Source organism: Talpa europaea, assembly GCF_964194135.1.
Source record: "Talpa europaea genome assembly, chromosome: X".
Lineage (NCBI taxonomy): Eukaryota > Metazoa > Chordata > Mammalia > Eulipotyphla > Talpidae > Talpa > Talpa europaea.
The window spans coordinates 68,608,573-68,752,751 of NC_140081.1; the positions used below are offsets into that span (position 1 = coordinate 68,608,573).

General features: G+C 36.8%; 1 protein-coding gene and 1 pseudogene across 3 annotated transcripts; both read right to left on the bottom strand.

The window, feature by feature from the left end:
- Window positions 1-1,756: 1,756 nt before the first annotated feature.
- Window positions 1,757-118,809, bottom strand: AMMECR1 (AMMECR nuclear protein 1; the record flags this gene model as incomplete). Of its 2 annotated transcripts, XM_084258585.1 has the most annotated exons (6): window positions 1,757-1,871; window positions 4,224-4,320; window positions 5,743-5,833; window positions 21,358-21,472; window positions 62,336-62,446; window positions 118,299-118,809. In XM_084258585.1, the coding sequence occupies 6 exons, from the start codon at window positions 118,769-118,771 to the stop codon at window positions 1,757-1,759; spliced, it is 1,002 nt and encodes a 333-aa protein (XP_084114711.1). The 2 variants fall into 2 exon arrangements, with proteins under 2 accessions (XP_084114711.1, XP_084114712.1); XM_084258586.1 differs by lacking the exon at window positions 62,336-62,446 and having other exon boundaries at window positions 118,299-118,771.
- Window positions 15,682-16,355, bottom strand: LOC311187131 (V-type proton ATPase subunit E 1-like; annotated as a pseudogene). Its single transcript has one exon. The product of its transcript is annotated as a V-type proton ATPase subunit E 1-like (transcript).
- Window positions 118,810-144,179: the final 25,370 nt, after the last annotated feature.

Here is a 144,179-nt window from a genome sequence, read left to right on the forward strand (position 1 = left end):
ATACCAACAAACTTCTAAGCACTTTCTTCAAAACTAAAGCAGTTTGCTTCGCCATAATGGCAAGCAGAAGAAATTCATCCAATTAACCTCAAACTAGAAAAGGGGTTTTGTCTGAACTAGCAGTCTGTCACTTGTCACAGCAGCTACATGTATAAGCTAGGCCATTTTGTTATTCAGTGACATCTCATAGTTTTAGACTATATATTCTGCACCATACTTATATTTATCACTTGATATACTGTATCCTGTTTGAAAAAATATATATATACACATATGTGCATACACACGTCACACACTCACATACATACACACACACTACCATTACCATTATGAAGGTAATCTTTCTTCAGAATCATCTGTCTTTTTTCCTGGGAATATATATACAGACCTCCTATTAACATTAGGAAGTTTGTTTTGTATACATCATGGGAAGAATAGTCCTGCACATGAGCTGGACTCTAGATCATATCTAAGTGCCAATTCCACTGTTACAGGTGTAACCTAACATCTCATCAACATAGTAAATGTATTTATATCAAAAGTATGTAGTGCAGAACGAGATTCAAGCTATTTTATAGTATTTCTAAAACTCCAGTACTGCCCCCATGACAAAAATATCTGAAATCATGGCATATATGAACTTTCGTTTCACTAGATTATCTTTACCATTTCTTTAAATGGTAGCTAAAATTGTCTCTGGCCGATCATGACTTAGCGAAATCTAAAGCTAACAGATTTAATATATAACAGACAAATGTCTCTTTTTGGTTATTTGCTCAGAATAAATTTTTTTCAGCTTAAAAAAATACTTAAGAGTAAGGGATTTGTCTAATCTGTCATTTCATATATAGAAACAATAAAATTTTACAAGAATATTTCTCTAAATTGCCTTTTTAAAAACCCCTCTTAATTCCATTTAGTTATATTCTTCTCAAAGGCACTAAGTTCTGTATCTGTTCTCTTTCTGATATTCATGGCTCTTCAAATGCTTTCTGTAGCATAGCTGAAAAGTAGCTTGTACTTTCTTAAAACGGTGTTTTAGTTTGTAAGTTGGTTGTATAAAGTGATGAGGCAGTCTCTCCTATGATAACCAGCACACAGGCATAAATGATTTCTCACTCTCTGTGACAAGCCCTATCATGGACCTTTGAATAATCCCCTATTTGAACTAAAGTTCATATATTTTAACCATGGGAAAAAACATACTCAAGGAGCAAAGAGCTACATACTAAACTCATAGCAAAATGAATTTTAGACAAACTCATGGGTAATATACAAATACCTGAATTTGATATGAATTAATGTCAAACTCAACTAGCAAAAATTACCTTACTGAGGAACACTAACAAAAAACCTAAAAAAAAAAAATCCTTATAAACTGCACAATTTCTTCCATCCACAGTGAAACGAAGGAAGGAAGGAAAGAAGACAGGAAAGAAGGCAAGAAGGATGGAAAGATAGAAACCCAATCGAGATGGCAAAGCAAAACTCTAACATTGTAAGGAAAGAAAACCCCCAAATTCATATATGCTGCAAAAAAATGAATGGTCTAAAATAATAAAACAGAATCTTCTTAAATGCCATTTCCTACCCGTTACCATGATGATCTTAATTGACGGTGTCAAAGCGTCACCATGGCAACGGAAACTATCATCATAAAATAGTACAGTAAAAGAGATAGCTAGACCAAGAAGGGGTAGGGTCTCCTGGGAAGAGGTCTGCAGAGAGGCCCAGTGACTGGTTGTGCGGCTCAGTGTCAGGAATAATGGTTGTATGGCGGAAGGGGATGCCCAATGCCATTTTGGAAGTGATGATGCTGGCGATGAGCAAGGTACTCAGCATAGCTCAGGGTCATCTTTTCACTACGGTACCTGAAAGAAAATCAGGGAAGAGACAAAGTTAATATCAGGAAATAAGGTGACATGCCAATGTCAAGGCTAGAAGGGACCTTAGAGAGAGAATTTTATAGATCAGGAAAGAGTCGGAGAGAAGTGATGACTTGCCTAAAGTCACACAGCTAGAGAGTAGCAATGCTGCAATCAGAACCAAGGAATTCAGCGTCTGAACACAGTGCTCTTTCCACTCTACAACTCCTGGTTCAAATGGTCTCAGAAATTTTATTGTCCTCCCTCAGTCCTGGTTGGCTAACAGAAATGAAAAGGGGAAAACTAACCTATTCCCCATTATGTATGCATCTCATTCACTTGACTACTTTTTCTTCTGGGATCTTCCATTGCTCCCTCTTTTACCATTTGCTTCCCTCTATCCATACATCTGCCTAGGTCTTGCAATTAGAAAAAGTAACAAGAACTTTTCTTAACCTTGGTATCCCCAAACCTCTTCCCCCCATCTTTAGCTTTCTTTTCATTGCCACCCTTTTCAAAAGAGTAAGGTGTATTTTCTACCTTCAATCCCTCATCTCACACTACCCCTTGGCCTAGTGCTTCTAGACTTCTGCTGCTACTTTTTACCGAATCCGTCCTTGCAGAAGGCTACCCCCTCATCCTTCTTTCCTCTCCATTATGATACCATTCCCACTCCCCTTCTGAAGTTCTCATGCCATGGGCTCTACAACTCCACATTACCTACAGGTACATTATCTATATGTACATAACCCTGATGCTCCCCCTGCCTCTCAAACTGCTCTTATCTCTGTCAATGCATCCTACCGCTACCTTGTAGGGGTTTCCTACATGTCTAACCTCAGTTCTTTCGACACTGTGTCCTGTCCACTCTCACTGAACCCCACCCAAATTACCACCTCTAGCCATGAGCTCCATACATATACATTTTCAGTGATCCTGTAGACAGTCCTATATAGAGCAGTATCCTAGGAAGCACTCCAGAATCAGCGCATAAAACTTTCCTCCTGTGGTCCCTGCCTTTGTTAAAGGGATCAGCTTGGCTCCCTTTTTCTTGGCTTCTTGTTCTCCCCTACTTCTAGGTGATGATTAAGTCCTTTCATTTCTTCCACAATAATTTCCTATCTGTCCCCTCCTATCTTCCCATTCCATTGCAATAGCTCTTGCTGAGGCTCCCATTTCACCTTTCTTGGATTGCTGCCACAGTTCCATAGATAACAGCAATGCCTTCTAATTTTCCTGTTTCCAATTCCAATATTATACTTCTCCAAATCCATCTGTTTAGCATTGTTCAGTGGCTGCCAATTGCCTATAGAATCAGGACTAAACTTCTAAATGTAGAACCCAAGAAGCTCCATGATACAACCTACCTCCTGCATCATATTTCACCCTAATGACCACCTTCTGTATGTACACTGAAAGTCCAACTCAGACAATGGAACACTCTTCAGAACTTGCTCTGTTCTCCAATACTTACATGCCTTGACTCACAAAGTTTTCTTTGTGTTAATCCCTTTCCTCTCTCTGTCTCTACCTATCAAATAATCTACCCATTCTTTATACCCAGTCTCAAATCCACCTCCTCTTTGAAACTTTCTGTTATCCCTTACCCTCTTCTGGAATTCCTCTTATCCTGTTTTATGATCTCACATCACCCATTACATTCTGCCTCAAAGTAATATTTATGTATGTATATGCCCTTCTATTTTCCTAGACTATGAGCTCAGGGAGAGCAGAGATGGAGGCATTTTCAAATTTGTTACTCCTCAGAGCTAAAACAGTCCATGTTTAGACTAAAAGCATTCAATGTGGTTTTATGGAATTGAAATAAATGGAAACAACAACCCATCTTCCTAAAATGTTTGATAGTTTCCTTTTAAAATAAGTATCCCTATTGTCCCATGCTGAAATTTATTTAGCATTTGTGAGTCTAGCTCAACTGTGTCTTTCAGCAAGCTTTCATGGTAGACTTCTATCACTGCCAAAACTGCAAGGTTAACCTCAATTTAGGGACTGCTTCTCAGAATCCTGGGGTTCTGCTAAGCAATGTCAAAAGCCAGGCAATAGCAAATTCAGGTACCTTTCTTCAATAATGTAGCCTAAACGCTCAGAGGGCTTGCTCATATGAGGCCAGGGTAGCCCCACCAAGCTTAAGATATGAAGGATGAGCTCATACATCATATGGGCCTTACTGCCCTCAGTAAGGCTGAGTATTTACTCTCAGGATGGCCCTGGCATACATTTCCACACTGTGTCAGAAGAGAAGCAAGTATAGTTAGGAAGACCAAAGAAATCAAAGGGTTAGAGGTGTACACATCAAAATGTACTGGTCTGCCTTGCACCAGAAAATGCCTTCTGTACCTGGTCAGTTTTATGGTTTTCCTGAATTCATTAGTAATTGGAGCTTTGTATCCTCCTTTCCTCAGTAAGGAGTCTATGGTCTGAATATGGTCCCATCCTGTGGAGAGTAGACCAGATAAAATACCAGTCAAGAACAAGAAAGAAGCAATGAGCATCTTGGGTTAAATACAAAATGACTTTGGAGAAGTCAGTTATCACTGTCACCAAATGCCATCAACTTCTTTGGTCCTAAAAACAATCACACAGAAGCACTAAGATTTCACTCTGGAGAGAACCAGGTTCACCACCACACACCTGAAATTCTAGCTATCCACATGGCTAACAGCATTGGCTTCTTTATCTCAATCTCAATCGAAGGCAAGGAGTCTGAGAGGCTGGCATGAACTGCTCGGTTGTGCCTGGTAACGAACCCCAAACACTGTGCTCTCCTCCAACAGTAACATCTTTAAAAGGGAAGTAAAAGCCTAAATGTCATTGTGCCAACTCAGGAGTAGTCAGGACACCCACACTAACTCATGGTAATTACTGTTCCTAATGGTATTTTCTACAGTCAATCAAGTGTATTTGTGTGCAGTATACAAAGGCATTTTTATTATTTCTAACATGGTGTGGCATACTAATATTCAAGGCTCTCTATCTCTGATGTATGTTTTATAAATTCAATGGAACTACAGGATGAAGACATTTGCAAAAACAAACGAAATGAATCTTCAGATTGCTGAAGACTAATTCTATCATTTGGGGTTTAATAACATTAAATTTTGCTCTTACATATCTCACATTTATATGAAACAAACATGGGAAAACCAAATTACAAATGATTTCTGGTGATAAGAAAAGGTTCCTAGATATAGAAGAAATACTTATTTCAACTAACATGAAACTAGAATTTAGCAATGGCTAGAAAGGACAAGATACTATAGTGTGAAAAGTTATTTTATGTTATGGTGGTAGCTTACAAAGGTTTGTGCTATATCTGCAAAATAGAAAAACAGTTGTTGATTAGGAGGTGCAGACCAAGCATATAAAAAACTAATATTTCAAATATCCCCAATGCTCCTAATCTTAATGGGAAACCCAAATTCTTCATGGCAGCATAATGAGTCATGGCACCCACCTAGTTATGAAACATTTGAAACTGACAATGAACTGTGTGGTTGTCAAACAAAAAAGGCTTTTTTATGCCACAAGACGACAGTAAAATGGAATATGGGAAAATGGTACTTTAATTGGAGCAATCTGTTGCCTGAAATAAAACTCAACTTTTACAACTCTTTGCTTTTCGAAAGTACACTTTTGTGTGTTTGTGCTGTCAAGCTTTAGTGCAGAGGTTCAACTTCTGTGCGCATAATTCACCGATTTTATACAGACATTGCAGTGGCAGTGATGGAAGAATCATTTCTTATAATTTTACATTGATCAACTATCAGACATAACTGCAAGGTCAGATATTGCATTTCAATTTGTATATTTGTTTAAATTCTTCACCAGATCATATAAAATAAAGTACAACAATGACCTTGCTCCTTTGCAACCTCCGGTAGGTAGGTGGCGGTGCGTTTTGATCCTTTTTCATTGATGAATTCTATTCTAATGCCATGTACACCCACCTGAAAGAAATTGGCAGTTTTATTAGTACAGTCTTCTTCATAGAAACAGAAAGAAAAAGTTATAATTTAACTTTCAAGAGAATGCAATTCTTCCTTTCCCCTTGCTTTTGGAAGGCCATATCAATTTTCTCAGTTCAAAGTTTTCGCTTTGGGTTTGAAGACCACTCTGATGGAATGGAGACTGAAACATTAATCTGTGTGTCCTCAACAGGTGCTGGGCTATGCTCTTCTGTTTGGAACTGGAACAATCATTCTGGGGGCTGTGTGTAGAATAAGACAATTGATGGCAAGGATTCAGCCCCACTCCCAAATTGTGGCTCATGACAATAAGGATCTAGACCAAGGGAATTCAAATTCAAAGATACAGCAAACCATTCTCCTGGTTTCAGGAACAGTCACCGCTTTCAGATTAAGTTCTAAATTTAAAAGAAATAAACCTTTCAAATAATTTTAGGGAAGGGCATTTGTGCACAGGTTTCTATACCCTAACCCAGAGACTATCATATCTTTCCTATGTGATACAGGCAAACTTTTGGTGATAACCTTAAAAAAGTAGTCTTCTAAGTAAGTGTGGGCAATTTCTTGCTAATGGCTTAAGAGTAATCTACTTTTGCTTTGATGAGCATCCAATCAAAAGGAATATATCCCTTTCCCTCATGTCTCACACAGAATAGTGTATACAGCTAAAGATCATATAAAATTCTTAATTTCTTTGTACATACTGACAATAAAAATGAAATTTCGAAAACATAACAACTCCATTCTATTCTCCCAAATCTAGGGTTTCATTAGATCAATGGTTCCCAAGTGGAGTGTAAGGTTGTCTAAGGTAATGGAGAGAAGATGTAAGAGCTGGTAAACATTTTTACTCAAGAAAGAGGCTTCCTTTTAGAGCAGGTGAGTGAAGTCATAGAATTTTACACTTTCCATCCATAGGGATGGAAAGATCTACAGGAGGAAAAGTTGTCCATGAAAACCTTTTGCCACTTCTGCCCTTAGCCTGAAATTGTCTAATGTTTCAGGGGATACAAAGCCCTCTGGAAAATTCATTTAATTCTTTCCTCAGGTCTTCACGCATCCATCCATTAGAGTCTATCAGATCTTCTGAGATGTTTATATTTTTTATTAAAGTCTATCTCTTTGGCTATTTCTTCTATCTATTTAATATCAGTATTCTTATGAATCTCCTTCTGCTGAAAATGCAATCAGGACAGCTGTTTTAAAAACGAACACAATAAGGCCTCCCATACCCTATGGGAAATGACTGTGGGCAGCTGAGAAGAAATATGAGTGCTTAGCTATCAGGCGTTTCCAGGATAAAGGACATCTACTAATCTCTCCAGTGCCTGACACAGTACTGAGACAATGACAAATTTGCAAAAGCTATTGTATAGTGACTTTCTGATCAGTGACTTTGAGTTTTTTTCCTTCAACAGTATCAGATCCTTCATGATTTGTTTTTAAAAATATACATCATAAATAATTTATACTCCCATCATTCACTGAGTGAATTTTGAATCTTCAACTCTTATTTATAAAAAACAATCTCTTATATTAAAAAATGAAATAATTTTGGTGTTTATTAAGGTGTCTGATCAATTGTGAGAGGAAGAATATTTCCCTATTCTTGAGATGAGAGTGTTAGATTAAATCAGTGGTAGTTAACTGGAATGGAGTGGAGATTGCAAAATTTATCAGAATTTCAGGAGGTTATATGCATCCGCAAGTATGATTTTGGAAAAAAGAACAACTCCCCAGGTGATTTTTACCCTAGATAACTTCTAATAACTATTCTAGCTCTGACAAACTGTGGCTATGTATTGAAAAAAAGTGATTTAGGCAAATTGGAAGCAATTTAGACCCATAAATCCTTTCTTCATAGGAGTCCAGTCTCTGTTCATGAATAAAAATTTCAGAGATTTTTAAAGCCTCGTAATTTAACAATTAAAAGAGGTCAAGACCAATTGTATGGCATGAGAATGATATCTCAATAAAGCTCTCATTTATATATATATAAAATTAAAGACCAAGCTGTAAAGAAAGATGTGTTGACCAAAATAAAAATTATTTATGAATAAAATTGATTTCCTTTTGTATTTTGAAAAGGCCCCACTATCAAATTTGATAGGAAAACATTATCAAAATTCTCCCATTTTGAATTACTACCACATATATAATTTTTAATTCTTCTCTGTGTTCCTGTGATTCTAAACAACTGAAAGCTCCTGTAAACTGAACTGTAAGTATGGTGACTTTAAACTGAATCCTTTGTAAGAAATACCTTATTTCAATAAGTCAAAAATATATTCCACAGAGTTACAAAGTCAAAATCAGAATGAGTCATTTTTCAACTAGTAGAATTAGAAGAATGGTAATAACGTTTTAAGCAGAATATCAAAGCATAATAGCTTTTTGTCACCTGTTGAGCAACAGTGTTTTCTTTACTCCCAGAAGCACAGATGCCACCAAACAGTCATACTGTGCAATCAAAATAGGAGAGTAGAAAATGGCCTGCTGTAGAGAATGAGTGATTCTGGCCAACTGTGGAAATCACTGGCTTTGCAAAGCAAGTCATAGCCACTAAAATGAACACCAAATTAATTCTGGATTGTGTGAGGGCAGCATCTGTCACAGCTTCAACTCCAAAATGTAACCCTTATATATATAATAATCGAATCCTCCCTCAGAAGGATTGGAGAATCCTGTCAGCAGCATCCCAAGAGACAAAGGCTATAGTTGCTAAATAAGAGATCAGTTAACCAGAGACCTGGAAATCCTGAAACAAACTTGCTGTAGTAATCCATTGAAGCAATATTCCATTTCTAAGGACAATAGCAAGGTAACACATGGGAAATCTAGATCACCAAGCATACCCCTTAACTACTATCCGAAGTAGAGCCAGGTGGGCCTACAAATCTAGCCTTATGGGAGTCTGCAGGCCATTTTCAAAATCATTAGATTGTCTGAGAAAAAATGCTTTCAAGGTCCATCAACTGTGATAATATCCTTTTAATCAAGACTGTACTTTTGCTAAGTAAACCTGTAAAGCAACTCAAATGTAGTAAATTAAATGTAGGACTTATAGATAAGAGGATATGGAATTAAACAGAGCTGTATCTGTGTGAGCTGAAAGAACATTAAGGCCAGTTCAAAAGATTCCTATATCATGCTAAAAACAAAGCCATATTTATTCTGAACCATTCCACAGCAAGTGATTTTTTTAATGCCTTTATACAATCTTTTGTTTTTAATACTGCCCAGAATGAATCAATATTAAAATTAACATTAAGACCTTAAAATATACCTTGATTATTCTGAGTTATTACTCAGTTTGGGGATTATGCATCCCCAACCCTACCTGGCCTCATCCCCATCCTCTTTGCTCTCGTCCACATCTCTATTTGAACACTCTATCAGAGTCTGTGGGCTTAGAGAGAAGAGATATACACAAATTAATCAATTTTGCTACATACTAAAAGGTTTGGTGGAGAAGAGATTATAAATAACAGTTGAAATGAAGCTTCTAGATTATCTGCAGAATTCATTTATCCTCATTATCTGTTCCCTTGTTGAAATGTAGCTTCATTTAAAACTATTATCCTCTAATGTGGTGACTCTCAACATAAGACCATTAAAAAAAAAAGACACTCTCCCACCTCATTATAATACATAGCCCATAGTGTGCTCCTCACAATTGCTTAGTCAACATTTAACATACCCTAGTCTATAAAGCAAGTGTTAATCCCAGAATCCACTAGTTGTAATACAAGACTCTCACTTTTACTTGTGAGCCTAATCAACAAGTCAACAATCTGGTATGCTAAAATATGAAAAAGTTATCTCTAAAAGCATCAAAAGTATAAAATGTCCTCTGGCTAAGTCCAATAGGCTCAACACAAGACTTGGAACATTTGGACCACAATTATCTCCACCGTCCTGACCCTCAAAGCAAAAGTTGCCCTTCATCAAATCCAATGAAAGCAATTTACTTCTTCAGGTGACATCCCGCTTAGCAAATACTGTAGTTAGTCTCACTGTCCCCCATTTTCAGAACCAAATGTTAGGTTTCCCTTTAATAGTATGGCTATAGCTCACTTCACTGATTTCCAGTGGCTTCATCGCAGATAAAATAAAAATATCTGGGGGTCAAAGAATCAAAAGTTGTTTGATCTGTCTTTGCTGGTGATATCATTTTGCAAAATATGCTTTGCAATTAACAAAACAGCCTGTTGCTGGTCATTCAACATTACAACTAACCTGCCAGGCTCAATATGCCAGTTTCATTGAATCAAATGAAAGAACTCTGCTCCTAATGAGAGGAACTCAGGATGTCTGGCACACCCCCTAACCTTTATACACTGGCATCACAGAAGACATGTATGCAAAACAAAACAGCCTGTTGTACCAGAAACACACACTGCCCTGGAGAGCCCATGAATCTGACCCAGAGTCCGGCATTTCTTATATTTTTAAGGAGGAAAAAGCTCTATGTGGTATTATTTCTCCTAGAAGTACAATAACACACAATGCATTTTTTCATTCATAGCCCATGGTAGTTTCTCCCCGCTCCTAGGCCTAGCCTTTGGAAAACAGTGACTCTTCCTTTTCCTAATGAAAGTAAATGCAACAAAAAGGGGGAAATACTGTAAACTTGGGCCTATTCCAAGTTTTTCCTCTTGAATAACTCTTACTTGGGCAAGAAAAATTTCATAAAGGCTGATAATTTATATAGATCCTAACGAATCACTTCCCCTAATCCTGATATTACGGAAAAACAATTTAGACTACATATTGTGCATATCTGTCCAACAAATCTTCAAAGTTGTGACTTTGTATCACTTTAATCTGCCCACCAATTTGAGACAGTCTGAAGTTTTGAAGATACCCATCCAGCCAACAATTGACACCTAATAATAAACAACTGTTAATAATTAGTACTTCAGAATCTGGCCAAATCACAAATTTTAAAAAACAGCACTGTTACAACTCAGTTATTTTTTTAACTCAGTAATTTTTACTTTTGCAAGCCTTAAAAATTTGTAAATACAGTTAATTTTGTCTGTTTATAAAAACAGAACATATATATTACCAGCCCCACCCCCAAGTCCTTTTAGAAAAGCATAAAAGAGAAGATAAAAGATGACCTATAATCCTAGTACCATCTAGAGACAACTCTTACATTAGTCAATTAAAAAAGTAATCTTCTGAGTCAACTGAGTTGCCAACTATATTGTTAGGCTGTTTTTATCTATTATCTGACCAGTTTCTATAGTTGTCCTTGCTTTCAAATCTCCTTTAAGTGAGAAGTTTTTAGAAGCAGAAGAAAAATACGTCAAAAAGGATAACTGATTGCAAAGCCATCACTTGGACCTAAATAACCTTTTAACATATTCTACTTCAAAAATACTGCTTAATCATCTACCTCAGCTGTGGTTATTTTTTCTTTCTGTTGTTATTTTGTGAAAATGACCGAAAAGGTCTCTTTGACAAAAATGCATATGTGTTACTTGTCTCTGAAAAATCCCTGCAAATTAGTCACCTTTAGCTTAGAAATTAGTTCAGTCTCCATGGACAAATTCTTGGCTTTTGCAGAGCTTACCAAAGGACCAATTAGTGCCAATTTTGATTCATGTAGGAGACTCAGACATCTTGTCTATCAGGAACACATGCCTGCCAATTTATTTTACAAAGGCCACCAAACAACAATTTGATAACATTTATTTTAACTAATAGCAGACACATAGCTCTAAAATACCTGAACTAGCTAATAATTACCCCCATGAACTTTTGAAGAATTAGTTGAGATTTTTAAAACAGTATGGCTAATGAAGGGGTGCTTTGAAAAGTTATAAAACCAAACATGTTTATATATCATTTGCAATGAAAGAAACTGTTCTTACTTTAAGGTTTTGCAGAGAACAAGTGACAGCTAAGAGTGCAATTAAGGGAAAAAAACGAATTCTCTGTAATAATTAATTATAATGAGCATTCCTCAAAAATTGAACACCTTGAAGCTTTCCAAGGGAAATTCAGGCAATACAGGTGACCTTTAAATAAAAGGACTGCTTTTCATTTAAAGTTAGAAAAATGCATTCTTACCGTTATTTGAAGAAGGGAATGAATTTACAGACAAGGAGACTAAATTTGTAGTTTTTTTTAAATCGAGAAATGTAAATTTGTTTGCTTTTCCAAACCTTCGGGGGAAAATCATCCCTTGGTAAACATACACAATATGAAGTAATGTTGGTTGCTTGGTAAGAAACTAAGAAAAATCTTATTCACACTAGAATTATAGATTGAGTACATGACTATGGTTTTACTCAGTCTACAAATAGATTTGTTCCTACAAAGTTACACGTAGGTTGAATTTATATAAATGAATTAACGTTAAAGTCATGAGGACGATAATAAAGAAACCCTATAGTAAGTTCTTCTGCAAAGTAAAATATTTATTTGTAAAGTGAATAATCACTCCCTAATGTATTTACTTAATATAGATTTACACAAATAATGTTGACTTAAAATAGGGGATGAAGCGGTGATAAATAAGAGGCATTTATGGTTTAGAATGACTGTTTCTTCCTAAAGAGAATTCTTTCGTGAAGAAGGAAATAGAATAGCTTAAAAATTAGATTATTTTTTGACTTCTGTTGCCTACATTTAAGTTGGCAATAGTCATTTTGAAGGTTAGGGTCCTCTTTCCTCCCATTTAATCAAATGTTTATGCAATGAAAGTATGTATTAAAAACTTACAAATCTGAAAACTCAACTCCACATGAAATAGGAGGATGGCAAATTCAGTTTTCAACATGTACATACAGCACACTATTAAGTGGTCTTCCCTTTCCCCTTTGGTCCTTATTTCTGGCTGTTTTATTCTTATTGGCCTAAAGGAAGACTAATGGACAAATTTTGCTGCTTTCCGGAGTAGGGCCTTCTATGACTTCTAAATGGTTAGTGGTGATTCATTCTCTGGAAGTAAAATGAAACAGAAGTCATTTGAAAAGGGGGAGTCAAGCACTGCACTCTGCCACCATCCAGAGAGACTTTAGGTATTATCAAGTCCAACTTTTTAAGCTTCCTTGTGAGGAAATGGAGATCCAGAAAGTTCACTAAGCTGGGTAGTGGCAGTCAGGAAGAGAAGATGACTCTTCATTCCCAAAAGTCAGTATTCTTTTGTATTAAATGCTGGGGATAGACACATGGAGGCAAACTACAGAGGAAAGAATAGAGCACAGTGGAACACCTAAGGGAAGAACTGGAAGTGTTTGTGGATTATGGGAAAGGAAGCAGAAAAACCACCCTCTACACATACCCATACCATTGGGAGGAAAGAAGGAAGCAACTGGCAGAGGCCTGAGAGTGGACCACACAGTCCATTTCATTGAGCGTACCAACAGCTAACTGAATGTTTCATGTATCAAATCACCTTCTAGAAGTTACTTTACTTTGTACAGCTTGCTACCTCACTAAGCTTCTGATACACTGACATGTTGATTCACATCAAATTCTTTCTAGATGGCCAGAAAGTGTGAAGTGGTCCTATTCCAATGTTCCACAGCACTTGAAAACAAACTTAAGAGTAGAGCATCAGGACAAAGACTAAATTATCTGAATGATAGTGACGACTTCTACAAAAATCTCAAGGTCTGTGGGAAAATACTATGATAAAGCATCTCCTAGAGATATGGAGTATAGATCTGTATGTGTATACACACACACACACACGTATATGTATAGGCTGGAATCTTTAAGATAGAAGAGATGCAAAACATGGTGTAAATCACAGTTGCAAAAAAAAAAAATAACTCGGGGGGTGGACAAAACATATACAACTAAAAGTCATTTCATTTGGTGACTATGTGAGTCATGCTAACCATCTGTGTATGAATGAGAACTCTGTTTTCAATGGTACATGAAGGAGTTAGGAAAAAGTAAACCTTTAAGGGGGGAGGTAGGCTGAAAAGAAGAACATGAACTTCTAAAATATATGAGATAATTATGGTAGCCAATTTATTCATTTAATCTGTTTACTCTCATGAAGGCTGTTACAAAAAGGGCTATTATTAACTGCATCCGAATACGTCAGAAATGAAGCTGTGATCGCTCAAGAGGTATGCTTTGAAGGTTGCTTTTAAAATGAAGTACAGCTTTCTGAGTACCAGGAGTCCAACAAGCTCATGTACAATGGCAGATGCTTTGGCACTTTAGGGAAAGAGGGAGACTAATGGCTTGGGGCCGAGCTCTAGAGTCCAGGGACAGATTTTTGGGCATCGCACAAGGATTATGCTAGTGAGCGCCACCCAAGCACGGGTTGATTCTATGTAAGTTTTGAGTGCTAAAAAGGAACAGTCTAACCTTAGGACTACAATATATTGCCCAAGTGACAGACGTGCATACAGGTGGGATAACAGTGATCTGGGGAGTGAGATGTAGCAAAAAATGCCTTATGGTTTATGAAAATGTTATTTGTCTACTGGAATACGATATAAAGGTCTACTTTAAAGTATAGAATATATCTCTTCCTGGGGCCTTCAAAATGCTCTCCTCTCTAAGGCACAGAAATAAAAATGCCTAAATATAAGTTAGAAAATATTTTGACCTCTGTCAATAAATTGCTATATTAGCTCCTGCAAGGTCACAGGTAGCATACCTGCTATACAGGTTCTTCTACAAACAAAAAGTTTATTCATTTATATCATCCTGAAAATGAACAGCTGTGAGATGACACACCTAGAATCACTACCCAAGTCAAACTCCAGATACTATAATGTCATTGGCTTTATTTTTTTTTTTAATTTTTTTTATTTTTTTATTAGAGGCATGCTTTATTTATTTATTTTATTTGTTTGTTTGTTTTGTTTATACATGCACTGGGTACAGTCAGAAGCGCGGGAGGGTGAGAGAATTCACCAGAGCCAGAGCGGGGAGCAGAGCAGGCAGAAGGACTGAAGTACACTGCTGAGGGGAGCAGCGGGCGGCAGGAGAGGTCTGCGCGCCATGTGGGACCCTCCTCCGGTGGCCTGGGAGCAGCCGGGGATCAAACCGGCGCTGCAGAGGCTGCGCGCAGCTTCGTAACCCAGCACTCAACCGCTGCGCCACCGGGGAGGCCCATATAATGTCATTGGTTTTATATCCTTTCACATCTTTAAAAGAAAGCATGGTCCCTAAGTAGTGTAACTATACAAGTTCTAGGCTCTACATAGTTTTTAGAGGGCTCTGACATGATATGTGAACTCTTCTTTCTTTCTAAAGTACCAGGTCTGTCAATCATTCTGTCATTGAGAATTAAGAGAAAGCTGTCAATTGGAGAGTGCAGAACAATGGTAATAAGGTTTTTTCCCCCATATAAACCTTTTGTTTTAATAAATAAAGCATATTCCTGACTTAGATTTTAAATCACATGTACAGATGAGGAAAACTTCCAGGCCCAAACAGGAAGCCATGCAGCTACTACTGCTGGAAGGAATGTATGCCTACCTCCATTTTAAGCCTAAAGAGCAGAGATGAGAACACCCTCTAGACTAAATAACTGGAACCGGAGAAAGAGATGACCTGACATTCTTGAAACCACCATCTCAGCCTCTCACTTCAATGCTGCAGAATCAAGTAAAAGTTGCATCACTTTTAGGTAAGCTAGAGGTAGATTTCCTGATCACATTGAGGGCAATGCACTATCCCATTGTTAATAATTGGCCAACAGTATTAGCTAAAGAAAGGTATCCACTGATAAATGCAGAATATTAGAAAAGCAAAGAGGATGCTAGAGAGATAATCTTGTTTCTTCAAGTATCAGAAACTTCCATATCAGTAAGTATAGCAGCAGAAGAGCTCCACCTCCCAAAGGCTCAGTCCAGAAACCTCCTGTTGGCATTTGTACCAACCAAGGCTCCCCCACCTTCTGGCATCATCTGCTGGTGTATGAGATCCAACTGGCTTTTAGGGCATTGGAAACTTTTATTTTATGATCCCCATTGTAGATCTCAACTCCATCAGCTATTTCCTCCAACAGGTAGGTCTGATCAATTAGAACATCAACATCCTTTTTGGCAGCAATTTTGTACACAGGGATTGATTTTTGCAGAGCTGCCTTGACCAGAGGGAAAACTTGCTTCTGGCAACAATCATTTGGGGCTCCAACACCTGGTAGGAACCCTGTAGGACCAGTCTATCCAGCAGCCCTTGGAACCTGTTTATATCTTTACCACTTTACTGAGTCTCTGTTTGCTTCAGTTAATAGGTCTGTAATAAGGTCATCTCTTGCTCTGGGGACTTTCAGTCTTGCTCCAGTCACCAAATTGGGCATCTGATTTTTCTTCTGTTGCTCAATCTGCTTTTTCTTTTTTCTGATAGTATACCATATCCTCTTCAGTGTTGGGTTTGCAGCAAATGGCCTTTCTTAATATTGAACTCTTCTTCTGCTTTAGCATCTATTATTTCTGGTTTACCACTGGCTTCTGGTTCAATAAAAGTCAGCATATGCTTACTCTACTTTTGCACATTTAGCACTGCTGAGGGCCATGGCAAAAGAGATGCTAGACTGGTGGGCAACTAGCTCAAATTTAAAGGGCGGGGGGCCTCCCTGGTGATGCAAGGGGTTAGCTGTCAGCACTATGAAGTGGTCCACAGCCTCTACAGCACGAGTTCAATCCCCAGCCTGGAAGGTGACCCACATGGCGCAGCAGAGCTCTCCTGTCTCACCTGCTGCTCCCCTCAGCAGTGTATTTCTGTACATCCACCTGTTCTGTTCCCCACTCTGTCTCTGGTGAATTCTCTACCCCCCCACCTCTGGCCTGTACCCCAGTTCTTGTATGCATAAATAGATGAATCTTTAAAAAAATTAGATTTAAAGGGGATGATGAAAGGAGTGAGAGAGAAAAAACTAGTGCAGCTTTCAGCTTCTTTTGCTTTTTCAACAGTGATAAGTTTTTGTGTTCAAACACAAAGCAGATTGCTTCAGCTTTCTCCCCAGGGGAGCAATTTTCTTCATTTAGTAACTATTTTAGTCTTGAAGGCAGATCTTTCAATTTACTGGTTAATGATTTTTCCCCCAAATTATTCACTCTTCATCCTTCTCATATCTACCAGAGCAAGTGATCATGATATGGGCAATGCTTAACAATTATCAGAAGGGTGTGGCCACTGTTCCAATTTCTCTATAGAGCCTTTGTGGATGGTTTCATTGTTTTTCATGACTACCCAGACTCCTTCAGAGGCTACAGACACTCATTTTAAATGTTATAAATACTGTTTTGAGTAAATGTAACATATGTGAGTGTTACAGGTAATTCTGTGGATCCAACATTGACTTGGAATTAATTACATCCACTTGTGAAACCACTTATCAGACATTCCTCACATTACACAACAGAAGCAATTCTAGCAGTCAAGTCTGCTATAAATCCTACTTCCCTACTAACTTCCATTATAAAATGAGAGACATGTTACTAAAAGAGAGTTGCAAATAGGCTGTGTTAAAACCCTTGGATGAAGAAGAGAGCCAGAGAGTCACTAGTCCTCTGGCAATTCACTTTTCATTTTTCCTTTCCTGATCATTTGAAAATTGGTGACTATCATTTCTGGTCACGTTCCTCATCTTCATGACCACAGGGATGTCTCTTTAATTACTACTAAAGTTACCTACCTCTACGCTTTAGGACTTCTAGGCTTTGCCCTCTCCCTGCTTTGATGTGGGTGTTTTCATTCCTTTAATTAGGGACTCTACTGCAGCAACACACAGGCTTCACCAGTGGGGGTCAGTTCTCAAACTGTACTTCTACCTGAAAAGTCCTGTGTTGGAGTAGTCTGCTTATATAAAAATGCTCATTTTCTATCTTCAACTTGAATGTTTGATATTAAAATTCTGTAATCATCTCTTATTTCTCCTTCAGGCATAAATGTATACAGCACTTTGCATTTTAGGTTAAAATTATATACTTATGGTGAATTGGATATTTCATTCTTGGAAGAAAAGTTGTACCTATTTGACAGTGTGAATTTCTCAAAGTGAAATATATGCTTTCATAATATAGACTCAGTCCTCATAAAGGAAACTTGCAATATAAATAATTAACTTACAAAGATAAACCATAAACAAAGATTTTCCCATATCCTCTTTTTAATAATGACTGTATATTCAAATTCATCTCAGTTACATAAGCAAATACGCAGATTTACTGATACAAAGACATACACAAATGAAAGAAATATTCTAAAATTTTAACAATGTTTATCTCAGAATTGTGTAATTATGCATGACTTTCATTTCTTTATAGTTTTTGAATTTAAATAATTTTCAATAAATTTCAACTATGATACATACTACTATGGACAACAGGCTTAAATACATGCATATGCATATTTGCATTTTTATTGTGGTAAAATACAGATGACACAAAATTTAGCATCTTAACCATTTTAAAGTATACAGTTCAGTGGTATTAAGGACATTCATATTGTTGTACAACCATCACTATTTTCTAGTTCTAGAATTTATTCATCACCCCAAATAGAAACTGTGTACCCACTAAGTAGTTATTACTCTCTGTTCATACCCTCTCCAATCCCCTGGCAATTACTAATCTGCTGTCTGTCTCTATGAATTTGTCTATTCTGGATATTTCATATAAATAGAATCATACGGTATGCAGTCTTTTGTGTCTGGCTCGCTTCACTTAGCATAATGTTTTAAAGTTTCATTCATGTTGCAGCATGTTTCAGTACTTCATTCTTTTTTATGGCTGAATAATGTTCAATTGTGTCGCTACAGTGAGTTTTGTTTATCCATTTGTCTTGTTGATAGACATTTGGGTTTTTACACCTTTTGGCTAGTATGAATAGTGTTGCTATAAATATTTGTGTGCACTTTTTTTTTGATATATGTTTCATTTCTTTTGGATCTACACCCAGGTGCAATTGTATTGGCATATACTCTTTCAAAAAGACTTTAATTCTACTTTGATATTCTGCATGGGTGCTTTGGTGGTGGATGTGGTGCAGTAACAACACATGAAGGGGGAGACCCAATACTTATAAAATACAAAGTATTAAATCAGTGTTACTGCAATAAAAAAAGGTGAAAATAAGTAAAATGCATGACAATGAATAAAAGTTTATTAAAGCAAATATTTAAAGTGATTTATGTAAATATTTTACTGCATCATGCTGAAATCATTGAGTACAGTGACATATGGCATCAAATTAAAACATCCATAATTTATTCTAAAAGAAAAAGTAGCAATGCTTTTTCAGAATCATTAAAGATAACTCTTTAACATTCCATTCTATTTTCAATCACTGAGTATAGTACATTCTTTTTAAACCCAAATCACATTTTTATACTTAAAAATGTAATTTTCAACCTTGCAAACAAATTTCTTTTATGTTCAACACTTTAAACTATGATGAGCTAACTGAAAAGTACTCTTTCCCCCTCAGTATAGCCATTGTAGCAGTATCTAATTCTCTTTCAAATATTTATATGTTAAAAGTATGAAACTGTATGTATCTATGTTCATTGTTGTTGTTACTTTAATAGGAAAGCATCACTAAGTGCATACTAAAATTTAATCTCATAAAAGTACTAAATATACAGTACCAAGTTAAAAAATATACATATACATATATATGTATATATATATATATATATATATATAAAATCTTCTAGAAATTCAAGCTGGTAGATTATCACCAGCAAGGATAAATATACTCTGAGAGAGTTCATAGTACCAATTCTTAAGTGCTTTCCCTCCCACCCTCCTAACAGAAATCTCATACATCTCTTGAATATAAAATCCCAATATTATCAAGGTTAATTTTAGCTTAGACAGAGCTTGAAGCAAGCTAAAGAAGATATATTCTGTGCTTACCCATATTTTACAACTGTTGGATTCTCCCCATTTTCCCTCCCCCAAGCACATGCACACATGTTTATACATGTATCTTATGTATATTACACACATGCACATACATGTATGTACACACATGTGCCAAACTGTAATTTCAACTTAGTAGCTGCAAATAAGGAAGAAATGCTTTTACAGCTCCGTCATTCCCTAGATCTCAGCCTTTCCCCTGTTATTATTCCTACTTCCACCTCTACATACACACAACTCTCCACAATTCAGAGAGTAGATATAAAATTCTAGGTGGAAAAGAGGAAGCAGTAGCCTTACAAGAGCAAAAGAACCATCCAAACCATAAAATTTGTTAATATGTAAGAGATATTATTTGGAATCATTTCAAAATAAAGTACTGGGGTATCGTTACACTTTTAAAAATTCAAATAGGAACAATAAACTTATAGAAAACAGTAAGGAAAATTCAATTCTATAAAAGGTTTTACACATTCCAACTTTGCTAGGATCAACACTCAATTTTTTTTCCTTAAAAAAATTTGAAAATGCTTTCATATTCTGATAATGCTCCAAAAATCCTACCACAAAACCCAGAAGGAACTCTTTCATCCTGTTCTCTGAAGAAGTTTTTAAATAGCTCTGGCATAACAACAACAATTTATATCATAGAGATTTTTAAATGAAGATTAAGAACTTCATAAATGTCTTATTCTATGTGTGGAAAAACTGAATCGAAGTGGAGTAAATTATCCAAATCCCCACAAGGAATCAGGGCAAAGTAAAAAATAAAATTCAAGTCCAATTAACTGTCAAGACAGCAATCAGTCCACAAAACAAACCCATGGGGGACAGTTATTCTTAAAAAGGAGTAGAATTAAAGCATGTTATATGGTAATGATAGTCATGTCATTTAATGAGTGTGAGTGTGAGCTAGAATACCAAGTATATCACTGAGTTCCCACTGTTCACTTATACAGCACTTATTTCTTTGTACTTTGTACTTTTTGCTCTGCTGTTAAACTACCTGATGCTTTATGGCAGGGACCCCAACCCCACATTCTATAGAATAAAAATATAATCAATATAGATACTATGATAATCACAAAGCTCAGAGACACCTGAGATTTAACCTTAATATTAATTTTTGGTGTGTTTAAGTGCATGACTAAGGTAGTCAAGAATGAATTAGCATTTCTTTAACTCCAGTTAACTAACACCCTTTCATTATCCACCAGCTGATTTCCCCAACTGGTATACTATCCTAACTCTTTTGTTCCTGTTTCTGAGAGGTATTCTCTCACCACCTAACTGTTGGTGGCAGTCACACCAGAGAGCATTAGATTGGAAATATAAGAAGAAATAGATTCTAATCAGTCTTTCTTACTTCTTATTAACAGCTTTTATTGGGTGCTGTAGTGAAGTAATAGACTACAAATTCAGCAAAAAGCAAATTAACTTGGGGATTAAAACAACACATGGCATTTTGCCTTTAAAAAAAACCCCTTTACTCATAGCTTATTGATCTCCTGTGAGATTTATTTATCCATATTAATCTTCACCTCCATGAACAGTAGAGAATGGGCTGAAAGAGTTATTTTCTGGGCCTAATGTTTAACAGCCACTCAAGAGTTACCTTTGTTTATCTCTAAAAATTCTCTATGGCCTTACCTCCCAGTCCAAATAATCACAGACATCTTCAAAGTTAGTGAGTAGAGACACTGAGCAGAACAGCCGTGGCAGCTCATCCCTTGTCATTGGGGGAAAACGGCTATCTTTAAGGGCACTGTTAAAAATAAAGCAAATATTAAAACAATCACTAGATATTTGAGTTCCTAATTGAAAATACAATCATTTAAAAAAAGGAAAAGATTTTAAAAATCCCACAAAGGTGGGAGATCTTCAAATGTATTCAAAGGCCCAAAGAAGCTGTTTTTTTTTTCATTCAATAGCCTGTATCCATTAGCCAATCGTGATCAAATCAATTGTAAAGAGTAAATGACCAATTATATTTCCTATATAGTTATTTTCTAGGCTAGTCCCCTGTTACTTTTAGATTCTGAGAATATTTTAATTTACTTTTGAGGAGAATAAAAACCAGACTAGTGGTAACTTGTGATAAGACTTCTGCATCTACTGCTGGTAGAAATTTATCTATCTATCTATCTATCTATCTATCTATCTATCTATCTATCTATCTATAGATACATTATATAGTATAATATTGTAAAAAAAATTTCAGACCAGGTTTGCCAGTTACCATAGAACAGCACTAAGAGTTCAAAACAAAAAAAGACCAAAATTTCATTTTCTTCAAGCAAAAGAAATCAAAGAAAATGAAAATAATCATGCAAATTATAGACTAAAAATACTTACAAGGATTTCAGAACCCCTGTAAAAGATAATTCAAGATATGACTAAAAAAATTGTGAAACTACAGGAAATGGGGCTAATCTAGGAAATAAAAGTGTGGCTAGAAGACCATTAATCACACCAATGGATTTCTGAGTACATCAACTCTGATTGGATCCTGTAATCAAGAGTAGCGTATTACAACGCATAACTCTAGAAAAACCCCAATGTAAAGGATGAAATGTTGGAACATTATAATTCTTTTTGTAACAGTAGAATAGACAGAACACACACACATACATACACACAGATACGTACACACAGAGGCACTGTGTTCCCCATTCCTTTTAAAGAAGCCACTTCCTGGTTAAGAAAAGCAAACATAACTCTAATTGCACACTATATTAATGGCACTGCTGGCACTTGCACTGCTGATCTCCAAAAATACTATATAGGAGCTAGGCTCAGAAAATATCTTCACAGATAATCCCTACAGGTTACAAACATTGAGCCTACACATTGCTTGGATCATAACAATTCTTTTTCAGTGACTTCTTCATTACTGGGTTTTATTTTTTTCATTGTTCTATCCCTTCCTTTGCATTCTCACCCTCACTATATTGTACAAATATATACCTATGCTTGCTAAGTATCTTCAATGTACAATTTTATTGTACACTCTGACCTACTATATAAAGGAAAATGCTTCTAGAAAGATATGGAGATATTCTATATCAAGTATAATTTTTCCCATAAAAGGAGCCAACCAAGATTAACTAAGAAAATCTTTAGATTAACTAAAATAATCTGTAATAATTCATATGCTGAGAATAGCATTTCACTACTTTATAATTTAACAACATAGATTTCCTATGGTTTGGCTCTTTTTATTGTCCTATTGGCAAATAAGGTTTTAAAAAATATTTTCAAGTTCTCATTTGAAGCCAAGATGAAGACATATATGTGTGTGTATAAACATATAACACTACCACCCCTGACACATACACATACTGGGGAGAAATTCTAAAACACAGACCAGAAAAATCTCATGCATTAAAAAACAAAAAAGGCAATCATACTTTCAGTTTTCCTATAAAAAAAAATGGGGGTGGGAATGCCTTATACATTAGAATAATTTAAATATAACTTTTTTTTTAATAAGCTATTTTTTAAAGATTTATTTATTTTTATACAAGAACCGGGGTACAGGGCAGATGTGCGGGAGGGTGAGAGGATTCACCAGAGACAGAGCGGGGAACAGAACAGGCAGACTGACTGAAATACACTGGGAGGGGAGCAGAGGGCGAGACAGGAGAGGTCTGCTTCACCATGTGGGATCCTTGCTGGCCAGCTGGGATCGAACCCGCGCTGCAGAGGCTGCGGACAGCTTCACAGTGCGGTGCTCAACCACCTGCGCCACCAGGGATTTAGAGCTAGATATTTTTTATTGTGGTAAGAGATACATCCATTTTTAAGCATACAGTTATGAAGGATTAAGTACATTCACACTGCTGTGGAATCATCACCACCATTCATCTTTTTCCTTCTTGAATTAGAACTTTTTTCATCTTGTCCAACTTTTCTTGAGATATAATTCACATATCACAAAATTTACCCTTTTAATGTACACAATTAAATGGTTTTTCATATATTCACAGCACCGTACAATCATCACCACTATCCAATTTTGAAATGTTTTCATCACACCAAAAAGAAACCACCTACCTGATAGCAGTCACTTTCATTCTCCCACCCCCAGCCCTTGGCAACCAATAATCTCTGTCTCTATGAATTTGCTTATTGTGAACATTTCATATAAGTGTAATCATACAATATGTGGCCTGTTGTGTCTCAATTCATTCACTTAGCATGTTTTTGAGGTTCCATCCATGTTGTAGCATATGTCAATACTTCACCCTTTTTATTGCTTTATAATATTCAATTGAATGTACATATCACATTTTGTTTTCTATTTGTGGATTGTTTCCATTTTTTGGCTATTATGAATATGCTTCTATGAAAATTCATGTATGAGTTTTGTGTAGACATGTGTCTATGTAGACATATTTTCCTTGGGTCTATACCCAGGAGCGGAACTAGATGATATGGTAATTATATGTTTAACTTTTTGAGGGATCACCAAACTATTTCCCACAGCAGCTATAATAGTCTATACTCCTGCAATGCAGTATATTAGGGTTCCAATTTCCTCACATTCTTGCCAATACTTGTTATCATATGCTTTCTAAATTTTAGTGTTAGGCCTCACTTTCTAATGATGAGTTTTTGCATCTAATGCTAGCTTTTACATTAAAACAATATATCTGCTGACATTGCCAGACAGTTACTCTTACAACACTTTAAGGCAAGTTATCATTTTGCTTATTTTCCAGCAAACCAACATGAGGTAAATTTTAGCTCAGAATAATTCAAACCATTTCAAATCAATGATATTTTCAAGTACCTAAAATGTAATTGAGGATCAGGCTAGAAAGCTTTTCGTGTATATGGAACCATGTTGCTTAATCACTCTGGACCTAAGAAAGTTTTAGAACAAGGAATAAATGGGAGAATGGTAGCATAGCTAATGTGACTAGTGACAATCATGCCTCATCATACCAAGACTCAAATGTATGAGCTTCAAAACCCTGCAATAGTGAAGGTACATCAGTCGTGAAAGACATACTCATTCACATTAGACTTTTAATTCTTGAATTTCTCATCAACTCTAAGTAAATTTTCATTAAAATCATGAGCACAGAAAAATTCCAAAAGTTAGGAGCCCTCAGTGTCTAGGGAAAAGAACTAGTAATGAAAGGCTGGCAAGGGGCCTCCCCGGTGGCGCAGCGGTTGAGCCCTGTGTTGCGAACCTGCCCGCAGCCTCCGCGGTGCCGGTTCGATCCCCGGCTGCTCCCCGGCCACCGGAGGAGGGTCCCACATGGCGCACAGACCTCTCCTGCGGCCCGCTGCTCCCCTCAGCAGTGTACTTCGGTCCTTCTGCCTGCTCTGCTCCCCGCTCTGGCTCTGGTGAATTCTCTCACCCTCCCGCGCTTCTGACTGTACCCAGTGCATGTATAAACAAAAACAAACAAATAAATAAATCAATAAATAAACATGCCTCTAAAAAAAAAAAAAAAGAAAGGCTGGCAAGGTTTTAAGAGATTATAAAAAACGATGAAAAATGCAGCTGCGGACTGACCTCAGAGCTGCTAGGTTGGCGTGGATAGCTGATAAACAGGAGGATTCAGCTTCCTTCCTCCACACTTGCTTTAGTATATGCAATGTGGAATATGCAATGTGGAAACTGAGCTTTCAGAGAGGATGTACTGTCCAGAGTTGTGTAGTGACTAGCTCGAGGTGAGCCAGCTAGTGAGACAGGTAGGGACAATGCCAAATCTCTGATTCCAGCCCAAAATTTCTTCCTAGTATCCACATTGTGGTTACCACTATTGAACTTTAAAATCTTTTCCTTAATTTTAAAGTTAAATGCCTGCCTACTTGGCAATTCTAGATCTCATACCTGCAGTGCTTCTACCTAAAGAAGATAAATAATAATTCAGTAGTATTCATTAGTAGCCAAAGGGTAAATAAAGCTAGACTTCCTGTCTACTGGAAATCTGCAGGCACAGAAATGGTTTTAAAATATTAATATTGTCTATGGAAAGCATTTTATACCAAAGTAGTGTCTGCCAATTTAATTCTAGGCAGGCTACAGAACTGACAAACAAGGAGATCCTGTAGTAAATTCATGTGAAGTTCTCTTTGCTACATTAGGAAGCCATTTTCTTATGTTTAAATATTGCTAGGGGGGAAAAATACCACTTACATACAAAACCAGCCAGCTGCTCCACCACCCATATGATGGACGGATAAGATTTAAACAACAGTTTAATTCACATACCACATTCAAATATATTCAATTTAAATTGGCACCTTCCCAAGAATATATTTCACCTAATTGAGAAGCAACATTAACATCTGTCAAAGTTAATATCTAATGTTAAATAGCACTTTGATGAAAATGAACATTTTTTACAAAGGAATTAAAATTTAGCTATCAAAGCATCAAAGGGTTTGTGATAGTGCCTGGAAACTATGAGGGAAAAAACATCCGAAAAAAGACAAAACCTTAGACATAGAAGGGTTTCATAAAAAATATTCCATGCAACAGAAAAAATGGTTTAAGTGAATCTAGTTAGCTAGTCATTCACACTTGTTCATTCATTCATTCCTTTCTAAAACATTGATGACCTTAATCAGTTAACAGTGGAAAGTTACCCAACTGAGAAAGGCTTCATGTTACAGGCAATCATTTTTCAAGACAAGGAAGTAATTAAAACCAAAATTAAAAATTGCTGTTTGGATAGGAGAAGACAAGCAAACCAAGTATACATTGGGTCTGAAGTTAAAAAACAAATACTGGATGGTGTCACATATATAGGAATATAGGAATATAGGAAAACAAAGCCAAGGGTCAGACAAAATCAAACTGATAACAAACCCTTGAAATCTAACTGGAGAACTGGGGCTACCAAAAGAGGTGGGGAGGAGGGAGAACAAAGTATATAGGGCACAATGGACTATGGGAGCCTAGGTGGTATGGTAATCTACATATGAAGTGTGTGATCCTGTATCTCTAAGTTATCTACAGTGTTATAAACCAATGCTACCTCAATAAAAACATTTTAATTAAAACTGAAAACATAAAAAGTTTATTCATGAGGGGTATCAATCACCTAGAAATTCTGCCAGTCCTCCCTAGAGCTTCTGGAACAGAGTGCACATGTGGCATGTCTCAACTCCAGAAACTTAGAATACTAGAATCTTAAACCCAAATTGGAAAAATTATCCATAACCTCTCTTTCACATTAAGTAGCAATTTTAGCTTCCTGTTATTTAAAAAAAAATAACAGACATAAAATAAGTGACTATTCATCAAACCTAAGGGTAGAGAGGAACAACAAAGGACGTAATTATGGTTAAGGAAGGAGGAAGGGAACATTATTTTGGTGAGGACTGTGACCCAAAAGAAAATTTTCAATCGTAAGCCATATAAAATGTTATTTAATTGGAAGATATTTTTCCTTCAGAGTAATGAATACACTTTGCTTGCTGCTCAGTAATTATTAACATTAAAATGTATTACATTTAAAATATCTATTTTAAAATGTGAAATGAGTAATTAATAGGGTGGAAGAAAGAAGGAAGGATGGAACAAAAGGAGAGAAAATAAAGGAGGGTAAGAAAAAGAAAATGGGGGGCCTCCCTGGTGGCACAAGGGATTAAGCACCACACTATGAAGCAAATCTGCAGCCTCTGCAGCACGAGTTCAATCCCTGGCCGGCCAGGGAGCAACCCACATGGCGAAGCAGACTTCTCCTATAAAGCCCGCTGCTCCCCTCAGCAGTGTATTTCGTCAGTCTGCCTGATCTGCTCCCCACTCTGTCTCTGGTGAATCCTCTCACCCACCCCCACAAGCACACCTCTTGCCTGTACCCCAGCTCTTGTATGCATAAATAAATAAATCTTTAAAAAAAAAAAAGAAAATGGGCATACATAATCTTAAAAAAGGTAGAGAGGAAGTGACAACAAATGGCAGGAATAGGAAGTGAGAGGCTAAGAAAGTAAAAAGTGGAGACACACAAGGGATAACTGAGAAAGCAAGCAAGGAAGAGTGGAAGGGTAAGAGGGAAAGGGAGATAAAATACAGTATTTTATTTGGAAAAAAAATGAGCAGGCAACTATAAATCAGCAACATTCTGCAAGGGAGAGGGAGGCAGAGGGAGCAAAACAGGGGAGGGAAGAGCACAAGGGACTAAGGTGATGGTTGATGGATGAATTGGTGGTAGGAATTTTCTGGTGACTACACCTGAGAGGAGAAAGTATACATTGTACAAAAATGAACAATGATGTAATATATATATATTATATGTATTTTATTTGGCTCCTATCCTATAGGATTCACTTAGGTTTTAGAGTGTTATCATCTACTGCCCTCTGATTTCTTAAAGTTCTTGAATTGCTTTAATCTCAAATTCTTAAACGCTTCTACTCTGAGATAGTCAGAGCTGCCTACCAGGAGGGGAAAATACTCTCTGGCTGCATGCTGTGATGACCAGAACAATACTGTCAAGAGTCTGCCTTCTAGCCACAAGTTCCTCACCTCTAAATTAGGGGAATAGTTTGGGAATCTGATTTAGTGGTACAGAACAAAAGCTGGAAAACACAGAAAGAAACAGATGGCTAAATGTTTAGTGTATAAAGCAATGGTTTTCATTTCCCTCCATATAATGTTCATATAATGTTTTTTCCTGTAGTTTCTAGATTTACTCTATCCTGTTTTTAGAAATGAACTACCAGGAACTGGTTTTTTAAAAATTATTTTTCTATTGAAAATCTTTTAAAATATTGTACTAGAGCATAATGAATATAATTTTCTGTTGATGACTCAGTTTTATCTTTAAGACTTAATACAACTTTGGGTCACTCATTACTATACAATGTTAGAACAATGCTCTCACAGTCTTGGCAAGAAAAAATCTGCGGATCTGGAAATCAGATTACAGTACAAGCACCAACAATTTTGATCTTGGGAAATTTGAAAATGTGAGATCACTTCTCTTTTAAGAGAATGTAACACAAAAATAACCTGACATATGTCTTTCAGAGTTTTCAAGGGCTTTCATCCTTGTGTTCACTAAGTTAATATAAAACTAAACTACCTCTCAAATTGATTCAAATATAATTATTATTGCTTTTCTCTTAGAATTTAGAAATCTCTACAACCCTGAATAAGTGATATTTCTCAGGGTCATCAAAAAAGTGTTGTCTCTAAGGTATAACAAGAGTTCCAAGAGATTCATTATAAAAAGTCTTCTAAAATGCAAAATTAAAACCATTATTAATACATGAGCACTATTTCACAGTCCTATAGTATGAGGTTACTTGTAGGAAAAGTGGCAAAGTAGCACCACCTTTTTCTTGTTCAATCCATTGTTCCTTTGCTGGAAAGTTCTTAAGCCACTTGTCCATCTTGCATGGGTTAGTTTAGCTAGCTTTACATAACTTACACATTCTGGTCAAATGTCTTAAGATTCCTGCAAAGAATGCACACACTGGTGATAATATTTACAACCATGAATCTACTTAACTAAGCATATGTAAACTGAAATATGTTGCAATATGCTGGAAATGAATTAAAGAAGGAATGCATCACCATCAATTCCCATCAAATCTCTCTTTCCTCAGTATCCCTAATTTAGAGTATGTGATAGGTATGTTCCAACATAGTCCAAATGAGAGCACCCTGGTAAATCCATACATTAATATTAGCGGAGTTTAAGTAGTTGCTTTTATTTTTAGAAATATGATCATAAATAGAATTTCCGATATTTTTTTCTCAACCTACAATAATTATCTAGGTGCATCCCTCCTTGGAGACTGCTAAACTAAAGCCCCTAATCAAGTTCTAGAGGAATGGTCCTAATATACTTAGATATGATACTGGTGAGCAAAAGCATCTTTAGTTACAAAAGAGTAAATATCTGTTTGGCATCTACTGTGAGCCAGGTGCTACACAGGTATTACCTGGTCGAGTCCTCAAAACAATCCCATTTTTAGAAGAGGAAACTGAGGTTCAGCAAGATTAAGTGATCTGCTGAAGGTCTTAAAAAGAGAGTAAGAGAATTGACATTTGAATGTAGGGCTGCCTGCCTCTAGAGCCCTTTCTCTTTTCACAAATTACTTTCAGAATGGTACCAAATGAACATAAATGTATACACATTTAATCCATTTGAAGGAATTTCCCCAATTAATGCTTCTTTTCATGGGATTTAATGGAATGTTTTAGGTATAAGTACAAGCAGGTATTGAAACTAAGATAAATGGTACTTTTTTTAGTGAAAGTATTAGCTTGCTTTTGTTCTCCTTTCTCCATTTTGATCGTGGTGACTCAGAGCTGCTGCCATTGAAAAACATCTGTTTTATCTAAATTTAATAAGCTGTATTAGTGGGATACTAAGCCTTCTCTTATTCTGAAGCTTTCCCACAATTTGAAATTTAATCTACTGGAAGTCATAATAGCGTTACCAAAATACTAGTTTTGAACATATCTAGGCTGGCAGGCCTGTTTCTGATTTTTCACTTTGCTTTTCCAACCTGAATGAATAAGTCCTCTCATACCACAAGAGTCATGCAATTTTTTTCCTTCTCTCTTTCCATGGTAATCAAATCTATAAATTGAACTATGTAAACTGCAAAACATATGTTGTCATTCTTATATATGTGCCAGGTTAGGGGTGGTTTGGTCTTACCCACTGGTTTACTGTCTTTCTAAAAATACCAGCAGTCTTACATTACACAGGTTTGTTGAGGGCTAGCATGCTGGTTGTAATTGTGTGACCTGTCTTTGATTTTCTCAGATGTCACTGACTAATAAAGGAAGAGTTAAGTCAGTCTTAAGATGAGTTACCTGTCTAACAGTTTTTTTCTATGCCTGCATTGGGAAGGTAACACAAGGGCTGGCCTGGAACCAGAACTACCCCTGATGCCTGTGTCATCGCGTAGTGTGTGAGAGTGTAGCACCTCTGGGCACATGACCTGCATAGCCTTTTCAATAGGGAGCTTCTAGATCATAGACTTTGGAAGGACTGAGTATATATCCATCCCCATCCCCTGTAGGACCTCTGTATCTGCATCCAGAATGTGTAATCAGAAACCAAAAGCAACCAAAGTGAATAGAGCCTGCAAACAAAGAGCTTCCTGGCTGGTGGTGCACAGTACTGGGAGTCAGGTGTGGTCCTGTCCCTCCCCCAGCATGCTCTCTTGGGTGTCTCCTGAAGCTTCCAATTTGCTACTGCTGGAAAGTACAGAACTCCTGGGGGAGAAGATCTAATACAGCAAAATGGGCAGACAAAAAACACAACACATGGCAACTTGAGATCTCAAGGGCATATGTCACCATAAGACAGGAACAACTCTCCACAATCTAACCACAAAGGTATGGAAGACCTTATCTTCCTATCAAACAGAGTTCACAATTGCCATGATAAAGAAATTCAAAGAAATGAAAGAAAATGCAGCAAATGCCCCCCAAAAGAGAATGACTTGAGAAATAAAATTAATTAACAGAAATTAGAAATTGATGATTTTAAGGATAAGGGAGTTATGGAATGCAAAAAGATCAATAGAGGGGATAAAAAAATTTCTGCAGAAAGCTATGGAAGCAGACTAGACCAAATGGACAAATGAATTAGTGACCTGGCTTATCATAATATACAAAGGACCTGGGTGGAAGGAGAAAGAGAAACATGAAGAAAAAATAAACACTCTGAGACATATCTGGCTCCATTAGGAAAGGCAACACAAGGATAATCGGTATCCCAGAAGGGGACAAGAGAGAGAAGTGAAAACATAATTAACTCAAAGAAATAATAGAGGAAAACTCCCCAAACCTGGGCACCAAGACACACAGTTCTGAAACCACCAAGAGTTCAAGACAAAGGAAGACTATTGAAGGTGGCTAGGGGACACAAGCAGATCATCTACAAAGGAAATCCCACAAAGCTGACATCAGACCTCTCAGAGGAAATATGGCAGGGAATGAGAGAATGGAACAATGTATTCAAAATACCCACTGATAAAAATCACAAGACTTGCCTCCAAATACAACGGAGAAATAAAGGTCTTCTTGAACAAGCTGAAGGAGTTTGTCAACACTCCACCTCCCCTAAAAGAAATATTGAAAGGGGCTGTGCTATATATATCAGAGAAAAGTCTACAAAAAATGTACAAGGAATTAGTAGCACCAGAAAACTTAAAAAAATGACAATAATAAATCATCATATATCAATAACTGCCTTAAATGTAAATGGACTGAATTCATCAATCAAAAGCATGGAGTGGGCAATTAGATCAAAACATGAACCCAACTTTCTGTTATCTCCAGGATACTCACCTTTGCTTAAACAACAAAAAGTCTCAAAATAAAAGGTGGGGAAACTATCATAGAAGCAAATGGGGTCCAGAAAAAAGGAATTGACAGCCCTAGTAATGTAAGATAAAATAGGCTTCCAGCAAAAAAGGCAATAAGATACAGAAATGGACACTACATAATGATTAAGAGAATGATATACCAGGAAGAGATAACACTAATCACTACACATGCACCAAAACAAGGGAGCATCAAAGTACATTAAGCAACTATTATCAAATCTGACATCAGATATCAGATACTGGTAGCAACACAATATGGATGGGGACTTCAACACCCCATTTTCTTTTCTTTTTTTTTTTTTTTTAAGGACTAGAACCGCTGTTTTCTCCTTGGAAGCTCATTGATCTTTTTTTTTTTAATAATAAATTTTATTTTTATATTCCCCATACAATTGCAACCCCCCATTTTGATCCCAATCCCTCCCCTTCTGCCCACCCACCCCCCAAAAAGTGTCTCTGGTTCACAGCTTTTTGTTGATTTTGATTTTCACTTTCTTATAGTTATTCATTTTCCTGGTCCCTTATTTAAGTTTTCTAGATTCCTGCTATGAGTGAGACCATCTGGTATTTTTCTTTTTCTTTCTGGCTTATTTCGCTGAGCATGATCCCTTCCAGCGCCATCCATGTTGCTAAAATTGCATGTGTTTATCTTTTTTGAATGCTGAGTAATATTCCATGCTGTATATGTACCACATCTTCTTGATCCAGTCATCTATTTTTGGGCATTTGGGCTGTTTCCAAAGCTTAGCTATTGTAAACAGTGCTGCTATAAACATAGGGGTGCAGGTGTTCTTTGGAATTGAGGTTTCTGTGTCCTTTGGGTAAATACCTAGGAGTGGAATTGCTGGATCATATGGAAGCTCTATGTTTAGTAGGTCCAGAAATCTCCACACAGCTCTCCATAGTGGTTGGACCAGTTTGCACTCTCACCAGCAGTGCAGGAGAGTTCCTTTTTCTCCACACCCTCGCCAACATTTGTTGTTGCTAGTTTTTTTAATATGTGCCATTCTCACTGGTGTAAGATGGTATCTCATGGTAGTTTTGATTTGCATTTCCCTGATTACAAGTGATGTTGAACATTTTTTCATATGCCTGTTGGCCATTTGCATTTCCTCTTCAGAGAAGTTTCTTTTTAGCTCTTCTGCCCATTTTTTGACTGGATTATTTTCTTTGTTGTTGTTGAGTCTCATCAGCTCTTTGCAGATTTTTGTGATCAGTCCTTTATCATTAGTGTTGTGTGCAAAAATGTTCTCCCAGTTGGTGGGGTTTCTCTTTGTTTTTGTTATAGTCTCTTTTGCTGTGCAGAAGCTCTTTAATTTGATGTAGTCCCAGCTGTTTATCTTTGCCTTCACTATCACTGCTTTGGGTTCAACACCCCATTTTCACCAATGGACAAATCAACCACACAGAAATTTACAAGGAACCAATATCTTTAAACGAAGAATTAGACTACATGGGCTAAACAGACATTTATAGGACACTGCATTCCCAAAAGACTGAATACACATTCTTCTCAAGTGCACACAGAACATTGTCCAGGACCAAACTACATGCTAGGTCACAAAACAAATGGAAATACATTGATGAAGACTGAAATTGTATTAAATATCTTCTCTGATTGCAATAGTATCAAGTAGAAATCAATCACAAAAAGTAATAAAGTAGGGCCTCCCTGTGGTACAAGGGGTTAAGACACAACCTATGAAGCTATCCTCAGCCACTGCAGCACGAGTTCGATCTCCAGCCATGGAGATATTCCAATGGTGCAGCAGACCTCTCCTGACATGCCCACTGTTCCCCTCAGCAGTGTATTTCAGTAGATCTGCCTGTTCTGCTCCCCATTCTGTCTCTAGTGAGTCTTCTCACCCCCCCACCTCTGCCCTGTACCCCAGTTCTTGTATGCATAAATCTTTAAAAAAAATAAGGTAAAACCTCTAATATAAGGGAATAGAATAACACACTACCTAATGACCATTGGATACATGAGGAAATCAAAGGAGGAAAATATATAGCAGCAATACAGGCCCACATGAAGAAACAAGAAAGAGCTCAAATAAACAACCTTACCTCTCATCTCAAAATATTAGAAGAATAAGAACAAAAAAAAGTCAGAAGGAAGGAAATAATAAAAATTAAGTTATAAATAAATAAAATATAAAGCAAAATGATAGTCAAAAAGACCAATGGAGCCAAAAGCTGGGTCTTCAAAAAAAATTAACAGAATAGACATACCTCTACCTAGACTCACTAAGGAAAAAAGGGAGAAAAAAATCTAATTAGTGTAATCAGAAATGAAAGAGGAGAAGTTACAGGAGGCATTCCAGAAATACAGAGGCAAAAGAGATTATTACTACAAACATCTATATGCCAGCAAATTGAATATCCTAGATGAAATGAAGAAATTCTTAGAGATCTACAATTCTCTGAGAATGAACCAGAAAGAAACAGAAATTCTGAAGAGACGGATCACAAGTAAAGAAACTGAGACAGTAATCAAAAGTCTCCCAAGAAACAAAAGCCTGGGCCCAGACATTTTCACTAGTGAGTTCTACCAATCCTGAAAATAGGAACTAATACCTATCCTTCTCAAACTCTTCCAAAAAATAAAGAGGGAAAGCTTCCAAATACATTTCATGAAGCCAACATCACTTTGATACCAAAATCTGACGAAGACATCCCAAAAGAAAAGAATTACAGACCAATTTCCCTGCTGAACATAGATGAAAAAATCCTCAACAAAATCTTAGCAAATTCAACAATACATTACAAGGATAATACATCATGACCAAGTAAGGTTTATTCCAGGGACACGGGCATGGTTCAACATCTGAAAATCAATTAATGTAGTTCACCACATCAACAAAAGGAAAGATAAAATGATATATATGATTATATCAATATATGCTGAGAAAGCATTTGATAAAAGTCAATATCCATTTATGATAAAAATCCTCAAAAATATGGGGAGAGATGAGATATTCCTTAACATAATAAAGGCCATATGACAAACCCACAGCCATCATACTCAATGGTGAAAGACTTAAAGCTTTTCCTCTAAGATCTGACACAAGACAAGGATGTATGCTTTTACCATTGCTATACAATACAGTATTGGAAGTCCTAGCTAAAATAATAGGGCAAGAGAAAGTTATAAAAGGAATCCATACTGAGAAAGAAGAAGCAAATCTATCACAATTTACAGGTGACATCATCATATACATGGAAAACCCTAAGGACTACACAAATAAACTAAAATAATGATTCAATTCAGTAAAGTGGCAGGGTACAAAACCAATTTGTAGAAATCATCTGTGTTTCTATATGCAAAAAGCGAGTCTGAAGAGAAAGAAATCCAGGAAACAATCCCATTAGCAAAATGAATTACATATCAAGGAGTAAACTTAACAAAGTATGTGAAGGACATATTTAAAAGAAATAGTATAGAGAAATGGAATGATATTCCCTGATAATAGATTGGAAGAATTAACATTGTTACAATAGCCATCTGACACAAAGCGATATATAGATTCATGTTTACTGAGGTAAAAATCCCTAGCAAGGCTCCAATGGCATTCTTCAAAGAAATAGAATAAACAACACTGAAATTCATATCAAATTCAACCACCACAGACCCTGGATAGCTAAAATAATCACAAAAAAAGAGGAAGAGTGGCAGTATCACATGCCCAGACTTCAAATTGTACTATACAAAACTATAGTAATCAAAACAGTATGGTACCAAAACAAGACACATGGACCAGAAATATACATGCATATCTATGGACAGTTAATATCTGACAAAGGAGCCAGGTGTATTCACTGGAGAAAGAATCTTTTCAAAAAATGGTGTTGGGAAAACTGGACAGCCACATGCAAAAGAATGAAACTAGATCACCATCCCACACCTTACACAAAAATTAACTCAATATGTATTAAAGAATTGGATATAAGACCCAAAACTACAAAATATACTGAAGAAAAAAAAATAGGCAAAACTCAACAACATTAGCTTCTGGGGATTCATCTCCAATGACAAGAGAAGAAAAAGAAAATATAAACAAGTGGGATTACATTAATTGAATTACAGTGAAAGAAATGATTAGTAAAACAAAAAGGCAATCTACTGAATTGGATAAAATATTTTTACATCACATCTGACAAAGGGATGAAATTCAAAATATAAAGAACTCATGTAACGTCACAAAAAGAAAACGACCCAATCAAATAATGGACAGAAGAACTAAACAGACATTTCTCCAAAGAAGAAATACAGATAGATGGCCAATAGGTACACGAAAAAATGTTCACCATCACTTATAATGAGGGAAATGCATAGCAAAACCACAATGAGATAGCACCTCATGCCCATTAGAATGCCCATATCAAAAAGCCCAGAAACAAGTGTTGGTGAGGATGTAGAGAAAAAGGAACCCCTGTTATTCTGTTGCTAAGAATATAGACTGGCCCAGACCCTATGAAAAGAGTATGGAAGGTTCTCAAAGTATTAAAAATAGATCTACCATATGACCCAGCATTTCCAGTCCTAGGTATCTAACTGTAGAATGCAAAAAAAAAAAATGATTTGAAGGGACATACACATGCCTATGTTCATCACAGCACTATGTACAAATAGCCAAGTTAGGGAAACAACTTAAATTCCCAAAGACAGAGTAGTGGATCAGAATGGAATACAATTCCACACACAATGGAATACGACTTAGCTATAAAAATAGATGAACTCTTGCTATTTGCAACAACATGGATGCGACTATAGAGGATTATGCTAAGTAGAGTAAGCAGGAGAAAGACAAATATCAGATGGCTTCACTTATATATGGAATATAGAGAAACAAAACAAAGGGTCAGACAAAACCAACCCAATAACAAACCCTTGACACGTAACTGCAACACTGAGGTAACCAGAATAGGAGGGTGGTGGGAAAGGAGTGTAGGATAAAGGGGGCCCAATCAGGCATGGTAGAGGATTATTGGGGTTTTGGTGTTGGGCATGGTGTATAGGATAACCCCTAAAATAGTTACAATGATGTAAACCAACCTTACCTCAGTAAGCATAATTAGAAAAGTAAAAAATTAAATTAAGAAAAAAAAAGTCAGCTATAAACTCATCCTAAAGAATTAATATAGCCCTCCCCACTGCCTCACTGATTTTTTTCATATTAATTTTCCTTCTCTTCTTCCCCTCCCCCACCTTCTGGATGTTTCTCTTTTCTATTCTAGAAAGGTAAGGAAGAAAGAATAGTAAATGTCAAAAGTACATGATATAAAAGAAATAGGGTTTTGGGGAAGAGATGAGGAGAACACCAAGATAAACACATTACCCCTCCCACCTCCAGCACACAAATATATAGCAAACCAGCATTCAATGCTGCCCTGGATTCTACGACCTGTCATTGTGTCAAGATGATCCATTCCCTTTATACAGGTTTTAATAATCTATTTCAGTCTTCAGGGAGAAAGTAAGTGACTTTTCCAGAGTTCTCAAGGTAACCTTGAAAAGCAGAATGGAAGTTGGGAAGAAAAGCCAAGTGCCTCACCTCCCAGCAGCCTATCTGCTTAACAAGGCAATGGTTATCAGATCAGTTTCTTGATTTGTGTACTTTCTGATGGCATAGGCCTAGCTACACATCTCTTAAGGCCTCTCTAACTTGCCTGGAACTTATTTAAACAGACTGTTTTAATTTTTATCACTATGTGGTATTGGGGGGGGGGAGGGTCCTGTAAATCACTCATATCATCTTCATTTATAAGACTCTTGAGTTTCCAAAGGATCTCCACATCCTTTATCCAAGTTGACCCTCAAATTAGCCCCATAGAGTGGACAAAGCTAATGCTTCATTATATATAAAACTATAATAGGTCTCCTTCAAGAACAAGGTCCCATATAATGATTGAGTCACTACATGTCAGGTACAAACACTCAGAGCTATCATCTTGTCCACACCCTTTATTTGATGTTTTGGGGAACTGGAGCAGTAAATGATGTGCCCAATGTCACACACCTGCTGAGCACTAGAGTAGGTATTATTTGCTGCCTCTCATCCACTGATTTTTCTATTATTCTTTTACATATTTGTTGACCAACTCTGTCATAATCCAATAATACTCTAGAATGGATGTTCAAGGACCAAAGAAGAAAATGATGATGAAGGCCCCAGGGAATCGTTAGGACAAAGAAGCAGTGAACATCAATGAAGCTGTATATAACTCAACATTGTCTGGCACCTGGCATTTGTCAGTATACTGAAGGCAGGCAGAATCTAGAAACTGAGCCAATTGTGTGAGAGGGGGAAGGGGCGCCAAACTGTGAGGGTGGCATATATAGTCTTAACTAGTCCCCTCCTTTGCATTTTTAATCCACTCTCTCCTCATCACACTTTATTCTTACACACTTCCCATAGGTGTCTCTCTCATTTTGCTTTTCCCTTGTAGTTCATCTATTCTGTCCTATCATTACTCTCTAGTGGCTGAGCTATATAGAAGGACTGTTCAACAAAGAAGATATATATATATATATATATATATTTAAAATAGGGTATTTAATTCCCTTTCATCCAGCTCCAACAATGAGAATCTGTCCTTGATGTAAACGTCACTATGTTCTGGTTGTGTGTGCATAAATATGTCAAACTATAAACTGGTCAGGGCAAGATAACCCCAAATAAATAGCACAGTGCCATGTGTCATAGATTCCGCATGGAAGAAATATGTGGTTCTTCATGTACTGCTGAAGCTTTTGAACTTTAATCCAATCTACCTTCCAATCTAATTTGGAAAGGTAATTTATTCCTTTCAACAAATATGTTTAAAGCGAGCCTGATCAAACAGAAAAGAACATTTTAACTTTTCATTTCTTTGATAAAACTAATTTACAAAGGCAAAGAAAAAATTTTACTTACAAGTTTTCCATTCTATTACCATTAAAAATTACTTAATTTTCCCATTGAAAAAGTCTTATTTTGATTTTGTATCCATGAAAGAAGCACATGAGGCAATAAAATGCATTGGAAAAGCTTCACAATATGTGGCCAAAATAATGACAATTGTCAATTCTGTGCTAAAGTACACATTAGGAAAACCACAATGGATACTAAAAGGAAACAGCATCATTTGGGGATGGGAAAAATGCATTGAATAAAAGCCATGCAATTTAAGTTATAGTCATGTGACAACAGCTCTGCTCCCACAGCAGCAAAACTTGCCATAAATAAGTGGTAGTCCCTGTAATTACAGATGGAAGACAGTATCTATGAACATGAGTTAATTAATTCAACAAATATTGACTTCCTGCTATGTGCCAAGTACGAGTAGAGACCTTCCTCAACTTATGAATGGATTACATCCCAATAAGCCCCAAATGCATTATTTAACATACCTGACCTACCAAACATCGTAGCTTAGTACAGCCTATGTCAATGTGCTCAGAACACTCTCATTAGCCAAGAGTTGGGCAGAATCATCTAATACAAAATCCATTTTCTACTAAAATGTTGACTATTGTATAATTTATTGACTATGGTACTAAAAATGAAAAACAGCAGATAGAGTGTCAGTTGTTCACCCTTGTGATTATGAGGATAACAGAGCTGCATCTTTCTTGGCTGCCTAGCATCATGAAAGTGTTGATAGCCTGGGAAAAGATCAAAATTCAAAAATCTGAAATATGGTTTCTACTGAATGTGTACCACTATGAAGTCAGAAAACTGTAAGTCAAAACATAAGTTGGGGACCACCTGTTTACATATAGGGCACAGGATGTTCGGCTGCAGTGCTGTGGAACACCTTACTTCACTCAAGTTTTACTACACTGCTATGACATGACTGACATTTATATGAGCAACAAAAGCACCTAATGAAATGTGCAGATCTCATAAAGTCACATTTCAGAAATGTAAAATCAAATCAACAAACAACTTATAAGGCCTTACAACTTTTAACTTTAACAGATCTCATCTATTTGTCAAAAATCTACTAGGCTAAGAAAAACCCCATAGAAATTAAAATTTAAAACTAAGTTTTTGACTATTTATACCTGTGTATGTTGTATGTAGAACTTCATTAGACCATAAGTTCTGAATATGTGACTCATTTTTGCTCACCACTGTATACCTGGTTCTAGCATTCAGTAGCTGGTAAGTAAATATTTAGTGAGTGAAGGAAAGCCTATAAAAAGACAGTCTCATATTTAATAAACATTTATTGGCAATATAACAAGCATTAAATGACCCTACTGATTATACTTTATTTAAACTGTCAATATTCCCTTATACTCTTAAGTATATTACTTATAATTCAGCAACTTAAAAACATCCATTAATGTGTGTTTTCCCTTGTTTAATATTTATTAAAAGCTGCACATTCAGAAGGTGGTCACTGGGTCTTTTAAGTCTTCAGATTGCTGTTCCTTCATGGTGTAGCACCGTTTGGCAATATTTTTTCTATCTAAAACTCATAGACTGCTATAAATAGATAATAATCTACTTCCATAGTAGAGTTACAGAGTTGCTTTGATCTCACAGGCCTTTTCCTGAGGAAAACACAGATGCTTTGCATCCCGAACCAACTCAATGGCCTCTTATGTTTGTGGGGTGATTATTACTCTTATTTTGTTGTAGTTTGAAATATATAGGGACCCATATTACTAGTTTCTTTTATGCCTTTCATACCTTCTTATAAAGGAACATCTTAAGTACTGGATGAATCACAAGACAGCAAGGGCAGGCATAGAAAAAAGAAGCACAAGATAACAGTCTCTCTAAACAAGCATGGTTTGTTTAAAAGAAATCAAGGATCAGTTCAAATATATATTTTTTTTCAATCCTTTAAAAAAAATCCTCTGCTCCCTCTTCCGGTTCTGTGTGGGATTTCAGGTGAGTAAATTCTAAATGGGAAAGGGGACTTGTTGAAAATCAATCCTCTGAAGCAATGAAAATGATATAATGGGAAAGAAGATGTAGTGTATTACTTATAATGGAACATCACTCAGTTATAATAGATGAACTCTTGTGATTTGCAACAACATGGATGGAACTAGAAGGGATTATGCTAAGCAAAATAAGTCAGAAGGAGAAAGACAAATACCTAATGGCTTGCTCTTATGTAGAATATAGAGAAACAAAAAGTCAGACATAGTTGAAACAATGACAAACTCTAGAAATCTGCCTGTGGAACTGGGGCAGTTAAGAGGCTAGAAAGCAAGGTTTAGAGGGGGCACAATGGACTATTGTGTAGGACTATGGATGTCTTGGTGGTGGCTGTGGTGTTGTAATATACATCTGCAGAGGTGGGACCCTTTATTTTTTAATTATATACAGTGTTATAAACCAATGTTACATTAATTAAAAAAATTAAAAGAAAGGAGAAAATTATATTGGAAAAAAAAGAATGATGTAATGGGAGAACGGTGGAATCTGGGGATGATTAGTGGACCTCTGGCACACCTCCGGAGGTGGTAAGAATGTTTATCAACTAAGAGGTTCTTATACCTTATGAGGCTGACAGGGGTTAAAGTATTAGTATGCATCAGCACACATTCTCTCAATCACACTAGACTCTAAAATTCCAAAGGTCTGGTTTCCCTTTTATAAGTAATAATATTGGCTTAGAATGCTGCTCAGAGCCTGCTCCACAAATCTTAGAGACCAGGTTATAGCACCTCATTTTCCCTTGCTAGTGCCATGTCTTCCCTCCCCCATGTAACTACTAAAAGCCACTTCTTAAGACTTTGGTAAATAACATTAAGGAAACTGAGAGAATATTTTCTGTGGACTTAACTTTCCTGGAAATAATTATCAGTGATGGAAAACAAACTCTTCATAACAGAATAAAACCTCATTAATTGGAGCTCCAGTAATTCAAAGTTCGTGCTAATTCAAAAAGACCTACACTGACTGGAAAAGAAGGGTCTGCTAAGCTGAGTAAATCAAGTTTGTAATTAAGGTTATAAAAGAAGTATAGGACTGGCTGAAAGAAACTATATTCAGGACCGTGGGATTAACCATCTACATGCAATGTAACATCACCATTACAAATCTTTTGTGTATATGAAAAGCAGGTTTCAGAAAGACTTTGACTTAATAACACTGTTAGCCCATTTTTAATTATCTGTGCCACTAAAACAAGCAAAACTATTTTTAAAATAGATTTCATTCATTCCGTATTGATCATACTGGACTTCCTGCAATTATTTTGAATTTGAGGCGTTTTACTTCCACTTTGGTGTTGCTAGCTACACGCCCACAGTCGTGGTCACACTCAAAGAGCTCTGAGTACAAGTTTTATGGTAGGTCACTGAAGATTTAATCAGAAGTACAGCACAACCTACTGCATGAGTTCAGTCACTTACTGTCTGACCTAAAGAGGTTACAAACTTTTCTATCCTGTAAAATACGGGTAGGGAGGAAACGTTTACATCCCCAAGGTTCTGGGCCTACATTTCAGAATAAACCAAAAAAAAAAAAAAAAAAAAAAAAAAAAAAAGGCTAAAGCAACAAAGTCCTTGAGAAAGCTATAAGTACTAGATATTCAATCATTATAAAACAAATACCAGATGAAAGTCCAATAAAGTAGCATTACTGTCCAAATGCAGGATTCCTGGAGGTTGTTACTCCTCACACCTCTAGACTGGCTCTCACTTCACTAGTTCAAGGCAGTCTTCCAGCTCCCCATACCCATTCCCTCCGCAGCACTGCTCACTGCCTAAAGAAGATAATTATGATTATTAATTTTCTAAACATAGGTCAGCATTGGTCTGACCACTTTAATTATATTGTAAGCTCCTAGATTCATACAGGTTTCTCTTAAGCACTAGACACACAGAACTAGCACATCGAGGTGCTCTATTAATTTTGCTTTGTTCAAGGTGATAAGATTGTCTGTTTCATATGAAGAATTTTAAGTCAGACCAATAAGATGAAAACATGGCTCCAAGATTTCTAGTTTCTATAGAAACCTTGAAAAACCAGAACCACCAAATGTGTTTGCTTAAGAAAATTGGAGACACTAAAATTGATAGTTATCCCACAAGAATACTGAATAAAGTAACCACAGGTCAATGTTCCAACAGAAGTGAAATGCCAGAAAGTAAATTTTATAGTGAAAAAATTGTTCAAAATGGTTTTGGGCAAGAAAGTCCACACTCTCTTTTAAAACACAAGTCTCTCTATCTACTAGATTAATTACCCGTGTCATCTGTGTATCGTTAGTGTTAATTGAGAGGAACGAGAGGACCAAAAGTCCAAAAATCATCTACAACACTGTCATCTTGTGACTCTAAATGTGAATTTTACTTTTTAAATTATGCTTGGCTTGGACAAATATTTAAGATAGTCAGCAAACACGAGGCACAAAACAACTGCTGGCAGAGTGAGACAGCTCAAAGTATTTCGGGTTTGGGAGGTTTTACTATGGAAGATCATAAAAGGCATAATCCATATATGAAGAAAACTAAATTATGATTATTAATTTTCTAAACATTAAGAAACAGTCATCATACAAATTTTACATTTGTTTAAAGCTGTTTATTACTTAATGCTAGACTATTACAATATTTTAGCCTTGAAGTAAATGTTTGCAATCTCTTTCTTGAACACGGTTCCTTTGACAATATGTACAATAGCAACTACCCTGTCATTTTCACTAAGTTTCAGGGAATCTGTTCCTTTCAGAAAGTACAAGTCAATATCTCTACCTAAGGAACCATCTAAATTACCTTGTGGAATTAGCTCCACTGTGTGAGCACTGCTTAAAACCTGGAAAAGTTATTTTCATTGTTAATGGAGATTATTGAAATAGAGGCTAAACTCTGACTCTAGAAACTGCCCCCAGAGGCAGCTTTGAGAGTCTAGGACAATTAAAGAAGCCAAAGTATCACAGGGCACTCCTACACATACTTCAGAGAACTCCTTGGCTAGAATTACACCAGTGTAAGAACTTCAGAGTTAGGACATCACTCAGCTACAATATAAAAACAACTCTTGTAAATTGGAATCACATTCACAAACATCTGGAAAGTTCCCCACAGGAAAAAAGATTATCCAAAAGTATTGCTAAATAGATGGAAGAGAGATGTTGACTTTTATCATAATACAAAATTCAGTCAGTTTTCATTGTCCTAGACAAATCAACAGATGTGCTGTTTACCTTTAAGGAAGCCTGGAATCGATTTTAATTCAGCCTTGAAATCCAGACATTCTGAGGTAATAAGTACAGATATTTAAATTCCATAACAACCGTCCAATGTTTACAAATATTTATTTCTTTATGGATTTCTCATCCACACAATGTATATTTGGTTAGAAAGAGGAATTTTGAGGTTCAGCTGTAGTTTCACAGATGTTACGACATCAATGTTTCCTCAAGCAAGTGGTAGCCTAAAAAATTATCTTTTGTTTTCTAAGCTTTGCTTTGTGGCACAGGCTAAAAGAAAATGATTACAAGGGGTTTTGTTACTCTGTTTTCTTTATTGCACTTTTACATCAAATACATTAAATCATAATACTACATAGTATCCTTCACTCTTACTACCATGTCCCCAAAGAAAACAACTTTCAATTAATATTAAAGAAATCTTCAACACTCACATTTAGAAGACAAACTAAGATTAATTCAAAATTAGTATGCCATTAAAACAATTATTTTACATGTAATGTGTCAAATAAATACATCTTGTGTCACTTATGGCTTTTAATCGTGTCAACTCCCCACCATGTGAGAAGGAACCTTTGGAATCATCTTCAACTCTTGTCTACCTTACTCGCCACATACTAGTCTTTCTGTTCTGTCTCTCATCTTTAGTCTTTCCAGTCTATCTTTTATACAAGCAGCCGGAGTCATTCCTGATGACCTTATTACACTGCTGAAAATCTATTAATGGCAACTCAATGCCTTTAGAAAACAAACCCAGCCCCAATCTATCATCTTATCTCCCACTCTCCTCACTGGAGCTCAAGTCACACAGGGTTTCTTAAAGTTATCCCACACATAACATACTGCTCTGTTTCTTTGCATTTGGCTCGTGAAGTTTTTTGGATGTATAATGCATACCTTCCCCACATCCTCACTTTTGAATGCTGAAATTGAGTTTTATTTATTTTTATTTTTTTATAATAAATTTTATTTTTATATTCCCCATACAATTGCACCCCCCGCATTCTGACCCCAATCTCTCCCCTCCCGCCCCCCACCCCCCAAAAAGTGTCTCTGGTTCATAGTTTTTTGTTGATTTTGATTTTCACTTTCTTATAGTTATTCATTTTCCTGGTCCCTTATTTAAGTTTTCTAGATTCCTGCTATGAGTGAGACCATCCGGTATGTGAAATTGAGTTTTAAAATGTCCACAGAGGTTCAGCTAAAATGTCAGTTCTGCAAAATCTTCCCTCGTCTATCTGACTGGAGCTAATTCCTCTCGCTGCCAATAATTTTGTTTATATATCTAATGTATATATATCATTACATTCTTCCTTATAGCTCTTTTGTGGACATAATAATCTCCCTTGCAAGACCACAAGCTCATTGAAGGTAGATACCATGTATGTTCATCTTTGTTGCTGTGCCTAGTACAGTACCTTATGCAGAGTAAAACATTCAACAAATGTAGAATTGAATGGAATAAGCCTTTATTTCAGCATGATGTGAGAAGCAAGACTGTCAGAATTTATAATACAGTCTATCTTTAACTACAGCTGTGTTGTTGTAATTGCTGCGTATTTAGAGAAAATACTGAATGCATCTTTCAATCAAGCTTTGAAACTTAGTAACTATTCTAAGTTTGAATTACCGTATTAAGAAAATAAGTAGAACAGCAAGAACACTGGAATCTGTAGTAAAATAATGCCAATGAAAAAAGACCTTTTTACAGTAGATTCAGCTGTACAAGTTCAACCAATAAACCACAAAGGCGGCCTTTTTTTTTTCCTTTACCCAGAATATAAAAAGAGCAATATTAAGCATATTAATGAAAACTGGCTAGGAGACACTGGGTAGAGCTTTAGTTCTCAAGCAGTAACTGCTCTTTGCTGCAGCTGGATTTGGATCTTCTCCCAATGAAGAGCTGAGTAGATTTGATCCCACTTAATTTCCAAGTCTGACAAAATCACCACTTGGAAGTGTCCTGACTACTGGCAATTGTTAAGCACAGTAAATCCCTTCTCCTTCAGTAACCCCCTCAAATATCCTGCATTCACAACTATTTTATATCAGATGTTTTGTTGAAATTAACACATTCCTATCAAATGCATATCAAAAGGACTTTTTTCCCACTGCAACCGAACTTTATTACATTGGGCATTCTATTTAATCCCCAAACTGTTTATTCATCACAGTTACTATGCAGGGGCAGTGACAAGGGAGTTGGGTTGAGAATAGGGTAGAATCCATTCCAGGGTGAATATTCCCACAGTTGAAAAATGCAGACAGGAGTGTTTAGAGGTCACATCTCAAAAGATCTTTGTTGAACTTGCTAAGTATAATCATCAAAACGTTGCCCAATCTTTTGTATAAATCTTTTTCCTTTGGAAAAGAGGGTAAGGTATTGTTTTTGTTGAATTCAAGTTTTAGTTCTACGTCAATACATCCTCTCTCTACATGGTTTCGTCCATTAGCAGCAACAGAGCATAATTAACTATATATTAATAAATGGCAGAATGCGATGGTGTGATCTGTAGTTGCTCACCTGAAACTTTGATTCCTCCAAAATCTTCAGCCATCACATAAAGATATTTCTAACAAACTATTATCCACTCACCCAATCTTTCTATAAACAAACTTCACAGAAATGACCCCCTCTTTCTTAGGAGGCTAAAATAAAATATATTTGGCAGTAGTGTCACTGTGAACAAAATGTCCTTCATGAAATAATTCTAATATTCAGATTTGTGGCACCAAATGCTTTTAAGTTGCAATTGTATGCCACAGATTACATACAGGTCATTAAATCTCACTCTCATTTCTTTTCTTCATGTTACATGTTTCTCATTGCTCTCATTTGTAGAATTAGTATATATAGTTCCCCCTCCCCCACGGGAGCACATTTTAAACTTTTATTTCAATTGTTTAATTTTTTATAATAGCAAAGTTTAGCAGCTACTATTAGAATATCTAAATGTCAACTGATGCAGGTATAAATCAAATAATGGGTAAAAAATTTCCTTGATTTAAAATCAAGATAGCAAAATATGGATATATGTTATCACAATTATGTCTGGGTTCCTAAAAAGTGAAAATAAATTGTTTTTGTAATTTAATTTTATTTTCCTATGATTTATATCTTCAGAGATCCTTTAATCTTCTTTTCTTACTTCCCTTGCACAGGTCGTAGCTCCTAACACTTTCTTTAAACATTCCAGTATACTAACACAACTGGCTTGCTTATTCAAACATTTATTTTGATCTATGCCTAATCCCCTACAGCTACAGAAGGGACATAAAGGTGTGAAAAATGTAGCCTAGATCCTCAAGGTGCTACTAATTTAAGTAGGGAAGACAATCGTGTAAGAAGCTAAGTAAACTTCAAGGCAAGATAAAGCAAGTGCTGTAACAGAGGAGGTAGCGGTAGAGTATGGAGCACACAAAGGTGGAAACAGTAACTTAGAGTGTGAGTCCTCTGGGGGAACAGAAGATTTCTGCAATGCGAAAATACAGAGCCGTGAGCATTTACTAATTTTCTGAAAGCTTTCCATGTTCTTGAACTTAAAATGTGACATACCTTAGACAAGAGGCAGAATAGCAGCAATCAACTCTGACAGCATTTAATTATTTGGCAGAATTTCTGGCCTACCACTACAAATGACACTTAAGTGCACTGCTTAGCCTCACTGACATGGCAAAGACAGAAAAATGTTACTAATTTCTTATAATAGCAAAATTTAGCAGCTACAACTTCTGGGTTAGTGTCCCTAGCCATTTGCTGTTTTCTCTTTTACTGCATCATTTGCCCATGTTGCTATGATGAGTTTTTGGTATGTGGACTTGAATATGTGAAGTGACAAATTCTTATGCTGGTAAAATGATCTGAAATCATATTAAGAAACCTGGACATGACAATGTGCCAACCAACATTGCTATTAACTTTATATAATTAACAAGCAGTATATGAGTAAAAAGCTGCAGGGTATTTTCCTGAAAATTTTAAATAACCTATCCTGAAAATAGACTTCCAATGATTATTTGTTTCAGACTAAGAAAAAATTTTAAATGAATCAGGGAAAAACCAGAAGATTCACAATGCCAATGCCCATAGTTATAAAGTTTTCTTCACTGTTCAGCTCAAAAGTAAAAGATGAGACTTATATAAATAAAAATACATTAAAAAATCTTCATTGACTTTCAAATAATCCAATCCTGAAACCTGTACAGTGAGAAAGAGACACAATCTGAGAAATTTTATTATTATTTTAGAATCCTATGGCTGAAAACAATCGAAGTATAGCAAAATGGACATAATCCATGACTAGATGTGTACAATTCCTTCCTGAGTGCTGTTTTTACTTCTATGAGAAAATTGTCAATCATGGATATATTTTTCTCCATTTACATAGCTGTTTCTTGTTTTATGATATGTTGCCCCAAATTGCAAAAATGAAAACTAAAGCAATAAATTTGGCCTAAATTACCTAGAAATTTGGAATTTGTTTACTTAATTGTAATTTCTAAGGAGTGGGCTGACTTCTTACCCTTATAGAGATGTTTCCCTTTTCACCAGCTGTGGAGAAGGAGCAGAGTCAGAGCCTTTATGATGAGTAAAAGTCACAGTGGTTATGTCTGACAAGAACCCCTAAGGTTGAATTAGTATTTCATGTATATTTGCTGGTGTTAAGTGCAAATGTTGCCCCAAAAGAATGCAAAGCCTGGGGAGTGTGTATCCCTGAGAATGATAAATTCTGAGAGGAGGATTACCAGAGTTCAGACACCAAATTGGAAAGAGAGGATAGTTGTGAAGAAAAGGGGCACATAAAGGAGACAGTTTCTCACCAGATTCTGAAGGAGAAGTTCAGTAAGACTGGAATAGACAGATTGGGGGTGTAAGGGAGATTTTGAAATACAGAGTTAAGAAATTAAGAGTCCAAAATGAAAAGTTATTCAGTGTTTGTTTGTTTTTCCTGTGAGCTGAAACCAGGGGATACCAGTTAAGTTAGTAGAACAGTTCTTCTCAGGAGACGATGGAGTGAAGTTATTGTAGGGGAGCAGTACAGCATAATGATTGGGAACACAAACTTTGGCATCAGCCAGAATGAGGTTCAAACTTAGGTGTTGTCGTGTATTAGCTGTCATTCAGCAGGTTAATGTAACCTCTGTAAGCCCTGGATTTCCCTAACTGTAATATAAGTGAATTGCCTTCAACTTCATATAGTTGTTAAGGTGATTAGACAAGTACATAAAATTCTTAGGGCTAGGCCCAGCATGCGCGCACACACACACACACACACACACACACACACACAGAGAGAGAGAGAGAGAGAGCAAAGTTATTATTATTAGGAAATATAACTAGTAGTATGTTTGATTGAGGGACAGGGAAATCTAAAAACCTCTCTCCAACCTTGGGTATTGTTTTGGGTTTCTCTAATATTGTAGAGAAACTGTAGTTTTGGTTGAAAAACTCTAAGGATATTCTTCATTTTATGGAACTATGCCAAAACTCTAAGGATATTCTTCATTTTATGGAACTATGCCAAAAAAAGGCAACTGCAGAGTGAGACTTTACATTATGAAATGATTATTTAATTATGGGCGAACTGGAAACTGTAAGCTTCTTTTTTAAGATTTATTTATTCATTTATACAAACACTGGGGTACAGTCAGAAGGAGGGTTAGAGAATTCACCAGAGACAGAGCAGGGAGCAGAACAGGCAGAAGGACCGAAGTACAATGCTGAGGGGAGCAGTGGGAGGCAGGCGAGGTCTGCGCCATGTGGGACCCTCGCCCAGCAGCTGGGGATCGAACTGGCACTGCAGAGGCTGCGGGCAGCTTCACAACCCAGCGCTCAACCGCTGTGCCACTGGGGAGGCCCGGAACTGTAAGCTTCTTAACGTAAAAACTAAGATAAATGAATGTATATACTTCCATGGTTCCCTTCCATTGTAGAGACTGTATTGATAGTACCAGGCAATGTCAGAACTTTTGTTCTAACTTCAGTTCCAACTTTGTGTGATAAATTCCTCAGAGTATTAAAAGGTCTAGTGCCAGTTCTATCTCAGAATATATAGACTCTGGCCCAGTCAACACCAGAAATCTAATGTAGGCACTGAAAAAAGTTGTGGCAGCAGCAGCTTCAAAGATTTCAATAATAAGGTGCCAGTTAAAATGTTATGAGTGGGTGGATGGGACTCAGTTGTAAAGCTGTGTATCTTACCGTTCCTAAACTTCTGAAGACTCAGACATTACTCAGAGGGTAAGCTTAACCACTGATGGTTAATGTGGCTTTATATAAAGAATAAAGTACTGAATACAGGCAATCTTTGACTTCTGGCACTTCAACTAAATCTATGCGGTAACTGGAGTTGTCGCAGTAGGTTTAGAGATGTCTGAAAATGAAATGGCTATTTACTGCTAGTGAGTTCCAAGTTGATGGAGATAGTTCAGATAGATGCCAGTTGTCTGTTTCTCATGAGATTTTAAGACAGATTCAAGTATCAGATAGGGGTTGGAGTAGATGATCCTTAGACATGCTTTATGGTTCCATGGTGAGCATCAATTCTCACTATGCTTCTTCAATCACTTACTGCACTTATAACAAGAGATCAACCTTATGTTACCCTGCTTTCTAAAGCATTCTGATAAGGATCCTTGTCCCCTGGCTCAGTCTAACACCAAGTGGCCTTAAACTACCTCTCTCACTACTAATCAGCAACTCCTACTAGTTCAAGAATACTGGCAGCAAGAAAAAGTGACAAATCTAAGCTAAGAGAAGTGAACAGAAAGAGGAAGAGAATAGAAATGCTTATGGGGATCAAGTAAAGTTGCTACAAAGTGATGAGACTGGTTTCTGTTTGCTTCGATGTGGCTTGGTAAACAGCTGAGAGCAATTTCAAAGTGGAGAGACAAACATGTAAACTTAATTGTTACAATCCAATGTGTTAAGTGTTAGAGACCTGAACAAAGCACTGTGAGAACACACAGACTGACCAATTTTGCTGGGAAGTGTCAAGGAAATTTCATAGTGGAAGCAATGAGCAAGCTGAGTCTTGAGGGATGAGTAGGAGTTGACTGGGTAGAAACGGAGGGAGGTGTGGTTGGCAGAGAACATTTTCAATGCCAGGGAGATATGAAAGACTACATTTGAGAAATGGTAAATAATTGTACATGGCTGGAGTGTGAGGTCAGGGCCTTGTATGCCAAATACTTAAGAAGGATGAGCATAGGAGATGGCAAGTGTAGGGGGGGAGTACGGGGGCAGATGGATCAGGGTGGCATTGTAGAACTTAACCTTACTCTAAATGAAACAGGTCTTATGACTTTGGTTTTACTCTAGACAAGATGGTGGACTTCCTGTATCAGGCATAAGGATTAACATTAATGGAGAAGAGTTTAGTCATGCCAATGAGTGTGTTTGTGTCCATTCTGGCTAATGGAGTAAGTGTGCTGCTCTGAGCAATCATAAAAGCTATGAAGAGGAGACGCCATCGCATGGGAGGGAACATAAGCTGAGACAACAGATACACACCTTAGTGAGCGGATACAGTGCTCTTAAGGCACCAGAGACGACAACTTTAAAAATGCAGACTTTTAAAAAAATGTACTTTTAAAAACAGCAATTAAATTTTATAATAGGCATTTACAAACGTACATTTAACAGTCATCCTTTCCCAACTGAAGTGCTTAAGAGCTGCTTCAGCCGAAATCCATTATTATGAGATGACTCCCATTCCCAGTCACTTTATTAGAAGTGGAAATTCAGGAAAGGGGAACTAATAACTAATTTCTCCAGACTGCTCTGAGGCCAGAGATCCAACCAGAAGTATCCCCTTTTATCCAAAGCATTTTCAGGCCTTTTGAAACCCAAACTGTCTTCTCAGTTTCACTGCTACTCCAAAGAGTTCTTTTCCCCCAATATCACACTGACATTCTTCAGAGGGGTTTTGAAAACAAATTAACAGTTTTTAATATCCTCATTTGTTCTTTTAGAGTCGATGCAATTATTTAAAATGACTATTAACTCTTCACAAGGTAGCTAGGCCTGGGTACTCCCAATGGAGTACATTTCACATGCTGAAACAATGCCGAAGCTCTGGGTGTTGTAGGGCATCATCCACACACTCTTTCTTCTCTGAGCCCCTTTGTAATGAATTGACTCCCTCTGGTCAGTTCTGTGATATGGAGCTCAAACAAAGCCAACTGCCCCAAATGGGGATTGAACCCATAATCTCAATAGCAGGTTAAGTCTAATCAGTAGCATTTGATTATTACTTCTCTCCAAGTGCAACACAGCTCTTCTCATTTCAAAGCCTCAGCAGACTTCTCCAAACCTAGGAAAGCAAACCAATCCCCATAAGCTAGGGAGCAACAGAAGAAGGTCCTCTTAGACGAAGGCTTAGGCAAAGAGCAGTCTGAAGAATTTAAAAGAAATTCTCTTTCTTCTTCTCAGTAAAATAGCAAGAATTGGAACTTCTTACTTAAAAAAATTTTTTTCTTTGGTGTATGTAAGCCTACCTAGTATTTTTAAATTAAATAATTCTCTCAAAAACTAAACTATTTTTTACCAAAATGTTTTATATATTTTTATTAAATATTTTGAGTTACTATTGATTCACATCATTTCCGTAATAGAAGTGTAGAATCCCCTACTCAAGCATTGTTCCCCACCTTAAGCATAAGTTAAGCACCTTAAGCATAAGTCAATCCTTAAGCATAGTGAGCCCACCACGGAGAACCTACAGTTTACCACCTTAGACTCTTGTGCCCCTCCCTTCTTTGATCTCCTCTTTCCTCTGTCCCCTCCGGTTGCCCCCATTCCAATCAGCTTTCTGGAACATATAAAGCAGTTCTGAAAGTAGCTGAGTATAGCACTAGGAAGTTAACTTCTGGCAATTCCTTTAATTCAAGCTTCCAAAAAATTTTTACTTGTGGCTCTTTCTAATCTCTTTTACCACCTAGGAAGTATAAAAAAGTTGACATTTCAATGTATGAATTAAAAAGTGAGGGTTAAAAATCAGGACAATAACATGATTCTAATTTGAATGATGAAGCCTATAGTTTTGACATATTTATTTAAAGGATATATTTATGAGCTATAGTAAAATGAGTAAAAATGAGGCTTCTGAACATGAGACCATTCATAAATCTATAATTTATGAATGTAATGTATTTTCTTCACTTTTAAATTTTAAACATATTAAACATTCACATTTCATATTAACAAAAATTAGAGCTTCACACTCAATAGAATATTAAATAATGTTTTTCATCCTTAGAAATTCTTAGCACTTATGAAATTCTTATTTCAAAATATCTTTTTAAAAGGCATCACTTGTCCATGTCTATTTTATTTGTTATATAGTATGAGTTCTAAAGCAGCAGCTCAGGTGATATAGTTCTTCAGAACAAGATTTTTTTATATCAAATATTTGCTATATAAAAATGAAAATACAAAAAGATCTGGAAGTTGTTTCTTAGATAAATATATTTATAATGCAGGATAAAGGTCTAGCAATGAGTGTTTAGCTTCTTTAAACACCACATTGTTACCAATAATGAAAAGGAATTCTTCCCAAGGGCTACTACATTGGATGTCCACATTTCATGTAGTTTGCAGGAAGAGCAAATATCACATAAGAGGGCTTTGTTCTTTTGCCTTTTAAGGGAAATTTAAATGTATTTTCTCATGCTCATAAAACAGCTAAAAACAATATTAGATTGCTGCAAAACACCTCCAAATTCAATTATTTTAGAGTATACAACTTACTAGTAACATTTTCCCCTAGAAGTCGCAAGTACACATTGTTTGCATAGCATTCTAGACAGGAATAATCACTTAATCACTTTGAGGATACATTGGTGTAACCATCTTATTCTTCCAGAACACTAACATGCAAATATTTCTTGTTCTAATGACTCAAGTATTTTAGGCATTTGTAAGTAGACCCAATATTATTTTGTAAATATTCAGAGAAAAGTTAAAATATCATTAAATGCCTACAGTATAATTGTAGACATTTAACTTAATTATTTCTTACATTATTAATGTAATGATTTCTAATTTCCCTTTACCACTTGAGTCTTCCATCTGAAAAAAGTAAAGGAATATCTCAAACAATGATTCTCAGGAAAGGAGGGAGATACTAGTTTTCTGTGCTGAAACAAAATATGAATTCATTTTAACAGAAGAGCGGAATCTAAACTATTAATTTTGAATTTTCTTCATTTGCCAAGTATCAGAACTATAATTCAACTGGTTCTGGCTATTCTTTGGTGAGCTGAATGTATTCAACACACACACACACACACACACACACACACACTTTTAAGTATACTCTATTTCTCAGGGTTTTTTTTTCCATACCAAGTTCATTTTCCCCTTCAAAATATGTGTTAGTAATCTCTGAAAATACCCAGTACCTCATATGTGGTCACTTTGATAATAACAATTTATACATATCCCTATAATTTGGACTTTTTTTGCCCATGTGGGATTAAAAAAAAACCCAAAAAGTGGTATAAAGTTTTTGCATTTACTCAAAGTGAACTAGGGATGGACCAAATTAAATCATTTCCAAAGGTACTTAAATACATTTCTGCTTTTATTACGATGTAGAGTATCTGTTCACCCACTATTACTTCCTCTGCTTCTTTGGCAAAAGCACTTTCTACCTAGGACTATAATTATTTATATAACTTTTTATCTCTCCTACTATATTGTAAACTCCTAAGGTAATATTTAGACCAGATTTGCAAGATGAACTGCTAAAACACAATTAAAAAGGGGGAAGGATCACCTGCTAGAAGCAAAGGGGAAAAGTTTATAGACAAATGTAAGAATAGGGTCAATCTCTTGTAGTTTAGTCTCTCCTTATTAAACACAAGGAACAAGAGCTCTGCTACCGCAAAAACCTATTTTCAGTTTCTCTCACACCTTAACCATTTTTTTCATATATATTTTTTAATTTTTATTTTTTTAAACAATATTTGCTTTCCCCCACTCCCTCAGGTTCATTCCCCATAGAATTTCCTTCCCCAAGGCACCCGTGCACCATTACCACAGTCTCCCATTGTCCTCCCTCCCTCTGTCTGATCCCTCTCCTTCCTCCTGCCCTGCAGGATGTCTCTGATTTGTAATTGTCTGTTTTTGCTTTGATGTGTTTTGTACAATTATTTTTTTTACACTGATGTCTTATTTGGTTCCCCTATATTCCTGTTATAAGTGAAACCATCCGGTATTTTTCTTTTTCCTTCTGGCTTATTTCACTGAGAATAATTCCTTCTAGCTCCATCCATGTTGCTGCGAATGGCATGAGTTTATCTTTTTGATTGCTGAATAATATTCCATTGTGTATATATACCACATCTTCTTGATCCAGTCATCTATTTTTGGGCATTTGGGTTGGTTACAGGTTTTACCTATTGTAAATAGTGCTGCAATAAACATAGGTGTACAGGTGTTCTTTTGAATCAATGTTTTTGTGTCCTTTGGGCAGATCCCTAGGAGTGGAATTGCCGGGTCATATGGTAGCTCCATTTTTAGTAGACTGAGGAACCTCCAGACAGCTTTTCATAGTGGTTGGACCAGTTTGCACTCCCACCAGCAATGTAGGAGAATTCCTTTTTTACCACATCCTCGCCAACATTTGTTGTTGCTTGTTTTTTTGATATGTGCCATTCTTACTGGTGTAAGGTGGTATCTCCATGTCACACCTTCACCATTTTATAGATGGACTTTCTGGCTACCCTAATGCTTTATGTCTTTGGTTTTTAATCAAGGCAGCCTGAATTTTCCAATGAAGACACTGATGATGTGATAAGGAATGGGAATCTGACATACTCACTACACTTAATTTTTGTGGCAGTAGGTGCAATATGAATTCAGATAATTCTCTAAAACTCAGGAGCCATTACCCATACAGGAAAATTTTCTTGCTCTTTAGCTTCACTGACCACATTCTGCTGGTCATTTTTTGGCCACATCTCTGTACATTAACACAACCACAGAATAAAGAAGGAGTGTACTAAACTGGCAGCTAAATGAAGATTCCAAATTTCCATAGCTTATATCCAGTCATTTTACCCTATAGATAATTTTGAGTAAAGTGCATGTAACAATCTAGGTACCAAACTACACCTAAAATTAAATACTTATAAAATTGGACAATTTCTCATTTGATAACTTATATGCTAAAACTAACAAATTAAATGTTTTAGGACTCAGAATATCCTGACTTTTGTAAAAAGCAAACAAAATATAGATTGTAAATTAATTAATTTGGCATAGAGTTTTTGATACACCTGATTTATTTCTCCAAAAAGCCTATTTTAGCCAAGAGTATTGCAACAGACACTTGCCAAAAATAGTCTGGTCTAAACATCTCCAGAATGAGCTTCTATGACAATAGTGTACAGTCAGAAGTGACTCACGTACAGCCTTTCTTTTCATAAGAAAAATCAATCAGGCTGATGCTACCATCAGGACTAATATTAAATGGAGGTGGAGATGGGGGTGGGGAACTTGTTTAAACTAATTATTCACAATGAACCAAATCTAGTTACCTAAAATAATCAAGAATAAAAATGATCACAGAATAGCCTACCCAGAGGGGAAAAATATAATTATGCTGCTTACAATGATTTTAATTCATACTGCTTTAGAAAAATGCCAGATAACAATACCAAAATATAAAAACAAATATAGTTTAAAATGAATCTAGTCACTCAGAAGTACCCAATCTAGATCCTTTGTTGTTTTTCTTTTATTCAGTAGATATTTATTGGTAAAGGGCAGGTATTGAGAATTCTATTACAATGTTCCAGGGTTTAGGAAAAAAGTAGATGCTTAAGGGAATATCAAAAATAAGTGAAAGATCATGATAAAGAACTCAATGATAATAATATTAACTGAGTATTCTTCCATGTACATAGCACTGTTTTGAGTTGCCTTTCAAAGTAATGTAATATCTCAAAAAGCCTAGTAATGAGTGAACATTTGTAACATGCAAACAATCTCTCCCTCCCCCACCCAAACCCCTCACTTGCACAAAAATCCAAAACAAAACACATCACCTTTTGTGTGGTCACTTTGTTCCCTAGAAAGGAACAAACCTCAGTTGCTAATTTCTCAGAATTAGCAGTACAACAAAGCAGCATAGTTCAGAATCAAGCTCTAGACATTGCCCATACATGCATATTATTTTATTGCCAAGAGGTCTAAGTACAATAAAGGAGAAGAAAAGAAAGATAATCTTTTAAGTGTGATGACAGACTACATTTCTGTTTTAAGAAACAAGAATATACCTATTAATCACTTATATATTCTAGAAAAATAACTATATCAACTTTAATTTACATAAAGAAACAGACTACATTTTGCTGGACAATTTATTAGAGAAAATGTTAAGGAATGTTCTTCAACTCAGATATTTGCATTTGTCTATATTAGTCATATATAATATTCTTCTTCATAAAAAGTATATAATTTAAGTAATAAAAGAGAGGGGGAAATGTATGCTTTCTAACATGTATAAGTCATATAAGCAAGTAGCCTAGTAAATAATAGAAATTATTCTTCTTCAGCTGGAACAAAGAAGATTTCTACTTTGAAATTCTGGCCATTAATAAATACTGCAATTTGTGGACTTTTTTTTTCACCATGAATAGAGATACAGCAATAATTCTGAGGAAAGAATAGTCTATTTAATAGTTCCATGTTGAAACCATCAGGTTTCCTACTATCTTCTTAAAAACTATGTACTTTCACAATTTTGTCACAAAAATAGGTGGAGAAAATCCTCTACCTACTTATAAGGTTTTATTTCACTCTAAAATAAATCAAAATTTCAATTAGCAGACCATAAAACTTGACTGTGACAAGAATTTTCACTTTAAAACAGTAGTCATAAATAAAAACTTAATACAGATAGATACCTCATTTAGAAAGTATTTGGTCATTATTAAGATTTAGGTTTTAGAAGCTATGTGACTACAAACAAACCAGATAAAAGTTTTTTCAAAGAAGAAAGACTATTCAAATAGAATGCACATGTTCATAGCAGCATTATTCACAATAGCCAAAAGATGGAAGCTACTCAAGTGTCCATGGATGGACAGATGGATAAACAAAATGTGGTAGATACATACAATGAAATATTATTCAGCCTTCAAAAGTAAGGAAATTCTAACACATGCTACAATATGAACAAACCTTGAAGATACTATGCTAAATAAAATGAACCAGTCACAAATGAACAAATACTGTATGATTCCACTTACATGAGGTACCTAGAGGTATCAAATTCATAGAGACAGGAAGTAGAATGATGGTTGTCTGGGGCTAGGAAAGGAGGAAATGGGGAATTACTGTTTACTGAGTATAGAGTTTCACTTGGGGAAGATGATTGGTGGTGATGGTTGCATATTAGTGTCAATGTTCTCAAGGCCACAAAAGTGTACACTTAAATTGGTTACAATGGTATAAATTTCATTTTATATATCTATATCTTACAATTAAAAATAAAGGGTATAGCTGAAGAGCATTCTGAAAACTGAACAGCAGTCTATAAAAACACACATGAAAGCAGTGAATTATCATATGTTTTAATTTTTTTTTAAAGTCCTGGTCTTTTACTTCATTTTTTGTTTTACTTTCTTCTTCTCCTTTATCCTAACCAATTAAGTGCATTTGATTCCATTTGCAAATTTTGTGATTTATGGGTTTTAAGATTGGAAGCCATACTCCAAGCACCACCAATAGCTATGTTCAGAAAAAAATTGTACTCTTCTAGAAGTCTGGTCTGTTATTTAAATATAGACAAAGAATACAATTTTTTCTTGGTTAAAGATGCCATTTCATTTTTTATTTATAAAATTTTTATTCATATATATTTTACACCATTGCTCATTTTTGTACAATATTTTCATTTTCCTCTCTGGTGTAGTCTTCATAAAATTTCCAGCACCAATTCACACATGCACCATCACGATAGTTCTTGTGCTCATCCCTCCCCTGTTTTGATCCCTCTCCCCACTCCACCCCCACAGAATGCCTCTGATTTATAGCTGCCTGTTGATTTTGGCTTTTTATTTATATTTTTTTCTGATGCCCCAAAGTAGATGAGCAGATCAAGAAGATGTGGTATATACACACAGTGGAATACTACTCAGCAATCAAAAAAGATATGCTCATGCTATTCGCAGCAACGTGATGGAGCTGGAAGGGATTATGCTCAGTGAAATAAGTCAGAAGGAAAAACAAAAATATCAGATGGTTTCACTTATAGGAGGAATATAGGGGAACCAAATAAAGAATACAATTTTATATCATATTTTTTGATAAACATTACTATTTTCTATATTATCCAAGTCTAACTTCTTCTGACTAGTCTATAAAACCCTGACTAATATGCTTTTTATAATCCCATCTGTGGATTTCATAGAATTTAAAATATCCCCAAACTTCAGTCTTAAACTCTTAAATAGAATTTTTGATGAATTATTGATCCTGCATAAGTTTTATGCAGTTTATAGTAACCCTATTTCAAATTCATTATTTCTATGATGAAGTTGCAAAACATAGATCCTCAGAAAAATTTATCTGGTTTTATCTTAAAAATGGCAGTTAAGAGCTTGCACTTTGCAGTCAAGTGGTCTGGGTTTGAATTCTGGTTCTACAACTTACTAGATGTGTGAGTGGATAAATTAATGAATTTTATAAATCTGTTTACTCATTTTTTGAATGTAGATATGAATACCCAAGAGTGGTTCTGAGGATCATGTATATAAAGCTTCTCATCAGTGTCTGAGTTATTAATTAATGGTAGCTAATAATAATAATAAGAGCAGCAGCAGTGTCTAGAAATGATCAGTGCCCTACTGGACTGCAAAACATTATATTGCAACTTTTTAAAATGTCTCCACAGTTTTAACTATAAAATGAATCCAGAAAAAAGGAGCAATTATATATTGTAAGGCCTGTTATCTTCCAATATTTCTTATTATCATACTAAGCAAAAGAAATTAAGCCAAACCAAAATGAAAAGACCAGGTATGTATATGTGTATATATATACAAAAACACTTACCTTTCTAATGTGCTATATACAATCAGAAACTTGTATAGAAACAAGGTAAAAGTTGAAAAGTAAACAGGAAGAGCCAGACCACAATGAGGGTAACCACGTATACAAATATAGGAAACTTCCAACTATTCAACTATTTGAACAGTTCATTCAGAATCATATTATTAGAAACACACTGTAATTCTTTTGTATTCCTAGGGTACATATCCACGAGTCCAAAAAAATACGGATATTTTCGTCACTTATTAATATAGGCAAGAAAATTTCATATTTTCTTTAAACAAAACTAAATTGCTACTACAGTTACTTTCACTGAAGATTTCTTAAATATATAATATTTGATACTGGGGTTTCTGCCATAATTTAATTAGAAAGTGCAGTTTCTACAGGATCAATTTGACCTCCCCAACTATAAAGAAACATGGAAATTTTGTAACAGACTCGTGTTTCTTGGAACACTAATGTCTTAAGACACTGGGGTAGGAGGATAAAAGGGTAGTCAAAAAAGTTGAAGTCTTGGAAACCCTGCATTCTTTATCTCCTGATTCTGAGAACTCCTGCAGTTAGCAGAGCTGTTTAAATTTGTTTAACTGGTGTTGCCAAAATTTATTTGGCCATTAATCCTTTCTTCAAGTAATACCAAGGAACCAGTGTTGCTCGTAACAACTTATTTTAGCAAATATATAATAAATTACCTTTGACTAGCTATTTGAAAGCAGTTTCACAGCACTTGTCGCAAAAAGGTAGAATTTGCTTAAGTCCCTAAATGAGTCCATGGTATTTCATATCTGGGGAAAAAAATCTAACATCTAAATATCTAGCAAGGTATAGTTATTTCCAGAATATGTGCTTTGAGCCCCTTACTGCCTATATGTTATTTATCAAATCCAAATGCCCAATTTCTAATATCTGTGAAATCTGAGAATGCATATGACCCGCTAAGTCTTTGCTTTTATTTCTGGACTTCACTGTAAGCTAGGAAAACCCTGTGGCTAGGAGCTACACTTTCAAATATCAGAATACTAAACTCAGTTACCAGCATTTTATTAACTGGTGCCATGAGATATGTTTATGTAATTCTATAGTAAAATAATATTCTACAACCTAAATCCTGAAGCAAAGCAGTAACTGATTATTACTTCATTCCCCTAAAATCTGTATTATGTATATATATATATATATATATATATATTAAAAAACACTGTAATTACAACTTTATCTACTGGAGATTTAATTTAAGCAACTTGCCCCAAGTACCAAGAGTCAGCAGGAACCAATTTCTTGTTGGACAGACACTGCATAATACAACTATAGAAATGGCATCAGATAGTCACCCTAAAATATGAACAAAAACAGGAAATTCCCTTACTAATAGCTTATTATTTAAGGAGTTTTCTTCTTTTGAAATAATTTGGGAACACAATTTGTTAAAAATCTAAACTTGAACCCCTTAGAATCAGATGATGTGCTAGATAGCTTTTTATGAGTTCAGAAATTAAGAACCAAGTCTTAACAACTGTAATGAAGCATTCATTACTTTGTCATTGTGTCAGATAAAACAAAACAAGTAAGCTACAATTAATTCTGGGTAAGGTGTGAATGTGAATGATTATACTGCCAGGCTGAGGCATCACTTCCTATGTTCTTCTTTCAGTTTCAAAAGTACATAAAAGTGTAACAAAAAGTATATAGTGAAATGGACATGAACAATTTTTGTAAAAGCCTAACAGAGAAGACACAATAACTGTTATTATGAAAATAATATATTTGATAACCAGACATTTGATAATTGATTTTCAAGTTATACAAAATAAGCTGCCATTGAAAGAAAAAACACCTCAAAATATCTATAGCAGAATACACATAATCACAGTATATTATAATATGATAATACATGTCAATAACATTTTACTAGAGCTAAGGCAAATGGTTGAAAAGAAGAAAAAAATCTGTCATGAATCCGACAATTCAATAAAGGAAAAGGAGTCAAAGAATCAGATTTAAATTTCATAAATAATTTCTATTATTTTTGTTTTCACTGTAGAAGCAGAAGTAACAAAAATTGGTCTTCACCTGGTAAGTGTGTACTCCCTGAGTCCTGAATGCAAATTCATGGCAGAAAAAGTACCTATGCATCCACGCAATCTTTTGTCTCGACCAATCTTCCATGTTACAAACAGTGGGCTGCAATGGAAATAAAAACAGGGTAAATCAATCAATTCAATTCAAGCAAGTATTTCTGAGTGTTTGCAATATGTAAGCCCTCAAGGGACTTAAGAGTCTAGTCTAACAGGACTGTATTTAGCAATTATTATAGCTATATTGCTTTGCATGTGTCCTATGTTAGGCAATACAATGTGTTTTAAACAAATTGCCTATGTAAATCCTCAACAACCCTAGAAGGCTGACACTGATTCTAACATTCTTATTTTACAAACAAAGGAGTCTCACTGTTAATACATAAAGAAGTAGAATTCAAACTCAAACCTGACTACAGAGCCTTTAACCATCATGGCTGACTACTTGATTCCTAATTAAAACAGCAAGTTGCTAATTAATCTTAAGTCCAGTTTAGAAGTCACAGGAAAAAAATCAACAATTTCAATGAATAATCACTGAATCTAGGAAGCCAAAGTAATTTGAAAGGTACTACGGGAGATACAAAGTTGTTGTTATCTAAGAGGTAGTATAGGCTGCAGGTATATTTGTACCTAAGTAACAAGAGGCAAAGGGAAATAAGTCTTTGTAAACCATGTCCAAAATGCCATATATTAAGGTACTAGGACTGAAAAAAAAAATATCAAGTTTGATCATCTTTAGCTTGGGGTAGAAAAATGACTAGGGTTTGGAAGGGCAGCAGCAAACATTAACAAAACACTCTGAAAACAGAAAATTTAATTTTTAGATAAAATTATTGCCAATAAATACAATCTCTCAAGCATCAAATGTTAAAGTGTCAACGAAAAATGTCATCAAGAAGGCAGTGAAGTTTAATATAGTAGATGTTTGGATTCTTCAGTGTATCACTGACAACCTCAATTAATGGTTAAGTCAAAAACAATTGTTTTCTAATTAGAAGCAGCATTATATGTCATTTTTATGAAATAAATTAATTTACACAATTTAGAATTTTCTAAAAAAAGATAAAATACCTTATCACTGAAGATGGTTTCTGTTAATATGAGTATTTACAGTATTATTGATATATTACATTTTTGCTTTTAAAAATTTAAATTTTAGGAGGACATACCATATATTTATTTAAAGTCATATATTTATGTAAAGTCCTCACTAGAGATTCCCAAATAGGTAGTACATACAAGCCAGGGATCAGTGCTAAGAATTACTTACTTCCAAGAGCCAAATGCCCAGAGGCAAGAAAAATATGACAAAAGTATAAGGCCAAGTTATTATTGATGTTAGTATTCAAGTGCTAGATGACCTACACTAAAGATACTAAAATAAAAAGCAAAAGGTAAATTCCAGCTTTTCTGCCATTTCCATCATATAAATTAAATATGTTACAACTTCAGACAAGATTCTAATCGTCCAATTGGAAATTTTTTCTAATTGCTCTTGATTAAGAGCTGATTGGGAAGAAAATAATTAGATGGGCTTCCCTGGTGGTGCAAGGGGTTAAGCACCACACTATGAAGCAATCCGAAGCCTCTGCAGCACGAGTTCCATCCCCGGCCTGCCAGGGAGCAACCCACATGGCAAAGCAGACCTCTCCAATCTCGCCCCCTGCTCCCCTCAGCAGTGTATTTCTGCCTGTTCTGTTCCCCACTCTGTCTCTGGTGAATCCTCTCACCCCCCTCCCCCATTGCTGGCCTGTACCCCAGCTCTTGTATACATAAATAAATAAATCTTTTAAAAAAATTATTAGATGAGATTACTTTCTCACCAGTTCTACTGATTATTACTCATACAAATACTAGTATCTTAAAATTCACAAGTTATATTTAAGGATGAATTTTACCTCTTCATTTTACACTTTCTAGTTTGGTAAATCAGTATTAGCAACCATTATACAGACAGTAAGATATCAATCTTCCACCATAACAACACCTATAAGAAATATCTCTACACATGATGAGATCCTTAGCAGATTCAGAACAAAGTGAATCACATGAAACTTAAATATTGTCATTAAAATACCCTGGTATCATATAATACATATCATAAATACAAATGAATAATAAACATAGTAAGTTGTATATTCTTTTCTTCAATGACTTGAGTGAGAAAGCTAAGAGTGTGAGTGAACTCACTTCCTATCAAAAGCACTAGAATGAAAGTCATTAAAAGTACTTTCCCTTCGCTTTTATTTATCCATCTATGTCATTCCTACTATAGCCCTATTTCCTCAAGCAAACATTCAAATTTGTAGGGAAAATAGAAAAAGAAAACCAACTAAACACTTAAGAATTAGTGTAGGGGAAGTGTAGTAGTGTAGTAGGGGAAATTATATACAGTTTCTTATAATGCTATGCTATCACTGATGAAGGGATGATTAATTCAGGGGGTTATGGGTACTAGAGGATAAACTGGATTTTGCCAGGCAGCCTCAGAGAAGACTTTGTTATAAGGAAGGGCATAAGATGTAAAAGTCGCACAGTACTTTCAGGGGACAGGAAGTAGTCTGACAGTCTTGATAATTTTTTGTGGTCTTCTCCAGATTTAACCAATTTTCAGCTCTAAAATATTCTGGAGAATGTGTGTTCTCCAGTGCCATCAGAAGAGGTAGAGCAGATGTGGAATTGTCTGCATTCTCCCAGTTCCTTACCTGTCCATGGCAATATCTACTTAGGGAATTGCAGCAGGGGTTATATATGTGTTAAATATAGGAGGGATTGCTACTTGTCGACCTTATCGTGTTTAGGACAGATGCCTGCAGATGGAAGAAATCAGATTCTTAGGAATACCTTCAAAACCTGGGACACAAATTTCTCATTTACAAATGCTCATCCAACATTCATGTAAAAAATGTGTGTATGCAACTTAAAATAACCAAAATGCCTAAAAGCAACATTTAATAGTTAAAGGAATTTGGGAAGTTACACATTTTAAAGTAGATTGAAACAGAATAAATATCATTGAGATGTTATCTTGTGTGTGATAGCTACTTTGTATACAGGGCAATGACTATGGGAACATTTTAATACATACTATCCAAAAATTGCAACAAATGTTTTTCTTCCCCCAACACCCAGAGGAAAGAAATAGGCAATTTCATTTTTAAACATGTTAGTAAAGCATGTATACATTCTCAAAAGAATATAAGACATCACCATAATCAGAGACAGGTCAAAGTAGAAAAAAGGTTTTGAGCCTGTTGAGAGGAGTGGCTCAATGACACCATAATAAGGAAAATATTTCATAGTAAGAAAAAGATGGAATGTTTTTGTAAAATACTTTTACCATATGGTTTGAGGCCACCTACATACATTGAAAATAATATAAAGTATAAAGGGACTCAAAATGAAATATTAATGGAAATGTTTATCTGAGGGTAACCAGACATACCATCTTAAGGAATTTCCCTACTTCTGAATATTTTATGCTCTAAGAATCCTTTGGAGGATAGTAAACTCCAATTTTTCCAAGTCTGCAGTCAGAAACAGGAAGTAACCACCTAATCTAGGTAAATCTGCCCTGCCAACTGGCAATCAATACTGTTGGGTTGCAGAGAAATATAGTGCATGAAATCAGCAAAAGCACAGCAAAGCAATGTAAATCTGAACAGTATTTGCCTTGGTCTGGATTGCATGCCACTCCCTATACCCCTTTTTGGAAATTGTTCTATGACACAAGATTAGAAATATGTTTGTAGGAGAGAGGTACAACTATGAAAAAGGTAATTTACTTAATTATATTTAATAATATATACTATCTCCCCTGCCACACCAAGGCAAAAACAGAGGTTAAAAAATAACCTTAGACAGTTGCAAGTGCTAATAATTTTAATATAAAACAGACCAGGCAAAAAATATGTCTATCTACTGAAGTCTTAGGATTTCTAAATTCAATGTAAGCAAAACTAAAAGCACTAGGAGAACCAGATCCCAGGGTCTTAGAATGAATACTGGTTAATACAGCCAACTCTTATTTTTTATGCCATTAAAAACTTTTATGGTACTGTGTTTTGGTACTTCCAATATGACTCTGTATATACCAGATGGTCAAGTAATTCATAATACCTTAAACAAAACAATGAAACAACCAGTGGGTTTGTTTGTTGCACTTCTGTCGACATTACTTCCCCAGGTAATGACCTATCTTCCACCATCCTGTCTTACCCTCAGAACCTACTCAATTACCAGAAATAGATTAGATAGGAAATAAATGTTGATAGAATTAAACAGTAATGTAAAAAGAGATGGAAAGTTATCCAGCTTCTTCATTCTAGATTTTAATATTTTCCCAGTCCAAGGAGATCTATGTAATGTGCCAGCTTAATAAATAAGAACTGCAATAAAAACTGTGATATATTTGCATTTCACATATTTTCTGGGTTTAGAAAGGTAATTTTTTTATTTTAAGATCCCTGTATTGGATTACTTTCTCCTTTGAGAGAAAGAAGGTGTATAGTCTCAGCTTTGTAGCCGGAATTTGGCAAGCCCTTCTTATTTTAGGGGAAGAAGAAAGACAGAATCTAGGGATAAAATACTAATCTGAGGCCACATTTTATATCAGGGCTCCTCATATTACCTTTGCTATCAGCACCCCCTCCCCTTTTTCAGTTCTATCTCTCAAGAACCTCTATTATGAAATATCCAAGAGGTTGAGGGGTTTTTACATGAAATTGATATCCTTATCTCAAAGTGTTTCTTTTTAAAAATCAACTCTATTTAAAGAATATTTTATATACAAAACCCCACCCATTTAAGTATAAACTTCAATGAATTTTGACAAATATATACATACTTTCAACCCAAACCACAATCACAGTATTGAACAATTCCATCAGCCCAGAGTTCTTCAAAACTCTTTACAGTCAATCCCTTCTCCACATTCCTGGACCCCGGCAATGCTAATATGCTTTTAGTCAGTATAACTCTGCCTTTTCTAGAATTGCATATAAATAGAATCATCCATTTTGTTTAGCTTTTTTCACTTAGAATAATGCTTTTGATTGTCAGTCATGTTGTTTGATAGAGTAGTATTCCATTGAATAGCTATACCACAATTTATCTACTTACTTGCTGATGGCTATTTAAGCTGCTTTAAGTTTGGGGGGTATTATAAAGTTGCTATGATAGTTTCTGCATTCAAGTTTTTATGTGAACAGAAAGTTTCTTTTCTTTAAAAGAAATTTTTGTGAGGTAAAACTGGTTTACATTGTTGTTTATACCCCCCTAGGTGTTGCTGCCATATGCTTCTATCACCAAAACACCCATAGTCTACCACCACAGTCTATTGTGCTGCCTCCCCACTTTGCTCTAATCCCTCTCTCTTTTCCCCTCCCCCTCTGAATGCCTCAGTTTTATAGTCAGCTTTCAAGGGTTAGTTTGGCCTTTCTGTTTCTTTACAGACCACATATAAGTGATACCATCTTGTATTTGTCTTTCTCCTGACTTATTTCACTTAGCATTATGCCTTCCAGATCCATCTATGTCACGAATAGCATTATCTTTTTTTATTGTTGGGTAGTATTCCATTACTGAAAATAAATTTTCATTCCTCTTAGATAACTACCTACAGAGAATACTCAAGCCATGAGTAGGTGTTATTTAACTTTATAAGAAAATGCCAAGCTATTTTCTAAAGTGGCTCTAACATTTGCTTTCACATCAGTATTCTATGAATGTGCCAACTATCCACATCTTCACCAACCCTTGGTATTAGCTCTTTTTTTTAATTCAAGTTAATGTGTAGGGAATACCTTGTGATTTTAACCTGCAGCTTTCTGATAACTAAGTATGTTGAGCAACCCCTCATGTGCTTTACTATTCATTCCTTGTCTGTTAAATCATCTTCTCTGAGGAAGTGCTTGTTTAACTTGTCAACTTTTAATTGAACTGTTTATTTTCTTTTAGGGTTGTAGGTTTTTAAAAATATATTCTGGTTATCAATTTTTATCACATATATGTATTGCAAATATATTCTCATAATCTGTAGTTTGCCTTTTCATTTTCTTTTTTTTTAAGATTTATTTATTTATTTTATTTGTTTATACAAGCACTGGGTACAGTCAGAAGCGCTAGAGGGTGAGAGAATTCACCAGAGCCAGAGCGGGGAGCAGAGCAGGCAGAAGGACTGAAGCACACTGCTGAAGGGAGCAGCGGGCAGCAGGAGAGGTCTGCGCGCCATGTGGGACTCTCCTCTGGTGGCCGGGGAGCAGCCGGGGATCGAACTGGCGCTGCAGAGGCTGCGGGGCAGCTTCGCAACCCAGCGCCCAACCGCTGCGCCACCGGGGAGGCCCTGGTATTTTTGAAGAGCATAAATTTTTATTTTAATAATGTTTAATTTCATCAGCATCTTTGTTCTGGTTCATATTTTTGTGTCCAATACAAGAAATCTATGCAAAAATCACAAAGATGTTTCTTCCTGTATTCCTCCAGAAGTTTTACACTGTTACCTTTCACATTTAGGCCTATGATCCAATGCGAGATACTTTTATAAACATTGCGAAATATATTAAAAAACATTTCAAATGATGAAAACTTAAGATTGATTCCCTTAGCCAACTTTCAAATACACAATACAGTATTATTAACTATAGTCATCATACTGTATACCATATAGTATGTTATATTTCCATGACTTATTTTATAGCTGAAAGTTTGTACTTTTCAACCCCCTTCAAACATCACCCTCCCACCTCTGGCAACCACCAACATCTCAGTATCTATGAGCTGGATTTTTTTTGTGTGGGGGGGGCATTTTTTTGCTTTCAATTCTGCATATAAGTGATATCAAAGTATGTCTTTCTCTTTCTGCCTTAAATTGTCAAAATTGGCAATATTTGCTCCTTTTTATGCTGTAATGACATTCCATTATATATATATACACACACACATATGCATGTATGCATGTATGTATGTATGTATGTTACATTTTCTTTATTCAGTCATCCATTAATGAACATTATAAGTCTTCATTTCTAAATACATCCCATAGGTGAGTTTTGCATTTTTTTTGGAAGGAAGGAGGCAGAGAAGACAACCAGTTTTGTTTCTGTCCTTCATCCATTTCTGTTCCTGGGTTTTGTGTTCACTGATTATTTCTTGGATCCACAGAGACTCAGGTATGTAGATGCCAGGACGGTTGGGCTGCCCCACAAGAAGTCTCTCTGTGGAGATGATACCACGGAGTGTTCCATTACAGATCAGGGGACCCCAGAGTCACCTTCACAGGAGTCCTTGTCACCCTATTCTGTGCCATCATGAAGCATATTGCGTGTAATGTTCCCAGCATAGATTTTGTGACACTCCTTATCTTAACCGAATCTGGATGTTGACACATTGTAAGGTTTAGGGGTAACTCACTGAGAGAAATCCATCAGTACCAATGATGATCTTGGGCAGAATCCCTAGAGATTCTGCCTGACAAGCAAGTCTATCACCAGGGCCAGGGGCAACTTTGGGGTGTGGGGGGCAGGGTGGGCAAGGCCTGGGTGAGGGGGAGAGTCTTGCATTTTTATGCAGCTTTTTAATGGGAGTACTTAGACTACTTCTATTTAATGCAACTGCTATATAGTTGTATTTAAGTCTACCATGTTTAGATTTCTTTTTTTCTGTATTTCCCATCCATTCTCTATTCCTCTTTTTTGTCTTCTTTTGGATTAAATGAGATATTTTTGTATTAATTTTTATGACAATTATTAGTTCATTTGTTTTTTTCTAGGTTGGATATAATCCATGTTTAAGTTATTGCAATCCACTTTCAAGTAATATTAGATCATTATACACATGATATAAGGTTCTTAGCAGCATACTTTCCTATTCCATTCCTCCCATTCCTTGAATTTACTGTCATACCTTTTACATATCTTATAAATTTTAATGATGAGCTGTTTTGTTTTTTATTTTTATAAAGACTTATTTATTTATGTATACAAGAGCTGGGGTACAGGTCAGAGGCACAGGAGGGTGAGAGGATTCACCAGAGACAGAGTGGGGAGCAGAACAGGCAGACAGACAGAAAGCACTGCTGAGGGGAGCAGCAGGCAAGACAGGAGAGGTCTACTGCACCATGTGGGTATTTCCCTGGCCGGCCGGGAATTGAACCCGCGTTGCAGAGGCTGCGGACAGCTTCATGCTCTGTGCTCAACGCGCTGTGCCACTGGGGAGGCCCTGAATTTGTTTTTAAAAATCATTTAACTTTTAAAGAAATCTTAAAATGAAGAAAAACTCTTACATTTACCCCACACTAAAGGCTTATCATTTGTATGATAACTGGGAAATTTATAGCAGTTTCTTCAATTATTTTTTTCTGCTTATTGCTCTCCTTTCCTTCTGAGATTCCAATTACATGTATGTTAGCTGGCTTGATATTGTCCCACAGTTCACTGAGGTTTCATTCTTCAAGTTTTCTCCATTCTATATTTCAGACTGGCTAATTTCTATTGTTATGCCTTCAAATTCATTAAGATTTTCTTCTGCAGTCTACTTATTAATTTCATCCAGTAATTTCTCTGCATAAACCATACTTTCTACCTCTAGAAGTTCTATTTGGTTTTTTATTTTTATTTCTTTCCTCCTGATATTTATGTTTTTCTTTCCATCATTCAACATAATTTCTTTTTTTTTTATAGAGGCATGTTTTTATTTATTTATTTGTTTTATTTGTTTGTTTTGTTTTTGTTTATACATGCACTGGGTACAGTCAGAAGCGCGGGAGGGTGAGAGAATTCACCAGAGCCAGAGGGGAGAGCAGAGCAGGCAGACTGACGAAGTACACTGCTGAGGGGAGCAGCGGGTGGCAGGAGAGGTCTGCATGCCATTTGGGACCCTCCTCCGGTGGCCGGGGAGCAGCCGGGGATCGAACCGGCACCGCAGAGGCTGCGGGCAGCTTCGCAACCCAGCGCTCAACCGCTGCGCCACCGGGGAGGCCCTCAACATAATTTCTGTTTTAATGTTCTTTTCTGTTAGTTCTATACCTCTAATTTCTGGTTCTGACTATTGACTAACTTCTATTGACTGACTTCCTTCTGGTTATGGTTTACATTTTAGTACTTCTTGGAATGTCTAGTAATGCTTTGGATGTCAAATATTATAACCATTATATTTTTGAATGTTTTGATCTTAATGTTTTCCTCTAAAGAATATTGAGGTTTGTTTTATAGTGCATATAAATTACTTGTGAAAAATCATTTTCTAGGACTTGGTTTTAGGTTTTGTTAGTTTGGGTTTAGGATAGCTTTTACTCCAGCTCTACTACTAAGATATGACCCCTTTGGGATCTGTGTTAAATGTCCTGAGTTTTCAAAAAGGTTTTTCAACTCTTGCTATAGCAACTCAAATGTCTTGCAATCCTGTATGAGCTCTGGTATGTCTTCACATTATAACTCCTGAGTAATTTATTTTTGCCTAGTCTCATGGTGTTTTCACAATGCATGCACAGATTTCATATTCAACTTAAGATAAGGGGAACATTTATGCAGATTTCTGAAGTTGTATATCTGAGTAGCTCCTTCTAATGGTATTCTGTTCTACAAATTCCTTTCACTAGGCTTCCCTGAGTTCCTATCTCTGGCTCATCCATTTATCAATACTTCAGTCTTCCTTAGGTTTCCCTTCAGAATGCTATGGTCCAGAAACTGACTTCAGACAAAAAACCAGGGTAACTATAGGGCCCACTTCATTTGTATCCTTTTCGTGAGGGATCACAGTCCTGTGCTACATGTTGCCAAATATCTGAAAACAATTGTTTAATATATTTTGTTTAGTTCCCAATTATTTATGAGGAATATGAGGTTGAAGGGAACAAATCTCCTTGTCTTCTTGATGAGTAATACCAATCACTCATTCATGGACAGAAGTAAAAGTCCAAAGCCTTTGAACACTGAGTCACTTTAAGAGTCAAACTCTGTGGTGGGTTTCATGTATTAAATGTGGACAAAGCCTACCACAAATAGATGATGATGGTAAGCAGGAAAATAGTTCAGGAAACAGCAAAAGGGACAGATCTTTTCAGCTTTGACAGGTGATGAACTCTTAGAAGAATATGAAGTGACTTAAACAATTTCAGGGGCAATGCACTTCTCAGAACTGAAAGGTTAGAGATGTCACTCTTCAAAAATACCAAATCAAGAACTTTAAAGTCCAAAGTAATGAAATTTAAAAAAAACAAAGCATTCAGGTATAAACTGAACTTGACAAAGTGTCAGTTACCACTCACACTGATATTTCCTTCCTTAAATCCATACCAAAAATAGCTCACTCCTTAGTCTCCTTCCATGCAAGTCTTTAAAAAAAAAGTAAATGCAATCTGAATAACCTTATTTACAACTAAAAAAATCTTGAGGAAGTTATTAATAATCATGAATGATGTCTGATGTATGTGTGGTTTGGTACTGCTATTTTAAAATTACTATTTTTTCAGCTATGACGATTTAAACAATCTTACAGTGCTGCTATTTCCCTCACTACTATACCAGATAACACTGAATTTATTACAGCCTTAGCCATACAAATCTTGTAACCACAATGCCATATCTATAGAAGGGTGGTCATTTAAGGGCAGAAACTGCATATTAAGGAAAGTTCTTTTACAATGGAACCAATAGAAGACAATGCAATGTACCATTAAATTATATAAAAAATTATTAAACATTTCTCACTAACACAACAAACAACAACATATTTCAATCATCAGAAAGTAAACTGAACTGGCTTCTACTTTGGGAAGCACAGACCGTAAGTTTCCACAGAAAATTGGGATAGCATTAAGCAAGTCAGTGTAGAGCCTATAAGAAAAAAGCAAAATCCACAAATTCCACAGGCTGAGAAATGGAGGTAATAAGGTGGTAAAATGAGAAGGATAATTGCTTACCTTCTTGCTTTACACATCTCTTTAGATATTCCTATAGAACTGCCTACTTCAAAGCCAATATAGCTTCATAAACAAATGAAAGAGAAGCTAAACCAAGAGAGACCAAAATGCATGGGAATGTAAGAAAGAACACTGCAATCCTACCAACAAACACCAGTACAACAACTTCCTCTGAATATTTAAATGCTCTGGTTTTAAAAGCCTCCACTTGAACTGTTAGGTATTCGGCAGTCTACAAATTAGCCAAAAGTGTCCTATAGAGTCTGAAAATGACAGTGCTCTACTCAGCTTTTCCACATCAATAAAAGAAAGATTTGTCACTTAAGCTACTGAACATGTTCACCCCTTGAAAGCTAGATTTTTTTTCTCTAGTCCTCATCTTTAATTGCACAGATAAAAAATATTTTACTTTAATCTGGATCTCTCTAACAAATCTTTCAGATATCTTCCAGATCTGAAATATACATATGGAACTTCATACTCGATTTCCATATGGCTGTAGAATAAAAGGCCAAAGGAAATATAATTTCCCACTAGGCCAACTCTCCAACCCTGCTCTTGCCATTAAATGCTAACCAATTTTCCAGGTGAAGGTCCAGATCTGTGGACCATACATGTCTCAGTTTAATATTGCTAGACTGATAAATCTTTTTATTTGAAAAGTCTTTCAGTGATCAGATTAATACTTTCAAACTTGCCCAGCATCTTTTCTCATTCTGCCAATGTAAATATACCACAAAAGCACCTCTTCTTTCTGAATCATATGCAGTGTTATAAATCAATGTTACCTTAACAAAAATATATTTTAAACAAAACACCCCTTTTTCAAAGATATAAAAATGAGCAACAGCAAACTTACTGTAATCAGATATAAAGAACAGTAAATCAGGTATATCCAAATTGTTTTCTATAGGAACATATTTCTTATTTTGTACAGTAAGACAACAAAACTGTGAAATTATTATTTTACTGATAATAAAATAGTTCTCATATGGACTACAAAATTATACTCTGTGTGTGTGTGTGTGTGTGTGTGTGTGTGTGTGTCTAGCCCAATGCATGAGTCACTGAAAGGTAGCTCTCTTTTCACTCCCTATATGTCTGCAAAGATCAATTTGAATTAGAGAAGTCAATTATAGAGTTTAAAATGAAACAAATGTAGTTTTATTATTTTGGGGTACACTCACACTTTACTGCCTTAGTTCTATACTGAAATAGTACTTTAATAAGATAATTTAATAGATAAAAATAATGGGTAATGAATACATCAACTATTTGTATGAAAATGGAAGTTCTTTTATGCCTAGCACAAAGCCAAACTTATTCCATCCATCCCACATGAATTATCACCAATTCTAAATGTGGAACAAAAATCAATAAGGTGTTTACTGCTGAAAACATGGAAAGCTTTGAAAATAATTACAAAGCATAAAAAGAAAACTAACTTAATTACCTAAAAATAAGATAAAACCTTCATTTAAAAATTATAACTGATGGTAAATGGCTGATCACAAAAATCTACAAAGAGCTGATGAGACTCAACAAAAACAAAGTAAATAATCCAGTTAAAAAAATGGGCAGAAGAACTAAAAAGAAACTTCTCCAACGAGGAAATGCAAATGGCCAACAGGCATACGAAAAATGTTCAACATCACTTGTCATCAGGGAAATGCAAATCAAAACTACAATGAGATACCATCTTACACCAGTGAGAATGGCACATATTAAAAAAACTAGCAACAACAAATGTTGGGGAGGATGTGGAGAAAAAGGAACTCTCCTGCATTGCTGGTGGGAGTGCAAACTGGTCCAACCACTATGGAAAGCTGTGTGGAGATTCCTCAACCTACTAAAGATAGAGCTTCCCTATAATCCAGCAATTCCACTACTAGGTATTTACCCAAAGGACACAGAAACATTAATTCTAAAGGGCACCTGCACCCCTATGTTTATAGCAGCACTATTTACAATAGTTAAAAATAGATGACTGGATCAAGAAGATGTGGTACATATACATAATGGAATATTGCTCAGCAATCAAAAAAGATAAATGCATGCCATTTGCAACAACATGGATGGAGCTGGAAGGGATCAAGCTCAGTGAAATAAGCCAGAAAGAAAAATAAAAATACCAGATGGTCTCACTCATAGCAGGAATTTAGAAAACCTAAATAAGGGACCATGAAAAATACTAATTATAATAAAGTAAAAATCAAAATCAACAAGCAACTATAAACCAGAGACACACTACAGGGGGGAGGGGGAGAAGGGAGTATGATCAAAACAAGGGGGGGTGGGAATTGTATGGGGACTATAGCCAAGATGAAAATGCATACACTGTGCAAAAATGAAAAATGATGTAAAAAATATATAAAATTAAAAAATAATAAAAAAACTCAAGGAGAAAAAAAATAATAAAAATTATAACTGTATAAGAGAATAAAAGACAAAAAGAATTTTGCAAATGATCATGACAATAAGTATCTGTTATGTGTACAGACTACTAAAAATAGTTTTTACTGAACATTTACTATGTGTCTCCCCTTTTTCAGGTATTTACATGTAATATCTCTTTTAAATCCCTACAACAACCCTATGAGATGGATAATGTTATTATATCCCATTTTACAGAGAGGGAAACTAAGGATCAGAGAGAACAATTACCTTGTCAATGGTCACATAGCTACTAAGTGTGGTGTCAGGGCCAACTCTCTTTACTAAATACTGTAAGTTATGGATATAAACCACCTGAAAAAAATTACAATGTGGAACTGAATTACTGACTTTAAAGAAAATCTGGAAATTAAAGCAAGCATAAATAAAACTGTTGACATTGTGTAATCATAAAAATTAAAATAAACTGAAAATTAAAAATATCAAAATTCATTAAAATAAATGCTCTAAAGATGAAGATCTGGAAAAAGTCATACTATAAATGAACTTGGTATTAATAAGAAGCTTACCATTAAAAGATCAAAACACTTATACAACATGCTTTATTCCCTATACATATTCACTGTAAAAAAAAAAAAGGTTTAGGAAATGCAGATAAAGAGAAAGAAGAAAAAAAATCACATAATCTCACAACCCAAAGAAAAAAATTAGCAATGTCTCCACACAGTCTATTTCTATGGAAATATTTTCATGTAGCTATGATCATACGATTGGTTTGGTATAGTTTACTTTTCAATTGAATTGCATAAACGTTTTCTTACATGGTTAAGATTTTTCAAAAGTATTTTAATGGCTCTATGATATTTTATCATCTGAGTGTACTGTAATTTAGGTAATCATTTCCTTGTTAAATCTGTGGGGAACATCTCTGTGCACTGAAGTTTATCCAGATCTCAGATTTATTTTCGAAGGATAGATTTTTTTAGATATATAATTACCAGATGAAAGGGCATGAACATTTCTTAAAGCCCTTGATGCATTTTACCAAACTGACTTCCAAAAGACAGTGCCACTTAAAGAGACTTCATTGAGCTAAAACTTCAAGAATATTTACAACCAGCATTTATGAATCATTTTAATTGGCGGCAGCTGCTTTAAATGTTCTCATTGTTAAAGCAAGAGAAACACCACAATGGAAACAGACTGTCTTAATTTAAGGTCAAATGGCAGTTATAGTTTAAAAATTAAACTCAAGTATATTTGCCTCATGCAAAGAATGGCTTCTTTCCAACTTCCAAACTCCCTGTTCTTTAAAACTTTTAAAACACTTATGTCAAAGAGAACTTATTCTATGTTCTTAAAACTATAAAACTATAAGGATCTGAGGTTGCTTTTTTTATGCTGTCATGTTAAACACAGCATAATTACATTTTTTAAATGCATCTATTTTTAGTGCTCTACATGTAACACACTCTAAGGCAAGACAATATTTAGAGAATAAAATATAAACACAACTCTAACAGTATCTGTTTTGAGATTGTTTTTCCAAAGATATTTTATTCCTAACAGCCTCCCTCTAGTCTTTTTTTTTCTGTATTTTTTTTAATTGAGGTAACATTGGTTTTGTGCTTGCCCATACTCTAGCAATATAACTCTACTAGGGTTGCTCACAACTATACAAGAAAGCAAGATCTTAGTCCAAAGAATAGGAAGTAGGAACTGTTAAGGGCTGTCAGATACAGTGTTCCATTTCCAACGCCATCTTCCAAATAATTAACTCTTCTATTTTTAATTTTCTTAAAGATATATTTATTTATTTATGCATACAAGAGCTGGGGTACAGGCCAGAGGTGTGGGAGGGTGATAGGATTCACCAGAGACAGAGTGGGGAACAGAACAGGCAGACTGACCGAAGACACTGCTGTGGGTAGCAGCGGGCAAGGAAGGAGAGGTCTGTGTGCCACGTGGATGTCTCCCTGGCCACCGAGAATCGAACCTGTGCTGCAGAGGCTGCGGACAGCTTCACAGCACTGCGCTCAACCCATTGCACCACCAGGGAGGCCCCTAATTAACTCTTTTAAATAGTCTACCAGGGGCCACTGGTAGCTATGGTAATTTAATAATTTCATGTTTTGAGAAAAAAATTAAAGTGTTTTATTTTTCTGCCTAGCACATATCACTACTTATTTGTTTAACAACTATGCATTAAATTCTAAGCTCTGAGAGCAGTTTGTCTTTTGCATGGCTACATTCCTAGCCCCTGACGCATAGTAAGGGTTTTATATGTTTGTTGAATGAAATAATTTAATCTAAAAGGTCTAATGAGATTCACACTAAGATTTTTTTATGTGTGGAGGTGGGTCTAGACCCAAGAAATACTGTTTTTGACTATGGACATCTAACTATGACACACATAATTTATATCAAAGACATAAGCAGCTTTCTCAGACTCCTAGAGAGAATTTAAAATGTCAACATTGGGCCTCCCCGGTGGTACAGCGGTTGAGCGCTGGGTTGCGAAGCTGCTCGCAGCCTCTGCAGCGCCAGTCGATCCCCGGCTGCTCCCCGGCCACCGCAGAAGGGTCCCACATGGAGCGCAGACTTCTGCCGCCCGCTGCTCCCCTCAGCAGTGTACTTCGGTCCTTCTGCCTGCTCTGCTCCCCGCTCTGGCCCTGGTGAATTCTCTCACCCTCCCACGTTTCTGACTGTACCCAGTGCTTGTATAAATAAATAAAAATACTAAATCTTAAAAAAAATAAAATAAAATGCCAACATTTCAGAGAGATTTGTGTGAGAGACAAATGGTTCAGGAATAAAACCTGAGGGAAGCCAAAGATATACACTGTATATGGTATATGTACACGATGGAATACTACTCAGCTATTAAAAAACAAAAAAGATGAACTCTTGACATTTGTGACAAATGGGTGGAACTGGAGGTGATTATGCTACGTGAAATAAGCCAGAGAGAGAAAGACAAATACAAATGAATGTATTTGAAAGACAAATATTTTCATTCACATGTGGAATATAGAATAACAAAACTAAGGAACTGACAAAACTAAACCAAAACAAAGTCTAAAAATTACTTCAGAATTGAGGCTACTAGAGGGGGAGGGGAGGGTGAGAGGGTCCACAGGTATAAGACAAAGAGATATGAGTGCTCTGGTGGTGTACATCGGAGGAGGTGTGAACCAATTCCCCTGAATCATATACAGTGTTGTAAACCAATGTTACCTAAAAGAAAAACTAAAAAGCAAAACATTCTAATGATTGAGTAAATCATGTACCAAGACCTTTCAAACACTGTGGTGTATATATATATATATATATATATATATATATATATATATATATCCTACTATATATATATATATAGTAGGATAAAATTGTTGAAACAGGGCAGGAAGGAGAGAGAAATGGGATGGGAAACCCAAAGACAAAAGGCCCAAAGCTCAACACCATGCTTTTGACAGAAGACCATGAAGGAGTCATCAATTACCTTCATATTTAGACATGGATATATAAGATGAGGACAAGTTCACTGTTTGATGGACCACTACAGAGCTCTAAGTAAGCTAGCCTGGAAACTGCCAAGCATTATAATGCCATATTAATAAACGCAGCCCCTCAATAATTGTTTCCATCCTTGGATGCTTGAGAGAAGTGAAGATACTCTGGAGTATTATAATTTGCTATAAGTACTATAATTTCACAGGTAGTTACTGAATAGATTCCATATCTAGGAAAATATAAGACTGTAGTGCTGAGGGACATACCATGAGAAATTGAGCTGTGTTCAATCAAATGGTTCAGGATTTAAGATTAATAAGAAAAGTAAGAGTTAGCATTCAATGGGAGCATGCAAATATAATTGCTTTCACATGTATTTTAATCTTCATGGCAACCTGTTTTTAAAAAGATTTATTATTCCCATTAACATATAAGAAAGCTGAGGGTGAGAGGTTGAATTACTTAAGCTTAAGACACCACCGGTGTGGTTAAGACCTGACAGCATCAACTAGGACTATCTGAAGCCAAAGTTACTGAGAATGTTTATCATCTCCAGATATGAATGAACTTGCACATCATGTCCTGTATGGTCTTTTCACTCACTCTAGTGGTTGATATATGGGTTAACAAAAAAATGCTGGTCCAATCTATATCGCCAGGAATCAGATTAAAAGCAAGAAAATTCTGAATCCACAGAGAAAAAGTGATTCTAAATCTGGGTAAAGTAATTAAATCTGGTCCCTAGATGCAGGTGGGTAGAAGAGCTATCATAGTCCATTAAGCATGCACTTGATAACTGTTTGAAAGATTTCTTTTTTTTTTAACATTTTTTTAAGATTTTTTTTTATAGAGGCATGTTTTATTTATTTATTTGTTTGATTGTTTATACATGCACTGGGTACAGTCAGAAGCGCGGGAGGGTGAGAGAATTCACCAGAGCCAGAGCGGGGAGCAGAGCAGGCAGAAGGACCACATTGCTGAGGGGAGCAGCGGGCGGCAGGAGAGGTCTGCGTGCCATGTGGGACCCTCCTCCGGTGGTCGGGGAGCAGCCGGGGATCGAACCAGCGCCGCAGAGGCCGCGGGCAGCTTCGCAACCCAGCGCTCAACCACTGCGCCACCAGGGAGGCCCTGAAAGATTTCTTAAGTAAACTCAGGATATCCTTGGCAACCAGAGAAGTCAGTTTTCAAGTATTCCCCATCTGATAAATATCCTCTGGTTTAGAGATTTACAGAGAGGTGACTAAGAAGTCTGTGAACCCAAAAATGTATCTCTAACCCAAAAGAAATGCTGTCTGAAAATACCCGGAGAAATACCTGGTAAAAGTCCCTTTACCTTTATAGGCACAGAACACCAGAGGAAATGCTTAAATAAAACAGAGTAAAATGCAAACAAACAAAAATCCTGAGCTCATAAATACAAAGAACAGAATGGGTTGTTGCCAGAGATGACAGGGGGAGACATTTGGGAAAAAGGGTTAAGGAGGTCAAAAGGTACAAACTTGCAGTTACAAGAAAAATAAGGGAATGTAATGTGTAGCATAGTGACTATATAGTATTGCATTACTGTTTGAAAGTTGCTAAGAGAGTAGATCTTAAAAGTCTTCATCATAAGACAAAAAGTTTCCAGCAGTATCGAGACAGATGTCAACTAGACTTATTATGGTGATCACACTGCAATATATACAAATATTGAGTCATTGTGTTCTACACCTGAAACTAATATAATGTTATGTCAATTATATCTCAATAAAATAAAATACTGGACATTAAGGAACAGTTCCAGTCACAGGAGGGTTCCAAGCAAAAGCTAACTAAATCACTGCAGGGCAGTTTCAGAGCAAAAATAAATATGGTGTCAAACTTCGTAGCTAAAACTCTCTGGGCAAGAGATAAGGCCAGCTGGGAGCAAAGTCACCTTCAAATGTCTAAAATTTTCTGGGTTTTGTCAACAAAACTTAGAAACAAGATTAGGTTTTACGTTGCTCTGCTAGCCTTTTGGAAACAAAATGTTCTCTTAGACTGTAAGAATCTTGAATCTTCTTTTCAAGAAACCCTAGCATAAGGGTAGCTAAGGAGTTGTATGAATTCCTATACTGCCACCTCTTTCCAAATAAAATTGCCAACTGGCAAGTAAGACAGACTCTTCAGATGTCACTGATGAATAAGTTATAAGATGAGGGCAATGGCTGTGAATGGCAGCTTCACAGGCCCAATCCTTGGTATATATTCTTCCCAAGCAATCAGACACCAAGGAATGTGACCTAGGTGGAACCAGAAGACAAAATTATCCTACTCTTCAAATTCCTTAGAACCCTGTATCTATAGTGGGTGGAAGGAGGTGGACGTGGAAAAGAGGGAAATTGTCATAGAGCAAATATGCAATGAAGTTTGGCCAACGCCAAAGAAAGTGCTCAGGAACAAATTGCTCAAAAGTCAGTTTGAAATTCATGTTCTCCCAAGGCAGTCAGCATCAGTGAAGGCAACAGAATTTGCAGTTGAGAAACAACAAGACTGAAAGCTTTAATGAACACTTCACATTCTTTAAGTTTTAGACTAAAAATCAATTACCTCCTCTAAGACTTTTTCCCAATATATCTTAAGTAGAGGATAGCAATGGTTATTCTCAATGTCATACTGTTTACTTATCCCAAATAAAATTAGTTCAGTTGTTTGTTTCCCCCATTAGACTAGAAGCCTTGTGAGACTAAAGGCCCTGTCTAACTCTTGCCACTATATACCCAGCACTTAGCAAAGTACCTAGAACACACTAAGTACTTAATAATAATCTGTGGAGTAAAAAATGATTATGTTAACAATGAATCTTAAAGTATAGTCCTTGGCCCAGTAGCACTGCCATTACCTGAGATTTTGCTACAACTTAAAATTCTCAGGCGCCTGCTCAGACTTAATAAATAAGGGGTGCTGGGAGTGGGGTCAGAAATCTGAATTTTAATAAACCCTGTAGGTGAGTTTCAACCATGCTTAAGATAGAGGACCACTGGATATATAAAAATTTGCTCATCTATTACTACCTGGCAGTGGGACATACAAAGGTAAAGGTTCTTTTTCTAATACAGTGTTGGAATATTTGGTCAGGTCATCCACAAGTGTAAGTCCAGTGTGCACACAATGAGTAGTTTATCTGGAATGCAGCAAGGATTTCCAAATGGATGATACTAAGTAGGGATCTTGAACAACTTATTTTTCCATGCATCTTTCCTTGTTGGGGGGGGGGGATAATACCAATCTCACAGGTTGTAAGGATACAATGTGATTTTTTAAAGTTTTTTTTTTTTTAACCCAAGTTCTAGTACATGATAAGCATTCAATAAGTGGTAGTGGTGGTGCTGCTTCTTAATGAATCTGATTTGGAGGCCTATGAAGATGACTGTCTCACAGGACCAGTTTTCAGTCTGTCCTGGGAAGAAAGAAAATATGCTATTTTTCAAAAGGTTATCGCTAAAATGCCAGGGTACAAGTACCTTTTTGAGAGTGTAAGGATGCCATATCCACTGGACTCCAGAGCAAAGACATGCCAAAGAAAAGATGTAAATTAACTCACAAAGGGTTTATTTATTTTATTTTTTTAAATGTGCTTGTTTTATCCCTGCTTTTTTTTTTTTTAGATTTTATTTATTTATACAAGCACTGGGTACAGTCAGACGCGCAGGAGGGTGAGAGAATTCACCAGAGCCAGAGCGGGGAGCAGAGCAGGCAGAAGGACCAAAGTACACTGCTGAGGGGAGCAGCGGGCAGCAGGAGAGGTCTGTGCACCATGTGGGACCCTTCTCTGGTGGCCAGGGAGCAGCCGGGGATTGAACCGGTGCTGCAGAGGCTGCAGGCAGCTTCGAAACCCAGCGCTCAACCGCTGCGCCACCAGGGAGGCCCTCACAAAGGGTTTAAAGTAAGGGTAGGAAATAAGATGGCAACAGAATTGCAGTTTGTTGGCAGTGGATGAGAATTACTGGTAGTGAGACTGGCAGGGTTGACAGAGAGTAAGGCTATGCTGTGATGGACTCTTCTCATTTGGCAAGAAGATGGTCCTTATATATCTGGTGTCCATATTTTCTAAATTAAAAATTGGCACAGTGTCTGATGAATATAAATATAATTATGGATACTATGGGACAAACTAAAATTAGGGCTATCCTGGGAAATCTAGAAAACATGGTTACTGTCTGGAAATGATCTGTTTTTAAAAGGACCCAAGACCAGCATGGCTAAGGAACTGAATAGTGTTTCACAATATCTTTGTACAATCTTTGGTGATGACTCACATTGAATGATGAAGACTATATGGGCACATGACCCCTAAAAATTTAGAGCATATATGAAATGTTATTTAGGGGTTATCTTGTGTTTTTTCATTCTACCAGGTCCTTCTGGTTTTATAAACTTGTTGACCAAAATCTGGCAACCTTAGTGAAAGATCATCAGGCTTATTCTGTGTATCCTAGATTAGCTACTATGATATGTTCATACCAGTGGAAGGGTTCTTTTGGACTATTTCATGGCCTTTGATGGTAAAGAGGGACACAGGGTCCTCCAATACTAAATCATATTCATGAGTTAAGTTTCTTAAGATAAAAGGGACAAAAAAGCAGAATTTTATAAACACAAATTAGAAAAATGGGGCTAGTTAGAAGAACTAGTGTCCAGTGATTCAATCAATGATGAGACCTGTTGCTGTGAAGTAAGTCAGAGGTAGGTTAGTTTGAACATTTATATTCTTGTGAAGGTAGCAGATTTAAGAAAGATAAAAAGAATTCCACAGACTAAAATTCAAGAATAAGATGTCAAAATAAGGGGATGAAGTCCAAACCACTTTTGACTGTCGTCAATTTTCCTTCCAAGAATAGTCTTCCCAAAGAGAAATAAAAATTCAGAGACACACTAACTGTGCTGTCATTTGATGTGACTGAGACTAAGGAGTTGTTGAATCAAAGCCTCTTCCAGATCAGGGAAATGGCTATGCCCCCAGACCTATGGAAAAGAGGCCACCTTGTTGTTGAGTTTGAAAGAGTACAGCCTTGAGGCTGATGAGAGTGACAGCAATAATCATGACTTGATCTAATTTTAATCTGGAGTAATTCCACTTTTGTAGGGAATGAGGGGTCTCTGGTTTCCTGGGCATTGTTCTGGGGAAGAAATCAGTGTGTATACTGCTAGCCAGAGTTCTTCATCTCAATCATTTCTTGTGCTTCAGTCTTCCAGGTTATGAGCCTATATGACACTGTTCAGTACAGGTCAGAGCTTGGAATACTATGCCCTTGGAGGACTCAGTCTCTTATCTAGAGGCAAGTCAGAACTCGGTATTCAGGGCATACAGTTGTACAGATATAAGAGATACTCCTAAGAAAGTTAAGAATTTTTTCTTGTCCCATTCTTTCTCAATAGAGAGAATGGTGCAGGGCCATCCCACAAGGATAAACCAGATGAGGAGTCAACCTGCAGTCAACAGGGTCAATTTCACCTTCACTAATGTGTGCTATGGACTGGGGATCAGAAATGAAAAAGATCTTCCCTACTCTTAGAAGCTTATAATCTAAAGTGAACATGTACACAGAAAAACATAAAGCAGCAAATAAGAAAAAAACTATGAATGAGGAGTGATGAGGCACAAAGGAAGGTGCTAGTTAATATGAGGAGTTGGGGAAGCAAGCAAAGAGGACTATGACAGGAGAAAGTACTTTAACTCAAGATCTGTAGCTTGGAGCCACCCGATAGCACAAATCAAGAAACAGAGTCAGAGAAAGCTCCTGGTCAAAGAACCAAAGAACACCATGGCTTTTAGACATTTTTGTAGTAAGAAAGGCTTTGCCAGGGTAGAGAATTCTCTCTCAGCACCATGCTCACTCACCCATCCACCAACATATATACCCTTACTGGAGATTTGACTTGGTGGGGCAATGGAAGAAAAGCAAGTGTGCAAAACACCCAGCAGGGTGCATGATACATACATTCTCAGCAAACATTGTTTTGCTTGATTTTTCCCACAAGCCCTACAAGAATTTCAGGAGTGAGACTGGGCACTCTTAGGAGTTGAGAGAAAACTAGAAATCTCTGAAGTATACCTGGCGAAAAACATACTGACCATACTCTGCAGGGCTTCATCAGTGTATGGCTGACAAAGCTCTCCAAAAATCCACCACTAGATAATGGCACAGTCGATCTCTTTGGATGAACAGTGTGAGCTTAGCATGAACCTCCAGATCATCACCCACAAGTTTCAGTAAAATAACAAATCATACCACTTCTTTCCATACTATTATTTATAACCTATTCTTTCCTCTCAACCTAAACTTTGCAGCTAGCCCTACATAGAGCATAAGGGATAAACAATTCCAGTGTGCTCTTCAACAATGATGCATTTTAAATGTGAACAACTCTCACTCTATTCAACCATGTAAGTGCTACAACATTTCAAATAGGTTAGAAAATAGTCAAAATGAATGAACAGATACTTGAATTCTATGTCATTCCACTCTTACCTCTCCTGATTCACGATTTGTCAAATATCCCAATTTCCTGAGTGTTCCCTAAATAAAGATACTCAAATCAGCTTTGTTTATGATTTTCACTGATTGGAATGTCTAGTCCCCTCCCCACAAATGAAATCTAAATCCTTATGATTTGAAACATAATTCAAAACCTCCCATGAATAGTTCCTCAACAAATTACTCAACATGACTAATATATCCCCCTCATTCTCATGTATAGTCATGAATACCAATTTCCCCTTATCCACCTGTGGCCATGTTTTTCTGTCACATACTGGCTTGGGGTATGGCCACTCCAGTAAATGTAGGGAGCAAGGAAGGAAGGACTCATACAGATAGCTCACAGAATGAGAGATAAAGTCAAAAAAATGAGGCAAGGAAATTACTATTTTGCACTTTTTGCATAAGGATCCCTTACAGAAGCAGGGATATAAATATATGTACACATATATAATTTAATTACATCAATTTTATATTAAAAATTGAAACATACCGTGTAGCCATATATAAAGCTACTAAATCATTAAGTAGAAATTATGTGGTTGTATATGCCCTGGTAGGAGAAAGTTATAAAATACTCTGTGTACTAGAAGTTTACTGACCGAGATTAATATGAAATGTGTGACATAAACATACATACTTATAAGGTAGATGTGTCCATACTGTTGATGCCTGTGAGAAGGCTTGTGAAACCAAAAAGGCACTATTCTTTAAACTCCAATTAGTACGCAGTAAACTGTCAAATACATAGTTGGCATTCAAGTAATAGACATTGATCTTCAGTACTAGCTGAATGAAAACCTATCCAACCAAGTTTAAGAAGAAATTAATCTTCAATCATAAAAATGCTCAAGGAAAAGATAGAGCATTCTTATAATTGCACTGGAAGATGTACTGTAATTTACTTAGTATAGCCAAGAATTTATAGAACTGTGATTCAGAGTTGCACACAATCTGATTTTAGCACTAAAGCTAAGAAATAAAACCTACTGGAATCAACCCAACTTGCTCTATTTCCTGGAATACAGGTAAAAACCCATTATAAGTTAACATCAGGATAGCAGAGCTTCTATATAGCAACGCTCCATCTCATAATGAGCCCATAGTAGTTGGTTGGTTTGGTTACCAAACATTATTTACAGCAAATAATCAAAGAAAACAAATGTTTTCAATTCTTTTCCAGTTAACAGTCACTCCCTATAATGAAAAAAAATATTTATGTGCTGCTGGCAAAGCAATTCTCACTTGATAAATCACTGTGAATGTTAGATCTGAAGAGATGTTCCCCCACAGTTTAATTCAGTACAACTTCCCCAACCCTTACAACACCTTTTTAATTGTAGCACACATAACTAATTTGGGTATCAAGTCCATTCATTACCTCTGCCATGGGCTTAATCTTCAGAACCAAGCTATTTTCTAGCATTAATTTAATCTGTCAGTTGTATTAGATTTATGCCAATTAGGTTAGATTTATGCCAATTAGGAAGGTGCATTAACAATACATTTCCATTCTTCTTTAAGTGCTTATAGTGGCAGTGATATGTACTACATGTGGTTTCAATAATATAAGTTTTAGTGAAATATTTAATGTAATTAAAATTTCATAAAACATCTCCAGTACCTAACAGTATTGAAAAGGTCAGTGGTAAAAAATAGATCATTTTCAGCCTAAATCAATGGCATATAGAAGTTAAGGCCCAATGAAAGTATTTTCAGAACATAAGATCTATGCAACTTTCAAAATTGTACTTACTGAACATTAGCATATAATACATACAAAGTACATTAGGTTCTTTATGATTAGAAATTAAAAGTGCTTTTTTGCCTGTAATAGTATATATTACTTTTCTACATATTATGAATCCTTAAAACACCCTTATAAAGCATTATTCTTTTTCCCATTTTTAATACTCAATGGAACCAAGACCCAATAGCCTGGTTATAATTTCACAAGCAGTTCAGCTGCTCTATTTTCTTCCTTTCAATACTTTAATGCTTAATGTTTTTGAGATTGCAAGTGGTTAACCTCATAACATCTTTCTTTCCTACAAGTGTGGTATGGGTGGGTACTTTAATTCAAACTAATTTTTGTTTAAAAAAATAATAACACCTTTGAAGTAACGAGCAAATTTAAAAATTCACTGCTCTTAAATTCCTTGCCTTAAGAGAATTTTTTAACAAAAATGTACTCAACACCTTTATATAAAACAATATTTGAAGTAGGTAGGTAATAGTGGAGTGAGGAGATATAATGGTAAAGACAGACACGAAGTCTCTGCTATCAAAAGCACTTACCATCCAATATGGGAGACAGACAGACATACAAGTAATAGAAAATATTCAACGACGAGGTGTCGGGGAGGACTAGTGAGAGTTACAGGTGGGGGTCAGTGTAGGAGGACATGCCAATTCTGAAAGAAGATAGCTTCAAAGATTCAAATTGGAACACTAATGTTATGTTATAGATTTTAAATTATACTCCATTATCCTAAATATGTATCCCCAGTTATGTAAAGATAAACATGCAAAAGTACTACTAACTACAGTTATCCAGGTTGTATTTTGCTTTCTAAGCCAGGCACCTATGGTGCTGCAACTAACTAGAGAGGGCACTTTTTTTTTCTAATTCACAGAAAGGCAATGTATATGCTAGCAGTGGTCCCTGAATGCATGGATATTTATTGTCTCCTGTCTTTCCCTATACCAGCAATGACACAATTTAAATGTCTGTCAATAAAGCACTAGTTAAATAAGCCATGGTATATCCATACAGTGGAATATCAGGCATTAGAAAGGAACATGCAATATAGTCTATTTACTTATATTGTAGCAATCAATTTCTTGGTATTAATAATATACTATAGCTATATATCACCAGTGTGGGAAGCTGGGAGATGGGTACATGGGATCTCACTGCCCTATTTTTTTAACATCTTGTTAGTCTATAATTATTTCAAAATAAAAAGTTAAAAAACAACTAGGTATTTCCAGATGTGCTGATGTAGAAGATTGTTAATGTAAAAAAACTATAGAAAAGAATGTATGTATATGAACACATGCTACTCTGCGTGCAAACCAAAAAGGTATGTACATATTACATAATTGCCAGTATATGCACAGACTATCTCTAAGATGCACAAGAAACTGGGCCTCATTGGTGGCACAGGCAGTTGAGCACAGCATTGTGAAGCTGTCCACAGCCTCTGCAGCGCCAGTTTGATCCAGGCTGGCTGGTGAGAATCCCACATGGCGCGGCAGACCTGTCCTGTCTCGCCCGCTGCTCCCTCAGCAGTGTATTTCATCAGTCTGCCTGTTCTGTTCCCTGCTCTGCCTCTGGTGAATCCTCTCAACCTCCCGTGCATCTGGCCTGTACCCCGGTTCTTGTATAAAAAAAATATTTAAAAAAGGATACATAAGAAACTGTTGGTGGCAGTGTTTGCCTCTGGGGAAGGGAACTGGGTAGCTGGGGTGGGAGGGAGATACACATCTCACTGTCCTCTTGAAAGTTTTAAAGTAGATCTTCCATCTGGTCTATTTCCCTTCACCAAGTTTATTAGGCCCAGAGATTACGTGATGCAGTTTAGGGATAGGTTCGTCCATTGATCAACCATTGTATGTTCTCCTGGTAGACTGTGAGCTACTCAAAGGGAAGGAAACACAGCTGTGGTTGGCACAATACTGAGCATATTTAAGGGTACTACTGGCTGGTTTTTTTTTTTTAACCTACTCTTTAAACTCCCAGTTCTAGAAGGAGTCTTTACCATTGATTCTGTACCTGGAATGATGTTTTAAAAAGTAACTTCTCATTAGCATAAGTCATGCTCAGGTCAACATACATCTATCCCTAGACACCAGTGCTAAAGAAGATGCCAGCTTATTCTAGTGAAGGCAAGATTTTTTTTTAAGATTTATTTATTTATTTTTACAAGCACTGGGTACAGTCAGAAGCGTGGGAGGGTGAGAGAATTCACCAGAGCCAGAGGGGAGAGCAGAGCAGGCAGACTGACGAAGTACACTGCTGAGGGGAGCAGTGGGCGGTAGGAGAGGTCTGCGCACCATGTGGGACCCTCGCCCGATGGCCGGGAATCGAACTGGTGCTGCAGAGGCTGCAGGCAGCTTTGCAACCCAGCGCTCAACCGCTGCGCCACCAGGGAGGCCCAAGGCAAGATTTTTTGTAGAAATATGGATATATATTTCCTTTTTACTTTAACGTTTGTATGTCTCATCAATCATAACTAAAATCCATGATTATCACCTTTTATAGGTTTCATTTGTCCTATATAAGGCAAATACTAAATTGTATTAGTTATTTCAGGGCATAATTTAGCTCTCTTACAGAGCATAAACTTCTTAAGGGCAGGCATACCTTATCTATCTCATGCCCACAGTAATATCTAGATCAATCACTACTGAAAAGAGCACATTTAACATTTCATAATTTAAAAATTAAATAACTATAAAAAATATTATGAGTTTATAACTGAACTAATTTGCTTAACATGGTACAGTGGGTTTGTTGTGAAGGCAATGGAAGACTTTCACAAGTATATTATCATAAGAAGTTATGCTATAACTAACAAGCCTCATCCCTTCACAGAGCTGAAACCAATACTTTGTCTATATACAGGGAATCCTCTCTCTTCTTCAACCACTTACAGCTTGCCTCTAAACTGAAACACTACTAACAAAATTGCTAAGCTACTCTGTTTTAACCTGGTAAACAAATGCTAAATAAGGAGACTAAGATCCCTAGGGGGAGAGGGAACAAGAAGGTAGTCCCTTCTGAGAGCACCAGTTCAATAGCTTCCTATTTACAAGGAATCCTGCTTTGTCTACTGGACATCCCTGATCCTGACAGGCAGCCTCACCACCCCTATTGCCCTTGCCCCCTCCCTAAGCAGTACTGTCCTTGTTTCATGCCATCTGTGGCTGGCTCAAGATCCATTCAAAACTGTTCAAAACTTTCAATCATTTTGTCAACAACATTACTTCTTCAAATAAACAACATTGAATACAAGTCAAAATTAGAGCTAATTTTCTCCTGAAAGGAGCAATGCAACAATAATTTAATGTAAGTTAAACGGAATTTATTATCTACTACAGAACTTTGTTTCTCTATTCTGTAACTTTATTGGGTTAGTTAGGTAAGATCTAAAAGGTTAGGATATACAAACACCCTGTTAATTATTTTTTAAGTATTAATATAAAAGGCAACTTTTTTCCTAAAAAATCGTGTTACAACCCTTCATTCTTCAATAGTAAGCCTTGATGAGGACAGGGACCACATCTTACCTTTCACTCTCCCACAGTGCCTTGGACATGGTAAATTCTTAATATTTACTGCAATTAACTTTTTCAAGGATGCATTTAATCTTTATGTTGACAGATAATTCACTTCAAAAACTCCTGTTTTTACAAAGATGATTCAACAATTTTTTTATTGATGTGCCATACTTATTCAGAAAAAAATTTTTTTTCATAGTCTCTTGAGAGACTCCACTGAGCTAAAAACAACTTTCTGGGCAACAGATATATACATTTTGTGACAGATGCTATACATCAGACTGAAGGTCTCTTGGAAGTAGTTCTGGAAGAGAGGCAAGCAAGCTCAAAGATTTTATTTATTTATTTATATTTTACATCATTGTTCATTTTTGTTCAATATTTGCTTTTTCCTCTCAGGTAGAATTCCCTGTAAAATTCCCACAATCAATTCACCCGTGCACCATCACCATAGTCCCTTGCACTCTTCCCACCCCTGATTTATCCCACTCTCTACCTCTCTCCAGTGGAATGTCGGTGATGTATAGTTGCCTGTTAATTTTGGTTTTTGTTATATTTTTTACCTGATCCCTTATTTGGTTCCCCTACATTCCTCCTATAAATGAAACCATCCGATATTTTTCTTTTTCTTTCTGGCTTATTTCACTTAGCATAATCCCTTCCAGCTCCATCCATGTTGCTACAAATGGCATGAGTTCATCTTTTCTGATTGCTGAGTAATATTCCATTGTGTATATATATATGATATCTTCTTGATCCAGTCATCTATTTTTGGGCATTTGGGTTTTTTTCATAACTCACCTATTGTAATAGTGCTGCAATAAACATAGGGGTGCAGGTATCCTTTTGAATTAATGTTTTTGTTTTCTTTGGGTAGATTCCTAGGAGTGGAATTGCTGGGTCATATGGTAGATCCATTTTTAGTAGTTTGAGAAACCTCCACACAACTTTCCACAGTGATTGGACCAGTATGCATTCCCACCAGCAGTGTAGAAGAGTTCCTTTTTCTCCACATCATTGCCAACATTTGTTGTTGCTATTTTTTTAGTATGTGCCATTCTCACTGGTGTAAGGTGGTATCTCATTGTGGTTTCAATTTGCATTTCCTTGATTATAAGTAATGTTGAACATTTTTTCATATACCTGTTGGCCATTTGCATGTCCTCTTTGGAGAAGTGTCTGTTTAGCTCTTCTGCCCATTTTTTTTTCTGAATTTGTTTACTTTGTTTTTGTTGAGTCATATGAACTCTTTGTACATCCTTGTGATCAGTCCCTTATCAGCTGTATGGAGTGCAAAATTTTTCTCCCAATCAGTAGGGTGTCTCTTTGTTTTGGTTAATGTCTCTTTTGCTGTACAGAAGCTTTTCAGTTTGATGTAATCCCAGCTGTTTATCTTTTCCTTCACTTTCTCTGCTTTGGGGGATGAGTATTTAAAGATGTTACAGAGATGTAGGTGATGTACTGTTTTGCCTGTATTTTCCTCTATGTATTTTATGGTTGCAGGTCTTATGTTCAATTCTGTTATCCATTTTGAGTTTGTTTTGTGCATGGTGTGAGGTAGTAGTCTAGTTTCATTCTTTTGCATGTGGTGGTCCAGTTTTCCCAGGACCATTTATTGAACAAACTGCCCGTGTTCCATTGCATATTCATTGCTCCTTTGTCAAAGATTAGTTGTCCATATATGTGTGGCTTTATTTCTGGGTTTTCTATTCGATTCTATTGGTCTGTTTTTATTCCAGTACCATACTGTTTTAAATATTATGGCTTTGTAGTATAGACTGAAGTCTGGGAATGCAATTACTCTATTCTCCTTCTTTTTAGTCAGGAGAGTATTGGCTATTTAAGTTTTTTTGTGGCTCCATATGAATTTCAACAATATTTATTCTACTTCTTTGAGGAATATTGAGATTTTTATCAGGATTGCTTTGAATCTGTAAATTATCTTTGGTAGAATGTCCATTTAATAATGTTAATTCTTCCAATCCATGAACAGGAAATGTCTTTCCATTTCTTTTTGTCTTCTTCTATTTCTTTTAACTATGTTTTATAATTTTCTTTGTATAGGTCACTCACCTCCTTTGTTATGTTTATTCCCAGGTATTTTATTTTTTTTGTTTGAATTGTATATGGAATGGTTTCTTAATTTCATCTTCAGATCAACTGTTTGCATATAGGAAGGTTACTGTTTTTTGTGTGTTGATTTTGTATACTGCTACTTTACTAAACTGGTTCATTACTTTAATTCATTTTTCTATGGCATTTTTAGATTCTCTATGTATATTATCATATCATCTGCAAATAGTGATAGTTTTACTTCTTCTTTCTCTATTTGGATTCCTTGTATGTCTTTCTCTTTTCTTATTGCTCTGGCTAGGACTTTCAGTGTTATACTGAAAAGCAGTGGTAAGAGTGGACATCTTTGTCTTGTTCCTGATCTTAGAGGAAAGGCTTTCAGCTTTTCACCATTAAGAATAATATTGGCTATGGGTTTGTCATATATGGCTTTTATTATGCTATGTTCCATCTATCCCGAGAATTTTGAGGGCCTTCATCACAAATGGATGTTGAACTTTGTCAAATGCTTTTCAGCATCTATTGATATGATCACCTGGTTTTTAGTTTTCTTTTTGTTGATGTGTTGGATTACACTGATTGATTTTCAGATGTTGAACCATCCTTGTGCCCCTGGAATAAATCCAACTTGGTTGTGGTGTATTATCCTATTGATGCATTGTTGGACTCTGTTGCCTAGGATTTTATTGTGGATTTTTGCATCAGTTGTTCTTCAGGGAAATTGGCCTGTAGTTCTGTTTGTGTGTGTGTGTTGTTTTTGGTTTTGGTTTTAGTGTAATGTTGGCCTCATAAAACATATTTGATAGTATTCCTTATTTCTCAATTTTTTAAAAGAGTTTGTGTAAGATAGACACTAGTGCATTTCTGAACGATTGGTAGAATTCATTTGTGAAGTCTTCTGGTCTTGGGCTTTTGTTTTTGGGGACGGTTTTGATTACTGTTTCAATTTCAATGCTTGTAATTGGTCTGTTCAGGTGTTCTATTTCTTCTTTATCTAGCTTTGGGTGATTGTAAAGTTGTAGGAATTTGTCCATCTCTTCTAGATTGTTGAATTTGTTTGCATATAAACATTCATAGTAATCTCTAATTATCCTTTTGATTTCTGCTGAATCTGCTGCAATTTCTCCTCTTTCATGCACAATCCTATTGATTTGTATTTTCTCCTGTTATTTCTTCATAAGCCTGGTGAGAGGTTTGTCTATTTTATTTATTTATTTTTTTTTGAAGAACCAACTTTTGGTTTTGTTGATCTTTTGGATTTTTTAAAATTTCTATTTCATTTATTTCTGCTTTGATTTTTATTAATTCCTTTCTTCTACTGGCTTTTGAGATTTTTGTTGTTCTTTTTCTAGTTCTTTCAGATGGGAGATTAGGTTGTTTCTTCTATTTCTTTCTTGTTTCTGGATGTGTGCCTGTATTGCTATATACTTCCCTCTTATTATTGCTTTTGCTGTACCCCACACATTCGGGAAGGTGTGTCCTCATTGTTGTTCATCTCAAAGTATTTTTTAATTTCTTCTTTGATCTCCTCTTTAATCCCATGGTCTTCCAGTAGTGTGGATTTCAATCTCCATGAAGTGGGAGTGTTCCTTGCTTTGTTTTCATGGTTTATTTCTAGTTCGATGCCTTTATGATCAGAGAATAGTTGACATGATTTTGCTCTTAATATATCTGTTAATGTTTGTCTTGTGGCCCAATATGTGATCAATGCTGGAGAATGATCCATGTGCACTTGAGAAAAAGGTATACTTGGATTTCTGGGGGGTACAGTGTCCTGTAGATGTCTGTTAATCCCATGAAATCTAGGTCCTTATTTAGGGCTGTAGTGTCCTTGTTTATTTTTTGTCTCATTGATCTGTCCATTGGTGAGAGTGGGGTGTTGAAGTCTCCTCCTACATATATATTTGCTCTGATGTCTGCTTTCCGAGATGATAATAATTTTATGATATATTTTGGTGCTCCTTCATTTGGTGAGTATATGTTGATGAGTGTTATATCTTCCTGATATATTGTCCCCTTAATCATAATGTAGTGACCATCTGTGTCTCTTTTTAGCTTTTTTAATATTTATATTATATTATATAAAGTTATATTTTATCTGATATAAGTATAGCTTTCCCTGCCTTCTTTTTCGGTCCATTTGCTTGTAGGTTTGTTTTCCAACCTTTTACTTTCAGTCTGTGTTTATCTTTTGTAGTTAAATGTGTTTCCTGGAGACAGCAGAAGGATGGATTTTGTTTTTTAATCCAGTCTTCTACTCTGTGTCTTTTTATAGTGCTATTGATAGTTTAGTGCTATTGATGAGTTTAGTCCATTTACATTTAGGGTTAATACTGATATATTGGCATCTATATTTCCCATTTTCTTTGTCTTTTTATGATTCTATTCCTTACCTTATAGCTGAGAAAGTTTTTTAAAAAGATTTATTATTTATGCATACATGAACTGGGGTACAGCCCAGAAGTGTGGAGGGTGAAAGGATTCACCAGAGACAGAGTGAGGAGCAGAACAAGCAGACTGACTGAAAACACTGCAGAGGGGAGCAGCTGGCGAGACAGGAGAGGTCTGCTGCACCATGTAGGTATCTCCCTGGCCAGCTGGGATCAAACTCGTGCTGCAGAGGCTGCGACAGCTTCATAGTGCTGTGTTAACCCCTTGAGCCACCAGGGAGGCCCTCAGAAAGATTTTTAACTGTCTTCAATTCCTTGAGGGGTATCATGAAATTCTCAAATTTTAATTTCAAAAATATACACCAAGCACTTTTGTGATAGAGGAGATTATGTTATAAAATCAGTGCTTGAGTACTGTAATTCTTACAGTGTTTGAAATCATACTACAATGAAACAGGTAAGACTTAAAAATTCTCCTTGATATAGTTTTCTCATCTTAAAAACTGAAATAAAAACAAACTCTTAATTCATGAAAATATTCTGAGAACCAATCAACTTTTTTTTTTTAGTATTTCATTAAGGTTTACCTAGAAATCACCCAAACTATTCTGCTAGGAAACATGCTTGTACCTCTTTAGATAATATGAAAGAAATGGTCATATAAAAATTAACTTTGATCTGAGACACTAAGGAAGGAAGAGCAAGGGAGAGGGGAAGAGTAGAGAAGGTGGGGAGGCAGGAGAGGATAGTGTGGTGGAGAGCTGGGGAGGACTTTGGTCACTTTGGTGGTGAGAAAACTGTGGTGACTGCATCTGAGAGGAGAAATCCTATATTGTGTAAAAATAAACTAGAATGTTAAAAAAAAGGGGGAGGGAATGTAATCTCACTCTCAAAATCTAACCTGAATGCCAAAGCACTGAGGTTTCTAAAGCTTATTTTACCTAGTTTTTACCCAGTTCTTTACTTAGCTGTGTCATTTTTTTCAATGGCTGCCCTAGGAATTACAATTAACATCTTAACTTTTAAAAACTCTAGTTCTGATTGACACCAACCAATGTCAATAATATAAAAATTCTCTGCTCCACTATTGTTTTACTCCCTCCTCCATTCCTTTAAGCCAGTATTATCATTCATACTGCACCTCCATATGTGATAAACCCATTAACAGTTTTACAATTATTACTTGCTTTAGACAGCTGTCTTTTAAATCAGATATAAGATTCACAAAGATACCTTTTTATGGTCTTTTATATTCAGCTAGTTATCTTTACCAAAGTGCCTTATTTCTTCATGTGCATTTCAGTTATTAACGAATGTGCTTTCATATAACTTGAAGGCCTTCCTTTACTATTGCTAGTAGAGTAGGTCTACAGCGACAAATTCTCTCAGGTTTTGTTTATCTGGGAATGTCATAATTTCTTATTCATTTATGAATGATAGTTTTGTTAGATATAGGATTCTTGGTTGACAGTCCATTTCTTTCAGCACTTTTAATATTTCATCCCACTGTCCTTCTGGATTGCACTTTCTGTTGGGAAATCAGCTGTTGATCTTATGAGGATTTTTTTTTTTCTCTGAATGAATGCCTTCTTTCTGCTTTTAAAATTATCTTTGTTTTCTGTCTTTCAACAATTTGATGTTTAGGTGTGGATCCTTCCGAACTAATCCTTTAGGTTTGATGAATTTCTTGAATGTTGCAGATTGTTTCCATCAAGTTTGAGATATTTCCCCATTATTCCTTCAAATATTCTGTGCCCCTTTCTCTTTCCAGAACCCCATTATGTATATATCAGCAAATCTGATGGTGTCCTATATGTCCCTTAGGTTCTCCTCATTTTTCTTCATTCTTTTTTTCTTTTAGCTCCTCAGATAGGAAAATCTCAATCTGTCTTCAAGTTTGCTGACTCTTAATTCTGCCAGCTCATATCAGCTATTGATCCATCCACATCAGTAAAATTTTCATTTCAGTTACTGAAATTTTCAAGTCCAGATTTTCTATTTGGTTCTTTCTTTTGAAAACAATTTCTATCTCATTACAGATATCTATTTGGTGAGACAGTCACGTACTTTCATTTTCAGAAATGATTTCCTTTGAATATAGTTTATAATAGCTAATTTGAAATATTTTCAAGCAAACACAACATCTGGGCTTTGTTAGGGAGTTTCTATTGACTGCTTATTGTCCTATATATGTGCTATACTTTACCATTTTTGATTGCATCTTGTTGTTGGAAACTGGGTATTTAAACCAAGCATATCCATCTCCAAGGTTTGTTGCTGCTGTTGTTGCTATCTATTTAGTCACTTTCCTGGACTAATTTTGTTAAAGTCTGTATTCCCTGCTGTGTGCAGGCACTTCAGGTCTGTGCTCATTTAGCTTCAGATTCAAGTAATGATTTGACAGAGATTTTCTAAAATGTCTTGGACCAATATATCTTTTGCCACTTGCCAAGGTGTAAGGTGTGTTTGGACAAGCCTTCAATATACCAGCAGTTTACAACTCAGCTTTAGCTTTCATTTCCTTTGTGTGCATGTTCCCAATGTGAGCCAGAAGTGAATACAGGCCTCCTCAGGTCTTTCCTGGGCATGACTCCAGTTCTGCATATGTGTTTGGTCTTCTAGAAACCCAGGAATATTGTGGGAGCTTTCTAAAGCTCCCTATATCATCCACAGGTCCTCCTTTTAGAAATTTTTGGCCAGTCATTCCTTTGCCCTTTCTGAGAGTTTGCACTACCTCAGGAAGATGCAATGTTAAATAACTGTCCCTGATTGTTTTCAATAAATTCGTGAAGACAGAGCTTTACCATGGAGCATGAATGAGTAAAGTCAAATAAAGACAAGCCTTATGAATGGGGCCTTTCCAAGGAGCTGCCAGATAGATCAAATAGTGACAATTCCCTAGGGGTGTGGCATTTGGGGTGTGTGGCCCCTCCAGTTGTTGGTTTCATAACTGCTGTGGTTGCAAGGTTGCTGGTTTCCAAAGCTATTGTGGAACTGTGGAAATGGATAGGGCGATGGGATTAGGGCAAATTAAAACACAAAAAAGTTCACTGTTCTTACTGAAAATCAGTTTTTTTTTTTTAATAAATGTTCCTCAGATTGTTGAAGGTCTCTGGTTAATTTCTAAAATTCTTAAAAAGTTGGTTTGAAATTTTTTTGCCAGTGTTCCTGTTGCTCTTATAAGCAACAGATTTTCTGGGGTCCTTACTCTAGTCTTCTGGAAATCCCCTTTTAGTTGAGTTTGAAAATCATTCAGGAACTGGTGTCTTCTAAAAAGCCTATAACTTTTAGCTCTTAAAACTCCCCAGTGAGGGCCTCCCTGGTGGTGCAGGCAGTTGAGCACAGCACTGTGAAGCTGTCTGAAGCCTCTGCAGTGTGGATTCAATCCTGGCTGGCCAGCGAGATACCCACATGGTGCAGCAGACCTCTCCTGTCTCGCCAGCTGCTCCCCTTAGCATTTTATTTCAGTCAGTCTGCCTGTTCTGTTCCCTGCTCTGTCTCTGGTGAATCCTCTCACCCTCCCACACATCTGGACTGTATCCCAATTCTTGTATGCATGAATAAATAAATCTTAAGAAAAAAACTGCCCAGCGAAGTATGTGGGATCCCTGGTATATCTGCATATAAATTGCTATGGTAAAGCATTCATGAACATCTATAAAGTTGGAAGAGAGAAAATATCATCAGTCTAGATTTATATTCCAACTTACCCTTTGGTGAGTACAAGGAAATAAATGTGTTTTTTGATAACAGATGCAATTTTACAAAGCATATATTGTTATCAACATTTGGCTGCTTTTCTTGTATTCTAAGATTTTTTTCCTTTTAAAGAGTCATGTATTTTAATTTTAAATAAAATGAGAGACTAAAAGCACAACATCTAGTTCAATACCTAGGTTCATGACAAATGAGATCTCAATATATTTCTTTTTTTTCTTTTTTTTTTTTTTGAGTTCAGAACTAATATATTTTTTTTTTATAGAGGCATGCTTTATTTATTTGTTTGCTGGTTTGTTTGTTTGTTTTGTTTATACATGCACTGGGTACAGTCAGAAGCGCCGGAGGGTGAGAGAATTCACCAGAGCCAGAGCGGGGAGCAGAGCAGGCAGAAGGACCGAAGTACACTGCTGAGGGGAGCAGCGGGCGGCAGGAGAGGTCTGCGCGCCATGTGGGACCCTCCTCAGGTGGCCGGGGAGCAGCCAGGGATCGAACCGGCGCCGCAGAGGCCGCGGGCAGCTTCGCAACCCAGCGCTCAACCGCTGCGCCACCGGGGAGGCCCAGAACTAATATATTTTTAAAATAGTGAGGAACATATAAGCAAGATGAATAAAAATATTTTTACCAAATCCTAATATATTATTTTTTTAAATAATAAATTTTATTTTTATATTCCCCCATACAATTGCAAACGCCCCATTCTGACCCCAATCCTTCCCCTCCCGCCCCCCATCCCCCAAAAAGTGTCTCTGGTTCATAGTTTTCTGTTGATTTTGATTTTCACTTTCTTTTTTTTTTTTTATAGAGGCATGTTTATTTATTTATTTGTTTGTTTGTTTGTTTGTTTGTTTGTTTTGTTTATACAAGCACTGGGTACAGTCAGAAACGCGGGAGGGTGAGAGAACTCACCAGAGCCAGAGCGGGGAGCAGAGCAGGCAGAAGGACAGAAGTACACTGCTGAGGGGAGCAGCGGGCCGCAGGAGAGGTCTGCGCACCATGTGGGACCCTCCTCCGGTGGCCGGGGAGCAGCCGAGGATCGAACCGGCGCCGCAGAGGCTGCAGGCAGCTTCGCAACCCAGCACTCAACCGCTGCGCCACCGGGGAGGCCAGATTTTCACTTTCTTATATTCATTTTCCTGGTCCCTTATTTAAGTTCTCTAGATTCCTGCTATGAGTGAGACCATCCGGTATTTTTCTTTTTCTTTCTGGCTTATTTCGCTGAGCATGATCCCTTCCAGCGCCATCCATGTTGCTGCAAATTGCATGTGTTTATCTTTTTTGAATGCTGAGTAATATTCCATGGTATATATGTACCACATCTTCTTGGTCCAGTCATCTATTTTTGGGCATTTGGGTTGCTTCCAAAGCTTAGCTATTGTAAACAGTGCTGCTATAAACATAGGGGTGCAGGTGCTCTTTGGAATTGATGTTTCTGTGTCCTTTGGGTAAATACCTAGGAGTGGAATTGCTGGATCCTATGGAAGCTCTATGTTTAGTAGGTCCAGAAATCTCCACACAGCTCTCCATAGTGGTTGGACCAGTTTGCACTCCCACCAACAGTGCAGAAGAGTTCCTTTTTCTCCACACCCTCGCCAACATTTGTTGTTGCTAGTTTTTTTAATATGTGCCATTCTCACTGGTGTAAGATGGTATCTCATGGTAGTTTTGATTTGCATTTCCCTGATTACAAGTGATGTTGAACATTTTTTCATATGTCTGTTGGCCATTTGCATTTCCTCTTCAGAGAAGTTTCTTTTTAGCTCTTCTGCCCATTTTTTGACTGGATTATTTTCTTTGTTGTTGCTGAGTCTCCTCAGCTCTTTGCAGATTTTTGTGATCAGTCCTTTATCATTAGTGTTGGGTGCAAAAATGTTCTTCCAGTTGGTGGGGTTTCTCTTTGTTTTTGTTATTGTCTCTTTTGCTGTGCAGAAGCTCTTTAATTTGATGTAGTCCCAGCTGTTTATCTTTGTCTTCACTATCACTGCTTTGGGTGATGTGTCTGTAAAGATGTCTTTGATGTGCAAATCCCGTAGTGTTTCGCCTATATTTCCTTCTATGTATTTTATGGTTTCAGGTCTTATGTCTAGTTCTTTAATCCATTTTGAGTTGATTTTTGTGTATGGTGTGAGGTAGTGGTCAAGCTTCATTCTTTTGCATGTAGCGACCCAGTTTTCCCAGCACCATTTATTGAACAAACTTTCTTTGCTCCAATGCATAGTCTTTGCTCCTTTGTCAAAGATTAGTTGACCATAAATCTGTGGGTTTATTTCTGGATTTTCTATTCGATTCCATTGGTCTGTATGTCTGTTCTTGTTCCAATACCATGCAGTTTTGATGATTATGGCTTTGTAGTATAGTTTGAAGTCTGGGAGTGTGATGCCTCCATTTCCTTCTTTTTTTTTTTCAGTAGACCTTTGGCTATTCGGGGTTTTTGGTGATTCCATATGAATTTCATCAATAATTGTTCTATTTCTTTGAAGAATGCCATTGAGATTTTGATTGGAATAGCATTGAATCTGTATATTGCTTTTGGTAGGATGGCCATTTTAATAATGTTTATTCTTCCAATCCATGAGCAGGGGATGTCTTTCCATTTCTTTGTGTCTTCTTCTATTTCTTTTAACAGTGTTTTATAGTTTTCTTTGTGTAGGTCCTTTACCTCTTTTGTTAGATTTATTCCCAAATATTTGATTTTTTTTGTTTCGATAATAAAAGGGATGGTTTTTTTGATTTCTTCTTCTTCAGATTTATTGTTTGTGTATAGGAAGGCTACTGACTTTTGCGTGTTGATTTTGTATCCTGCCACTTTACTGAATTGATTGATGAGTTGAATTAGTTTTTCTGTGGAGATTTTGGGGTTCTCTATGTATATCATATCATCTGCAAATAGTGATAGTTTGACTTCTTCTTTTCCTATTTGGATTCCTTGGATGTCTTTCTCTTGTCTTATTGCTCTGGCTAGGACTTCCAGTATTATATTGAAAAGCAGTGGTGAGAGTGGACATCCTTGTCTTGTTCCAGATCTTAATGGAATTGCTTTCAGCTTTTCACCATAGATCTCAATATATTTCTTAGATGAAATGAGGAAGATAGTGATTATAAACTCTAATTATTGACTTATAAAGAATCATAAACATTTAAACAAATTTCATTTTAATAGAATATTTACTATTTTATCATATACTGTTGACTATTAAAACACTAAACCAAATTTTAAGTTATGAAAACGTTTGACAGTAACATTAGCATTATCTTAATGCTAAATTAATAGATGTCAAACAACAGTTTAAATGGTTCTCCATTTGGAGAATTTTACGGATCCTGATTGACTTTAGTTTCTATTATGATATGAAAAATACTGGCTTATATCTCTGTATGTGTATTCTAGGTGAGAGAGGGGAGGGGGTGCAGGGAGGATAAGACACATGATGCTTTTCACATAAATGCCCTGTCCCCTTTTAAAGTAGCACCTAAAATTGTACGAAACTCTATGTTTGGGGATCATCCTGCAGGGCACTGAGTCATGCACAAGAGTAAAATGTTGAAAATCACTGATAATGTTTAAAGAACCATATGTAACTACAAAGTCATGATGATCTTTTCTGATAAAATGAACTTAAATTGAGAGCCTTAATATAGAATAAACCACTCATAAAAATCAACAATAGTAGTAGTTTCAGGGATACTTATGATGCTATCATTTATTTAGAGATACACTGTTCTATATATATTTTTAAAAATCAGCATAAGCATGTAATAAAGGTAACATGGTAAGTTTTCACTACTATGTTCCTTTAGAATTCATGGACCTGAAATCTGCAATTTCAAGAATTTATGAGCAAACATTATAGTCCCTGATTAAATAATATTTCATTTTGCCAAGACATTAATTTGAAGAATCTGGATCTTGTTTAAAGTTAATATGTATAATGAGTTGCTAAGTTAGTAAGTCTATCCTATCATCTGACTATGCTTGGATGTTTTCCTTGCATTGTAAACTACACAGTAACTCAGGAAGTGATAAAAATTTTTCTTTAAAAAAAAAACAGCCCCCAAATAAAGCAAATTTTTATTGATGGTGATTAAGTTAAGGAAATAGTTTAACAGATGTAAGACAGTATTGGTTCTTAGCCATAAGATATTAATTTTGGATAAGTTAAAGACTAATGTGTTGAATCCAGCTTTGATTCAGATCTATGACATAAACAAGTCTGCCATAAAACATTTTATGGGGGAAATTACATGTTAAAATATTATTTGAGCTTTTACAATAACTTATAGTCTCTTGGGTCAGCCCTCCTTATAATTTATTTTCTTCATTTAAATTATATTAATGTTAGAGCAGACACATCAGAATTTCCATTAAAAACAAAGGTATTTCTTTTGTTCACCAAATGTAAAATCCATTCTTAGGCAACAGATTAAAACTCTTCACCATAGACATATTAAGACATGTTTATTTAAACATATGGGAACATATAGTTTAAAACAAAACAGTAGAAAAAGAATAAATAGTACCAAGTAACCCTGCAAGCACCCCAATCTTCCACAGGAATGGAATGGTGGAGTAAAAGATAAGCAAGTGAGTAAAGCCTATGCCATACTTCCTCGAGAACCATGAATGCATGTTCTTAGCCTTTTGCATATAGTTATATGTGATGTGGCCGAGGTCAGTCCCCCAATACCAAATAATATAAAATAAATCCACAAAGATCTTATGGTTTCAGTTATTCACATAGAAAATAAAGATATCCACTTTCAGGCAAGACACAGAAAAGAGCACAATGGAAATTCTCACTTATTTTCTGCTTCAAAACCTCCTTGCAAAATCTTCTGGAAATCTTTGAGATCTCAAACTGCCCTGAATTCAACATCAGGCCAGTTAAACTGTGTTTATACTACCCTTTAACTACTCAAATCCATTGTTCGAAAAAACTTAGAAGTCATAAATTTACTTTCCCACCACCCCTACAGTTTGGAAAACCAGCAGAATATATAAATAACCTTCTAGATAATGCAAAGTGGTAAACAAAACTAAAATTTAAGTGACAAAAATTCTATAATGCAGCTGCTACCAAGTCTTCAGATATTCAAGACTGCTGTTCTCAAATGAGAAAACTCCAGAGAAAAATTATGTTGAGGAAGGGAAAGAGAAGGGATCTTACTAGATTTATACTTCAATTTTGGGTTGGGAGAGAAAGGAAGACAAAACTATTCAAATAACTGTAACAACAATTCTGAGAAAAGGAAAGCAACAGTGGCTCTGCCAGGCTAGTACAAATTTAAATTAGTAAAGGGTTAATGAAGGGTTATTATGGGATGGTGAATAATTATAACTATGAAAGTGAAAGAAACTTTCAAGACTAAAATGTTCCTCTTCTGTAAAATCTGACCTGAATTTGTCTAGACTGAACTGAAATAAACACAGCAAAGTTCTAAGAGTAGCCCAATGGAGACAGGAACCAGGAACCTTTGGACCCACACCCATTTCTTCACTTTAAAATGGGGATTTATTTGTTCTCTTGTCCCAGCCAAAACAGAAAACCACTGACTTTTTTTTTCCCTTAATTGTGCTCTACACTAAGGAGGCCACTGCCTATTTAACATGTCTATTGTTTGAAGCCTGTGAAAAATGAAATTGGCATCTGAACGGTTCAACCCTGTATAAACAAAATTAAGCCCCCCTCCTCTGAGGGCATTCGCCTTTGTATATAAAGATTTTTAAGCATATTGAGAATAATCAGGAAACTTTGTGTGGTCTGTCCTGAGAACCACTGGATACCATTTGGCCTCCTAACTTGTTATGTGGTTGAGGTCTACCTATGTCATATGGGCTAAATTAACAACATCTAAGTAAATTTTCATTAATTTAGGGAGAAAAAAGTGGTTTAAAGTCATTTAACTTTATAATTAAGATAGCTTATTTTTTTTTAAATTCCATCTCTGTAGCTAGTCAATTTTCCCAACCTCATGTCTGAAACACCAATGCTTAGAAGATAAAAAAAATTACATAGATAAAAATTCATCTCTTCAAAAATTTTGAATCAAAAATATTTCCCTACCATTTTCTTTTAACATATGGCACTTCTTCAATTCACTGTAGTGATATGTAATTCAAATTACAGATTATTCATAATTCAAGGCCATGACACGAGACTCGTTTACTTATAAACTGGCTACAGAGAGAACACTACAGTGTTGTTGTTCACTTCTGAAGTACACTGGCACAACATTCATGCTTATGTTGGTAGAACCTGTTAGAGGTCTCATAGCTGGAAATAGGAAATAGTTTCCTTGTATTTTTGGAGAATAAAAGAAGGGAGTTACTAAAAATAAGTTTTATAGTAATCACTGAGCAAGAACTTTGGGGTTGTAAACTTATGTCTTAATTAAAGGCAAATCAACCAAAGAGTGAGAATTTTGGGTTTTTTCTCCAAAAAGTAATTGGGCTACATAATAAAAGTATGTTGTTCTATTGTAATTTAGGAAGCTACTTTAGAATTTTCATTTCTAAAAATACTATAAGACCTTTAAAGAATTTGCTTATAGTTTCTGTTTTAGACTTGTAGCATTCCTGAGTAGGGCACGTTAAGAACCATTAAGGAACACACCCATTCGACTAAACTACGTTTAAGCTAATTTAATAAATTACATCATTTAACAAATGCACTCCTCCTATAATTATAATTCCCAGCACCTACTTTATATGGGTAAAATTTGCCACATTCAAGTAAATTCTCACTAATTTAGGGAGGAAAAAGTGGCTTAAAGTTATTTAACTTTATAATAATTAGTTTTTTCAAACTGTATGATCTTGGTAGCTATTTCCCAACATCAAGTTGGGAGGGACACTAAAGTCTAGAAGAAAAAACACCAAACATAGAAGGCACTCAGGCAAAGGGTAATGTAACCAATGTTAATGTAACTGAGTTAGGCTGGGTGTCTATTGATAAATGAAAGCACTTTGTCTACACAGCAGACTCCTGCTTGTGTTATTTCCTAGTCTCTTATCCAGGCTTGATGACATTCATGACATTAAAGGAGATGCTGAGGCATAATTAACTGAACAAAAGAGCAACTTTACCAAGAAAGTGGCAATTCAGAGGCCACTAATAGTTTAAAATTGTCAACTGGCAGACTTTCATTTCCCAATGCCTAAATTATAGCAACAGTCTCCTCACCGGTGGGTGCCCTTTCTTGCTAATTTGTCCCTCACTTCAATGTACCTTCAATAGTTACCCACTGACTACTGTATAATGCTCATTCTGACCTCTGTCTTTAAGTTGTTTCCCTATCTAGAATGCTTTATCCACCTATGCTACCTATGAAAGATCTACCCAGCCTGAATCTGAATTGTCCATGAAGCCCTCACTGTATAACACCAGTCCACATTAATTTTTTGTCCAAACTCCTACAGGCCTTTGTCTCCATCACTCATTTGACCATTAATCATATGTGACCTCAATGTCTGTTTCATGAATCTTGTCTCCTCAATATGATTGCAAGCTTTTCAAAGCCAGGAAGCAAGGTTTATGTCTATTTTGCAGACCTCTCACCCACACCCAAAAAGGAGTGTAGCACAGTGTTCCACCTACAGCAGCTGTATTACCTGTTAAACTGAAATATTAGAATTTACCATAATACGAACAGCACCAGCTTAGAATATGAGATATGTTTTGATTAAAAAAAAACTCTTAAGATAATGCTGGTAAATAAATCTTGAAACTTGAACAAATATTCATTTTTAAATGTCTACAAGCAAATAGATCATAGATCTCTACTTTCTTCTTTAGAACTGCAAAGGCTATCTCTAAATAGAAGAAGATAGAAACTGCTCCCCAACACAAATTAATGCACTACAATTTGGTGGTAACATTTTTTAAATGTCTGCAACTCTCCTAATGACAAAGAGTCTCATACTGGTTGTACAGATAACGGGGTAAATAACTTTCACAGCACATGACTTGACCATATCTATTATTTCATGGATGCCACTACCACAGTTAGATGTGAGCTTTTTAATTAAAAACAAATGTGTACACTATAAGAAGCAATTTCAAGAAGTGCTTAACTAAAGTGGTTAAGCACATATGGACTTCAAGACCTTACTTATCCCATTTGGCAAGGTATCTTTCAATTTCCTAAAAAACACATTTACTCAGAAATATAGAGTTGAACTATCAAAACTAATGTTCTCTTTTAATGCCTTTTTCCTTCTACCTTCAAAGTGGGTGATCAAAGTCAAAGTCAAAGACATTTCTCTATATTTTTACTAGCAAATTCATTAGAAAACCCTCAAGAACAAAGGATAATAACAACCTAAAAGGAAAGGTTGAAAATCATGTTCTTTTCAAATACATTTAGTTGGTATCAAATATACTAATAAAGCAAGTGATGAACGCCAGGTGAAAAACTAGCAGAAATGCTACTAGTTTGAAACATGTTTTTAAATGCTTATTTCAGACTCTAATGCCTTTAATCCAATTTACTCATAATTTTCAATAAGTTTGGAAAAATAAATACCTCAAAACCTAAATTAGGCGGTCCTGTAAACAGGCTTTGTGTGGCTCCAGTATGTTTAATATTTTAAAGATTCCCAAAATTCCCATGAAGGATTAGTTGATTTAAGTAAAAGTCACTATATGTAACTTTAAAAATAAGCTAAACAGAGTGTTTATAGTTAATAGTACTGTACTGGACACTTAAAATTTGTTAAGAGGGTAGGTTTTGCATTCTGTGCTTTTTATCATAATACATTTTTAATTGCTAAAATCAGCATACATCTATATGATTAAAGAAAAACTGATTAGAGCCTCCCTGGTGGCACAAGGGTTTAAGCACCGAACTATGAAGCAATCCGCAGCCTCTGTAGCACGAGTTCGATCCCCAGCCGGCCAGGGAGAAACCCACATGGCAAAGCAGACCTCTCCTCTCTCGCCTGCTGCTCCCCTCAGCAGTGTATTTCAGTTAGTCTGCCTGCTCCCCGCTCTGTCTCTGGTGTATCCTCTCACTCCCCTGCATCTCTGGCCTTCACCCCAGCTCTTGCATGCATAAATAAATCTTTAAAAAAAAAAAAAAGAAAGAAAGAAAAACTGATTAGCCAAAGATGGCCGGTATTCCGGTTATCTCTGAGAATGTAATTTGCAAATTTAATTCAGCCTGGTATCTCCTGTTAAAAGACACTGGAGACAAGGTGTGGAAGAGATGAGTATGCCCAATGAATGCCTTCCTACGACTGCATTCTGTAATAAGAAATTATAGCTAGGGCAATCCTTAAATATTATCTGTTCCATAATTTTTGTTATGGAGAATAACTGTGAACAAACCTTAGAAAAGAAATTTCATACATCTAAGTAGAGAGTATGACTACCTATATTCACAGACCAAAAAAAGTAGGAAGACATCTGAATATCTGGGAACTTATAACTATGTTCGTAGATATAAAAAAGAAAAATGATAATGACAAGAAAGTGGCTATGTTTATCTGTTTGTGATGTACTTAAACTACATGTCCTATATATCTTACCTAGAGGTCTCATCTTATGACACTATACAAATGGCTTTCAACATGGTCTTTTGGAAATACCCGGGGGACCCATATGCAAGTTCTCCTATATTATTATACTCTATGCTTCCGTGGTAGAAAGAACACCTTGGCCACTGGTTCTAAAAGAGCCATCTAGAGTTGTACAATGTAAAAGACACCTACTGAAACAGTCCTAGTCTAGATCATGCACTCATTGTCCTTTTTCTATGCTGAATCCAGTGTTTATCTCATTTGTCTACAATCTCATTTTTCTCCCTAATTCCACACCCCTTATATTCCTGTCTCCAGCCCTATGTAACTCCCTCTCCACAAAGCCAATGCTTACAGTGTTAAAGAGTGGATTTCTGCCAAACATCTTGCCCAACAGGGCAATCGTTGGAGGAGTTTGTGGAGTCAAATACTGCACAAACCACATGTCACCTCATCAATGTCAGAGAAATAGAAGCAGTGACATTTCCATTTCTTCTTCTGTGGGTTTCTGAACTGACAAGAAGAGTATGGAGTAGATGGGTCCATGAACTGAACAAAAGAACTTAACTACTGACTTCTTGTCACCTATTCCTAATATCAAAGACTTATTCCACAAAGTGAGGTACCTGGCCCACATCAGTGGCAAGATTTTTGTTTTTAATGCAAATGAAGTAGGGTAAGTTTTTGTTTTAATCATGGGGAACTTCATGAAATCAGTTGAAAGCAACAGTCTAAAATGTTTAATCAGTAAGAAGCCTTCACGAAGTTCTCCTTTTGTGAATGACCAACTTCTACTTACCATATTTTTAAAAAATGTAAACAAGCACACATTAGCTCAACAATTCACCTCACCATAGTTCAAAAGCTGCACACAATGGGTATTTGTCTTATTACAATGAGGTATGGACAGATTTACAAGTTTTACCAGCTATCTACCTTCTTTGCACCTCCAAAGCACCTATACCTATCAGTGTGGTTGCTAGGCTACTATAAGCAACAGTGATGTCACAGAGAAGTAGCACGCCAACATGACTAGCACGTGCATTTCTTTGAGGCTGACACAGTACTGTGGGACCCCTATGCTGACAGCACCAAAACCAATGTTTCATAGATTCCATTCTATGAGGATGACTAGAAGATTCACTTAACACCTGAAGCACAGTAGAGAATCTGGTGTTACCACACTGCAGCAATCCAAGATCCCAGGATAAGATATGACACTAGAACTGTGTAGAATATGCTTACAGAAGGCATTCGTAATGGCAAGGTGAACTATGTAGGCTGTTACGTGAATCTCACTACTTTCAATACTAGAGAGCTGCCAGGATCTTCTGGCAAGATATTGCACAATACAGTCAACTGTGCTCTCTCAGCATTGCATGCGGCTTTGGGTCACAGTGTGGATTATCTGTAAAATTAAACAGATAGGGGAAAGGCAAGAATCATCAAGAATATCACAAGATTTGATTTTAAAAAGTAATATTAGGAGGCCTGAAGTCAAGCACAATGTTTCACACTTGCCCATCCACTAAAGATCACAAAGATCATAAAGTAATATAGCTTATCCTATCCATTGCTAAAATTTATCCTTCAATCTTTGTCGAGCAAAATTGCAAAACAGATCCAGCTTGATTCCTACTTTCTAAAATTGAGGACACAGGACCTCGAATCTAGTACCAGATAGTACTTCTGGTCCTTTAATCCAAGTTCTGAAACTCTATGTTTCTGAGATAGTCCTTCACAAGGCTCTGTTTAGCTGAAGGCTATGTGTTATGATACACACAGTAATAAAAGAATCCCTCACTGATTTACAAATTGATAAGCCTAAAGACTGAGAAAATGTATAAACCTATATTAGGGAAACCCAACAATCTGTCATGAATTCTTATATATGAAGCTGAAAACATCACAGATCTACCCACCTGAACAGTAAGTCACAACTGGGGAATTGGAGAGATCCCAAGAGACCAACTAAATCATCACAATAGCTCTGTAACTGCTCTGTGGTTCTGCTAATTCAAAAAGAAATGACATGTGATAACTGCCAACACTTGAAATACACATATTAAGAAATCTGATTTCACCTGACCAACTATTTTTTTCTTCGTATTCCCCCTCTTCTACTCCCATATGTTTTAGTGGCTCCACCATATTCCTGGTTCCTCAGGCTTATAAACTCTGAATTACTTTAGAAACCTCTATCCCTTTCAAATCCCCCACTAATGGAACTCTCTAGATTTTTCTTTCCTGCATTGACTCTATACTGATATGCAATCATCTTATTTTCATCCAAAAGCTGTCTCTTGATCCAAGTTCTATAAAGCAACATGTCTTCTCCCTTCTCTCAAATTAAATACAGTTGGGTATATGTGAAGAGGGGGAAGGGAAGGTACTTAACACTTGTGATCAAATTTCATAGCCATTCCAACAGAGGTGTTGAACAAACTTTTCCTGAGCACAAGAACAGCTAGGCACATAGCCAAGAAAAGAAGAGGCAATGATGGAAGTCAAAAAACAGGTGAGAGGCAATCTTTCCGCTCCTACACAAAACCTGGCTCTGGAGTGTGAATCTCTGCATATGCCAACAACTTCTTGATTTTTGCCAATGTTCCTACATTCGCAACTTCTGTCCCTGGGATGACTTTGTCACTTGCCCAATGTCAAATTTCCTACTGCCTTCATAACCTCATAACCTTAAGGCTAGCTGGTCTCCCCTATCTTGAGACCTTTCCCCTATCAATTCATCTTACACTCTAGGGGACTCTTCTGCAAATACTGTTCTTTTCCTAATATAAGAAAATATAATCAGATCTAATATCTATTATCCAGCCATCCTAGAGAGTTCCCAAGAGAAAAGACTATTTTACTTTCCTTGACATTTTAAGATCTTGCAGATCAGAGCAGGGGAGTGACATGGGGGGATGCTGAGAGTACAAGTTGCTGACTAAAGACAGCTTCTGGGAATCCCCAAGTACTGTGGCAAGGGGTGTGGTGGTGGCAGGGATTAGTTTGAGGAAACCAAGTAAGACTTCAAAATAGACTGATCATACAGAATCTTGATTGAGGATAACTCTAAAGTTATCCTCTCCTAAAAGCCTTCTTCCTGACTGCTCCTTTATTCTTTGACATTATCATGCTTTTGCACAATATTTTTCCTGTATCTAACTCATCAACAATGATCTATATAAATGCTTAGTATTTTAAATGACTTTGCTATTTGTATCATATCTTGAACAAGACTTAAGCTCTGCGAGGATAGAACTATTTCTTTTATTTCTCTGGTTTCCAACCATGGCATTCAGCTGAATGTACATGCAAAAAAAAAAAAAGTTTTTTCCCAATGACATATAATTTCCACTCAGCTATTCAACACTAACATTTTTAAGGTTGAGCAAGTTTGAAAGTATGATACATTAAGAGCTGTAGAAAATACACCCACATTTGATAGAAAAGATGCCACTTATAGTTGGGCCAAACATAAAATATGCTCCACCCAACAAACTATACTATTACACCATACATCTTCCTTTGGGCTCTTTTCTTTCTACTACATAAACGTGTGGCTCATTTTTGCTCTTAGCAACACTGTAAGTACAGAAGCTCAACTCTAAATAAGTTTACTGTTGGGAATCTACTCTTCCCACCTACATAACCACTGGCTCCCCACACGGTCTCAATGTCCTGTGAGCAACTCCCAATTACTAACTGTGGAAAGACAGCTTACACATTGAAGGTCCATTCTGGCAGTCCCTGGCTTTTACTGCTGGTCCTCACTTAGCTTAATTGATTCAGAACAGTATCAAAAAGGGACATTATTACACAAGTTCAAAATAAAGACTAGTTAAGAAAATTTAAATGTAAAAGCCCTGGTCATTGTGCTGCTTTAAAACAGACAAGCATGGTGACAGAGAGAGAAGAGAATAACGCCTATTGAAATAGGGAACGCTGACTAATCTCATTGCACAAGTTTGAGTGTTTCACACATTCTCAAAAAGTAAAATCGTTTATAAATAGGAAGCATAACTGACTTCAAAATTATAATCCGCTGTAGTAAAAGGTTTTAATGTTTACCAGAAATGCAATCTCAAAAAGTGTACCATTTTGTAAAGAAAATAATGTGAGTGTTGGCATGGTTCTGAGAAACACACACTTAGGGGAAAAAAACCTCACATATGGGCTACAGTGCATTTTTCACTTTTTCAGTAGTGGTCTTTCTTTCCATAGGACTAAAAGATTCCAGTAGAGATTCCTTCTTGGTTGCCACCCACTATCTGGGACCTGAATACTGCACAATCACAATTCATAAGCAGGAAAAATTATGAGCTAGATTATCACTCTCTCTGGCCATATGGGGGAGAAGGTAAAAATAACCATTGAGCTTTTCTTTTTAACTAAATATACCTTGCCCTATATACACCTTTATGCGCGGGTATAAAAATACTTCTGTAATTTATATTTCTGCATGCTTCTACTTCAGTCACTGATGGTTTTTACAGCATAAATGACAAATGGGGAGCACATTGGCTTCCCTTTCTATCAGTAAGATAGAAGACCAGACTGTCTCCCAATGGAAATCAAAATTATTGAAAATCAACCTTTAAAAAAGCTCAACAACTTACCAGATATTTAAAAGCAAAGCTACACATTATTACTATTATGCCAACATGGATAAGGAAATCTGTAATGACCTAGTAGTATCATCTGCAATAGACAGACAAATCTGGCTCTTTTGGTCAGTCTTTATAAATAAAAGACTTAACAAAATTAAAATAGCTTGTGCTTAAAATGCTGATTTATAATCTCTTTGACCTGAGCTGCATAACCAATTAACATGTGATAGGACTTTTACCCTTCTGGTGAAACAAGTGCCTACTTCCCCTTCGGAACACAACCCAATTCCTCCCAAGCATGCTGCCAAGACAAGAAAGGGTTAACTATCCAAACACTTGAAGGGAGTATCTCAAAATCTGCATGCCTGAAAGACAATTTTTTTTAAAAAAATACATTTTTGCAAAGGAATACCATACTTACCGATGTCTACTAGTGAAGAATCTTCTATGTGCTAAAGTCTATAGCAAATGTACCATGATATTAACTTCAAAGATGGTAAGAAGATTAAAAAGTTCATGGGATGAGACATGCAAGACAGAATTAAAAATATAAGACTGAACAATCCAAGTGCCTTAGCAAGATCCTTTAATATTTCTTTGCTAATAAGGTAAATTCTTAAAATGCAACCTAGCAAGCATAACTGTAAGTGAAAGCTTTTAAAATCTTATCACAACATGTTATTTAGTGAGCTAATCATCAAAGTATTTTGTATGGGAACAGAAGGGGGATTTACTTATTAAAATCAGTCCAACTCAATTTAAGATCATCGTATGTGCTGTTTTTTACTCCTAAAATGTGTACCTTACATTTAACAATTACCAAAAACAAACAAACAAAAAAAGACCTAATTTCATATCAAAGGCTTCCAAGAAAAGTCACCCTTCCCCCCACTGAAACCATCCCAAGAACCTCAGGCTCTTGTGATCATGGCAGTATTCAGTCTCCCTGGTGCTAAGTTAGAAAGAACACAGTAAAAGATAGTGACATGGAGGCAGGAAGTTTTATACTGGAAACTGTCAGTGAAAATTGCCATTCCCTTACAGTCGCTCAAGTACTTATTCAAGTCCTCACTACTCTCTGGCCCACTGGTTCCCACCGTGTGGTCCTGGGAACTGTAGTAGCAGCCTCACCAGGGAACTTGTTAGAAATGCAAATTCACTGTCCCACCCCAGACAGCCTGAATCAGAAACTCTGGGAATAGGGCCCAGCAATTTGTGTTTTAACAAGCACTACAGGAGATTATTATGATGTTCTCTAAAGTTTGAGAACCACTCCTCCTCAAACTTTAATATGCATTAGATCACCTGGGGAGCTTGTTAAAATGCAGGTTCTAATTCGGGAGGTCTGAAGTGGGGCCTACATTTCCATCATTTCCCAGGTGAAGTCCTCTGCAGACCACACTTCAAGTATTTCCCAAACCGGTTGTTTGCCAAAATTACCCAGGGTGCTCATAAAATATGGGTTCCCAGGCACCACCCCAGATTAAATTAATCCAAATCTCAGGAGAAAGACCTAGAGAAGTATAACCAGTGGCTATCCACCTCCGCTGCACATTAAAATCATCTGGGGAGCTTTTAATTATCCTGATGTCCAGGCCTCATCGAAGACCAATTAAGCCAGAATCTCTGGGGTTAGAACCCATGCATCCATATTTTTAAAACTCCCCTGTGATTGGAATGTGCAGCCAAGGCTGAGAAGACTCAAGAGTCTAACTGGCTCAAAACCTGGCACAGAGGCTCCCTTTATAATAGCAAACAGTTTCCTATAACGTGACTAGCAGGGCAGGGGTCCCGCGGGTAAATCCAGGGGTTCTGACGTTGAGTAGTACTACAGTCATAATTTTCATCACGTCTTGAACCTTATTTCTGTGGGCAAATGAATGTGCTTATACACTTGAGACCAAGAGTTTAGTAATGCACCCCTAACTTTTAATACAAATATTATCTGTCTTCCATTTAAAAAGTTTCCACCATCCTCCCAAGTTGTTTTAGCTACCCTACCTCACCTCTGTGCAATGAGGTACGTACTCCAAGAAACAGCAACAATAATAACGCATCTGTACCTACACAGCCTGTTCATATATCAACAGTCCCTCACCAAAACTTGAAACAGATCACAGGAAATTGCTGATAACCTTTCAGTGAAATGATAATTGATGAATATAGAACTTCTAAACCTATAAAAGGCAGATTTGTCCAATTACAGGCATTTTGACAGAAAGGTCCTGGGAAGGGATGAAAACAGTGTTTTTGTTTTTCACATAAGGATCTGAAATTGTCAAAAGCACATGGTCTGGTAGACAGAGAAAAGGACCTGAAACACCTCTGGTCACTACAGGATACTAATAACTCTGAGAAGGAAAAAAAGCTATGTCTATTTATGTCTTATAACTCCCCTCAGCACAAAGCAACACTAATAAGTACACAAGGTTATTAAATATGTAAAACAAAAAGGAAAATGTGTGGTGGCCATGATGGCACTGTCAGTAACTAGTTATTTTACTCTCATAATCAGATATCACTTTAAAGAAATTTTCCACAGTATACCTCAAAAATGACTTTAAGACAAAAATAAGAAGCAGTCCTCTAGTGTCTCCTCTAAATTAGCTGTTTTGTTGAATACATGACACATCAAGGCCTACTAAATTATAATAGTTATTATTCCCCCACCATTGTTTCAACATATCCACAGTGGTCCAAAATGTGCTTTATTTTCTGTTTAATTCCATGAGAAAAGAATTCCAGTGGATGGGCTTTTAGAAGATAAACAATACCTAAATATGTGTGCAAATGGCCTAAATATTTCCAAAAGCATTTTCTGTATGAACTGGTCAAGCTCACTTTGCTTTCAAATTCTTGGTATAGTCATTCAGTTAACCCAAACTCACTTTAAAATGTGTGAAAATAGCACCTCCTCTAAGTGTGTTCTCATAAGCTTTGGAGCAATGGAGCGTGAATTCTAAAACAGCCTTTGCCAAAGTCCTATAACTAAACAGAAGTGAATTTTTGCAGTCCTGTGACTTTGCAGAGTCAACCTATGTATCATCCCAGGACTGGCTCTAATACATCACAGACATCCAAGAGAAGGCAGAAAAGTCACAAATAAGTGAGTCAAGCTAATAAATATTTCATAGATTTTTTTTTAACATGGCAGTCTTTCAAAATGAATTTTACTTCTTAACCAAAAAAACAAATTGACTAAGTAAAGGTCTAGGATTTAAGTTCCCCAAATTAAAACTATGAAATTTATAGACATCGAATTTACTTGACATAGTCAAATGCCTTCTCATGCATTTCCTATGACCCAGTACCCAAAGATGAATCAAGTCAGAAAGAAAACGCACAGACCACAGAAATCAATACAAAATTAAATACATTTAAAGTATAAAGGCCAAAGAAAAACGATACAAATTTATAATTTCCAGGACACTTTATTGTAATTTCCACATTACATATTAGTTTAATATTTTTAGTTTAGGCAGAAGTGTTTATACTTATCCAGTAGTAGTGTAATCCCCTAATCTCACAGAATGAAAAAAAGCAGTTTAAAAAGAACATCAATTCAGGTATTTATGATATGGGGACAAGGGGTACTTGTTTTAGCTAAAAAAAAAAAAAAGTTGATGCTTTTCAGTATAAGTTTCACTGAAATTTTTCTCGATTATTTTTCTTGTTGGTGCTAAGTACTCATAATAAAAACAATCACCCTCTTTGTCATTGTGCCCTTCCTTGGGCTTTACATTCTGTTTAGCATTTAACTGAAAAAGTCAGTTTACACTCAGTTTACACATTAAAAAAAAAAAACAAAAAACATATGCTCCCTCTCCCACACATCCAAATGGACAGGGATTAGAATTAACCTGGCTTTTCGCCATAACAGTGCTATTTTAAACAATTTCAACCACACACTGGAAGGGTAAAATACTTAAAAGTACAAAGCCAAAGGAAACCATAAAAATTCCTGTACACTTACTGTTGGGATGGTTTAACTTATTTCTCAAATCGTCGAGCCTAAAGTAGATTTCTTAAAAGTGAAATCGACACAAAAGCAAACGCACGTTTAATGTACAAACTGACAGTGGCTCTATGGGGACAGTTCTCTTTGAATGAGCTATTACCGAGAGTGAAGGGGGGGGGGAGTTCTTACTCTGCAAATGTGAACCAGCCAGCGGTGCGCTTCACTAGAAACACAGTTTAATGGATATGTTCGGATAAAAATAGGTATTAAGGGGAAATGTGTTGGGTAAAAAAAAAAAAAAAAAAAAAAGTCCCTCCGCAGGACACAGGGAAAGTCGAAGTAAAAGACGGGTAGGTTCCTAAGCTCCAGCGCTCTAAGTTCCATCACTATGTGAACAGAGAAGTTGGGTAGTTGCTGCTCTTTTGCACCGTGCCACGGGATAGACAGTAAGTCTCCCTGTGCAAGTGACGCGGGGCGGGAGTAGTGGCGGGGTTTTCACGCGGGTCACGGAAACCAAAGTGAAGAGAGGTCATCCTACAGGAGTCCAACTCTCCAAAACTGGGGCGGTGGGGAAACGGGGTGTCGCGAGAAAAGAGAGAGAGAGAAAAAAGAGAGAGAGAGAAAGAGAGAGAGAGAGAGAGAGAGAGAGAGAGAGAGAGAGAGAAATAAGAGAGAAACAGGAGAGAGAGAGAGAGAGAGAGAGAGAGAGACAGACAGACAGACAGACAGACAGACAGACAGACAGACACCCACAGACACACACACGCGCGCGCACACGCACACACACACGGTCAAAACTCCTGGAAGTTCTCGCAAAGAGAAAGAAGCGAACACCTCCGGGAGCCGGCGGGCCGTCAGTGGCGACCGCAGCAGCACCCGGCTCCCAAAGTGGGGTGCTGGCGTCGGAGGGCAGCCTCGCGGGGTGCCCCGACGGAGGGCGAGTGGCTTCGCAGCTCCGGACACCCGCGCGGCGCGAGGGGCAGGGGCAGCCGCCGGCGGGGAGGCGGGCTCGACTTTGCCTCAACTCGAAGTCCCATCCCGAGCGCCAGGGAGAGGGGGGCGGAGGGCACGGTACTCACTAGGGCTCGTTGGTGAACCGGGGGGTCCGGGGCTGCTGGTATCCGTACAGGTGACAGTAGAGAACATCGAAGCAAAAGCAGCACATCTCCGCTGACACCACCATCTTCCGGGAGCCGGGCGAGGAGGACGAGGCGGCGGACAACGAGGAGGGCGAGGAGGCGGTGGCGGCGGCCGGGGTAGAAAGTAGGGTCCCCACTCCGCAGCTCGGAGGTGGCGACAGGGAAAGCCCCCCGCCGCCGCCGCCGCAGCCCTGGGGGGGAGAGAGGGTACCGCCGCTGCCGCTACCTCCTCCGGCTAGACCGCCCAGCCCGTTGAGCCGCGGACCGGCGCCTCCTAGTCCCAGCTCCCCAGCTCGGCACTGGCTCTCTCCGCTGCAGTGGGAGGAGGAGGAGGCGCCACCACCGCCACCCGAGCCAGAGGGGGGCGAACTGGACAGTTTCTGCTTCTTCACCCCGCAGCAGCCCGCCGCCATCTTGGAACAGTCTCCCCCACGCAGCGCTTCCGACCCATAAGTGAAGCGAGCTGCCGACGGGGGCGAGCACGCTGCGGCCCGGCCGCCGGGGGCGCGCTGGGGGCTGACTGGGTGCGCGCGCGCGCGCCATTTCCCGGCCAGCGGCCCGGCCACGCGGCCGTCCCGCGCGTGCCCGGCCTCCGCGCGCGCTCCGCGCTTTCGCCGCTGCACACCTCGAGCCTGGCCCGCTGGCCTCGTAGCGCCTCCTGCCAGGCGCAGCCTCCGGCCAAGAGGCCGTAGAGGCTGATAGACGGGAATCGCAGTAGAAAGGAAGGAGAAGGAAAAGAGGACGAGAAAGTGCAGTGGAAGCGAAGGGAGGACGTGGGCACGTCCAGAGAAAGGGGAAAATTGGGGGTGGGGGGGGGCTCGGGACGCTGGAGAAGAATGAAAGTCCGAAGTAAGTATTAAGGTGGCAAAGCACGGCTGGATTGATGCCCTGCCAGGCAGCGCACAGTGTTAACTGACGCTTGAGCCGAGTTCCGTGGAACTGAAGACTCACACCTCACGTACACGCTGCTTTCTGAGCCACCCGCCGGTGAGCAAGGAGGTGCCCGGGGCTCCTCACCTGTGACCGGCCCTGTTAAAGGTGCACAAAGCAGCGATGGTTTTAATACCAATCTAAGCACACGCCAGCGGGTACCCAAGATTATGGTAAACCATCATTACTTTTTCCTTTCCTTATCGACAAGTCAGTCAAGCCCAGCAGAATCCCTATATTCGCTCCTTGTTCCCTAACTTTCCCTCCTAATCCCGCGAACTCGTTTCAAAGAAAAAAAAAAAAATGAAGTCCTAACCCAAGCTCTCACTACTTCAAAGATGTTAATTGTTATGTTAATTCAAAATGTGAAAAAAAAGTTGTTATATGTAAATCTTAATCGCAGCGGGGTTTGGGGATTTTGCCTTGGGAACCAGGCACTTAGAAATTAGAACTTGAGTCAGCACAGATCTTCCAGGTAAGCAGGGCAGGTACTTACTCAAGTTAAAAGATTTTGTCCAGGCATATAATTATATAGTTTTTATTGTTCATTTAAAAAAATTCCCAATCAAAGAATGCTTGCTTGAATGAGGGGGCGGATGAGTCAGTCCCATTCTGCGTACCTAAGAAACAATCAAATGTTAAAACTCATACAAAGGAACCCGATAGAGACAGAACGTATTAGTTATGTGTGTCGTTTCTCCACCATGCCAAAACACCTAGACAAAATCAAATAGCTACATATTTGGAGACATCAGAGGATTGATTCATTCTGTCACCTATGAGCTAAATAAATATGTGGGATCTTGCAAATACCTGGGGGCTATTCATTCCACTCAAGGAAATAAAGTTATTCAATCAATAATAAATAACGAGCCTCTGTGCCCATACTATGTGCACACTATATTTATGTTGAAATCTAGGATGTGTGCTTCCATTCTCAAAGAGGTCTCTGTACATCATCAGATAAATGACTCCTATTTTATTGAGCACCTTTTGGGTGCTGAGTACCAAGCTTTGTCTCACCCCATAAAACTAAAAAATTCTATGTTGCGGTATTTGATCTTGACAGTAACTCTGTGACTGCTCATTTACAGATGAAGAAATTGAACCTCAGGAGTAACTAATCAATCCAACATCACACCCTAGAAAGCGACAGAGCCAGGATTTGAATACAAGCATGTCTGATTCCAAAAACCATGCCATTGTGTTATATACTGCCTCTCAATACCAATATTTGACAGCCAGGTTAGTGATGGATAAAACATGGTGACTTTTAGCTACAGTAGGTGGAACAGGGGTTGAACAAAAGTAAGAACTTAACTTCCATGGAAAGAGAAACAGTGAATTTTTTTTTTAATCACAAAAAGAGGAGCCATCTCCTTAAAAAGAGATTTTGTAAAATAGATCAACTGTCTAGGTTGGATGCAACATAAAGCAAATGAGATGAGTTAAATGATTTGTGATATGTGATCTTGTCCTCTCAAACTTCATCATCACTGTTAGACCTATTCTCCTGTTTGAGGCAAGTAACAATTGATTGTCAACCACTAGTGGTGCAAAAAAAAAAAAATGCATTTTTTTTTTCTGCAGAAGAGAAAGCAGGTTCTCTTTAAAAAAAATTCCTCCACGACAAACTAGTACACTGATATAGTGTATTGTTTTATGTTTTATTTTATCCTTAATTATCAAAGTCTACCTTTTAATTTGCTTGAAACTTGGTCAAATACGATATCAGATAATAGGTAGCATTTTACTCACCACTCCACTAAGGAGAGATCACTTTTAGAGTAGAAAGCTAGTGCCATGAATGACATCACACGACAGTTTAGCACAGGAAGCAAAGTAGGATACCATGGATGGCTGCTTCTGCTAGGGGAATTTAGGAAAGCAGAATGTAATCTCCCGATTTAGAATTTGGCCAGTAGACAAGAGTCTAACGCCCCTACTCTTGTGAAAATAGCAAGGAATCTTTAATAAGCACCAGTAGTCATGTCCTTAGTTCTGCATTTCATCTACAAGACAAAACACTATCATGGCTATCATACCAGGCTAAGGGACTGATGCAATGGGAAACCCTAAGACAAGGACATCCCAGCTGAATTACAAAAATAGCTTCCCCCCAAGGATTTTAAATTCCAATTCCAAACCTCACAAGCGCAAAGGAAATAGACAAACCCAAACATGATCACTGCAGAAAATATATCATTACCTGATCACTAGAGGTTACTATCTGAAGTACTTTGTTGTATTGGCTGATAAAAAGGGGCAGGGGATGGGGGTGTGCTAGCTTTTCTCTATATATTAACTTCTAAGCCTGGCTCATCTCCCATCTTGAGCCTCAAGATGCTTTGCAAATCCCCTGGCAAGTAGTGGTGGTGGTGGTAATGCCTCCTTTTAGCCTTTGAGGAAATGCCTTTCCTGGTCTGTTTTCTTGCAGTAACCAGTATAAAAACAAAGATTTTTTTTTTTCATTCAGACATGTGAAATCCACAGATCAAATTCTATGGGATTTTTGTGTGTTTTAAAATTTTTTTTACATCTACACAAAGTGCACACTGGATAGGAAAATTGACCTTGCTCAGAATTCCCTTGATTTGAAATATAAAGGTCAAGTATGATAGAGCACATGTGTTTCAACACACTGCTGATACTGTAGTGCAGTGATAATACCCTCCAGAGGAAACGTTAAGGTGCCTTCTGCTTTATGTAACTGACTGTCAAGCTGAGAGCTAAAGATTCCACATCTCTTTTAAATAAAAAAAGTAAATAGGCCATAGTCTCTTTGTCAACAAGGCACATTCAAACTGTCAGCATTTCAGCTTCTGCATCTGCCTGTAAATTATTATTAACTAAGCCTTGTCAAATGCTTAGCTATACAACTGTGAAAAACTTTCTGAGCAAAGGTTACACACATTATTTACTATATGTAGTAAAACTGGAAATTGAATTAAACCCAATGTTTACTGATTTCTATATTTTTGAGTTATCATTATCTCAATTTATTGTCATGTTTACAATATAGTTATCTTTCATTTCAGAAAAAAGAATGATTTGATGAGACAGTGATCACTTGTGAATGTTGCAAAATTATTTTCTTATGTTTCTGGGGGGATGGGTGAGATGAAGAACATTCATGTAGTTCAATGGAGGATAAAAACTTCCATTTATGTCCATACAAGTGTTTATTTTTATCCTGTGTCATCAAACTTTCTCAACTGTCATCCTTGAACAACTGCAGAATGTAATATTATTAGCTACCACTTTGATCTAACCTTGTATACATGTAACACATGGCTCTGGTGGTGGAGGTGACAATAGGTTCCCTTTTATGTTTGAGTAAGTATGTGAATACTGAAATCCATTTTTTAAAGTGGATATTTTATTTTTTATTTCTACACAGTGGACACATTTTTGGCATGTTTAGGATTAATAACAACAACAACAATAATAGTAGATTAACTAAAATATTAGAAACTGTTTAAATTCCATTCTGTTTCCTCAGTAACACTGCTCTTCTGTGTCCTCTTCTGGTTCTTCCGCTCATTTCTAGTTTTATTTTAATTTAATTTATTTATTTATCCATAGTTTTAATGAGGTACAATTGTTGTACATCCTTGTTAATTTTTTGACAGTATAGGATTTCCCCCATTAGTTGTGGTCATTGTAGCTCTCTCACCACCAAAGCACCCATAGTCCTTTACCGTAGTCCATTTCCCCCCCCCCCACTACTTCTGCATGCCTATCCCCTTCCTTCCTCTCTTCCTTCCATCCTGGATGCCTCAGAGTCATTATCAGCTTTCAAGGGTTGGTTTTAAAGTGTGTCCTTCACTTTTTGGGGGGCGGGGGGCGGGAGGGGAAGGATTGGGGTCAGAATGGGGCGTTTGCAATTGTATGGGGGAATATAAAAATAAAATTTATTATTTAAAAAGAAATAAAAAAATAAAGTGTGTCCTTGTCTGACTCTGTATGGTTTCTCTATATTCCACATATAATGAAAACATCCAGTAATTTATCTTTCTCCTCCTGGCTTATTTCACGTAACATAGTCCCACAAATGGCAGATGTTTATCTTTTTTTGTTTGCTGAGTAGTATTCCATTGTGAATATATACCACATCTTCTTGATCCACTTATCTGTTTGGGGGGCATTTAGGTTGCTCCCATATCTTGACTTTTGTAACATGTGCTACAAAAATATGAGTGCAAGTTTCTTTTCAAGTTAATGTTTTTGTGTTCTTTGGGTAGATACCTAGGAGTGGAATTGCTGGGCTGTATGGCAGGCCCATTTTTAGTCTTTTGAGGAACCGCCACACGAAAGTAGGAAAACCTACTTTTCCATTCAAATTGATAAATCAACTTTTCTTTTCCTGATTACAAAACAGATGTTTCCTTCCTGAGTTCTTTCTTTATCTAATGAGCACATTAATGAACTGAAGAACCATGATCTACATTGAACTCTTTTCTACTTGTATTTATATCTTCTATTATCAACTGGAGTGCAAATTATTTGAATGTTATATTGTCACCTATTTTCTTAAGACAAAGTTAAATGAACTCCTTTATGAGATTTAGATATGCTGAGATCTATACTAAACATGGAAGGATTTAAAAAGCTAACTAGTTGTGGATTAAAATGGAAAGTTTTTAGGGAGGAAATAATCAAAACAAGTGTTATTTTTGAGCAGTTACAATGTGTCTGCTACAGTGAGGAGAATATTTACTTGACTATTTTTCTCTTTTCTTCAAAGATTTCATCTATTGTCCTCTATGTGTATAATGTGATGTGAAAATGTGTATACTACAACTGTTCCCCCTCCAAACTTAATAATTAACACAATTGTTTTCTATAATCCCATTGTGCTCTGGAACACCTATTCCAGTTGCCTGGAGGCAGAACTTGGACAGAGTAAGGGTTAACATTGTCGATTAAAATGTAGAAATGTGTTCTGAATTTAAACACTTTCGTGCAAATACTGAATTTAAAGCTCAAAGTCATTCATGGCAGTGAACTAGCCCTTTAGCTTGCCTTGATACTAGTTAAAGAATAGTTAATTTTGCCTCACTCTATCCACTGCTTGAGTGTCTATAATTTATGGCCTATTCTCTCAGTATGGTCAATGCACAATGATTATGTCAGGAAGTTCAGCCGTCTCGCTTTCTTTACTATCCAAAAGTCCTAGCGGTTTGCCAACCCTCTAAATTTCAGCCTCATCCTCCATACAGTCCATGTCTTTTGGGGCTGTTATTTCCATGCCACAGCAAATGTCTGACAGGGATGCTACCTCTTCATCCTTAACTGCTTTCCAAATCCTTTACACATCCTTACAAGGAATTCTGGATTTCTTCCATACCACTTCATAGGCCTTTCTCTAACTAAATCCTCCATGCTGTCATTTCTACTACAGATGCCTCATGATGAGATATGACTTTTCTAAGGGGCTTGAAACTTGCCATGCTACACTCTGTTCTATGATTCCTCCAAATACTCTGTTTCTTTTTTGAAATATAATTCCAAAGCATAGAAACCAGTTATTTACATTTTACAATTCAGTGGTTTTTAGAATATTCAAGCAAGATGAAGATAAAGAAGTATGCACTGAATTTGTCAAGATGGAGGTTGTTTGTTGCAATAACATGAGTAGTTTCCCTGAAGGGGCAGAAGCCAGACTAGAGTAGGCAGAACAGTGAACAAGAAAGAAGGTGAGGTACAGCAAATAGTGTATACAGTCAATTCTGTTGAAACATCTGGCTCCAGGGCCTCCCCGTTGGCTCAAGGGGTTTAAGCACAGCACTGTGGAGCTGCAACCTCTGCAGCAACCTGCAGCATGAGTTCAATCCCTGGCAGGGAGCTGCCCACATGGCGCAGCAGACTTTCTCCTGTCATGCCCGCTGCTCCCCTCAGCAGTGTATTTCAGTCAATCTGCCTGTTCTGTTCCCCACTCTGTCTCTGGTGAATCCTCTGACCCCCTGTACCTCTGGCTTGTACCCCAGTTCTTGTATATATATATATATATATATATATATATATATATAATTTTATATATTTTTTACATCATTTTTGCACAAAGGGCGCCTGCACCCCTATGTTTATAGCAGCACTATTTGCAATAACTAAGCTATGGAAACAACCCAAATGCCCAAAAATAGATGACTGGATCAAGAAGATGTGGTGCATATGCACAATGGAATACTACTCAGCAATCAAAAAAGATAAACTCATGGAATTTGCAGCAACATGGATGGAGCTGTACCCCAGTTCTTGTATGCATAAATAAATAAATCTTTTAAAAAATTTAGTCTGTCTTTTAACTCAAGCAAATAGTCCATTTGTATTTAAATATAATTACATATATATTTGGATTCAAATGCTCTCAATTGAACTTCCTATTCCTCTTATATATGATGCCTTTTTTATTGAGTGATTAATGATTTTTAATTAAAATCTTATTTATTTGAAAAATTATTTGTGGGAATACATTGAGTTTTAGCATGATGGTGGATTCCTGCAGAAAGAATTTCTATTCTTCTATGTGCCTGGTGGCATGACCTGTGTCTCCTTCAAACTAAATTCAGAGCTAGGGATATTTTGGAGCACCCAGCCTAATGTGAATTTAGGCTGAAAAATCTTTATTAATCAAGAATGTATTTTCAACCTCTCAGGGTAGATGCTTGTCCTTTCAATTAGCACTAATACTTCTTTCCTCAAAGTCCCCTTAGGTGTGTGGGTAATATATGTGTGTGTATATTTCTGGTTCAGCGGTACACCTATAATTTAACTCCATGTCATTCCAGTTTTATCAGGGAAGGAATTTTATTAGATTCTCCACCTTAGGAAGGCCCTTGGCTTTATGTTTTTGTATCTCTTATGGCTTGTTCCCTGAAGCTTACATTAAGTTCAATGAATACTCTCAGAGAAACAACTTCATCTCTCTGCCTGCGTGTTGATCTGGGTTTATAATTCCTTACTACATTTCCAGCTCTTTAATAGCATTAGGAAGTTTTTTTTTTGTTTGTTTGTTCTTTATCCAACATTTTTAGTTGTTTTCTGTGGGAGAGTCATTTTCCACTCCTAACCCACAATGTTACTGTAGCCCCATCACAGGTTTCTCCATTCCCCATTCTGAAACTGTAAAACTATGAGGGAAATATCATGAAATTGAACCAATTAACTCCATAAAGAATTATTTATTTCCACTGTCGATTGGGCTTTCTCTCTATTGCTTTACAACTCAATTACTTACCTATATTCAGTTCCATTTCTCACTTCCTGCAGAAGCTATTTCAACTCATTACTATACTATCTTTATCCTCCTACCCCATCTTCTTTGTCCTTTTCTCCTTCAAGAAAATCGAGTTTCCTATTCCACTACAAAAAAATGTAATTCAGCTGGGAAATTCCCTCAACTCTCCTTCACTCGGCTCCTAAGTTCTGTCTATTCTACCATTCTTTCTTGTCCCTCCTCTCTCTTGGAAGAAGGGGTGATCTTTCCTTCCTCCTTACCAGGTCTTATGGTGTAGAATAATGCTACTCAAAGTGTGGCAGTGGACTCTTTACAGTCCACAAACTATTTGATACTGATCCACAAGAACATAAGCACTGAAATTAAGAGTAAGAATTTATAAACTTTTATAGCAATTTAATAAAGCAAATAGTTGTACATTCATTGAATTTAATAAGGAAAAGTCGGGGCTTATATTTTGAATGTCTGGTTTTCACTGCATTGTTTTCTAGTAATTCATTTTTATTCTATTTTACAGGGAAGTGCCAATCTGGCGAATTGAAATGTAAAATGTTGATTCTTGGCCACAGGTAGTTTGAGAATTACTGGATTAGAACCATCCTCCCCTAAATTGTTTGAAATGTCACTATGCATTCATGCCCTTCTCTCTTAGAGCTCTACTGTCAACCCCCATAATTATTCTCCAGCTTCCAATCATCTTCGCTTTAACTGTGCCTACTATCATCTCATTTCTTATTTCGTGTTTACTGTTACTCCTTTCTTGAGCTCCTCTTAAATCCTCAAACCACAGTGATCTGGCTTATGCTAACATTACTAATCCAACAAAAGCCACCAATGACGTCCAAATTGCCCATCCTTACTATACTTGCCCTTCCCATCCTTGTCTGATCTGACCTGTCCTTTGCATCTATGGCTCATGGCAACCCTTCCTCCCAGGCCTCTCTTCTGTCTTCCATGACAATTTTATCTTCTATCCCCCACATGATTGCTGCTTCTCTCAGTCTCTTTGGCAGGGCTCTCTTACTCCAACTACCTGTTATTCTTCAGGCTTCTATCCCCAGCTTTTTCTTCTGCTACACATTTATTGCCATCAGTCTATTCAACACCTGTATGCTGGTGACTCCCAAATGTATAGCTCCAGCCATGACTTCTCTAACAAAGATGTAGGATGACTTAAGAAATGACTTATTAGATAGGTTCACCTGGATATCTCAAAGATACCTGAGATTCAACATGTCTAAAACAGAACTTATGATGGACAACCTTTGCTATCTTAGGTATTCCCTATTTGGTTCACGTCGTAGTTATCTAACTGATCACCCAGTCATGAGAGTAATCTTGAACTTTCACATCTTATATTAAGTCCATTGATATTATGTCAAATCTATTTCCATTTCCTTGTTTCATCAACTTTCACCAATAATTATTGGTTATTCTCTCTCTATCCAGTTTCGTTCTCCCCCAGTACAGCTTTGGCACCTCAGGAGCATTTAAAAATGCTGTTTTGATCTTGTCACTTAAAAATTTGGTGAGTTTCTCACTGCCTTTAAGAAGACTCTCAAACTCTTTAGCATTGCCTATAGGAACATTTTTAATCACTCTCCAGATTAGCTCCCAAGCTTTGTCTTTCACCATTGCCCTCCCCCCTTCCCTCCCACAGAATTTGTACACCAGTCAGGTTTTTGGCAGTTGAATACACTATTGGCTTTCACATCTTTTTTAAATTTTAAAGCATTTATTTCACTATTTCTTTCACCACGCTGTTACATCTTTCTGGAATTTTCCCTCCCACTTCTTGTCTATTAAACTCCCATTCATCCTTTACGTTCTCCATGAAATATCCCCTCCTCTATCAGGCTACTCCAATATTGTTGGTCTATACTCTTCCTCCACCTACTTCTTAATTCTTGATGGCAAAAACATATCTTAAATTTTTTATATCCCTGACCTTATGATTAACATAAAATGTTTTTTGAGTGGATACAAGGAGGAGAAATGAAAGAAAAGTAGATATTCTTTGTTAAAGGGCATAATCTTTAGGAAAGAAAAGCCCAGCCCCTTGGACAGTAGAATCTGAAATATGCCAGCAACAGATTGTCAAAGAGCATTTTGTGTAATCATTTTCTTTTATCTCAAAGACAAAGACCATATCTACTGACATATGCCATATAATGCCTAGTAGACTAGCATGAGGCACATTGCATAACTTTAACAAAAACACACAGTACTGTAATTAACTACAAAAGTGTGGCATCATGGTTACATTTGGCTTACAAAGAACATACCTAAAGTTAAAAAAAAATCCTTACTGATAAGAATTATAACGAATTTTGTAGCAGGATTATTTATAGAGATGTTAATTTTTGTATAGTTTATTTTGCCATTGTGCATATTTCTTCCTCCCCTAAATCAAAACACAATGAAATCTTTCCATTTCCTTGTCTTGGGAGCTTTTGTTTTGCAAAGTCAAAAGCAAAAGTTACCAGGCGCCAATCACCCAAATCTAGAACTTTTATTTCAAAAGGCCAGGTTCACTGACGGAAATTATGCTGACTTGTCCCAAAGAGTTCAAAGGTTAGTACTGTTGAGTAGAGGTGATAGAAGCCATCTGACTTAGAAGTCCAGGAATAGAAAGGAGAAGGGAGTCAGGGCAGATTCCATGAGCAGCAAGGACTACCGTTGCTCCCTTCCAGTGTCCCACAGAAGAAATAAGATCTCAAAGGAGAAAGACTGCATACCCTGGATACCAGGCCATAAAACCGCCAACCCCAGCAAAAGGACTCAGCAAAAACGCCAATGTCTTAGGGTGGCCCAGAAGTAGCTTACCTATCTGTCTTCAAGATATCTTAAAATTTGCATGTCAAACATCTTAGAATGGACAAAAAGCAGATGGTCCTCCCTGAAAATTATGGCTTGTATATGATATTATTAGGACCTTTAGACACTGCTGGCAGAGGAAAGCTCTCTAGAAATCATAAGTGAGATGGAATTTTTAGTCAGTTGAGAAAGTGGAAGACTCAGAGCAGATATCATTTGCTGTAGGGATAGAAAGAAACATGACATTTTTGCACCCTGGTGGTGTGGGCCAAATTTCACTGTTTCAATTCTAATTTGGTCTAATTTGGTAATTTAATTGTCCATTTTTATTTGCAATCTATATTTTCTAAAACAAAGATAATACCTCTCCTATTTACCTTACAAAGTATTTTTTGAGACCGACATGAAATGAAGGAAGAAAAATGGCTTTGAAAAGGCATTAAACAATGAATATGTCTGTAAAATGTAGAATGAGTATAAAAACAAAACTTGTTTTATAGCTTTTTGTTCTATTTGAACCTAAAATATATATTATGATTAAGCTGATATCACCAATATATTTATTATCTTAATCTGAGTTGCCTAAATTGAGATATGGTTTTAATATTTTCTCTATAAATGCATCGGCTGTTTTCCTCGGCTTTTCTTTAATTGCTTTGTGTTTAATCATTTTTCAAATGAAAGAATTCCAGAAATATACTGTTTTCCTCTTGAAGTATATCTTCAGTAATTTAATATTCACTGGGATAATGTTATTCTTATTCTTAGGGTGTAATGAACTGTAGCAACTGCTCCATAACATATAAACACTGGTGCTTCATATTCTAGGCCACACAGTCATATATTAAAACATTTCTATTTCCTCCTGGCCCATTCCTTGGGCAAACCCTACACTCAAAGTGACTGCATTACCAATCTTCAAAGCTAGATTGCCTCAGTGAAAGGAGGGCTTGGGTAACAGTGGAAACATCATTGTGTATTTGTGGTTAAAGATGGGAATTCTTGATCATCACTGCATTCTACAACTCCAGGGCCACCTTGGCTAGCTTTGAATCCACTCATATAACAACTACATCATATTGGGCAAGTTGTTTGATCTCATCAGTCTTGATTTTCACCTCTATAAAAGGAATAATAATGGTACCTTCTTCCTAGGGCTCTTGGAAAGATTCTATAATACAGTACATGTAAAGTCTTTAGCACAGTGCTAATACATAATTCATATTCAGTAATGGTAGTTGTTATACGTATAAGAGAGTCATACATATAAGAGGATCAGGGCAAATAATTCTAGGACCTCCTTCAGAACAAAGATATAACTTTGTTAGGAAAGTAAAGGATCACTATGAAAATGCCATCTGTAGAAAAGAAGTATATAGAGAGGTAAAGATCCTTATTTGGCCCTCACTAGAATTTTGTCTTGCTTACTTCTGTATCACAGCATAAGATAGTACTTGCCATATAGAAGTCACTCAAAAATCAGGAGTTAAATATATGGAATTGGCATAGGCCCCAGAGCTCAACCTTAGTTAGTCCACAAGGGAGAGCTTAGCACAGTTCTCTCAACACAGCAAGTACTCAAGAAAGAATGAGTGTTGTAAGTACTTGAGTCTAACACCTTCCCAGACCATGGCCTACTTGAACTTGTGGGATAAACTACATCACCCAGGGTTCAACTTGCCTCATGTTGTCTCTGTTTCATCAGTTCCACGATCTTCCCTTAACATATCATGTGCTTATCCCTAGCTTATCATATGCATTCACTTGACAAATACCACTTGAGCACTTATTACATGCCCAGCATTATGATAAATGCCAGGGACCTCAAGGAGCTTATTTAGCAGGGAGACAGACGGTATCCAAGTCAACAAACAGACAAGATAATTTCAAATTGTGATGAATGTGATGAGAAAATTAAGACAGGATAATACTATAGGGGGGGAGGTTGCTTTAGATCAGGTGATCAGAGGAAGCTTCTGTAAGGATGTGACACTTGAGCTGCAGGTTGAAGATCTGTAGTTGTGGAGATAGAAGCAACTTGTTCTTGGGCCTCCCTGGTGGTGCAGGGGTTAAAGACGTGCTGTCAAGCTATGGGCCGCCACCACAACATGAGTTCAATCCCCTGCCAGGGAGTGGCCCACATGGCGCAGTGGACTCTCTTGTCCTGCCCACTGCTCCCCTCAGCAGTGTATTTCAGTCAGTCTGCCTGTTCTGCTCCCCACTCTGTCTCTGGTGAATCCTCTCACGTCCTGCACTTCTGGCCTACACCCCAGTTCTTGTTTGCATAAATAAAATAAATAAATCTTTTTTAAAAAAGAAGGAATTTGTTCTCTTGGAATTGCCTTCTACAAAGCTGTGAAAAATCTTTTTCTTCTAAAAAATGTGAAAAATGAAGGACAGTTAAGGAGAGACTAAAGCCTGTAAGAGAGGAAAAGGGATGGGCCTCCCCAGTGGCGCAGCAGTTGAGTGCTGGGTTGCGAAGCTGCCCGCAGCCTCTGCAGCGCTGGTTCGATCCCCGGCTGCTCCCCAGCCACCGGAGGAGGGTCCCACATGGCGCGCAGACTTCTGCCGCCCGCTGCTCCCCTCAGCAGTGTACTTTGGTCCTTCTGCCTGCTCTGCTCCCCGCTCTGGCCCTGGTGAATTCTCTCACCCTCCCACGCTTCTGACTGTACCCAGTGCTTGTATAAATAAATAAGTCTTTAAAAAAAAAAAAGAGAGGAAAAGGGATAAGGACTGGTAAATGGCCATCCTTTTCAATTGTCACTCAACCTTTGGAACAACTTTTAGAGGTTCTTTTATTGACTGTAAAAGTTAGAAGGTCACTTAAGATCATCTGTGTAAGTGTTTTCCAATGCATGGTGTACATCCCTCTTGGTGGTACAAGAGACGATCTGGGAGATTATAGATGGACACTTTATTTAATGTACTTTTACAATACACCTAATAATATCAACCCATGAATTCAAGGTAATTTTTTGTTTAAGATGAGGCCAATGCAGGTTGAATTGTGGCAGTTTACTTTCCAGAGACCAACTTGGTTGATCAAGAATAGATCCTGGATAAGCTTATGGGGGCAAGGCTAAGGTGGGGAAGACTCACACCCCCAGTTCCAGAGAAGGAGAGACAGCATGCCTGATCCTTGCTTGTAACTTGTTGCCCTTAAATATGGCAAAAATACACAAGTCATAGAGAGATGGAAATTGAGATTTGCCTTCTATTCTTGAATCCCTTTTGCAAGGAAATTTTTTAAAGCCTAAACATCTAAGGGAATAGCAGGACTCCTTGGTAATTAAGAGAAAGGCCTTCAGAGTTAGTCAGATATGGATTTAAATTCCAGCTCTGCCATTTATTTCCTAACTGTCCTTAATAAATTAGTCCAAGCCTCACTATGACTTAGTTTCTTCATCTGCAGAGATGGGGATTTTAGGGCTAACATCACTGAGATGTTAGAAAGATTAAATGAGATAATATACATAGAAGATACTTTTCTCAGTGCCTGGCACATAGTAAGTACTCAAAATACATAACTATAATTATCCAAGTTTTCTGGGGCAGTCATGATCGCAAATATTCTATTCCATTTCGGACTTTGTGTTCTCATTTGAAATTCAAAAATGTGATCACTGTACATTTCTCTTCAGCACTTGAAGAAGGCTTTGTTTTTTCAAACATGAAGACATAAAACTTGCTATACTGGCTACACTTGATTTGGAAACCTCAATTGGAGGTCAGTCACAGACATTATTAAGACTGTATGCAGATAAATTTCTAGTCATTTGTTCTTAAGTACATGTAACATAAATATAGTTGAAAAACTAACTTTCTCTAATATTTCTTTGCTGTATACAATTTTTTAAGTTTACTATATCTTGTTTTGATATAAAGATGATATAGACTCCACATCTGCGAACATACTTGAGTATTGGCTCATATTTGTAAACTTATATATAAAGTAATAAAAACTAAAGCATTTTTAAAAAGCTAAAAGAAAAAAGACTGAAAGCAGACTTGTGCTCACAAAGGATGGGGAGGAGGCAGGTAATAAAAGGTTTCATTTTCCACAGAAGTACACACAATGAGTAGACAAGTTAGAAACCAAGGTGGGAGAGTTCTTCCAGCAGGGGTCTTGACTCTTCATTTCTAGTTCTGCTTGGAGGTCACTTTAGTTAACACAAAAGGTGAAGTTCAGATTATAGGTATCCTGACATTGCTCAAGATAAGTCAGTTTTCTAAATTATCCAAATTTCATTACAATTATACATATGAAATGCCCTATAATAAAACTGCATTGTAATTACACAGCTGTCAACATCAGTAGTCAGGCTGCATGCTACAGCTGCCTCTGACATTCATTATAATCAAGTTTTACCTGTTTACAAATAACTAGGTAAGGAAGCCCACCAAAATGGGTTCTACTCTGGAATCTACATGCCCATAATGGTCAGCCAAACACATAGAAAATGATCTTTTAATATTTGAGCCAGTATGTATGTATCCAAACCATATCCTAATTCTTCATCAACCCTTGAGTTCTGCATATTATTGTGAAAAATGATCAATCCCTCCACACTTTCCTGTTACAGAGGAGATTAAGCAATGGGCCATCTAAGCAACTGCTTGGGGTATGACTTTAAAAGCAGCATTTAAAAAAATCTCTGGGATAATAAATATGGTGCCGACTACCCTGGGTTTCTGCCAGTGCTTTCCAAAGTAATTGGTGAAATGAAAATTAACCATTTCACTTGTTAAGAAATCTGGGGCCTTTGGTTAAGAAAAATCCAAAGGAGAAATAAACCAGTCCTCACTGATACCAACAATAGGTTTTTTGGAGATGAGCACGTGCAAGTCAGAGGGTGTGCCCCCAACTGAGATTAGTGAGCTGGGAGTTGCTTAAAGTGGGCAACTCTCTGATCAGCTGAGATTGTGAAATAAAATAATGCACACCATAGTGCTGCTTGTCAGGAATGAGGGGTTTATTTTCATATCTAAATCTTAAATTCTCAAATACATCTTCAAAATTGCCTGGTTTGGAAAATTGCCAAAGTTAATGAAAGTCGTAGAAGAGCTACAGAAAAATAGGATATGGCTTGTTATCAAGAAAACAAAAAAGGGGGGATTCGAAAATCTCTTAAATGTGATTTTATTATATCCCTGCAAATTACCTCCGTCATACTCAGTTTCATGTGACAAAACAAAACAAAATAAATGAAAGTAAGGAATCAGTGGGTTAAAATACCTGTTAAGGATTTTTGCTGTATCTGAAAGCAGTTAGACTTAGTGGTTAAGTTCATAGACTCAGGGGTGAGCCTGCCTGAGCGTAAATCTTGGTGCTACTGCTTAATGACTCTATGACCTGGACTAAGTCACTCAATATTTTTGGAACACACATATTAAATGGGGATGATGAGGATAATGGTGACAATGCCAAGCTCCTACAATTAAATGGAAAGTGCTTAGCACAGGGCCTGACACGTGGTAGTGCTCAATAAATGATAGCTGTTATTGTTACAAAAGTGTGTGAATTCTGTTTAAAACTTAAGCAAAACCCATACAGTTTTATTAATAAAAATTCAGTCTCTCCATTACCTCATTAACATTGAACAAATATTTGTAAAATACTGAATTGAAGAACATAAAACTAACTGGGGCAGCCACGTGTCTTTTCGAGTCTTACTGAGGAAGGCAGTTATGTCACAATCAGACCAGTAGATACAGAGTTGGAAAATCTAACTTCAAGTCCATCTCTGCCACTTGGGAGCTACTAGTATGGCCATGTGCAAATCATGTAACCTCTCTGAAATTACAACGTCCTCAAAAGGAAGTGAGATACCTATATAGTAAATGAAGATTATATATAAGAGCACCTGGCATGAATTAAGCACTCAGCAAATGTTTATTAAGGAAAAAATTCCATGGAGAATTTAATACTTATCTATCATTGAGGATGATGGCTCAAGCTACTGGGCAGCACTGGTATTGCCTCAAATTAGCTTCTGCCATTTGTGGTGAAAAGGTCAGCATTGCTGTCAAATGTACAAGTCTCTTTTGCCTGCTAAGATTATTAAAATCAGGATATATAGTGTGCCTCAAATGTCAGAGCAGACCTTTCAAATACATGTAGTACTAAAAAGTGCGGAAATATTCCAAAGGTATTAATATTAATACCAACTTTGAGAATGATGAGAAAGTTGATGGTGGTAACTATAGTAACATCTTTTAGATTTTTGTTTTGTTTTGTTTTGAAGTCACTGGCAAGATTAGAGTCCAATTTCTTCTCTATTGACTAGCAAATAATATTGCGTGTTGGACACTGTTGGAATCTGTTTAACTATGTCATAACCTGATTTAGTATATTTAAAATTAGATTTAGTGCAGAAACAGGACAAGTGGACAGCACCAAAATGAATTCAGGATACTCACAGACTTTATAAAAAATTTGACATTAGCTGATTTCAACTCTGATAGTTACTGAGCGATTTGGCTGTCTCTAGAAGATTCTGCTTCGAAGATAATAATGTCAGATAGGCAGCATGGCAACATGTAAAGAGCCTTTACAAATCAATAATAAAAAAGACCAGTAGAAAAGTAGACATAGGATATGAGTATATTATTAAAAAAAAACTGAAAATGTTCATACAGTCAATAAACATGAATTATCCAATCTCACCTATATTTAAAAAAGTGATAAGATAGTATTTTTCAGTAATATGATATCGCTAAAGATATCTTTATTATAGTGTTAGAAAGTCTCTGGAAAACAGGCAGCTACATACACACATATACATACGTGTACATACAGGCTGATAAATCTTATACATGGCTGATATAAACTTTCTATCAGGTAATGTATGTGCCAGAACTGGGCATATAGTATGTTCTCAATAAATAGTCAATGAATGAATGAGCCTGTTGCTGGTATATGTTTATATTTTCAGACATTCAGGAAACTCTTAAATACAAAAATTATCCAAAACTTGGGATACTACTTATGTGAGTGTCCAGTGTTGAAACCCATAGAAAATTCATGAACTTGATTATAATTGTTTTGATGATGTGACTTTCTACCTGGGTCTGAATTCATTTAAAAAATGCCACATCATGTACCAGCCCCACCATCATTGGCAACAAACTTGTGGGAGTTTATAACACACGGCTATTGTTAGCTTTATTTTATGCCAAATCCCCTTTCCTAAAAATGCTGTATGGTATATAATTTTTTAAAATTAGAGTGTCTCATATTTAATTTTGTTTTGAGAAGTTTTCAAAAAGCTCATGATGATCCTCAGGATAATTGTAGGCACCCTACAGGGTGACAAATTTAAGGCTGGGAATCACTGCTTTGCAGCCACCCATATGATAGTTTTCAATAGCTCTTCACTGGTTTTGTAATGTATTCTTCTTGCAATATGAGCAGATCTTTGCTGTCATAAGGAAAGCATAATTTTGTTAATGATAGGTAAGCACCTTATTATCTGTATTTGGCAGGCTTAGAAGCATTGCTGTCTTTTGGAGAAAAGCAGCTGTTTCCAGATGTCATTAGAGCAGGCATTACCACTGACAATGCTTTCTCACAAAGTATATTACAACAGCTCTGTTTGCTGTCAGAGCTGCTTGTAACAAAAATTCTGTGGGAGTTAGGGCTCTGCACTTTCTAATTGTTAACTGCTTTGATGGCAGCCTCCTGTTCAGATATTACAGTGAGTGACATTCCTATGATTCCATCTATACACATTTCACTCTCTTATAAACCACATTGTTTCAGTGTTATGACACTTTTGAACTTTGTGAATATATTTGCCCAGAATTCTGACACATCCATTAGTAGCAGGTAGACAGTTTGAGGGATGTTGGCAATTGGCACAATGTATTATGGTTATTCTGTAAGCATTCATTTTAATTTCTCCTTCATGGATTTATGTGTGTAAGACTAATCATTCTGAATACATGGCTATGACTTATTGGCATTTTGAAATTATTTGGGCTACTCTCTCTTCCTATAGAGTAATTATTATAGTAACTTCTCAGTAGAAAAGATAAATTATATAGTTACTGCAGTGTTTACCCACCAGATCAACAGTTTTGTATTTAGTAAGCTTCCTAAGGTCTTGGTTGAACTTACTTTTCAACTCCAGTTTTTTTTTTTTTTCCATTTAGTCTCTCAATGTTAGAAACCACCTGGGGCGGGGGTGGAGGGGATGGAAAGCTGGTAATAATTTGAGTGACTTGTTTTTGCTTTTGACCTATCTAGAGAAATTCCTTTCTGCCTGAATGCCTAGCTTTCCACTCTGTTTTTACAACTGAGAATTCAACAATACACTCATGATCCATGCAGACATGAATTTACCTTAAATTGTGCATTTACATGCTCTATTGTCAAATACAGGCTTTCAGAAAACAGCGCACAGAAATTAGGTACATGTGATGCACCCCTCAGAACAATGATTGAAGACTTTTAAACATAAACTACCAACACATCCACCCTATGGATTACTGAGTAATGTAGAGTGATGTAAATCAAAGTTATCTCAATCAAAAAGAGTTAAGTAGATCTTCATGTACTTAAATAGAAATATGTCAGACATATAGTTGAGGAAAATTAGAAAGCCACAGAATTATGCATATGTATATAATGGTATGATGTATGTAGAAATATATTGTGTTTATTCTTATGCATATATTCATAAGTATGTTTATGTGTAGATTTTACTTTTCACTGTTTACTTTTGTGAAATTTGATTTCTTTAGAAATGTATATTACTTTTGTAATTTTAGAAACCAATTTCTTTTTAGTATACCAAAGGCACCTCCCCCATGAAATTTGCTCTTACCATCCCCAGACCTAAACTATTAAATGAGCAGAAATCCAATGAAAGAACCTCACTGAGCTGGAAACAAGCAAACCTAAGTAAAGCAGCAATAATAGTATTTACTTTGTTCAGTAATTATTCTGCATTATGTAAATGACAGGAAAGATTTAATTTCTTCCTTTTGATCACTCTGTAAGGTAGATTCTGTTTCCTATTTGTAATGAAAAACTAAGGTTCAAAGAGATGAAGCAATTTGTCTAAGGACACATAGCTGGTAAAAATAGCTGTGCAAGAATTTCACCTTGGATTTTTCTGGCTTTTAAATTCATGTTTTTGCTAATGGACACTGTAGTGTGATTACAAGTACATAAATAGAGTTTACCATATCATCAGGAACTGTTCTAAGTACTTTTGTACATAATAATTTATTTACATTTCAGAACCCTGTGAGTTAGGTGTTATTTTTGTGATCATTATTTAATTTAATCATCCCCATTTTTCAAAATGAAGAAACAAGATACATACAGGTTATATGACTAAATGGTAAAAAAAGATTTGAGCCCAAGCAACCTGGCATACATGCCATTGTTGCTCTAGGCATCATGTATAAGAGTGTCCTCTGTGCTCTCCTGCCATTCCCATCGTTCTATCAAGGACATTAAGGAAAAGAGGAGATGCGCTGGAAGAACCCAGACTTCACTAGATGAAGTCACAGCTCAAAGAAAGCCTATTATCTTATGTTTTACAAATTAATTATTAAGTATCTGTACAAGTCTCAATAGATTGTATTTCAAAACACTTCCCTTTGAAGTGAAAGTTCTCAGGTTGAAATCCAGACAACGTTCCTTAAGGTGTTCTCCTTTTTGGGGAATATGAAACAGAAGACTTGTGCCATACTTGAAGAAAGAAAACTGAAAGCTTTCACGCTAAAGTCACGAACAAGGCAAGGATGTCTGCTCTCACTAAATGTACTCAACATTATACTAGTAGTTCTCTTGGGGGAAAGTAGAAATAAAGGGCAACCAGGTTGGAAAGGAAGAAGTAAAATTATCTCTTTTTGCAGATAGCTTGATCTCATATGTAGAAAAACCTAAAGATTCACAAAATAACTCTTGAAGTTAATAAAAGAGTTCAGCAGGGCCTCCCCGGTGGCGCAGCAGTTGAGCGCTGGGTTGCGAAGCTGCCCGCGGCCTCTGCAGCGCCGGTTCGATCCCTGGCTGCTCCACGGCCACCGGAGGAGGGTCCCACATGGTGTGCAGACCTCTCCTGCCGCCCGCTGCTCCCCTCAGCAGTGTACTTCAGTCCTTCTGCCTGCTCTGCTCCCCGCTCTGGCTCTGGTGAATTCTCTCACCCTCCCGCGCTTCTGACTGTACCCAGTGCATGTATAAACAAAACAATCAAACAAACAAACAAACAAATAAATAAATAAAACATGCCTCTATTTAAAAAAAATCATAATAAATAAATGAATGAATGAATGAATGAATGAATGAATGAATAAATAAATAAATAAATAAATAAAGAGTTCAGCAAAGTTACAGGGCCAATATACAAAATTCAGTTGTGGTTCAATCTATTAGCAATAAATGGTCTAAAATTGAAACTAAAATAATAATTCCATCCATTCCAATAACATAAGAAATGAATAAAATGACTGGTAATATGCCTAATCCAAAGAAGCTTAAGTCCTATGCACTAAAACTACAAAATATTGTTGAAAGAGAAAATATAAGTACAAAGAAATCCCATATTCATGAATCAGCAGACAACATTGTTAAGATAGTAATATTGCCCTAACTGTTCCATAGGTTCAACATAGTCCTTATCAAAATCCCAGCTGACTTTTTTTGCAGAAATTGGATATGATAATCCCAATATTCATATAGAAATGCAAGTAACCCAGAACTCCAGTCTTGAAAAAGTGTACAGTTAGACTATGCACTTCCCAACTTCAAAACTCAATAAACTTAATAAAAATCAGCAATCAGTGTGATATCTGCATAAGGACACACATGCACAATGGTGGAGTAGAATTTAGAGTTCAGAAATGAACCCTTACATTTATGTTTGATTTTCAAGAAGGGTGAAAGACATTTCAATGAAGAAGGAAGAGTATTTTCAACAAATGATACTTTGACAATTGCTTATCTACAGACAAAAGAATGGTTTGGATACCTTTCTCAGATGACATAAAAAAATTAATTACAAAATTAATTCAGGATAGATTAATGACCCAGATGTAAGAGCTAATCTATTACAACTCTTAAAAGGTAACACAGGTGTGAATCTTCATACCACAGGTAAGGCAATATTTCTTAAATATGACACCAAACACATAATTGTCCAAAGGAAAAAATTGTATGTTCACTACATTAAAATTGAAAACTTTTGTTAATACATGGAAATGTAAAGAAAACTCAGAGTAGGGTGCCTCCCTGGTGGTGCAGGGTATTAAGTCTGAACACTATGAAGCTACTGGCAGCCTCTGCAGTACAGCCAGGGAGCTGACCCAAATGGTGCAGCAGACCTCTCCTGTCTTGCCTGTTGCTCCCCTCAGCCATGTATTTCAGTAGATGTGTCTGTTCTGCTCCCCACTCTGTCTCTGATGAATCCTCTCACCCCTTCCCTGCACCTCCGGCCTGTACCCCAGTTCTTCTACATAAAAGGAAAAAGTCTTAAAAAAAAAAAAGAAAACTCAGAGTGGAATAGAAGACAACATTTATAAACCATATGTCTGATAAATGACTGTGTCCAGAGTATATAAAGAACTCTTGAAACTCAATAATTAAAAAGACAATGAACAAAGTTAAAAAAAATGGCAAGGCAAAAGCTCTGAAGGCACCTTTTTACAAAGAAGATATACAAGTGATATATAAAAGTGACCAATCATCACATGAAAATATTGTCAGCATAATTAGTCATTAAGAAAATGCAAATCAAAATCACAATGAGATACTACTTCATACTAGGATGGCTATAACCAACAATAACAAGCATTGGCAAGAATATGGAGAAATTGGAACCCTCGTACATTGCTGATGGGATGTAAAGTGGTGCACTACATTAGACTGGCATTTCCTCAAAAAGATTAAACATAGAATTACCATATAACCTAGCAAGAGAAATGAAAGCATAGGTACACATGAAAACTTATATGTGAATGTTTTTATGTAATTATTCATAATTAGAAATAACCCCAAGGTGCATTAACTAATGAATGGATAAACAAGTGTGTTATATCTGTAAAATGGAATATTATCCAGCCATGAAAATGAATGAAATACTAATACATGCTATAAGAAAATTGGACCTTGAAAGCATCATGCTAAATGAGAGAAGCCAGTCACAAAAGACCACTTGTTGCATGAGTCTATTTATAAGAAAGGTCCATAATAAGCAAATTCATAAAGGCAGAAAATAATTGATGGTATCCTAGGGTTGGGGGGAAGGGGTTGTAGGTTAATAGTGAGTAACTCTTAATGGGTGTGGATTATCTTTTGGGAGTGACAATACTGTTGTAAAATTGATTGTGGTGATGGGTTGCACAGTTTTGTGAGCCTACTAAATGCTCTTTAATTGCAAACTTTAAATGGGGAAATTGTATCTCAATAAAGTTGCTTACGAAATGTCACTTTGAGTTACTTGAACAGCGGCTAAGTGTGATTAGAAGCAGTGGCATGATCAGTCAGCAGCTCCCCTAGACCTTCACATAACTGTCATGTAAATTAGTTTACCCAACAAATATTTATTGAGCACTCACTATGTTAGGCACTATGAATTCAACAGAGAAGAAAATGGGAAAGAAACTGTACCATGAAACTTACATCCTAGCAAAAATGATACCAAAATCTCACAACTCTCATTAAAACTATGTCAGACAGTGTTTAAAAATGTTTATATGAGGAGCCAGAGGTGAGCTGAAAAGCCCCCACAAGCCAGACCCCGTCTGGCCACCAGTGGGAGCCCAGAGGGGGATCCAGTCACCACAGGGGCAGACCGTGGGCGCAGGGAAGTGCCCTCCCGACTGGCCATTTTAGACTAGGGACACTTTGCGTCTGTCTGGAACACACCTAGACTGCGTGGAGCTGGGAAAGTGCTGCCTCACAGCGGTGAGCTGAAAAGCCCCCACAAACCAGGCTCTGTCTGGCCACCAGTCAGGGCCCAAGAGGAGGATCCAGCGATTTGGAGCCCAGAGAGCAATCCTGCCATTGCAGGGCAGTCTGTAGTACTGCAAGACCCACTTTGGAATTAAACAAATACAGAGGGAGGAGATTCTCTGTGACAGCAACCACTAACATATTTGTAGCACCACTGCCCTTTTGGAATTCTGGCATAACAGTTTTTGATTCGATTGGACCACCAGTTTCCGACATCCCAGAAAGAGCACACGAAAAATATGCCTGCCAGTACCAGTGACACAGTGTCCCAACGCAAAGGATAAATTAGAAAGCAAGCAGCAGGGAGAAGAAAAACAACAAACAACCAAGCAAGTCCTCAGGGAAAAGACACACCACAAAAAGAAAATCACCCACCAGAATGCAACAACAGTGACTTGGAAGAACTTCTGAGCCTTCCAGAAAGAGAATTTAAAATCGCCATGATTAAGGGCCTCCCGGGTGGCGGAGGGGTTGAGCGCTGGGCTGCGAAGCTGCCTGCAGCCTCTGCAGTGCCTGTTCGATCCCTTGCCACTGGCGAGGGTCCCACATGGCACGCAGACCTCTCCTGCCACGCCCACAGCTCCCCTGAGTAGTGTACATTGTCAGTCTGCCTGTTCTGCTCCCCGCTCTGGCTCTGGTGAGTTATCTTACCCTCCCATGCTTCTGACTGTACCCAGTGCTTGTATAAATAAATAAATAAATAAATCTTTTTAAAAAATTGCCATGATTAAAAAACTAACAGAAGTCATAAAGGAAAACAATGACAAGAGAAAAATAATCAACTATCAGAAGAATGAAATTGAGTCCCTAAAGAGGGAAGTGAAAGGAATGCAGGAGATGAAAGGATTAATGGAGGAGCTAAAGAACTCTGGGAAAAGCAGTGAAAGCAGAATAGATGAAATGGAAGAACGAATAAGTACTCTCAAAGACACAGAAATAAAAAAGAACCAAAACAGAAAAGGAAAGAGAAGTACAAATGAAAAAGAATGAAGAAAGACTTCGGGAACTATCTGACTCCATGAGGAAAAGAAATGTAAGAGTTATAGGAATCCCAGGAGGAGTGGAGAGAGACACAGGAACAGAGAAAATATTCAAGGAGATAATTGAAGAGAACTTCCCAAACATGAAGAAGGAGCTGAAAATAGACATACAAGAAGCAAGAAGAACACCAAACTTCCATGAGCAAAGGAAAAATACAGCAAGACACATAATAGTAAAGCTCCTAAGAATCCAAGACAAGGAAAATATAATGAAGCTGACAAGAGGGAAGAAACAGATAAAATACAAAGGAAAACCAATCAGGCTGACATCAGACTTATCCAAAGAAACACTACGGGCAAGCAAAAATAGATGACTGGATCATGAAGATGTGGTACATATACACCATGGAATATTACTCAGTATTCAAAAAAGATAAACACATGCAATTTGCAGCAACATGGATGGTGCTGGAAGGGATCATGCTCAGTGAAATAAGCCAGAAAGAAAAAGAAAAATACCAGATGGTCTCACTCATAGCAGGAATCTAGAAAACTTAAATAAGGGACCAGGAAAATGAATAACTATAAGAAAGTGAAAATCAAAATCAACAAAAAACTATGAACCAGAGACACTTTATGGGGTGTGGGGGCGGGGAGGGGAGGGATTGGGGTCAAAATAAGGGGGTTGTAATTGTATGGGGAATATAAAAATAAAATTTATTTAAAAAAAAAGAAACACTATGGGCAAGGAGAGAGTGGAAGGACATAGTCAACAGACTCCAAGACAACAAATGCCAACCAAGAGTACTCTATCCTGCAAAGCTTTCCTTCCTCTATGAAGAAAGAATAAGGACCTTCCCAGACAAACAGAAACTCCAGAATTTCATTAC